The sequence below is a fragment of the Clytia hemisphaerica genome, unplaced genomic scaffold (assembly GCF_902728285.1).
Source record: "Clytia hemisphaerica strain Z4C2 unplaced genomic scaffold, Clytia hemisphaerica genome assembly, whole genome shotgun sequence".
NCBI classification, from domain to species: domain Eukaryota; kingdom Metazoa; phylum Cnidaria; class Hydrozoa; order Leptothecata; family Clytiidae; genus Clytia; species Clytia hemisphaerica.
The window spans coordinates 1-117,500 of record NW_027103340.1 but is presented as its reverse complement, the minus strand read 5'-3'; the positions used below and the strand labels follow the sequence as shown (position 1 = coordinate 117,500).

At 35.9% G+C, this 117,500-nt stretch overlaps 4 protein-coding genes and 1 long non-coding RNA gene across 5 annotated transcripts; 4 read left to right on the top strand and 1 right to left on the bottom strand.

The window, feature by feature from the left end:
• The first annotated feature begins 10,092 nt into the window (after positions 1-10,092).
• On the top strand, positions 10,093-13,784 carry LOC136818174 (uncharacterized). Its single transcript, XR_010848212.1, has 4 exons — positions 10,093-10,358; positions 11,121-11,298; positions 11,755-11,816; positions 13,561-13,784. It is a non-coding gene; the product is annotated as an uncharacterized lncRNA (long non-coding RNA).
• Positions 13,785-30,746: 16,962 nt separating this feature from the next.
• LOC136818291 (uncharacterized) lies at positions 30,747-39,949 on the bottom strand. The gene is made up of 12 exons (XM_067074675.1): positions 39,427-39,949; positions 38,849-39,047; positions 38,186-38,393; positions 37,721-37,771; positions 37,218-37,292; positions 36,942-37,004; positions 34,514-34,609; positions 33,771-33,845; positions 32,845-32,910; positions 32,533-32,619; positions 31,946-32,132; positions 30,747-31,224 (listed from the first exon to the last, which is right to left on the bottom strand). Exons 1-12 carry the CDS (start codon positions 39,515-39,517, stop codon positions 30,983-30,985), a joined length of 1,440 nt encoding a protein of 479 aa, XP_066930776.1. The 5' UTR covers positions 39,518-39,949; the 3' UTR covers positions 30,747-30,982.
• Positions 39,950-43,046: 3,097 nt separating this feature from the next.
• LOC136818300 (oviduct-specific glycoprotein-like) lies at positions 43,047-44,713 on the top strand. The gene has a single exon (XM_067074684.1). The coding sequence runs from the start codon at positions 43,047-43,049 to the stop codon at positions 43,911-43,913; it is 867 nt and encodes a 288-aa protein (XP_066930785.1). The 3' UTR covers positions 43,914-44,713.
• A 2,383-nt stretch (positions 44,714-47,096) lies between these two features.
• Positions 47,097-58,276, top strand: LOC136818199 (coadhesin-like). Its single transcript, XM_067074562.1, has 9 exons — positions 47,097-47,598; positions 48,043-48,075; positions 49,970-50,125; positions 51,393-51,608; positions 52,578-52,748; positions 56,135-56,269; positions 57,035-57,142; positions 57,461-57,621; positions 57,932-58,276. The coding sequence occupies exons 1-9, from the start codon at positions 47,097-47,099 to the stop codon at positions 58,154-58,156; spliced, it is 1,707 nt and encodes a 568-aa protein (XP_066930663.1). The 3' UTR covers positions 58,157-58,276.
• Positions 58,277-90,248: 31,972 nt separating this feature from the next.
• LOC136818281 (beta-1,3-galactosyltransferase 5-like) lies at positions 90,249-91,753 on the top strand. The gene has a single exon (XM_067074666.1). It carries the CDS (start codon positions 90,544-90,546, stop codon positions 91,594-91,596), a length of 1,053 nt encoding a protein of 350 aa, XP_066930767.1. The 5' UTR covers positions 90,249-90,543; the 3' UTR covers positions 91,597-91,753.
• The last annotated feature ends 25,747 nt before the right edge of the window (positions 91,754-117,500 follow it).

Here is a 117,500-nt window from a genome sequence, read left to right as displayed (position 1 = left end):
TAAATGAAAACTAGGAATGATGATGCTAATTAGTGAAAATGACTAATTAGTGAAAAAATGACTAATTAATGAAAATGGCTAATTAGTGAAAAATGACTAATTAGTGAAAAAAATGTCTAATTAATGAAAAAATGACTAATAATCAAACAAAAAAGGCACGAAACGTGAACAAGGTAGAACCACAGCTGTGACCGCCAAGAAGCCTGAGCACGAACGTGCGAATGAGAATGCGGGCGAAACGAGTGCACAGCTGAGAAGACCATGAAACCAGGGCACGAACGTGCAATGCAAATGGAAAATGAAGGCCAGAAAATGAACTGAACTGAGCCAAAATGAAAACAAGGCAAGGCCAATGAAAAAGAAAAGGACTAAACGAGCCAGAGAGCCTGAGCACGAACGTGCGTGAGTGCAATGAAAGTCCAATGAAAAGAAGAAAGTAAATGAAAATCTAAGTTTTGAATAAATATTTTTGTAAATTTTATGAATTTATAAATGTCAAATAACTAGAATAAATGCTTACCAGATTGCCCAAGTGTAGTCACTATGTGAAAACTGCCATGAAAATGTGCTTCGAAAGTGAATTGAAATTCAAAGTAAAATGATGTCAAAATGTCAAACTCAAAAACATGTCTCAACACCATACGTCTTATCTCTATAAAAACTCTCGTGTAATTGAAGTGAGAGTGACAAAACAGAAAATGTGACTATGGGCGAAAAGAGTCTCAAGGGACGATGACGTAATGAAATATGTATTAATGTTGCGTATATGAAATAATTGATTTTATTAATTATATACTAATGACTTTTGAAGTCATTTGAGAGTCCTTTAACACTGCCCCCGGGCAGATGCAAAAGTCACTTAGTCAAGTTAAACATTTCATTTAAACCATCCACCAGATCAACTTCATCCACTTGATGGATAACTACTAACTCACGAGCTGCACGATTCGTCTCGCGGAACACGCTTTCGTTGTGATTCTTGTACGCAACTTTGACTTTCCGAACTTTTGAATCTCGTCCTGGGAATAACTCTCGAACGATACCGTACTGATATGTGGAGTTGAGGAGGGAGTCATTCTTGAGGAACAACACGATGTCGCCCACCATGATGTCTCTGTCGTTGATGAACCATTTGGGCTGATATGTGATTTTTGGAACATGGTTGATCAGCCAGTTGTCAAACCAAGTGTCGAAGATTTCGGTGTTGGTTTGAAGGATTTTCGATGGATTCTTGGAAACGATGAGTGGTTCGGTAGGGCTACGATCATTGTTACGTCCAAGCTTGAGACGGTTCGGTGTGATGAGATCCATTGATTCGTAATCGGATACAATGCCATTGAGTGCCAAAGGCAGGTCGTTCATGGAGTTTGCTACTTCCGATGATAGTGTCTCCCATTGCAGGATCGATAGTCTCCTTCCTTGGAATGATTTGTTGATTGATGATTTCACTTCTCGTATCTTACGTTCAACCTTTCCGTTATAATTATGTCCGCCGACAGGGCAAACTTCGAAATTCATCTTGACGTCGACGTGAAGGCGGTTTTTGAGATCTTTGAACGAAATCCTTGAATCGTCACAGCCTTTGACCATTTGGCTGCCTTGATCGATGAACATATTCATTGGATAACCGTTATCACAAGCGAAGCGAGTAAGGGAAAGTAGAAAAGATGGCGTGCTGTAGTCGTCCATTGTCTTGATCGAAATGGTGGAAGTTGTGGAGCAACAAAAGATCGTCAACCAAATTTTGATCGTTTTGCGTTTGTTGAATGAACTGTATGCTTGAAATGGTCCGGCTAGATCACATTGAGTGTTGTAGAATGCTGGTGCAATCGTCATGCAGGAGTTTGGAATCTTCCCCATCGAAACCTTGATGCGTTGTTTTTCGAGATAACGACACAGTTTGCAGGCTCGTTTGATCTTCTTTGTGACCTCACGACCTTCAATGATGTGGGCGACTTTGGATGCATAACGTAATGTCGATTCGATTCCCGAGTGCTTGACGGTCTTGTTGAACCAGTGAACCTCTTGTAAAATGGCGTAGGAAAGTGGTGAATGCTTTTCCAGGATCGGTACACAAAAGACAGTTTGATGGAGATCTTTCATGACACGAGTCATTGGTGTAACGATGTTGATGCTTTCGTTTGGAAGAATGCGACCGGTGTAAATGAGTATACCGTCCACTTCAGTTGAGATACGTTTGTATTTGTTAGGGCTGACGAATCGTTTGACCTCATTAGTTCCCTTGTGCCAGAAGTAAACTTCCGCTGATTTGATGTGAACTTCCATATCGTCCAATTTGATGATAAGCTGATGATTGTTGGTATTGGATGCACGTCTTTGTTGAGCTAAATATCTAAGTTTTTGCAGATATTTAAATACGAGAGCAAGAATTCTGATAACTTTGGTGAAACGAAATCTGTTGGGGTCTATCAAGTATTTCGAGAATGAGTAGCGTTCGCTCACTTCGGCAGGAAGTGACGAATGTCCAGAAGTCTTCGTGAATGAATGATGTTGGTTGCTCTCGAAAGTAGCCTCTTTCTTCATTTGGGTAAGGTCAGAAGAGTTAAGAATAATCTGACTCACTTTTTTGATGGGGAAGTCCTTGACATCAGTTGTCATCCAGGAATCACCGTTGATCCATCTCGAACTGTTGTTGATGTCGAAAAGCTTGCAACCACGACGTGTTGGAAGGTCGGCCAACATTTGCTTTGTGTTGATGTAGTACCAATTTTCGGATGACGTGAAGCGTTTGATTTCAATGATTCGATTACGTACAAATGGCTTTAGAGTGATCTCGTCGTTGCTGATCCAGTGCAGATTGATTGTGCTATCAGTTAGTTTGATTGATCCATCATGTTTTGATTTGAGTGCACGTCTGACGACCTCACCAGTATGGGCATTGAGCACAGCAGCAATGAGCTCTGCACGTGGTTGCGTTGTCGGTGAGATGACTTTGGATCTCGAGAAGATGAGTTGCGAGGAATATTCGCCATTTTTACGGAGCATTCGTGCGTAGATAGCGACAGCTGCCATCTGTTTGCTAGCATCCCCAAAATCGACAGTGTTTATGTTCAGATTGACTGCATCTGGAGGAACGATGGTTCTTTGATACCGGATGGTCTTGATTTCTTGCATCATGGTAAAGTTATCTTCCCAGATCGGTCTGAGATTGTCAGGAATGGCATCGTCCCAACTGAGTCCAAGATCGACAAGGTTGCGAAGATCAAGCTTGAATGAAGCGGTGATGGGTGTCAATTTGCCAGTGATGTCGAATATTTCACCAACTTTCGAAACGCAATGACGTCGAGTGAGCTTTGATGGTATTACGCCGACTTGAATGGTTGGCTTTTTACCACGATGCTTTTTGGCAAAATTTAATTCGGTTACGTCGATGGCAATTTGATCTGATTTCGGATACCAAATGAGACCACCAACGCCGATTGATTCTCCATCTTTGGTCAAGGATGCTGGAGGATCATCACCACTGAATGTGAAACCTTTCAAACCGAACCCTCCCCGACTGAGAGCGATTTCCATTTGGTCGGCTCGTTGTTTTGAGGTTTGATCATCAACTTCACCAGACATGCAATCGTCGACGTACAAGTCTTCGTTTACGATTTGGTCAACTTCTGGGAATTCCTCTTTCGACAAGGATGAGGTTTGACGAATGCCTCTTTCGGATTGATTGCCACTTGATCGCACACCGTATATCAACGTCTTTATCACTTTCTCTTCAGGTGGCTGGTTGATGTCGAGTGTGTCGTGCCATAAGTATCGTTGGTAGCACCAGTGATCAGAGCGTAGCTTGACGGAATTATACATTTTGGTGACATCGGTATGGAAGGCGGATCTGTGAGTGTACCACCTGATGAGGATTTCCACCAATTTGTTCATTCCGTTGGTTCCTTTGGCGAGGATTGAGTTTAAGCTATATCCACTACTTGTTGGCTGTGATGCATCGAACACAATTCTGCATGGCGTTGTTAGCGAGCTGAGTTTCCATACAGCCCGCCATGGAATGTAGTTTTGGATAGCGTTTGATGACAGTTGATCTTGCTGGTCCTTTGGAAGATTATTGACGTAATCAACGTGTCCAAGTCTTTGAAGCTTACGTTCGGATTCTAATACATCTGACTTGTCCTCTGGATGACGATTAAGCTTTGAAACTTGTTGATTGTAGACTTTCAGTGCCCTAGAACGGTTGGGCACCAAACGAGTGATGGGATCTTGGATGAATGGAAGTGTTGCGATCGTCACTTGCTCGTCGGATTTTACGATGATTGATTTATTGATGAGTTCTTGTTCGACCTCTTCACGAATGCTTGTTGCCTCTATTGATCCATTGGACTTACAATCGACACAAGAACGACATTTGGTGCAACGATAGGTAACTTCACTGCCGGCACTTTCAGCAATGTCGAACGTTGATTGTTGGCCAGGATACGAGTTGTTGGAGACTTGGTAGGTGCGAGTTGTGCACAGAAGTGGAACGTCTGGGTTGAGTTGGTAACCAGTTTGATAAAGTCTGAATTGTTTAGAAATGAAATCACTCTTACCAGTCCTGTGGAATTCATTGTTGATCATGGTGAACAATTGATGAGGACCACCAATAACTCCACGACTGCCACATGAGCTGCGAAATATGGATTGGTAAATTGTTAATCCTGAAGGCATCTGGAACACGAACTTTGGGAAATAACGGAGGTATCTGATTCCAATCATTAAATCGACGTCTCCTCCAATGGTAGGTGGTAGCTTTGGAAGTTGCGATGGATCACCTCCAACTTTCTTGTAGGCTTCGTGGACGTCATGCTCGACTTGGCCGTTCAAATGGTAGGTTGGAAATGTTGAGGTGATTTTGTCCAGTGATATTCCAACAAATGTTGCATCAGATCCGTCATGGGTTGGGATCTTGACTGAATAAACGTTTGTTCGTATTGGAGTTGTCACACCTCCGACTCCACCCAAGTTGATAGGAATTTGGCACTGCAATTCGGCATCCAATGATTTGACTGATGACGTACGAACGATGAAATCGTCACATCCAGAATCGTAGAAAATCAGATACGGTTTATGGTTGATGGTGACTTCTTGAAACTGGAAGATGGCTGATTCGTCCACAGAGTCCTTTGGTGATCTGGTTTGGAACGATGAAATTGCAATGAAGTTGGAGATGTTTTTGGAGAACTCTGGCATGTTGTTACGTTTGCTGATGCACCTCTGCTTGAATCGCTCGAGTTGGTTGACATTTTCTTGATCCCTCTTGTGCTCTTCACAGACAAGCACGTGTTTCTTGATGGTGAAGTTGTCATGATCTTTGTGTCTGCATATGAATTGACGTTGACATTTACCTTCCTGATGCTTGCCAGTGTCGACGTGGGCACCAGGGAAGAGACATTGGTGACACAAATGTTTACGTTTTAGGATGGAAAAGCGTTCAGAAGGTGACATATCTGCGAATTCCTTGCAGACAAAGTATTGGATCAGCTTGTTTCCTTTTGGTCCAATGGTTGTTGGATGATCCTTTGAACCACAAATGGCGCACTGAGTTTGATCGTCTGGAATTGGAATTGAAGGATCTCGAATGCTTGGATGCGAATGCTGACCTCTTGGTGGCTTGTCAGTGTCTAGCGATGTCAAGAGTTGCTTTTGCTGTTGAACTTTTAAGTCTCTCTCTAAAAATTCTATCAGTTGAAACCAAAGTTCTTTACCCTCTAAATCTTGGTCACAAATAGACTCAAACCATCGAGTAGTTCTAGAGTCACCAATCAATTTGTAGAGACGTTGGATTCCATCACTGTTGTAGAGCTTGGCTTCAATGTTGTGTTGTTCTGATAATGACATTAGGTCTTTCATGAGCGAGATGATCTTAGTAAGAGCTTCAGCAATTTTGGATGGATTTTTAAGCCTCCAGATATTTTCGAGACTGGATAGCTCTTGCAGTTTATTGTTCAATAAAATGTTTGTGTTACCGAATGATGACTTTAGACGTTTCCAGATTTCGTCAATGTTTGTTTCAGCTTTCACGATTGACAGGGCTGGATCCTCTAAATAATTGTTGCGAAGAAGGTCTGGCATGTAGCATCTTGGAGTATGGCGTTTGTGGAGCTTCTCAAACTCGGTTTGGAATGAGTAAATGTCTAGTTTTGAGTCGAATCCACTGAATTTCTGCAGTTTGATTTTCAGGATCGAATCTTTGAATGTCGAGAGTTTATCGATCTCTCTGTCGGCAAGCTGCTTTTTGACGTTGGTTGAGAAGGTTTGAAGAGAAGTAATCAAACGTGAATACTTCTGCTGTAGCATTGTGACTGATGGCTCCTTAGTTGTCCCAGTTGTGTCTCTGATAAGGACCTTGAGTTCGATTGCTATCTTCTCCATTGACTTCGTGATATCAGGAATATCTTTGCTTGCAGATTGGACGACAGTGTCTGTTACTTCATTGAAATCGATGGAAAGTTGGGATTCGATTAATTTTAGGGAGTGGTCAACATTTTTGATGGAAAACTCGATTGATTTCGATTTTGCCTCTTTAGATGAATTCTCGACGAATTCTCGTTGATCACGTTTGGTTTGCTTTGCATCAGTGATGTACATTTGGATGCTAGAGATTGCTGAGTCGTAGGATTCGAAAAGCGTTTTGTCGATGGAGTCATTCGGCACTTTGATGAAGAGGTGACGTAGAGTTGATCTCATTGATCCAATTTTTGAAATGTTGTCATCGATCTCCTCTGGTGGTGTTAAACCGTCAATAGCAGATTCAATGATGAAGTCTTTGATTTCCTCCAGGATGAGGGTGATTGAGTTGATCACATGTTGAAGCTCATCAGCCACGACTCCTGCAGTGGCTCCGGTGAGATCAGGTTTGAGATGCTTTGTACCGTCCTCACTGAACATTTTGTAATCGATACGTTTCTTGGATCGTAACAGCATGAAGATTGTTAATGGTGCGACATGATTGGTTTGAACGAGTTTCTGATTGAATCGAGAGTCTGTGATTCGAGTATCTGTTTGAATGTAGCAGGGCAGGACCGCTAGGGATGTTTGTAACACGACGTGATTATTGTGATATGGATATGAAGTGTTCAAACTGAAATGAATACAAAGAAAATAATTTAGAAAAATTGACAATTTGACTAAATAAATGAAAACTAGGAATGATGATGCTAATTAGTGAAAATGACTAATTAGTGAAAAAATGACTAATTAATGAAAATGGCTAATTAGTGAAAAATGACTAATTAGTGAAAAAAATGTCTAATTAATGAAAAAATGACTAATAATCAAACAAAAAAGGCACGAAACGTGAACAAGGTAGAACCACAGCTGTGACCGCCAAGAAGCCTGAGCACGAACGTGCGAATGAGAATGCGGGCGAAACGAGTGCACAGCTGAGAAGACCATGAAACCAGGGCACGAACGTGCAATGCAAATGGAAAATGAAGGCCAGAAAATGAACTGAACTGAGCCAAAATGAAAACAAGGCAAGGCCAATGAAAAGAAAAGGACTAAACGAGCCAGAGAGCCTGAGCACGAACGTGCGTGAGTGCAATGAAAGTCCAATGAAAAGAAGAAAGTAAATGAAAATCTAAGTTTTGAATAAATATTTTTGTAAATTTTCTGAATTTATAAATGTCAAATAACTAGAATAATGCTTACCAGATTGCCCAAGTGTAGTCACTGTGTAAAAACTGCCATGAAAATGTACTTCGAATGTGAATTGAAATTCAAAGTAAAATGATGTCAAAATGTCAAACTCAAAAACATGTCTCAACACCATACGTCTTATCTCTATAAAAACTCTCGTGTAACTGAAGTGAGAGTGACAAAACAGAAAATGTGACTATGGGCGAAAAGAGTCTCAAGGGACGATGACGTAATGAAATATGTATTAATGTTGCGTATATGAAATAATTGATTTTATTAATTATATACTAATGACTTTTGAAGTCATTTGAGAGTCCTTTAACAGACTGACTGACTGACTGACTGACTGACTGACTGACTGACTGACTGACTGACTGACTGACTGACTGACTGACTGACTGACTGACTGACTGACTGACTGACTGACTGACTGACTGACTGACTGACTGACTGACTGACTGACTGACTGACTGACTGACTGACTGACTGACTGACTGACGACTGACTGACTGACCTGACTGACTGGACTGACTGACTGACTGACTGACTGACTGACTGACTGACTGACTGACTGACTGACTGACTGACTGACTGACTGACTGACTGACTGACTGACTGACTGACTGACTGACTGACTGACTGACTGACTGACTGACTGACTGACTGACTGAATGACTGACTGACTGACTGACTGACTGACTGACTGACTGACTGACTGACTGACTGACTGACTGACTGACTGACTGACTGACTGACTGACTGACTGACTGACTGACTGACTGACTGACTGACTGACTGACTGACTGACTGACTGACTGACTGACTGACTGACTGACTGACTGACTGACTGACTGACTGACTGACTGACTGACTGACGACTGACTGACTGACTGACTGACTGACTGACTGACTGACTGACTGACTGACTGACTGACTGACTGACTGACTGACTGACTGACTGACTGACTGACTGACTGACTGACTGACTGACTGACTGACTGACTGACTGACTGACTGACTGACTGACTGACTGACTGACTGACTGACTGACTGACTGACTGACTGACTGACTGACTGACTGACTGACTGACTGACTGACTGACTGACTGACTGACTGACGGACTGACTGACTGACTGACTGACTGACTGACTGACTGACTGACTGACTGACTGACTGACTGACTGACTGACTGACTGACTGACTGACTGACTGACCTGACTGACTGACTGACTGACTGACTGACTGACTGACTGACTGACTGACTGACTGACGACTGACTGACTGACTGACTGACTGACTGACTGACTGACTGACTGACTGACTGACTGACTGACTGACTGACTGACTGACTGACTGACTGACTGACTGACTGACTGACTGACTGACTGACTGACTGACTGACTGACTGACTGACTGACTGACTGACTGACTGACTGACTGACTGACTGACTGACTGACTGACTGGACTGACTGACTGACTGACTGACTGACTGACTGACTGACTGACTGACTGACTGACTGACTGACTGACTGACTGACTGACTGACTGACTGACTGACTGGACTGACTGACTGACTGACTGACTGACTGACTGACTGACTGACTGACTGACTGACTGACTGACTGACTGACTGACTGACTGACTGACTGACTGACTGACTGACTGACTGACTGACTGACTGACTGACTGACTGACTGACTGACTGACTGACTGACTGACTGACTGACTGACTGACTGACTGACTGACTGACTGACTGACTGACTGACTGACTGACTGACTGACTGACTGACTGACTGACTGACTGACTGACTGACTGACTGACTGACTGACTGACTGACTGACTGACTGACTGACTGACTGACTGACTGACTGACTGACTGACTGACTGACTGACTGACTGACTGACTGACTGACTGACTGACTGACTGACTGACTGACTGACTGACTGACTGACTGACTGACTGACTGACTGACTGACTGACTGACTGACTGACTGAGGCGTTTGGTTGTAAAAAAAATAATATTCCATTATAAAAAAATACATACTTGAAGAATTCATGCAGCTTGATAAAATTTAAGGAAAAGCTGGAAAAGCCTCTCAAAAATATATTTAAAAAAGTTATGGTTTCATTATCTTACTGATTTTCACATCTCCTGTTTGTTTGTTTTTTCTCCTAGTTTCTTTCTTATAAGGGGGGGGTTTCATGGTTGACGGAGGAGCGGAATCGGCCCTTTTTCACGGCCTTTTGCAGAGTGACATTAAGAACTGCGCACGCGCAAAAAAAGCCGTTACATAGAACAAAATCCATAATGGCGGCCGCTAGACCCCTGAAGCACATGTTTGCCAACCTAGGTCTGTTTACAGCCTTGAGCAGAAACGTTCTGTGTTTTACACACATAATCATCGTGTTTTTCTTGAAACTAGAATAGTCTCTGAATCCAAGTTTGAGTTTGGAAAGAAGTTTTTTCACTCAAAAAATGATCACTTTGTCAATTTTTGACACTAATTTAAAAGTGTACGATACCATAGCCTGGCAAAAATAAGATTGAGATCCTAAACGAATTTTACTGGAGCTGGTTTTGGCATTTTTGGAAAGCCAAATAGATGAGGATCAAGACACAAAAAGAAAGAAAATGTTCTAAGCAGAGGTTTAAAAGATTCAACTGGAGAAAGTTGGGAGATATTTAGACAGAATTGTTGCAAAATAACGGTAAGTTCAACCTGGATTAGTACATTAGTGTCAATGTTTTTTACCCCTTTGGGTTCTTTTGATTGGAACACATTGTTGTAAAATGTCATTATCCACCTTGGAACATTTCAATATGGCTATGTTCATATAAAAGATTAACAAAAAATTCTAAGTAGGCCGTAAGAAATCCAAACCAGGCTCGTTTAAATGATAAAAAAATCAGGATTATTTTTTCAGGAAATTAACGCTTTGCTTGAATGATTAAATCTGTTGTTAACAAAACCTATCTATTCTATCATTCTCTTGATCGTGTTTCCACTCTGTGGCTGTGGGTTGCTTGGAATAGTTCAAGCCTCGAAATAACGATTCCACGTGGGTTGGACAAAATGTCCGATCAGGGTTGCTTTAGCTTGAAAGTTATGATTTTTGGTCGGACATGAAGCTATTTGGGTCGGACAATGTCCGATGTCTGACCGTTATTTCGAGCCCTGATAGTTTGCTGTAGAGGTTGAAACTGTTTAATAGGAATGAACTTCTCTCAGCGACTGCAGATGGGAAAAACTGATGAAAATTTTATTAATATAATATTATGCTAATTACAAAGAAACATAAAGTTTGAAGAAACAAATGGAAACATATTCGGGATTAAATTTTGTGGATTTCACTCCTCAGATTTCTTATTTTTCCTCGACTTTGGATCAAATAGATGCGTGTATGTCTCTTTCAAGTTAGGGTTAACTCGAGTGTAATGCTCTTTCATGTAAGACTTCATCTTTTCAACAGGATTTGGCATGGATGCAAATGATGCCATCAGCTTATTCATTGATGCGTGGAGACTTTCGAGGCCTTGCTCGCCATACAGTCCAAACGGTGCATGCCACTTGTGCAAAAAAGGGATAACATGTTCCTCCAACATATGAAGCTTTGGTGTTATTGTTTGGTTCTTAAAGATATCACGATAGTAAGACATTAAATCTTTGATTGCAACATCTGTAAAAGAATAGAAACAAATATTTTGTAAACTACTTTTGATGATTTTTTTTTACAAAGCAACCACCTATTTTCATTTTAATCATCAAAATTTGATTTCAATAAATGCAAAATTTGAGAAAAGGCACCCTGCTATAGTAAAATAAGTTCTCACTTTTATCTTAAGATAAAAAAATCAACTTGTATCCGATTTTAGCCTGAAAATAGTCCATGCTTTGATTTCTTATTTATATACTGATGGCGAAATGAATAGCATGGTCAGGGCTGGTAATTTAAAAGTTTTTAAATTTCCAACCAAAAAACCGTTGATAAGAATCTGCCAATCATAACACTTCTTTCTGATCCGTCAAGCATACATCAGATTGAAATACGAAGACGGGTTCTCCTGTCTAATCTGACTTTAACTTATTTACCCTTTTAATTTCAGGCTTCAAGCTCAATTGTCACTGGTGCACTTGATTTCAGCCAAGAAGTAAAGCTATATGTCAGGTAAATAAATGTTAATTTCTTACCAAGGTTATCTATCTCTTTGTCAGAGCAATGTTTTGCACTGTTTATTGCCACATGACACACTCCATATTTGAAGAAAAGTTGCGTGAATTTGTCTCTGATTGCCAAAGATTTGGTGTGGATTTGAGTGCCTGCGAATCCCTCTTTACAGACTTGGATTGGCAAAGAGTTGCACATCTTGATGAGATTTTTAACCTAAAAAATGTTATGTAGTTTTTTAAAACAAGGTCTCCTCTTATAGTAGGCCCCCAGCAGTTGCGTGATTGCATGGTTGGAAAAATGACTGAGGGGCTTCTTACAGTAAAAGTTGTTTTCAAAAAGAAATAACTGTTAAGAGTAAATTCAAATTAAAAATGCTTAAACTTTTCAAGATTCTACATAAATTAGTATTTTTGTATTTTTTGTCACTAAAAATTCCTTTTGCTTATTACTAAAAACTTCAATATAAATTGTAAAATACCATTAACATTTTGTTAACATGATTCCCAACAAACGATCGGCCATGGTATGCCTGTCTGTGAACATGACATTCCGATAAGGCTTGATCGAGTGCTTTCACACAAGGTCCACCATGCATCTCTTTGTATGGGTTGTCCTTCAACAGTTTGGAAATTGTCTTTTCCTGAAATGAGAATAAGGAAATTTCAGAGTTTAAAGGTTGAAGATCTACATTTCTGCACATGCATCCTTGAATTTGTTTTTTAATTATCAAGGCTTCTCATTTTCAACATGTATGTGATGAGAAAATTAGAAAAATAAGTTACCTTGGACTCAAATAGTTTTGTAAAGTGGGCTAATCTGGGTTCATACACTTTTCTGATTTCTTTTTCATTTGTTGGATTTTCTGCCATGTGTGATGCAATTGCCTGGTGAATCAATGAAATGGTGTGTTCAATTTCAACCATATCATCTTCGCATTTCCGAATTAAATCAAATGCGTCTTTCATTGCCTTGACCTGTTCTTCTGTCAACCCTTTGCCTTCACCTGACGTCACAGCCATATCAAAATCAATGTGGTAACATTCTGCCTCTAACATGTTGAAAAATTTTAAGAAGCACCCCAGGGAAACATGTAAGGCTGGAATTGCAACCTGAAAAAAAATTTAAGTTTTGTATCAACAACATCTAAATAGATTTCTCATGTAAATGTCCAAATAATGTTGGTAGCCTATTTATAGCTTTTATTATGATTATAGCTTCAGTTTGAAAGAGTAACATTTACCTGGTCCAAAGGAACATTGAACAGTCTCTGATTGATGACATTGTAACTCAAATCTTTTGCTGTTTTTGGATTTGATCCATGTTCCAGAAATTTCTCATAATTTTTGTTCAGTGATTCCAAAGTTCGTAATGCTGCCTTTGTCTTTCTATTTGTTGGTGAAATTTGCATATCCTGGTTGCAGATTTGACAAAACAAACAGCAATGTCTCCCTGGAATTGAAAAATATACTGTTTTAGGCATTTAGCTCTTCTAAAAAGATCCTATTCACAAAGTAGATTGAAATGATGTGATGCGTACCATTTGCGCCTGTGATGCCATAAATGTTGCATAGGTATTCATAATCTCCCATGATAAACACTCTCATTTTCTTTTCCCTAGTAAAAATTAAAAAAAATAAACAAAAATATGATTCTTATAGAAAAATTTAGTGGAAAGGAGGAGGTGAAAAATCGATTCCAGTTTTGTTTTTTAATTTATTTATATTTTTTTTCTTAATTTTAGATGGAAATGCTTTGGGCTTGGAGATTTATGGAGCGAATAGAAATATAGACTCACTCCCAATTGGATTCTTGGATATCATCCACTTTGTATAAGTTGTATGCTAATGATATATTTTTCAGTGTCACACTACCCTAAATATAAACTATGATGGAGATATAAGGCTCTATATACATGCGGGACTATACACGCCCTTTTCCTATTTTTTTTTTTTTTTTTTTTTTTTTTTAATCCTAACAAAATGAAACAAAAAAAAAAAACAAAAAACTAACGATGAACGTCTAAGTGTTCATGACATGACAAAGTCTTTAAATTTAGAAGGTAACTTTCGTGTTCTCGTAGATCGTCTCAAAGCAATTTGATCGTCAGTGTTTGGTTCAGTGACGGTCGGTAGCACGACAGTGTCTTGAATAATAACAGGCTCAGACGGTAATGCGGGATCAGCTTGTTCGTTTTGCCGATCTGCGGGTACTGCAGTCCTTGATGTAACAGTAACAGTTTCTGGTTCTTCGTTTATCACGTTCCGAGTTTGTTCAGAAACAGGACGAAGAAATCGACGATTTCTGAGGGTCGTTCGTCTACTACCGTCGACCAGTACACGATATTGATCATGAGGGAGCCTTTCAGAAATGATGCCTGTGCGATCCCATCGAAGAGGATGTTGACCATTTTGATTCTGGATGGCAACGGAGCTCCCCACATCTAAAGGTGTGTGCGGGGACAGATCTCCTGGCGGCTTCAATGCTTGGGCACGGCGTTTTGCAAAGGCTTCTTCGCGTGCGTCTGCTAATTCCGACCAAATTTTCCGTGGCGGAACAGGTTTTGGTAGATGGTCGTTAAGTGGTCTGCCAAAAAGGAGCTCTGCGGGGGATGCACCGATATCGGGTGATGGCGTGTTCCTGTGCAGAAGAAGAGCCTTGGCAACGGCATCAGTGTCCAGCGATCCAGTGCTGCTGACATTGGTGGTGAGGATACGCTTAATGGTCTTAACGGCTGCTTCAGCTCTCCCGTTGCTTTGGGGGTAATAGGCGGATGAAAGACGATGGGTTACGTTCCAATCTTTAAGAAAAGTGGCGTATTCGTTAGAATTGAATGGTGGGCCCCCATCCGATGAAATCTCCTCAGGTACACCAAACGTCTCAAAGTATCGACGCAAGGTGTTGCGTATGGCGGTGGCGTTGGATTGTTTAGCGTCCGCGACTTCAGTCCAGCCAGAAAAACGGTCTGCGTAAATGATGAAGTTGTGTCCAACCATGTGAAGGAGGTCGGTTACTGTTTGTTGGAATGGATATTCGGGGTCTTCGCTTTGTTGTAGTGGTGCTTTTGGTTGGGAGGGTGCTGTTTGGTTGCAGCGTTGACAGTTCAAACGGGTGCTGTTGATGTCTGCATTCATGTGTGGCCAAAAGAATCGTTGGCGGGCATTGGACTTCATCATTGATACACCTTGATGACCGAGGTGCAGTTCGTGTAGGATGTTTCGTCTGAGAGATTTTGGAATCAATGGCTTGTTTGCAATAAACACTATGTTCTGTAAGGTATAGAGTTCTTTACGGAGCGGCCAGAAGTCGTATAAGGCTTTTGGAGTTGCGGTTTTATCATCGGGGAAGCCTTCTTTGATAAGCGAGACTAACTGATTATACTGTTCATCTTTGCTCGCATGGTTGATAATGGTATCAAAGTTGATTGATGACACGATAGTGTCGTCTGGGGATGTAGTCGGGAGTGGCTCTTCGATTGAGCCTACTTTTGAGCTGACAACAGGTGGGATTCTTGATGCTGTATTCGGTCCGATGTTTTTCACCCCTGGGATCGCTTTCACGACGAATTGGTAGTGGAGTGTTTTTTCTCGGATTTTCAAGAGTCTGATGTTCTTAATTTTTTCGAGGTCTTTGTCGTTAAAAATCGGTACGAGCGGTTCGTGGTCAACTGCGATTAAGAGGTCTGGACACCCTAGCACAAACATGCGACAGCTTTCAAGTCCAAATAACAGGGCGAGGGCTTCACCTTCAATTGGGGCGTAGTTGCTTTCTGCTTCAGTGGTGAATCTAGAACCGGCATATATCATACGCCAGTGTCCGGGTCCGCACAACGGGTCTTTACCGATGCATTGGCAGTGTTTCTGGGTTAACGTGAAACCTATTCCGGTTTTACTCCAATCGGTAGCGAGGCATGTTGTTTTGTTTGTAGAGAATGACTGCACTCCGTCCTTGATCGAATCGATAATCACGTGTTTGGTTTTGTCGAATAGCGATTGAAGTGTCTCGTCCCAGTAAAACGGGGTCTTTTTACTTAGGAGCTCTCGGAATGGTGCCATCACGGGAGCTTGGGCGAATGCGTAGGATACTTGTGCAACTAGACCGAACCATGATCGGATGTCGGATATGTTCTTTGGCGTAGGGAATTCGAGAATCGCTTTCATGATCCTCTCGGTAGGTCTGAAACCTTCAGGTGTGACATCGAAGCCAGCAAATTCAGTGGTGTCGCGTGCGAATTTGAATTTTTCGGGGTTAAATACGATCCCGTTACGTGCGCAGAGTTCAATGTATGCTATGATGTGCCAAAAGGAGTTCGAAATGTCATTATCATGCAGTAGTGAGTCATCAATACATCTTACGGTACGGGGAAAATCGACAGTTATATCATCAAATCTTTTAGTATAACCATCGTTTGAGCCATGGAAGCCTTGTGGAGCGCGCTTGTAGCGATAGCGTCCCCATTCGGTGATAAAGGTGGTAGCTTCGCATGACTCTGATGCTAGTGGAACGCTGTGATAGCCATTCCATGCATCAATAACAGTCTTTTTCGTTCTCGGAGGGATTGAACTGACGATGTGGAATGGTGTAGGTGTGTGGTGTGTTTCTCGAAGTGTGGCTTTGTTGAGGGCTTGTAGGTCGACCGTTCGGCGCGGCGAGCCGTCTTTTTTAGATACGACTACCATGCGGGAACACCAGTGCGTCGGGACACCCTGCGGTACGGGTTCGATGATGCCCAAAGCGACGTCGGCGTCGAGTTGCTTCTTAACTTTCTCCTTCCAATGATGGGGGACTGGTATTGGTTTGTGTATCGCGCGTGGTGTGATGTCTGGTTTAAAGGTTATGTTGAATTTCTCTCCGGCCATCATCTGTAGTTTTTGGTGTGGGCAGACATTGAAGGCGCTGGATGAGTAGTATTGTAGTAACCATTGTTCTAAGTCCTGACGATGTTCTTCGGTAGCGGGGTATGGTAATTTGGTTGGGGTTGGTGGGCAATCGGTTCTCAGTGGGCAACCGCATGGGGCGAGTTGTACGGTCGTCTGGTTCGTTGGTGAGTCACTAGTGTCTGTTTCTGTGGCTGCAATTATGGACTTTGGAAACGTCCTTTGTATAATTTCTAGGTTCTTTAAAGCAGATTGGGAAAGGTACGTCCCAGTTACGTTTTCACATACGTAGAGTAGTTCGGTTGTTTGTCTTGTTTCTGTTGAGATATCGACGAATAACACCCCTTTGATTGGTAGGGAATTATTATCAACACCTCTTAATTTGTGTTTTGTTGGTATCAACCATTCTTCGGGGATGGTTTGAAGGATGTGCAGTCCGGTTGTACAAGTCTGTGCGCCGGTGTCTGCGATAGCGTCTGTAGTAAATGTTTGTGGTCTGTGCGGTAATTTTTCTTCGGCCTTACGTATTTGTCGGTAGGCTGGGATATTAATATTTATTTCAATGTCCAGTCTTGGCGAGAGTTCCGGTGGTTGTTTTTGTAAATGTCCGTTTGTCAAATTTCCGTGTGGGATACCATATAGTCAGATGGGGTTGGCGTTGATCGATGATAGATGGGAGACAGTTGGTTCCGAGTCTTCACTAATAGGTGCGACGGATGATGATGAGGGGCTGCGACAGACGTTCGCGAAATGGTTTGGTTTCTTGCATTTATGACAGACTTTTTGCCAGGCGGGGCATGTAGAGCGTCCGTTTGGGTGCATTGGTTTACCACATCCAGAGCATTGTTTCTTTTGGTCGGTTGGTCTTCTCGGCTTGAATGACGACGATTTGACATATGCGACGTCGGATGGGGTATTTTCGAACGGTGATCTGAATTGGGTTGATGCGCGATCTGTGGCTTCAAGGGCAAGGAGACGGGTGGTCAAATCTTCAAGTGTTTGCAGAGATGCGATTTCTGTTAATACTTTGGATTGATGGGTTGGGTTGCGTATGCCAGCGATTAGTTGGGAGCGGATCATATCGGAGGCGTAGGATGGGGAGCAATCATCGGATTCACAACTTCCGTTCGTTTTAAAATCGCATAGCATGGCTTGTGCTTTGAGACGTGAGATGAATGATGTCACGCTCTCACAGTCACTTTGTCGAAGGTTGAAAAATTGCTGTCTATACACCTCTGGATGGACAGTCTTAACGGCTACAGATTTGATAAACTTGAGGAGGTCGGCCTCGCTAGCGGTACTGAGGACTTCTGGTCCCACAAAGTTAAATAGCATTTCATTTACCTTCGATGAGCATGTGGATCGTAGTTCGTTTCGAATCTCAGCTTGGTTATTGAGTTTGGCCATTTCTTTGTATCGTGACCATGAATCTTCGAAGATAATCCATCCGTTATCTGAGCTGTCTGCTTCGATTGTTGGTCGGGTTGGCTTCGAGCTGCGATGTGGCGGTCCATTTTGGGGATGCGGGTTAGCGAATTGCGTCATGAGATTTGCGAGTTGTTGTTGAATTTGAAGCTGTTGTGCCATTATCTCCGTAATATCGACGGGGTGGGGGGCGGCTGGCGGCATGGCGTCGTTGCTCGGGTTTGTTGACATTTTTTATCTTCGTGAATAATGGCGGTTCGTCCACGGATGGATGGGGGAAGGTCGAGATGTTTATAATAACGGTTCAATGTTTACTAAATTTCTTGTGAGATGAGCAAATTTAATGTTCTGCAAGTGAGTTCGTGTTTACTCTCAATCATAAAATACGTATTATGAGAATGTTTATAAAATACGTATTAGAATGTTTATTATATGTGTTCGATTTGTTGATGTGATCTGATGTTTTGTGTGCGACAACAGCAAAACCAAAGAGAGAGTCTCGTTATACAGCGAATGAAATGTTTGAATTCACTCACGTAAGATGTGCTGGGCTTACCAGGCTTGCTTGTATATTGGATGGGTAGTGTCTTCTTCTTTACAGCTTGTGTATTTTCAGTTTTAAAATGAGGACTTCTGATCCCACTTCTGACACCATGTATAAGTTGTATGCTAATGATATATTTTTCAGTGTCACACTACCCTAAATATAAACTATGATGGAGATATAAGGCTCTATATACATGCGGGACTATACACACTTGACTTGTGAAACGGGAAAGTGACGTTTCAAGATTGACACGATAGTCTTTACCGTCAAAGGTACTGAACATGCATGTGTTGTTTTTGCTGTTTGGCGAATCACAGTTGATAATCTGGTAACATTGTTTGAACGTCGGACCACCATGATCACCACCTATTTTGACATGAATTTCATCCTTCATCGAACCTTCAAATTTCAGTTGGTTGTTCCTGTAGAGATTATAAAATATACTTTATATGAATTTATTGGGCAGAAATATTACAGAATAAATTTTCCAGACAGAAATATTACATAAAATCAAGCTAAGGGATCACGATTGGTGATGAAAAAATTCAAAATTTACTTTTTCATTTCACCGAGTCTATCAAAAATGTGTTTTTTGAGATCTAAGATGTAGGACCATGCTGCTTCTTGAGTTTTGATTTTATCTTTAACTTTGTCTTTCTTTGTGAACATTGCCATTTCGACAGTCCAATTAGTCCCATGCAAATGTGTGTGTATCTTCCTTTGCTCAGCTTGTGAACCAAGTTTGATTTTCTTCGCAATGAGAAATCTGAAGAAGTAGGAACTCGGTTATTTTTCTCAAGGTTTTATATTTTTTGTATGTCATATTATTTACCACTTAGGACTAGTTAGTATATTGATTAAGTACATTTTCTAATAGGACTCACCTTGAAATTGTTTTTAACATTTCCCATGGTACACCTAGTCTCGACTTGAGAGCCAACATTTCCTCCGCAGTGATGTTTACTTCAACAAGACCAGAAACATCGGCAATTATCTTACGTTGCCCTTTGGAGAAGGATTTAACAAAAATTCCCGTTTGTTTAGATGCAGAAGTTGCTGTTGAAAACTCCAGAGTTTTCTTTGTTCGCTTGTTCCTACGTTGAACGTGTCTTTTTGAGCACTCATCTGATGGTTTGTAAGCTTTAGGCGTAGACGTAAATACTTTGGGCTAAAATGTAAAAGAACTGACTCTAAATATCTCTTGTGTAAACTTTGTGATTAGTTTTTTGAAATATTCGCGTATTAAAAATTTGTATTTTATAATTTTTCAAAAAATCTTATTTTTATAACAAACATACCCTAGGGCCACCAGATGCAAATTCAGCAGTTCCATCTTCTGACTCGTCAATTTTATGCTTCAACACTTTTAACGTTGCTCTTTCGACCAAGGGAGGAAGTGGGGTTTTGTTTAGATCCATTTCAAGTAATTCTTTTACTGTGATCGTTTCCCCATCCTTGATAACAGTACAGTAATCTCGATGCCTTTGGAAAGTGCTTTTCGTGCTGAACAAATCCCCGCAAGAACATTTCAATTTTAAATCCTCCAATAGATTTTGTCGAACCTTACATTCGACAACATCAGAAGGTGAAAAATCTTTTTCACACTCTGGACATTTTAAAGTAAATTTGCCCTCGAATAAAAGGATCATGCACCCAAGACAAAATGAATGCTGACAGCTTTGGATCATGACCGGTTTTCTCAGTAAATTTTCACAAATACCACATTTGCAAAATTGTAATGATGGGTTCACTGCTATATCGAAATGGGATACATTCAAATTTTCATGCACAAATGAATCTTTCATTTGTTGTGTTAATGTATCTGAAAACGCTCTGTTCCAGAGGGGGGCTTCCTCGTGAATTGTCCATCCTTTTGCCTTTGCTTTCTTGGGGCGACCAACTGACTTTTTGGTGGGACAACGATCAACGCGACGACAACAAGTACTACAGTCCACGGGGTTGTGTTCCATCCATGAGCGAAATACTTCTGTTGTTCTTGTTGATGTGTGTCCGTTCTCTTTATTTTTCATTGACTTGTAGCAAGGTAGGCAAAACTCATTGGGGTGAATATCCGCTTGGTCAATTTTTATATCACGAATCCAAAAAGCTGCCTCTAACTCCTCAAAATAGTTTGCTACAAGAAAATGCCTTTTGCGGTTTTGGTCGAGAACACCGCCACAAACTCTACATAGCCTTTCTAAAATCTCAGCATGTGATAACGACATTATTCTGATAAATCAACTCCTCAAATCTGTTTTAGTTTGGAGAGCAATAGAAGTGTTTGTTTTTTCCCGCTTTATCATTTATTTACATAATTTACATAGAAACAGACTCTAAGTAATGACCTATAGGCTGGAGGAGGGCTGGATGATCAAGTGAGATGTTTTCTTTAGTTTGCTTCTAGGGGTACCTAAATATTATCTTTGAGGAAGGCTTAGCTATATTTGAAAGAGTTGTTCTTGGGCAAAATAATAAAAATGAAAATTGTTTCTTGAATGCAACATCATATAACAATGATTAGGAAAAGATTTTGGGAAAATTGTACACTTTGCTGTTTGTTTTTCGAACCTAGTCCTCTTGAATGTAATCAAAAAATGACAGTCTCCTTGAAAGAAAAATCTGGGACAGATTGGGGGGGATAGAACTGCTAGTTAGCCTTTTGCTCCCCTTGGAAATTATTTTACTTATGATATTTTCACATAGGATATAGATTCCAAGCACTGTAACAGTGATATTTATCGCATATCCCGCCCCTAAAGCTGGTTACAGCCGTAAAACTCAAGCACAAAAATTGGTCAACTTCAGAGGTCAATTTTGACAATATGGATGCTTAGAACAAAAAGATTTTATAGATATAGAAAGCTAAAAGCATCCTCTTTTCATGGAGACTAATACCATTCATGGGAAAATTCGCAATCTTTTTATTTTAGACTTAGATCTTGATGTGGTAACACCTGTTTTTTCCCCACCTAGCCGCTGGGATGTATTCACTTGTTTTTGACGTGGGAAATGTTTTAAATAAGCAGATTTTTATGTAATTGGGGAGATAAAGTCTTAATGAAACTAATTTTTCAAAAGAAATGGCCAAAATATCCTTTTTAATCTGAAAATGAAGCACTTTTTTAGAGGTGTGTTGTGATTTTTGCTGCTCGAAAAGTCCGGGCGAAAACGAAAGTGTTTTGGTTCGAATCGAATGTTTTTCCGCGCATGCGCATTTTCATAGGTCGCATTTTTGGCTTGTGTAAAAGGCCGTGTTTTTCGGACGGAGTGGCGGAATTTGGCGAAAATTTAGACGGAATTACGGAAATTGGGTTCTCTGACGGAGACGGAAAATTAGACAATTTTAGTGCGGAAAAACGGAATTTAGCAAAAAAATTGGCGGAATTTCGGAATTGGTAAAAGATTTTCAAAATTTGCGGAATTTTCGACAAAAATATTGAATTTCAAAGGAATTTTCGGTGACGGAATTTTGGTTCAATTTAAGACGGTGTGACGGAAATTGGAGAAAAAATTGGCGGAATTACGGAATCGGGTACCCCCTGAAACCCCCCCTTATAACGATATATGTCATGATTATTATTCACTAAATAGACCTTTTCTAATAATGTCGCAGACATCTTAGATTGGCAAAATATATGGACATACGCATTGAATAAATCCACAAGGTAACCAATCAGAAATAGCTTGTTAAATATTTCCTTTCCAGAAGGAAATATTTGTTAAAACGGTAATTTTTCTCCTTCTCCTCCTCCTTCTCCTTCTTCAAGTCTAACGCCGGTTTTGGTCAATTTCGTGAGTTTTTACATGAGTCTCTTTTTAAATCAAGCTCCGGCGGTAAAAACAGTTCTTAATGTTCTTTTTTCGAGGCGGAAGACGTCGTTTTATCAAGACACGTCGTAGGAAATATGGGTACGGTGGTCTATTCTCCTTGCCGATCGGAAAACGTCGCCCGGTTCGAAAGCGTATTGTTGATCGGACCATACTGCTTTTTAACAGTCATAACAAAGATGGAGGCAAGAAATAGACAACAAATGTTGCTCTTTCGCTATTTTTCTTTGGTTTTTATGCTTTCATGAGTTGAATTGGATCATGTTTTTTGTACGATTGTCTGGATTTGATGTTTCGTTTACATACTCTTGGTGTGAGAGATACAATCTCTTATCTTGATGGTCTTGGAAAAACAGGACATTTTGTCAACTTTCATGTTTCACAACAAGCTAACTTCAATTTTGCCTGTATATTTACCTAAAGTGATATTGTGGATAAATCTGACCATGTTATACCTGAAAAAAAATACTTGCGACATCAAAAAAGTTTGAACTCACTTTTATGGTATGCACCACCCAATAGACCTTTTTTCAAAGAGGCCACCCTGTTGAATAATTATGTAGTTCAGCAGAAAAACAATGATAAAACCATGCATAATTATTACAATATGCATGATACAGTAATTATGCATGGCTCTATCATTGTTTTAATGGCTGGACTACATAATTATTCAACAGGACGTCCTCTTTGAAAAAAGGTCTATGCGCAATGGTCAGATGGCGATGCGATGATATGGTTGGTGATGAACTATGATTTAGCTAGCTTTGAGCTAAAAATTTAAACATGGAGCAAAATTGACTGGTTAATGATTGAATTTCCCTTGGTGTTTTTATCTACAACAATGAATTAACTGGTTAGGCAGTTACATCAAAATGCCTCGAAAATGTTGATATGAAAATTGCGTAATCAGAGAACGTATGTCTCGCTCATTATAAAAAGGCCGAGACAAACTTTCAATAATTGGATTGTAACATCGAGTTAAGTCTCTTTTGTTAAGTCACCAGGGGGTAAATAAAACAGACCTTGATACATTTATCGTTCGTTTCAACTTGACCATTCGTTTAAAACTCAGCGTCCCAAATATTTGGAGTAGGTAAAATATGTACAAAGAAATTCATACTTTTCCAACTTGGCAAATCTTTAAAAAAGAAGCGAACAATAAAATATAATTACCCTTTCCAAATAAACCTCTTCGGTGGCGAGCGTAGTCTACTCTGACGTAATTGTAAAATTTATGTGATGGGAGTTTGACATAGTAATGTAATGTTGTTTGGGGAATTATGAAGTTCTCTGGAATTTCGATTGCATTTATTCAGGTTGATTTTTTATGACTTCTAATGGTACTTTTTCTAACGAGTTTGATTACTCTGTTCTCACACTTATGTCTTTTTTTTTCGCGTCCTTTTCCGTGATTACTTTTATTTATATTTTTAAAGACAGGTAAGAAGGCATATTGATGTAACTGTTAGGTAGTGACAGTTGGTGAAAACTCTTTTTGTGGGGAAAATTCTGTTGCGATGCGGTTCACAGAACTGTAATTTCAAACTTTTTAAGCTGATATAACCGGAACACCTTGGCCAATATGAAGAATGTTAGCTCTTAAAACTTTGATTGTATTGAATATGGAATTAAACAATTGGAATCATTGTCTTGAACTTGGTACTTGGAGATTTTCTTCCCCGTGCATTTATAATGTGGAAAACTTTGGTCGTGGAGATTTTTTCCACGTGCGTTTTAAACGTGGAAACTTTTGTTGTGAATTTGGAGATTTTCTTCCCCGTGCATTTAAAAATGTGGAAAACTTTGGTTGCGAATTTGTAGATTGTTTTCCACGTGCGTTTTAAAGGCAAAAGGTTGAAACTTTTGTTATAAATTTGGAGATTCCTTACATGTGCATTTACACAATGGAAAACTTTTGTTATGAATTTAGTTTCTTCAATACGCGTTGAAAACGTGTAAAACTTTATAAATTTGGAGATTTCTTACACGTACATTTAAAAGATGGAAAACATTAGCCTGGATATCCAGGCTGTAAACTATTTCACAGTCTAGTTTTTGATATTTTTATGTTCTGGTTTACAGCCTGGTCTCCCTAGAGCGATTTGCATTCTCTTTAAGAGAATGCAGTCCGCTTGCTTACGCTCACTTCGCTAAAGCCGTAAGGGCCAATCTACACAGCGCGGAGCAATTCTAAAGCAAAAATAGGATAGTCCTCCAGTTGCTAGTGAAGATAAGGCTTTCTGTTACATGAAAACATGAAAAAGAAGAAAACAGAGGCAAGTTCATTTTCCAAGAAAACATGGTTGGTCATGATAATGCATGCAAACTTTTTTATGGACTTTGGTGTAATCTTTGGATGTTTTAAATAGTTTTAGATCTTTTAAGACTGCTTTTTATTAATTTCTGTTTTGCTGCCCTGGGTTGGCTAGGAAACATGGGTTTGCACTTTCATTCTCTAGGGAGACCAAGCTCTATAATTTTAGAACTTTGTATGTTGAGATAATTTTTGTTTTTTCTAAAATTTTGAGCTTGGATATCCAGGCTAGGAAAACATTTGTTATGAATATATATATATTTTCTTCAATGTGTGTTTAAAACTTGACATTTTCTTCCACGTATATATGCATTTAAAAAATGAAGAAAACTTTGTTCTCAATTGACATTTTTTTCAAGTGATTTCCTGGCCTGGCATGACAAGTTTTTTCCTTTTTGTCATTCTTTCATTTCAGATATTTCCCCTTTTTGAAATAAAAATGTCCTGGGTGGCAAATTTTTTAAAAGGAGGCTAATAGACCTTTTTTCAAAGAGGCCACCATGTTGAATAATTATGTAGTCCAGCAGAAAAATAATGATTAAACCATGCAGCATAATGTATACAATATACATGATACAGTAATTATGCATGGCTCTATCATTGTTTTTATGGCTGGAATACAAAATTATTCAACAGGACGTCCTCTTTGAAAAAAGGTCTATACAGCAGAATTGGGACAAAAAAGGGAACTTTCAAAAACATTTTCCCAAAAATTGATAAGCGGGGGGGGGTTAGAATGTCCTGGGTGGAAAATCTTCGAAAAATAAATTAGCAGGGGGGGCGGCTATTAGGTACCCGAGAGTAACGAAAATTAAAGGTTGTCTAGCCAATTTGGTTACTGCATTGTTATTCTCAGTCGAGTTCAGCTTGGATATTCTCCGTAATCCGTAGGTTTGAACCTTCGTCATCTTAGGAATAATCCTGCAAAGAAATACTCAACCTCGTTCCCTGCGTATTATCAGCTTCTTTATGGTCACTGTAAGCGCTAGATAATACCCTGGCATTGGCTAGTTTTCGAACGCGTAAGATTACGTAAATTCAAAACCAAAACGTCAGATTTCATTTGTTCCTGGGTTTGAAACTATTGCATTGTAGTGTAACTTTGTAACGTCAGTATTTTTTATGACGTATTGTTTTGAGAAGTTCCCCCTTTGAGAGGGGGAACTTGCATCAGCCAACCAGGGTATTCTCTGGCGTCAATCAGTAACGTAAATAAAGCCTGGGATACATGGGGACGAGGTTGGCAAATACTAGCAATTACATAAACGAATTTTGAAATTCTTGGGGACTTGTGCTGCTTGATGTTATCTGAGATAAAGCACTTTGAAGTCTTTTGAGGACATCAATAATTATTCTATCATTTGTAAAGGAAATATTTATCCGCATCTTTGCGGCTCTTGTTTTTTTTTTCATTGGCTGCAATATTTCAACATTTCTCTATTGCTACTTTGCCTAGTAATAAACAATAGTCAAGAGGATACTGCGTATAAAATTTATCAAAAAGTTCTGCGCCATCTTAAGTTGGGTGAAATAGAAACTCGCTTATCCTAGTTAAGGCCCGGGCTCCACTAGCGTACGCTGTGATTGCACTTCTCAAGCAAAATCTTCTATGTTGTTGGTCAAAAGAAAAGTAAAGGAATGCCATTGTGGTTCATTCAGACGTACAGTCGAGAAAAGTTAAAATGCGCCTAAATTTCTTTTCAAGTGCATAGTCCTTTTTCATGATGCAATCTTTTCTCCAAGCTGATCGCAGCGCAGACAATGAAGAGACGGAAGCTAGACTTCAGGAAGCTAGACTTTTTGAGTTTATAGCTAGCGATATACTTTCCCTTTATGGTGTTTCTGTATGACTGTCTGTGTACCTAGTCTAACCACCGTTAAATGCCTTCGGGAAGGTCTCTCCTAACTTAGAAAGCCAGAATTTGGAGCTATTTCACCAAACCACTGGAGCGTAAGTTATTTAGGTTATCACAACTGCATGAAAAAGTTTAACGTGCGCATGTAAAGTTTAACGAGTAAACAAACTTTTTTCAGCTTTTTAAAAAAGATTTACCACACTGAAAAGACGTAAAAACACTCTAAGTGAGGTAAATTATTTTGAAGACCAAAAGAAAAATTCAACCACGTTTGGATTCAACTTTACATATGCGTACATTCATCTTTTTTGTACTTTGCCGGTTGTTTTACTAAGTTAAGAAGGACTTTCTCGAGTTACAACCATATGATGGTATTTAAAGCTCAAGAAGCCCTATAAACAATAAAGGAAGTTATCAATAAAATGACAGACAAAAATAAATTAGAGTTGGAACAAAAATATCAAATGTACATTTGAAAACTTAAGCAAATTTCTTTAAAGATTCTGGAAAAAGAATTGAAATCATTGCTGAAGTGAACTTCTGACTAAATTACAGTAGTTAGTATTCAGTTTCAAAGACAAGACAAAACACTTCTTCTAGTCAATGAATCAGCTCATCATCATCAAAACCAGTCTGCCATTTTGTTTGTTTTGATTTGCACAAGTAATATTGTAGTTCGTGTTATATCATACACTGTTTTGATTTACATTTATAACACTCGCTTCAGCTTTTCAAAGCTAAATCAAAACTAAAATTGTAATATGTAATAATGATAATAATGATACCTTGAAAACGGCCCTGGCCGAAACATGTTGGAAATTTCTAGCATCTAATGGTATTTTTGTCTCGATCCTCCGTCCGATATAATAATGATAATACCATATAACGTAATATGAAAATATGTATACTACCGTCCCGGAAAAAAACCGAACATTTACGGAAAAGACTAACTACGGATATGCTTACGCGACAACAACAAAACAATTCGCAAAATTTTGAGATTCCAGTCCAATATCTATGCGTGAAACTATGAGAGCCTCCTCGTCGCTACGCTCCTGCGGGGGCAAAAATGCCCTAGAATCACGAATCCAGCTGAAACTGCCCTAGAATCGCGAGTCCAACTAAAAATGCCCTAGAATCACGAATCCAGCTGAAACTGCCCTAGAATCACGAACCCAGCGAAAACTGTCCTAGAATCACGAATCCAACTAAAAATGCTCTAGAATCACGAGTCCAGCTGAAACTGCCCTAGAATCACGAACCCAGTGGAAACTACCCTAGAATCACGAGTCCAAACTAGAAATGCCCTAGAATCACGAGGCCAGCTGAAACTGCCCAAGAATCACGAGTCCGACTAAAAATGCCCTAGAATCACAAAGCCAGCTGAAACTGCCCTAGAATCACGAACCCAGCGGAAACTGCCTTAGAATCACGAATCCAGCTGAAACTGCCCTAGACTCACAAACCCAGCTGAAACTGCCCTAGAATCACGAACCCAACTAAAAATGCCCTAGAATCATGATCAGATTAATTGCAGTTTGAGTGTAAAGATTTGAAAGAAATATTTTTTATATAGGAACTAGGAGAATTCATCGTTGAAAATAGTATTTGGTTTGGGCAAAGATTTATTAAACACTGGATAAACGACTCTTAAAACGATGGAGAGCGATCATTGTATTTTCATTGTTTCAGAAAACAATTGATGTCCAAGCTTTGTCCGCAATGGACAACTGTCATGGCGGCTCGAAGATGTCTGATTTAAAAAAAATGTTTATCAGTCTTATTTAAAAAAGTTCTCTAGCTCTTTCTTTTTGTACATTTGCAGAAAAAAAGTATGAAAATAAGGCTAGCATACCAAGCTGGATATATTTGTGAAATCTGGTGTGAGAAAAGCATCATTAGACAAGAAATTGAGACAAAATGCTTATAGTGACACGAAATTTTAAATTGGAAATATCTTTCCAAGACTGTCCCCAGAAGAGCTGAAATTAGCATACATAAGACTTGAGTGTCTTGGCTCCACTGTGGTATGAAAATCCTTTGGAGGCACGTGGTGGCAAGGTGGTTTTTTTCAGGTTGAAGTTTGAAAATTTCCGGTGCCAACATTCAATTTCTTATACACAACACGTCTTTTGCATCTTTCTCACAGCTTGAAACGTCATAACGACTTATAATTATCAATTAATTGGAAGAATCTGACTCTCACAGGAAAGTTTTAAGTCTCTTTTGGGAATTGGATGAGTGGTTTTCGATAAGAAATGCAATAAAAGTGCTTCGAAAAAACATTTAATGAGGGAAGGAGAGTGAACAATAATATCATTACTGCGGACATAGCTAGTACACGAGAAATCGGCAAAAATCTGTTACTTGTATATCCAGTGTATGATAAATCCTTGGTTTGGGCCGTTTTCTAAAATCAGGACTAAGATATTCTTATAAAAAGCAGATTTTTTCAATTATTTATACCCCCGTCTTATAAATTTCAGTTGTGTTGAAGTTTTTATAAGATGCTCACATAATTGGTTATTCAAAACAATAGAGATGACGCGTTCTTTAGAAAAAAATAATAAAAGTTTTTGTTTGAATAGTTAACAACCAATCCAATGACAAAAATTCTTGTAAAATGTTCAACTTGACCCATAAATTTGAAGTTGAGAAGAATATTTTAGTATTGTTAGTATTTAATTCTTTAATTGAATCAGTAATAGAAAACTTTCATTCCACCTTTTTATAATTGGATCAAAAGACCTGTCAATCAAAGAAGAATACAATACAAACAATGTGTCCCTATAATCACTGTCCCTATAGTCAATACTAACCCTATTTTCATGACAGCGCTCGAACGGCACCTCGATATTTTATCAACTTTTATAACAAAATAACTTCAATTTTGTTTGTATATTTACATAAATTGTACGAAGGCAAGTGACTGTTAATAAATCTGACCATGTTATACCTGAAAAATTACATACTTGCAATATGAAAAAAGTTTGCACCCAACGAATGCAAATGCAACAATGGGAATGGTTGATGAACTGATTTTAGCGGTTAGTGTAAAACGCAGGTCACAGGTCGCAGGTCACAGGTCACAGGTCAACAAAGTACAGACCGGAAAAAAAAAGATCATAACATATACATAACATAGCATAACATCAATACATAGCACAGGAAAAAATCTTCAAATCCCAATGTTTGGGAAATACGTACTTCCGGATCCGGAAAATCATGTATTTCCCAAACCAGCCCCAAACTTGGGATTGTGCAGCTTGTACGTAGGTTGTGAATTCCAATATCACAAAGGTATAAAACCGTGTGTGGATTCGAGCAAAACATGATTGGGAAGTCAAATTTCACAAACTCGTAAATTTGAGATTAACAATACGGAAAAAGGCATTTTTAGATACAGATAAAATCATAATTCGGATGCGGAATTAAGTAAAACACGATTGGAATGTCAAATCTCACAAACTCGTAAATTTGAGATTAACAATACGGAAAAAGGCATTTTCAGATACAGATAAAATCATAATTCGGATGCGGAATCAAGTAAAACACGATTGGGATGTCAAATCTCACAAACTCGTAAATTTGAGATTAACAATACGGAAAAAGGCTATTACAGATACGGTTAAAATCACAATTCGGATGCGGAATCGAGCAAAACACGATCGGGATGTCAAATTTCACAAACTCGTAAATTTGAGATTAACAATACGGAAAATGTCGTTCCCACATCCAGATAACTCGGATGCGGATGAGAAATTAATCAAAACACAATCGGAATTTCAAATTTTACTAGCTTCTTAATTAACAGAATTCAGGTAATACCGGTATTATTAATAAGATAATTTCAATTATCTTTTCTGTTGTTGATAAATTATTAACATAAAAATATTATTTACAGCCTAAATGTAAAAAATACGTACAAATAACTTGAGCTAGTAAAAAAAAGTACAAAGTAAAGCTCTAATAAATCGAGACTCTTCAAAAAGTACAATATAAAAAATACAAATAAATTCTTTGTTTAAAAATAACACTTTTTTAAAATAAAAACCCTTAAGTAATGTAAATATATACAGTAATATCAACTTTTCGTTTTTTTAATAAATAAATAAACAACACAAGACCAAAATTTAGTCAATAAATGTATGACCAACGCTAAAAGATGGTAAAGATGAAAAAGAAACATGTGCGAGAAGATAGAAATATCTCAGTTTAATGAAACTCATACATCAAGTTAACGGAAGGCAAGTTTGATTGAAATCCGAATGGATTAAGGGAGCTTTTAACAGTACAAATAGTTCACAAGTTCACAAACTTCAATCAGAATCCGGTTCGGTATAAGTTTTAAAAATGTCCTTATCTGTTTTGACGGACGTACTAGTCACTACGACCAACTGCCGCCGAAATAGTTCTCGACCAAACTCGGTGTATCTATCTGGGGTCGAACTTCCTGACGCTATTTCAATTTTGAACTGTTTCATCTTTCGACGGAGGGCTGCATTTGAAACAACGCCACAAATTAGATGTGCTATCTTGAAAAAGTCCTTGGGCATCAATTCTAGAAGAAATTAAAAAAAATATATATATATGTGAAGAAATAAGAATTTCTGTCCAACTATATTCACTCAGGAGATGTGGGTGAGAGAGCAGCATATGCATTTCGTCCTTATTAGGACTCGTCAGCGCTGCATACTGCAGTACTACACGTCTTTTTTTTTTTACGAAACTAGTTTTACCAAGCAGCCTCAATGTTTCTTAAGAAATCGGCCTTTTGAGCCTTAAATGTTTCTTACATGTTTCTAAAGTTTTTGACATAATTAGCCTTGATTGGAAGGTTCTTATAAAAAACCGAATTAAAAATGTTATTTTCTCATTCTCAGCCTCAGCAAGTTTCTTAGATGTTTCTTAGTTTTTAGGCATTCTGAGCCTCATGTTTCTTAAAAGTGTGTTTCTTAAAAAAAAAGACGTGTAACGTCTGTAAAAAAGGGAAATGAAAAATGGTAAACAAAATCCATTTTTGCAAGAAAATTTAATAACAAATAAAAACAGAACCGAATTTATAAGCTCTTTTTTATCTTGACATTCAAAATACAAAAAAGAGAGAGATGGTGAATTTCTAAATATTTCGACTTCTTTATCGAGTCTGTCATATATATGTGAAGAAATAGGAATTTCTGTACAACTATACTCACTCGGGAGATTTGGGTGGCAGAGCAGCCCAGCTAAGCTTTGCTTACGGGAATTTTTTTTTGTATAAATTCACTAAGAAAGTCACTTACGATCCTCACTAAGATCTTCGGCTAAGAATTGAGCTGCCCTTTTAGGAAATGTGTTGACTGCCTGAGTGTTGAAAACTTGGTCTTGTGATGCTGTCAATACTTCCTGATTGTTATTTTCATTGGCTGCCTCTTGAGCAGGTTCCTTTTCTGGGGTATAGTTTGGCGAAGATGGAACATAACTGCTATCCTGAAATGATTAAAGTATATGTATTTGTTAAATATCAAGAAAAGATCATTCAAACCTTTATCAAAAACTGTATTTAATTGGTCTATTAAAGTACCAAAACTATGAAAGTCAAAAATCTTTCTTTCTTAAGGGTACCTATTTGCAAAAATTCTCTCTAAGGTCAATTTTTCCGCTTTTTCTGAGGCAGTTTGAACAGATAAACCTAAACAAAATTCAAATTCACAGCCCAAACCATGCTTTTTCACAATTTACTCACTAAAAGTATGCAATATGAATGTTTTGATCTTGATTTTTGGCCATCCGCCAAATTAAATTCCCCCCAAAATTTCTTCCAATAAGGGTAATATACACTCAATCTCAACTGATAAGAGTATTTCGACAAAAACATTCAAAAATTTACCCTATGGGACAGAGACTGAGTAGGATCATCATCATCATCACCATTATCACTATCTTGATTTTTCTTTCTGTTTGTATCTTCGTTGTCCTGAATAAGAAAAACAACAAAAAGATCATGAATTGTCTGTCTATTATAGGTAGATTTGTGCCACTACAATTATAGTGCATACCTGTAAATTGTACCCATCTTCATGTTCGTGAACTAAAAATGAACTCCATTTCATTTCACAGTTCAAGCAAAAGAGAATCAACAGATTTCTATAAGGAATAGGGAAGGGGATAAGGAACAGGTACTGTATATACAAAAACATACCTCAAATGGGCTTTTATTTTTGTCTTCCAGCATCTCCGTTTCTGGGATCACTATTTCATCTTGAATCTGTGAATAAAAAGTTTCATGTTGATACATAATGGAAATACGAACCGTCAGGGTGTGGAGCAGTTAGTATGAGACATGTTGGTTAGTGCAGTGGTGGTGGGCCATGTGAATTTTATGAAATCACTTTAAAGTAATCAGCTGATTTTTCGGCTGTCATATAAATTTGAGTACCTAAAATGGTTCTTAAAATGAAGTAATTTCCTTATGAAAGATGAAAAATTGAAACAATTAAGGTATTATAAATTTTTATTCGATTTTATTGATTTTATAGTGATAAAAATGTCAATCATTTCAATCCCCCCTGGAGCAGTTTATAATCATGAATCTAATAATAAATCCCTGATTCAATTGCTACAATGAGTGACCTGTAAAGTTGTGGAATGGAAATAATTTCTTTAGAAGAATATTCACATGCAGTCGATAAATTGTTCCAATGATGAACATTGTTGTAATTAGGCAAAACCAATTTGATTAGTTGTTTTAAGGGCCCGACCGACCCTGAAATTTCAAAAATTGAAATAAAAATAAAGTTGATTTTTAAAGTACATTATTCTTTTCATTGCTTTACAGACTGTCAGATTTAAAAAAATTTGGTAGTTTTTCCAAGGTTTTGAGAATTTTATAATCAATTTTTCATTTCATCCATGAATTCGAGCTTTTTGGGTCTTTTTATTTTCTATTCCACATTTTTGTCAAGATGAAGTAGTTTTTGTTTCCTTTTTAGGAGATTTTATAGGTGAAATTTTAATTTTAATTTCTTCGCCAATCGACTGACCCTCTTTTTTTGGTTAGCTTGGCCCGTAAAACAACAAATTAAATTAGTCTTGCCTTATCAAATAATAAAACATGCAAAATGAAACCTGTATCATTTGTGAAAAAGGATTCTCCCTTATGTCTTCTGTCTCTGGGATAGATGTTATGACTTGATCTTGTCTCTGTGAATGAAGGTTTATGTGATTATTAAACCAAAGTGAAGATTTTAAACCTAACAAATTTGTCAAATAGTTTCCATAAAATTATTCGCACAAGGTATTCAGAATGGTTTTTCTAATGAATATACAGCTTTGACCACTCAATCATTCGCCGAGTCTGACCACCATTCACAAAAATGATACTTTAACATAACATAGTGGGCACAGGGATCTGAGCCCCCTCTCAAAATCACCACCCCCTATTTTTGCTCAAAACCCCTCTTGAAAAGGGAAATCTCACAACCCCAATCTTTTATCAACCCCCTTATTTTGGTAAAATATTGACTTAACCCCCTATTTATTATGCCTCTGTGTATGCACCTCTTTATCGGTTTACCCTGATTTTGTGCTGGCCTAAGACTGTACCAATTAAACAAACATTTAGAATGACAAGGAGAAGATCTTTGTTGATGAAGATTTCTTTCTTTTGAGAACTGATTACTCAAATTTGTTGATAAAAACGTGTTTGAGAAGCAAAATTAGATGGAATTTTCTCAAGCCTCCTTAAAATTTAACCCCCTATTTTCTTTCTACCAACCTTTTTCAAAAGTTTTGATCCAAAAGTCAACCTCCCTTTTTAAAGGGAGGGTGCCTACTATGTGCATAATACTGGCTGTGGCAAAATTATTAACCTGAATTTTCTTTGGTTTTGTAGTTTTCTTGGGGGTAAGTGATTTCTTCGGACCAAGGGCTCTCTTTGGTGTCAGTGGCTTTAGCTTGTGATAATTCTAAAAATTTGAATAAAAAATCGATTTAACTTAGGCTTAGGGAAGAGTATGCAGTTTAATTTTAATATCATTCAAAACAATTAACAAATTTTTACCAAAGTATAAATATTTATTCTATAGGCTTTTTAATGCCAAAAAGACTGGCAAAATAATTGGTCAGCCTAAGCTGAGCATTCAAATAGGTAAAATTTTCTTCCAGTTCCTCCATCATCATAAGACGGCAAAAAAAAAATCCGGTTTTCCGATCTCACTTTGATTTCTAAACTTTCTTCCGATCGGGTTAACTTTTTGGGTACTTTTAGCGTGCGTTGTTTTTACAGATCATAATGTAGTTTCAAGATGGCGGCTCAAGCGATAGTCAGATGTGATAAGTCAGAGTTGTACCAAAGTATTTTCAGTGTAAATCTGTTGCAAGCTTCAACATTTATTTTTTTAACTCGGCAAATCAAACACATGATTTTCATCAAGGGGATTCTTTTTCTACATCCTTTGAAGGTTTAAAGCCGTTTGCTCAAGTTTTTGTTTATGTTGAATTTTCTGATACTTTTTATTGCTGCTTTTTAATAGTTTTTGCAATAAAAACATATTTTTCTTGTTTGCCTCTAGGGGGATTGATGGTGTTATAATGTTATTGGAATTTGATAAAGTTTACAAAAGTACAGCTACTGTATAAAATGATATAAAGACTGGATGCAATCGTGCTTTTTTGGACTTGGACGTGTTTGTGATAAAGGCGAATCGCAAAAAACTGTTTGGTTCCCGTCATTTCTACTTTAAAAGTGGGAGTCGTTTAGCTGGTCAGTCGAAAATATTTTTCTGTTAAGAAGCAGCTATACATCTTGTTGAAAGGGAATTCGTGTGGACTGATCCGAATTTTAAAATTGAGAAATCGTGGATAAACTGGTGTTTTCGGTTTACTCTCCATTAGCATGCGGCTCTCTACTTCGATTTGAAAACTTATAAACACAGAGCGTGCAGAGGTCGACAGTGGAAATCCAGCAAAGCAGCGGAAAAGCTTTCCGACTCTCCAGCTCTACCTGCTGACCGTAAATCAGATGACGGGAACCAAATGATGACATCACATCTCCTATTATTGGACTTGCAAAATTATGACAAATGGTCTTTGGAATTTGATCATTTATATTAATATCAATATATACAGTTCTTGTTGAAATTGATCAGACTATTTTTTCACGCAGTTCCGGATGCAGATTGTGTTTTCCTAACCTTTTCTAACCTTGGCACACATTTTGACTGAATGATGGAATGGAATGAATGGCGATAAAACAGTTTATAGATATCTCTTATCAGACTTGCAGAAAGCGGGCTGCCGTCAAGTTACACAACATGCACACTCTCATCACAACTTGCACAGCCATAACAAACAGATCAATCTGGTCTTCATTTAACATTGTTTTAAAGTTTAAAAAACACTGCCAGTGCTTGGCACAGAAGAGAGGACTCCCAGTTGAAATTAATTGCTACACCGCTGCCCTGTTGAATTTATTTATTATGGTTGTGTGTTTATTCCGCCAAGGCGGTAAATCTTTCGCCCAAATTCATAGACCAATCAAAAGCGAGTTTAAAGCAAAACGGGGGAAAAATGAGCTTCCCCGCATAGTTATGAATTTTAAGTTTTGCTTTCAATTATCATTTGCAACCAGCATAAGTCTTCAAGATGGTTGTGTGCATGTTGTGTAACTTGACGGTACTAAACTACAAAATTTATTTACCCAGACTGGAGGGGCCATCCATATAGTACGTACACAGTGAAGGGGGGAGAGGGGGTTTAGCAAAAGCGTACATCTATTGTTTAAACAAAGTCATTTCTATTGTTCTCTGTGTACAAGGGGGAGGGGGTGTCAAATATTTGGAAAATCTTTGCGTACGTACTATATGGACAATGCTAAAGAGAAGTATACTTTGAGCTTCTCGTGAGGGGGGGGGGGGGTTGGAGGAGCTTTCAGGCTTGTTTTACATAATTTTAAATCAAGTTATCAAATGTTTCACATTTTGTACATTATTCAACATATTTAGTCTTCTCTGTTTCAGTACATCTCTTACATCTGTTAACCCACTTATTAAAGCTATCTAGCTAAGCTCTATTGGCTGACCTTCCAGCCTCGGCTGGTTTATTTATTACTTTAATCGGATTATCTTTTGCGAGAATAAATTTCACAATTTTGCAAATTTTTGCCATTTTTCGCAACATTAAAAATCTTTTCAGCTGCTTTAAGACTTTAAGATTTTCAAATCTGTGACTCGCAAAATTAAAACCAGAAAATTTCGCGATTTTTCTCTCTCGCGAAACTTAATCTGATTTAAGTATTACCTTAGTCCTTTTAGGGGAAGAAACACTCAAGTCAATTGCCTTTGATGATGGTCTTGGACATCCCTATTAAAAAAGGAATTAAATTATAGTGAAGAGTAATAATGCACATATAGTGTTCATTCTAAAAAACTGAATATTTTAATTCATATAAATAGACTAAGTAATAGGTATTCAGTTCCCAAGGTGATTTGACAAGATTCTGAGAAAAGAAATCATGTCATTATAGTAGGTCTTAAAAATCAGCAAATGAGTAGCAAATAAAAAAGGATGTTTTACTTTTCCCTTCTTTCCAGTTGTTTTGGAAGGATTTTGATCTTGTGAATGTGCAGCTTGCGATGTTCCTGGCTGATTCTAAATGTTGACAAGCAAATGTGACTGTGAAATTACTTCTGAATCTTATAATTTTTTTAACTATTTTGCAAGCAAATACACCTTTTCAGTGTTGCTCAGTGCTCAAATTCAAAGTCATTTTGTCTCCCAGAAATCTTTATGAAAATTTCCTGTCTCAACTTTGGGTCATTTGGCTAGAGTTGACTTCTCTCTTCATTAGAATATTTCTATGACTGAAAAGATTTTTTATATTATTCTTTTGACCCCCAGCCTCCATGGTGACCAATGGTGCTGATGTTAGATTTACATGTTTTATTGTGTTTTTATTCTGAAAAATTAAACACATTTTGAAAATTGCCTTTTGAAACATAGATAAAAGGACTGCTGGTATTTTTTTGAAAACACAAATAAAAACTACAACAATATAAAAAGATTAGTTCTATTAGTACCTTATCAAAATTAAGCTGTCTTCTTGTATCTGAATCTTCTTCATCTGGTTTCTGAAATAATAGAAAGAGTTGTTTAAATATTTAAACTCAAAAGCAGGATTACTAATTTATGCTTTACTAATGGAACTACTATGCTTTTTTTAAAACGCTTGATCATAGACTGCTCCAACTTACTTTTTAGAGCAAATAATAAAAAAAATAAAACAAAAAGTGTTAAATCAGCATTTGAGTTCATGAATTTTAGCCACCACCCCCTCCTCAAACTCAAAATCACCCCTTTTCCTATAAAAAACAACTCTTACTACTCCCCCTTAAATTTTATCAAGATTCTTACCCGACCTGGTCTGAAAAAATTTATCGAGAGTACAAATAAGCTCTAAAACTAATGCCTTAAAATTGGCACAATGTTTTATTGATACTGTAATATATTCAGTTGTTTCAAGGACAAACAATCAAAAATCATACCTTGCCATATCTTCTACGTTCGTGGACAATGCCCAAAAGTGCCCTTTTAAGCACATCTGTTTGGGTCTTTCTAATAATTGGATGCGGACAGTCATTTTTCAAATATACCATGAAGTCATTTAAGTCCTTTTTTGCATCAGGTTGGGAAAAATTTGCGGGAATCGATCTGCCCCATCTTGAATCAACTTCGCTTCTTAATTGTTTTTGCCTGAAATACCAACAAAGATATGTGATATAATCATTCAAACATTTAAACAAATTTAAAATAAAGTTTGAAAGCTTTCGGGCTGGTTCCTCGTTAGAAAAAATTGATTAAAACCTTTTATAGGTTTTAACTCAGCATTAGTTAATTTTTCATTTTTTTTAAACTATCACACATGTTAGAACTGCAAGTTTAAATTTTGAAAATATTTTCAGCTGTCAAAGGGTTTGCTACGTTTGCTTTAAATTGCATGATTTTAGCCTAGAATTATAATAAATTATATAATAAATTAATTATAATTTTCCTTATTAGGGGTTTTCAGAAATACAATTTTAAACGACCTGGTAATTATATCTCCCTTGTATTTGAAAATTTTTTCACCTCTTTAGTTTATTTTGACTCTCAATTTATTAGGCACCCTGATAGTAAGAACTATCTAATGAGGTAAACAACAAACTAACCTCATATTCTTCAAAAAAACATCAAGTTCTGTTGCCTTGGATGGAGTTGACTCTTTTGTTTCTGAGTTGGTCAGTGCAGGAGGGAGTTTGACTTGAAATTCAAGTATTTCTTTGATGCTCAACTTCATTTCTTTCAAAATGGCGAATTGATTGGCAGATCCCACAAGAACTTGAAGGTGTTTACCACTCAAGTCGTAAGCTGAAATAGAAAATTTTTAATAAACACATGCTATCAAAATTTTGAAATGGCCCAATTCATATATATAAATAAAACAGTTGCTTTGGTAATTTTTTTTTCATGGACCCTGGACTCAAAATCTTGAACTTGCACCTTTCTGAAACTTTGTGCAGGGATATTCCTATGGTCAAGGTACTTTTTTTTCACCTCCACCATCAGCCCTACACAGGGTCGCTAAACACCAAAATAGAAAAATAAGTCCCTCAGGTGGCCATACAGGGTCACTTTTTCGCAAATTTTGCCAAAATTGTTTGAAAAATGAGTCCCACATACGTAGCCTGTCTATAATAAATATAATATAAAGTTTACTAAAGTTTCAATTCAGATATGATTTACTCACCAATAATCTTGTTCGCCATCTCCAGAGGAAAGAGTGAACGTAGATACATTACTAATTCATCTGATGTAAAGTCTTCTACTCCTGGCTCCATTTCACCAGATTTTATACGTTTGAAAATCACTGAAAATCACTTTTTTACTCCTCATAGATCTAACAAACTCTTCGTACAGTACACGTGCATAAATTTTTTCCGTAACCCTTGGTGGCTTTGATGCCGCTGTTTGGAGATTTCAAACCGTGGCCTAGAGACAAAATTATTTTCCCTAGTGTTGAAAGTAGTTGATGAGTTTGTCCGTGTGACCACGAAATTTTGCATAACATAAAGACTATAAATAAAGACTGATAAATTTAGAAAAGTTTTATTTTTTAAAATAAAATAAGTTTCAAAATTGATATCTAACCTTAAAATTTCATTAAAAAATAAGTTAAAATTATCATACTTTTCGTTTTATATGGAATACTAGTTCATACTTATTCTCTAAATTTTGAAACATTCGGTCTGTAAAATACACGTTAAAAATATTTTCAAAAAACTTTTAGCGCAATTTTTCTAAATTCCACAACAAGCCAACCAAGAAGGAAAAAAGAAGAACAGATAGAAATGGCTGAATGGTGCTGAATTAAAGATTACAAGATGGAAGGTGAGCAAGAACCACAACCAAAATGGGCTAGACTGTCAGTTGCAAACTGTCGGTGTGAGAAATCAACTATTCAACCACACACACACTGTCCTTGTCCGTCTTGCAAAGGAAAAGCTGTTCATCGAAACACAGAAATTGCACATTGCAAACAATATTTAATGCTTGCCAAAATAGAAGAAGGATCAAATCAAGTAATTGGCAATAATGATTCTGTTCAGGATGAGTCTAATGCTAATGACAGCAATAATTCAGACGAAAACTCAGCTCTCAACCAAAACATTTACACACCGAACACGACAGCTCAAGAAGCTCAACAACAACAAACACTCAATCACACACAATCACTCTACTCAAATACACTGTCACTTCAGCAGCAGGAGGTTTCACCAAGCACATTGACAGGCATATTGCAAGATGACTCGAACAACTGTCAAGGCAGCATGATTATGAATAGCAATATAGATACTACTAGTATCGATGTTTCAATGTACCGTCACATCACAATAACCATGTAGCAGCAGCAGAACCTTCTCATGATGATGGAGATGATGGTGACTTCTCTGTTCCTCTAAATGAATTGGATCAATCTAATAATGACAGGTAATTTAAATTTCACACCCACATTTTGCATACAGCTCTTCCAGTTAAGAGTGTTTAAGAGTCCGGATATACCACAGGAATATCAGTCTGGGAAATCCTCTCAATTGCACGCTTATGTTCCGAGGGCGTGAGCGCGTAATTGCATGGTTATAATTTACGCCCGCTCCCGCCCCGGTTGAAATTGCTTAGGGATTTCAAGGGGTTCAGAATTCTAAGGCATGGTTTAACGGGCAATCCATTTTTACGGAATCTTCTTCTACGATAAATTTTGAGTAAAACTGCCCTAGGCTTTTGAAATTCAACAGAGCTTTCGGAAGGAATTACATGTGAAAAATATAGGAAATTTTAAAGCGTGCAATTACACGCTTACCGCAAAAGCCGTCACCCGTCAATCTTGCTTAACGCTTACCGCCCGTTTCAGAACAATTTCGATAAGCGTGTAATTACACGCTTAAAAATTCTGCCATTTTGATATCCGTGCGATTGCGCGCTTACGGCCTCAGAACATACAACATAAGCGTGCAATTGAGAGGATTTCCCAGACTGAATATGGAAAGGCTTGCCGATTTTGGTACCGTATGTCGTCAGTATAGGTTTTAAATTTAATCCTTCATGTCTTTGTCATTTAGTGAGCAGTAAAAAAATCAACTAACCTTCCATCATACAATCTAGCCTTTTCTCAAACTGTTTTCATGTTGTTCGTAAAAAAAAACACGCATGATTGAATTCATTTGGATTTTTATGACTTTGGAGCGTGCATATAATTAAATTGTTATCGAGATTTTTTTGCTAGTAACTACCGCAACTTGGTCTAATGTTGACACCCCTCCTCTAATTCCGACACTCTTTTTATCAGCTGAAATTGATAGAAAGGTTGAAACTGTTTTTCTTTGCTTAGATGTCAGAGAGGAATGATCCTTTTTCAATCAGTGATTCAAGCTTTCCTATTATTCCTATCTCTAAAGCAGAGTGTTTAGACCAACTTACGGTACAAATATCACAAGATTTCAAATCGGTCTCTCTGAAAACAGGGCAATGGGCCCTTAGGATAACCAAAGGGTGATAGGTTATGGTTATGGTTAAAATATATATATTGAAAAGTCAAAACTGAGAATTAAATTCATCAAACACTTTGTGTGAAAATTTTCTTCTTTATTTTCAGGGAAAACCTTATACTCTCAAATCTCATGCGAAGCCTTGTCATTGCATCTGGTATGAATGCCTCAATAAAAATGACAGAAGAGCTGTTGGCTTATGTTGGGGAACTTTTGAGTCATGCTCACAATATGGAAAATTGGCCACCATCTTATGTCACTGCTACTTCTCTTCTTAAAAGTAGGGGCGTTTACATTGATCCTGTTCACCATAAAGTCTGCTTTAGCGTTGATCACCCCCTTCACCACTATGTTGTTGGTATTGATGAGCAATGCCCACATTGTGATGTGACACCCTCAGTTGATAGATATATCTTCCTATTAAGGAAAATAAATCGTTGGTTTCTATCGGATGACATGGCAGAAAAATGTTAGCTCATTGGAGAGATAGAGATGTGTGGTTAGGAAAATCAGGAGTTAGCTATCCAGTAAATGAGATTTGGCACGGTCCAGATTCAAAGAATTGCAGTGGTTCTGGGACACTGATTGTAGATGGCCACTTCCACACATTTGTACCAATTGCCACAGTTATATCAATCTTATGGAATCAAAGTGAAACAATTGATGTAACTTGTTATCATTGTTACCAAGAAGAGACAATACAACCAAGTTTGTACATGGAGATCCTCGAAACATTGCTTTGATTGGCCATTGGGATGGGTGGAGTCCAAAATCTGGAAGAGGCTCTGGTAGGTTTTAGATTTTTTTTTTCCATTTACTTTAGGTGCCTATAAGCATAGGGGTTCAAAGGGGTGGAGGATGAATTGTCCAGGGGTATTGAAAAAATACCAAAAAAATGCAATGTCCAGGGGGTGAATTCCAATGTCCAGGGGTAATTTTTTGTGTCCACGGGGTTGATTTGATGTTTGCCCAGGGGTATAACCCGTGTCCAGGGGGTTAAAAATCAAAATGTCCAGGGGTAATTCATGAAAAAAACTATATATCCTCCACCCCCCATGAACGGATTTTTTCTGGAAGAGCCCATTATTTAATCCAGTAACGATTTTCTTATAGTAAAGTTTCCTCGAACTCGTATAAATAGTTTTACTTTCAGGGAAAATGATACCCTACAAGGATAACAGAAATATATATCTTTCCATGTGGTGTTCGTAGGAAGGAGATAAAAGCAAGAAAAAGCGTTTTATTTGTCTATTCGTTTTATTGCATCCGAAATGAAATTATGATTACATTTTTGATATTTTTTTTCTTATTTTTTTTGCCAGGGATGACAGTCGTTGAAACAAGCAGTGCAGGTGCAACGTACGGTTACCTTGGTAACTACTGGGTAGGGTATGATAGTGAGGCTAGCATGATCCATAAAGTTCGATCACTGATTAAAGGGCGCGGCTTAAAAGGAGCCATGTTCTGGGCCATCGACCTCGATGATTTCACGGGTAGCTTCTGCAATAACGGTAAATATCCACTCATGAATGCCGTGAAAAATGAACTAGCTTCCGGACAGCCCTTTACTACACAACCACCGTCAGAAACAACTGTGAAACCCTCACCAACAGAAACACCGATTACTTCCGAAGAGGCTACTACGGAAGCACCCGTGACCGCTCCACCAATCACAACTCTAGTGCCACAAACAACTGAACAGGAAACAACTGAAACACCTTCTGGTAAATGCTACCCCACACCAAACTATGCTTCACAGCCAGGTATGAAACAATGGTGTACCACTAATTGCAAACCTGGTGAATTTTCTTATTGTCCTGCTTCTCATTGTATATGCGATAGAACTACGCCTCAACCACCCGCTACCACTCAGGTATCACCCACCACCCAACCAACAGCTACCACTCAACTACCAGCCACCACCCAACCACAAGAAACAGAATCCCCAGGAACCGCTTGTCACAGTATCCCTCCTTATGACAAACAACCCGGAATGGATCAATGGTGTGAACAAAATTGTGCACTTGGTTATTGTCCAATATCTCATTGTAAATGTGGTGGTGGAACGGAGTCACCATACGCCAGTTGCCATGGTGTCCCACCATATCACACACAAGCCGGTATTGATGGTTGGTGTCGACAAAATTGTGCTTCAGATTACTGTCCTTCAAGCCATTGTAAATGTGATTGATATTTTGGTAACGAAAAACGACGTTTTTTGAAAACAATTAGAACTTAATTATTATCAAACAAACGCTTCAAACAACCACTGGTATCAAGTGGCCTAGGAATCATTTTTCATTTATTTGAATAAGCTCTGTTTACTCTGATTCGAATCCTATACGAGATTTCCTTTTGGAGAGTGCGACACGCTTTTATTTAAGGGCACTGGCCATCGGATACGAATTTTACAGGTAAACCTTTTGTATTGACTACGCACTGACACTTTTAACAAAAAAGAAGTTTTAATAAATTGTTTCTGAATTTATTCTATCAAGAGTAATTTAATTTAATACTTTAGTAATTTAATAACAAAAATGTTATATCTCTCTTTTTATATTAGATTGTCTGCAAAAGATTGAGCTATAAAGATATGCCTCTTTTTGTACAAAAAAATTGGAATGAAAAAATTGGTCAAAACCACTATTTTCATAATTTTGAGATGAAGAACATTTTTCAGGATTTAAATAAAGTTCGGGCGAGTATTGAGTTGTCAATAGCTCTTCAATAATATTTTGAATTTAGAGAGATTAGTACATGACGAATGATTAGAATCTATTCCAGGTGTTTGATTAATCGAAACATAAAACTCTTCAAAACACCTTATATTGACTATATAGAAAATGCTGAAACTCGATGTTGATCAAAATTAATGGGCGTAAATTTCCCGGTGACTCCTTTTCCGAAGAAGAAATATTTCCCAAGGGATAAGTTCTTATCACCAATTGCTATAATCCTTACGAATTTTCAAAGTATAATTTTCAACTCTGAGTCGTCTTGTTGTCTTTTTCTTTGATTTTCTCAAAAACGCGTTTCCGGGGGTTTGCAAACACCTTGTCAGGAAAATCTCAGGATCAGAAAGTAATATAGACTTGAAATTTTCAGGGAAGTTGCCTGGCATGATTGTGCATGGAATGAGTGGATTAAAAAGTTTCAAAGTTGGTTTCCTGATTTTTGATTTCAAAAAATCGTTTTTTTCAGTTTCTTACCCCCTGGAAAATTTTTTTTTTTACTCATTCCGTAATTTTTCCATATAATACTGAACTTTAAAAAAAAAAGTAACTTTGTAGGTAACTCAGTGTTTCAGAAAACCTGACACAAGCAAAATATAGTATTTTACCCCCTGGCTGATTTTACCCCCGTCTTTAGTTATTTTTAGAATGTTTTTCTATTTTTAGAAACCTTAATAATTGATTATCATTTCCTGAAAATTTCATCAAAAATATTAAGCAGTTGTTAAGTTGTTGCAAAAGATGTATTTTTTGACTTTTTTAAATCTGAAGGTTAACTCCCACCTTAATAAGAGCGGGGTGGACTTTTTTCTCTTAACAATAAGCGGAGGGACGTCTATTCGGGAGACAAGAGTAGATATTTATTTATTAAGTATCAGGGGGGTCAGGGTCAGAATTTGCCGGAAATTCGGCCGTCAAAATAGTTCCTTGGCCGGTGGAAATGCTATCCGGCCGTCGGAATAGTCATCCGGCCTGCGGAAAATTGGCCGTAGAAAAAGTTATTTGGTCCGCGGAAATTGAGGTCGAGTTATTTTTTTCGAGTTATTTTTTTTTGAGTTATGAAAAACCGAGTTGTTGCGTCCTTTTTCGTAATTTTTGGCTTGATAAAAGTTACGTTTTAGATTCTTTAACACTTTTAACAAAGAATTGCCATTAAGAGTAATTAAGAACTTAATTGCAAAAATGACGTTATGAACTTTACAAAGACGTTAATAATATGTTGCATCACTTTCTTTTATAAAAAGTGCTAAGTTTTAATGGGTAATTAACCTTTTTGTTTCGAACTTTTTTCAAACTGTCCGAATTGAACTATTTTAAATTTTGCGGAAAATTTTTCTAAAAAGATGTGTCAAAAGTTATGACTGTTTTTTTAAGCAAAATCCAGATGAAAAATTGATTTTGAAGATTTCGAGACAAAGAAGCATTTACAAAAATTTTCCGCAAAAATTTTTATTGTTCGGTAAAAGATACAGCGAAAAATTTTTTTCTTCGCCGGAACTAAGCTCTTCAAAGTTGAAATACTCTTCCTCGCAAAAGTCTTCATTTTCTTTTTCATCAAATTTTTTCAATGCAATTTTTGAATTTTCAGATTCAGGAATAGTTTGAACAGAAAATGCATAACATGCCATAGTTTTGTTGGTTACATCAGTCAGAAAACACATTTTAAACACGGCAATTATGAAAAATTCACTATGGTCAGAGCCCTTAAACCAAAATTTACGGAAAATGTTATCATAACTCGTTTTGTCGTAGCTCAAAATAAAAACTCGAAAAAAATAACTCGACCTCACTTTCTGCGGACCGGATAACTTTTCCGACGGCCAATTTTCCGCGGATACCGGATGACTATTTCGGTGGCCAGACGACTATTCTGCCGGCCGAATGACTATTCCGACGGCCAATTTTCCGCCGGCCGGATAGCATTTCCGCCGGCCAGACGACTATTCCACCGGCCAAGGAACTATTTCGACGGCCGAATTTCCGGCAAATTCTGACCCTGACCCCCCCTGATAATTTAGTGAGGTCAAACGTCAAACTGGTTATCCCAATGGCTTCGATTGCAGTTTTTAAAGGTATTAATTTTTCATATACAATTTTGCTTTTTTTATAAGAAACACACTTTTAAGAAACATGAGGCTCAGAATGAGAAAATATTTTTAATTCGTTTTTTTTTTAAACCTTCCAATCAAAACAAGATGAGGCTGATTATGTCAAAAAATTTAAAAACATGTAAGAAACATTTGGCTCAAAAAGCCGATTTCTTAAGAAACATTGAGGCTGCTTGGTAAAACTAGTTTTAAAAAAAACAACGTGTATTCGTATGCGTGAATATTCATATTCAATGAAATTGTGTTACCTTTTTCAATCATTCAATGATTCTCTTTTTACTTCCTATATTGATTATTCAGGTTTGTGGTTTTTGAACAGTCCGATACAAGGTAGTACTTGCTTTCACTCATGTATATGGCGCTTCTGGTTTGAAAAAACCATCAACGGTTATCATGGGTCAAAATGGTAAATAGTTTATTTATAACGAGAAGATCTGAGTTGCATAGGCTGTTCTTCGGTGATTTATTTTTGATTTCAGAAGCCTTGATTGCCTCATAAGTAATTAGTTGAACTCGACCATGTATTGCTGGATAATGCTGATATTTACACATATTCTGATGTATGGCGAAGCATCAACACTTCAAACATACAACTCTGGAATCCGATTCGAATGCAAAATATTTCCCGGTTTTTATATCGGTTTTGAGGAAAATGAAATATTGGAAAATTCAAATGAAACGTTATTGTATTTAAAAGAAGACAGTATGGTATCCAATAGAACTTTATGGTTTGTTGAAAAGCAAATCGAATGTAACAAAAATGATTATGATGGATTCTATCTTCGTTCGTATACTTACCCTCAATATTATATGTCTTTAACGATTAGGAATACACTTCAATTGACCAGATCATCTGATTCAAAAGCATGTCTCATAGCAGCAGATAAAGAAAATGGTACAGTGACAATCGAATTCTCAAAGTCTACAGACTATTCTTTCTTTGGACTTAACGCTGTTAACCATACTATTGACTTTGTGACGACCTCTATGGTAGATAATAACATATTTTTCGAAACTTGGAAGCCGGAATATAACGGTGAGTTATTGGCAAGGCTATGGTTCAACAAACCTTTTTGTTAAGTTAATTTTTTGTTTTCATTACCATATTGCATCGAACATACACTCCTTTTTTAAACGCCCTCTCAAGCAAATAAGGCCGCTATTGAAAGAATTCTTTTTGGCTTTTTCGGTTACTAAGATGGGCAAACTTCTCAGAAAGGAAAAATCTTTATCTGAAACTTCTTCATAAGAGAAGACAGAAACAGAAAATCTTCTTGATAAAAGCTTTAAAGGTTTTGTTTTTAGATAAGAGTGATATCGTTTGCTTACTCATCAATTTTAATTCAGAAACGGACACGGATGGAAGACACTGTCCCGATATGAAATATGTGTCTGAGATGAAACGGGAACGTTTATGTAAAAACAAAACCTTTAAGCTTTAAGTGTGTAATAATCTAAATATTTTCATTTTTCATTTTAGCACACCAGGAAACAAAGGGGAACTGTGATAGTGGTAAGCTTTTTCTATTGTTTTATGTTTGCTTTTATAAAAGACCTTATGCAAAATCTTAATGGATTCTTACAGATTTTAAATTATTTTCATTTGTGTATGCAGTTGAAACAAAATTGGGTCAAACTGCGCCACCTATTAAAGAAACTATCTTTGTAAAAATTAAGCGAACGAAGTGGCTACAAATTGTTTGGATATTTTCCCTCTTTTTAGCCGAAAATTGCTGATTTAGAGTGAAACAACACAAATGAGCACCGACATTAGCAATTACAGACACGCTTTTGCAGGGATAAATGACTAGCCTATACTAGACATCACGGCTTTTTTTCTACGCTGTAACGTCTAATCCACTTTGCGACCTTTTCGAATGTTTCACTTTACCCTATTAGCCCCAAGTATTTTTGACTTTTGTATCCCCAGGGGGGGGGGGTAGAATCTACCACCCTCGATTATTTTCGATCTAGAAGAGCTACGGCCATGAAATTTGGTACAGATGTTCTCCATCATGATACAATTTTCCAGTAAGAAAAAAAAATTGATGACGTCATTCAAAAACTGATGACGCCATCACAAAATTTCCACCTGTCGGAAAAAAGCCCAAATATATGGTTTACAAAAATGTCTATTACAGTCGAACCAATAAATATATTTCAATTCTGTTTAAAGATTCTGAAAGGTAAAAGACTGTTCTTTAACATAATTGCCGGTTTTGCAATTTCCATGAAGAGTTTTTCTTAAAATCTATGCTGAAGATGAGTAAAATTTTAAGAATTTGATGACGTCATAAATGATGACGTCATCATTTTCAAAAATTTTCTTTTGATTTTTTAAATTTGTATTATCAATGCCTATCACGTGTAAAAATTTGAAAATGATTGAATAAATAGTTTAGAAGTTATCAGCACAAATTTGAGTTTTAAGCGATTATAGCTGGGTTTTATGTCATGTTTCACAATAAAGTCATAAAACCTGATCTGGACAACCTATGACCCTAAAATTTTGCACAAGTACTCTTAATAAGATTTTATTAAAAGTCAGAAAGTTTCAAGTCGTTTAAAAAAATTTTCTTTGAGATATAAACAAAAGAACTCCAGCGTGGTAGATTCTACCCCCCTGGGGCTAATAGGGTTAAACGTTTGAAGCTCTTGCAGTATCAAAAAAAATCGAACTTGCGTCAAAACACTTGAAAGACTTCTAATCGTCAAAGTGGAACTCACTAAGAAACGGGATGAAAAATCCCGGTTTTTGGTGAGGTGCTCGCTGGGAAATGACATACTAGTAGTACAGTTTACTATATCATTTCCCTGCTTTTTGGTGCCCCAATTAAATCGACGCTTAGTTTGCTTGAAATAAACTACTTTGATCATTTGGTCAACTCGTTATTAAAAGACGTAGGTCAGTACTTATCTTCCAGGGCTACTAGAAGTATCTTATCCTAACAAGAATGGCTATTAAGTTTTGAAGCTCAAATTCTTGATATCCGTAAGACATTTTTCTAGCGGTAACACCCAAAAGAATCCGGGATTTGACCTCTCTCTGCTACTAAAAATAGAAACACGAAGGTTCAAAATCCGGCTTTTTTCGAGTGCTACCGTTAAAAAATATGACGTCATCTTGACTTACGCATATCAAAAATACAGTAGCGTAGACAAGAGGGGCGCAAAATTTGTGTAGGAGAGTAGATTTTATGACACTCTCATTATCTATTCATAATGAAAAAAGATAATTACAGTGTCATAAAAATCCGCTCCCTCACACAAATTTTGCGCCCCTCCTGTATACGCTACTGCAAATAGGCCCCTTGTGTATTTTTTCGCTATCTAATAAAATCACTTTTCGAAATGGAAAAAAAAACAGATCTTTTTCGAAAATCTTTTTATTTCTCATTATACTTTAGCTGGCGGAGCATGGAGCATATGGAGTGATTGGAGTCTTTGTAGCTCATCATGTGGTAATGATGGAATACAAAAAAGATATCGAAAGTGTTTCTCTGATCAATGTTTGATTGAATTCGATGTGGATATCAAAACTTGTAATCGTCAAAGGTGCCCAGGTAGCTAAAAGTAAATAAAATCTGACCCTTATATCATAGTACCCAGAGTAACTGGTGGTACCATTTTTTCATGCCATTTCATACCATTTCACTGATGGGCGTTGGTACAATCCTGAGCTCTATCAAAATTATAAAAAAGTGAACGAAGGAACTAGATTCGAGTTTGTCATTATACGATATCCAGGTACCTTTCTTTTTATGATACTGAGAAAAAGTTCTTTCCTAGTCCTATTTTTTAAACAGGTGTACTGATCTAATTGTTCTATCCCGAAATTATAAGAATTCTAGCTTTGTTGCCACCGGAGGAAGCCTAAAGCTTCTGAGGATGGCATTCATAGCTTCATGCATAAGGAAGTTGGGCAAACATCTCATAATTTTGCGCACGTTTTTCAGTATTTTAGTTCCGCTTAACGGTAGCAGTCTTATCTTACGGTCTCTCTATTGTTTTATCATCATCAAAAAGACTTTTCCGGAGTTATTTTGATCTGATGACTCATTTTGAAATGTCAGTTTGTCTTTTTCTTATCCCTGGAGAGTTAAATGAATCTAAGGTAATTCCCTTTTCTAGGAAATTCCCTTTTTATACCACAAGTAGTTATTAAGCGCTCTTTATAGGTTAAAAACATTACTCTACTCAAACTATTCGAAAGTTGCTAAACGTGTACATTAGTAAAATAACATATGAAGAGCAGTATCTTCAGATATATACGCTTTTCATAGGAAAAACCAGTAAGTCATATGATTCGGGCTGGGCTGCTCTTAAATTTATATGAGTTTTTCAGCCTTAAATGTCAATATTAATTAAAATGGAAACATGTACTTCTCAGTAATTTCTGAAATCTGAGGTTCAGATTCTTCTTAATTTGTTCTTAGGTTTTGGCCAAATTTCAGCCTCGTTTTCTTATGAAATTGTTCTTATAAAAAACATGTAAGACAAGGCACGGATATCACTCTAAGTAGACTGTAAATCACTCCCTTGACACATTTGTTAGCATTTGAAAGAATTTTGTCTCAGATGAGAGGTCACTCTTAACAAAATTACTGTAGGGCTAAGATCATTCCTTTTGAACGCCAAACTCAACTCTATGTGTTCGTTTTGTTGCGGTGGCACCTTAATGAAAGTTATGGCTAGTATATTTACTAATCCATAGAGCATTATTTTTTATTTTCCTCGAAATAACTTTATATGATTTTCTAAACCTAAGGTTCTAGTGAAGATTTAAGTTTTGATAACTAAATAATTTCAATTTTCGATTTTTTCATCCAGTACAAGCAGACTATTACACAACGCTTTGGAAATGTTATTACTGGCCTCCCGTTCATGGTCAATGGAGCAATTGGTCAACTGTAAACGAAACATTCCAAAACGACACGACGTGCCCAGGGAAACTTTCGTTCGCAACACGACAGTGCGATTCTCCGACACCAGAGTATTGCGGAATGTATTGTGGATCCAGTAGTATCAAGATTGATATATTTCCTGGTATGTGACACAATTTTTCAAATAGATATACTTTTGTAAATATGGAAATATGACTTTTTTATATTTCCAAAGTTGTGGAAATATCATATTTCATGATATTTCCATATCATATTTCATGATATTTCCAATTCTGAATTCATTCCAATTTTTAAATTTGAAATATTTTGAAAATATGATATTTCAGATTTGGAAATATCATGAAATATGGTATTTCCATAACTTAGAAATATAGAAAAGTCATATTTCCATATTTACAAAAGTATATGGAAATATCATATTTTCAAGATATTTCCAGGATTGGAAACCTCTTATTTCGCCTAGTGGAGGGGGCATGGAAAAATTGGCTTTTATAATCACACCCTTACACTACAGTGCAGCAAAAAATTGGTAATATTCATACCCTTACAGTGCATTTTCCTCGAATTGTCAACTCTTTTTGAGCAAAATAATCTGAATTTTTCGGGCAAAAATGTGCAACTGTTCCTGGATTTGCTGAAAATTCCACCCTGCATCTAAAAAAAGTCAACCCTACAGTGCGGTTCTGTTATCTTTAAAACATACCCTTAATCGCCGCACATACCGCCGCCGGTCAATTTGCCTGACTACCATCCCCATCCAGACCTTTCATTCCTGTTCTATGACTTGTTTAAAAGGTTGTTATAACAGTTATTTAACAATTATTTCAACGGAGCTGTGAAAAAGAACAATAACTTGATGTATTTCGCAAAAAAAGCTCCGACATCATTCAATCTTCTCTAAATTAGATGTATAAATCATCAAAAAGTATCTTATCTTCCTACCGGTCTATAAAACAAATATGAACCTATCTCTGGAACTCAGGAATTATTGGAGCTTCTGAATTGAAAGTTTTACCAATGATAGGTATATTGACCACCTAAGTCGCTGTGAGAAATTTCAGAGGCCCCTTAGATGCATGGAGGGTATTTGCAATTTATCTCTTTGTTCTAGTGGATGGTGGTTGGTCTAGCTGGAGTGGTTTTTCTTCTTGCACACTAAGTTGTGGAAGTGGTACGCAGTATCGAACACGAGCTTGTGATAATCCATCAAGTCAGTACGGAGGAAAGTATTGTGAAGGCTATGAACGAGAAGAAAAATCATGCAATATCAATCCATGTTCTGGTAAGAGTAATCAATGCCATGGGGAAATTAGCGGGTTTATCTTCTTACCCAGCTGGCACACAACGTTGTTTCAACGTTCAGCTAACGTTATATGGACGTTGTGAGTATTTGAAAAACGTTGAAACGACGTTGTGTTCCAGCTGGGTAAGCTTTGTGTTTTCTTGACATTGATTGATATTTTTTATTCCCTAGATCCTGGTCACTGAGAGTAAAGGTAGATAATGGGCTTTTCCAGAAAAAAATTGAATATGGGGGTGGAGGATATAACAATTTTTAGTGATTTACCCCCGGACAAAGTGCCTTTTGGCCCCCCAGACAACTGGTTTACCCCCCCCCCCCCTGCGGGTAAGCATCAGTTGACCCCCCTGGACAACCAAATTACCCCAGACAGAGCAAATTCACCCCCCAGACAAGGTAAATTTCGATGTTTTTTCGCTACCTTTCGCGACCCCCCCCCCCGGACACTATAGCCTCCACCCCCCATGTATGAACATTTTCTGGAAGAGCCCAATAAGAATTTGTCCCATCATCATATTTGTAAACAAAAACTTCGGTTCCCTGTACAAATTATTTCAGCCAATTCTTCACACTCGTTCGGTTTTGGATTGAGGAGTGAAATGACAAGAAGTCTCGGTTTCTTCTCAGCCATATAGCGCAGAATAGAGTTTATAGAGTAATCCATATGATTAGGAGCTTGGAAAGCATTAACTGCAGCGAATCCCAATGATGTGGTTTATGACTGATCTGGTGACGAAAAGTTTTCTTTTTATGTCAATCATTGCCTTTCACTCGTTCAAAACAGAACCACCTGGCAATGAAACACTTTTCCGATACCTTCAGGTGATCGCCAACTCACCTAAGCTTGAAGCCCTTTTAAGATACAGTGTGTCCAAATAAAAGCGGAGAAATTTTTATTTATTTCTTCTCGTTTAATTAGATTATTTTTCTTATAAGCATATACTTTATAAGAATCAAATCAATAACTCTCGATAGATGGTGATATACCTTTGGGAATTAGTTTTTACAAAGTAAACAAGGGATGGCGCACAATATGAGCATATTTATTTTTCTTATAAGCATATACTTTATAAGAATCAAATTAATAACTCTTGATAGACGGTTATGAACCCTTCGGTTACTAGAAAATTTTTTGACCCCATCTAGGTTTGTCCACCCCCTGTATGGTTATAAAATAGAACAACCCATTGCTGAAACCATAATCGACCAACAAATAAAGGGCAGAATCGTCAATGGACCCGTAATTAGACGCACCCGAAAATTCACGACAAAAAGAATAGAGCGCTCTTCTCTTGATTCCAGACGTCTTGAAGAAATCAAGGATATCAGCGGTGTCTTCCGTGGTCTACGGAGATATGTCAAAACCGTGGGTATTGAAGACAATACAGGAAGCGTCGAATGTTCTGCTGGTACTTAATCGATTCCGAATCTCTATTTCTTTACGAAGAATATTTTGAGGTGGGCTTGGCGGCAATAAAGGTGAAATGGATGCAAAAAGATCTTCGAACTGGGTGGAAGCCTGGCTGGTATTCTGCTGTTGTCCAATCATTTGATATTCAAAACGACACCATCAACATCATTTAAAATTTAGAACCTAACGTGATATACTCAGTGGAAATATCCCCTTGCATTTCGTCTTGCAGAATCAAATTAGCTGCGAAATGATTTAATTAACTAGCCAATTATACTTTTCCCTATATTGCATCCATTTTCCAGTCCCCACCTAGCCATAACTACTTCATCTTTTTCATTTTTAAATCAAAAAACTTTTGAGCTTGTTTGTTTACATGCTTGGAGGTCTTTTTCTATGCTCGCTAGCCGGAAATCTCTTTTTGGTGATTCCCGCCTCTTTTCGGTCTTTGACTAATTAACTAATTAACTAATTAACTAAGATTATAAAATTTACTTGCTATACTTTATCATTTCTCCTTATTTTTAAAAACAGTAAAGTAAAATTTTTTGGCCCAGCTAGCTTTAGCGTACTGGGCCTTTCATTAGCATTCTGCCCGGTGTCAGTGTGTAACAATTTACTAGGCGATACGCGTTTTCATATATGGCGTTTTCAAGCACAGGCTAATTCAGATTGTGAAGGATTTGATTGGCTGTTAGAACATGATTGACAGAATAAAAAACAATTGAAATCGTCTTTATTGGTTAAAAACATAAAAGGAGAAAATACAATTAACTATTAAAACTATAAGAACATAACAGATGTAGTGTGTTTTAAGAAAAACAATGTAACAAACCGTAACAAACCTTCTTCTCTTTAGGAAGATGTTCTTTTAAAAAAAAGTTGTTTTTACATTTCTCTATCATGTGAACAGTTCAGTTGTTCACGTGTTAGGAAAAAAACATCTCTGTATATAAGATTTAAATATTATGAATTATTTCTTATTGTTGTAAATAAGAGATAGCCGAATGGTCTAAGGCGTCTATGGCTTGTACTGGCGACTCCAGGTTCAAATCCCCTCTGCTACTCAAGTCTTGTTCAGTTCATACTTTTATTCGCTGGGCCTTCATGCCCTATGGGCTTCTTGTATAATTTTAAAAAGCATCGACGTAAAAAGAAATCACCTTTTTATTGGAAATCTAATTGTTTAATCGTTTTTCCCTTTTTAGCCCTTTAAGACTACGTGCTTCTTAAAGCGTAGGATTATAGGAATCAGCTGGCGATTCTTGATGTTGCGTTTTATTCTTGATCGACTGAAGCCAAATGATTTTTTAGCAGCAAAGTCAGTTAGGGTAAACAAAATCATGGAATTACATAGGGTTAAAGAATTTTCTAATCGGAATTACATAGGAGCAAATGATTTGAAGTTCCAGAATTTTTAGACCCGGAATTCCATAGGGGTAGGGGATTTTTAGACCCGGAATTCTATAGGGGTAAGGGAATTTTCGGACCGGAATTCCATGGGGGTGCACCTAAAAAAAAGAACCTCCTCAACAGGGGGGTACGGACTTTATCTGGAAAAGCCCATTACAGAAATTGAAAATATGTTTTCTTCAGTAGATCAGCTTTTGCCTATAAGGTTTCCCTGAACTTTCATGACGTTTGAATTTGAAGACTGTATTATGATTCATGATCATCCAAAAATTTTGAAGCCGCTTCGGATGTTCTCAATATTTTGGGTAATTTTTTCCATTTTCCTAAAAGAAATTAGGTGTTTTAGAGTCCACGGAGCCTTAAAATGTTCTTAACTTGTTCTTAATATTTTGGCCATTGAAGCCTTTTGTTCTTATATAGTTTTTTCTTACTAGATTTTTTGGCAAGTTTTTTTTAAAGCAAAGTATAACTGTTATCCTGCCACTCGTACTGTCTTCAAGAAAATTGGCAACTGATTTCTCTTTATCTTGTATTCTTTTACCAGCTTGGTCAAGTTGGTCATGTCAGCATTGTTCAAAGACAGCCATACGAACACGCACGTGTCATCATGGATGTTCTGGCAAAACGACCGAAACTAAAGAAATGTGCCAAATTGAATCTTCATGCTTCCCTGACAAAGGTAATGCAACCCTGTCTCAAGTGAAAGTGCTTCTTAGTTTTTTAAAGAGGAAAACAAGTACTTGACAGGGTTATTATTCACTGGGGACGAGTTTAGCCGCATTCGGTGAAGGGTTTTTACGTCAAATACTGAATGTGGATTTTGTTAATTTCAATTATTGCCCCGCAGGGGATTTTGTTCCTTCACGTAGTGGACTTGCTCGCCAGAAAAATATTCATGTCGTTGATGTTTCTTCCGATTCTGAGCGGACCGCCGCTGTTAAAAAATGGTCACGCGCACCTATTGTTTTGTCTACTTTGTTGCGACTTGTATTGATTTTAGTTCTATTCTATTCTTCTATTTATTAAATTCTATATTCTTACAAAGTAAAACAGGGACAGTGCACAATATGTGCATTATTTTTCTTATAAACACAAACTTTATTAGAATCATATCAATAACTCTTGATAGACAGCCATATACTTGGTAATTAGTTCCTACAAAGTAACAACAACAACAAGGGATATTTAAAAGATATTTTACTGTGTGCGCCAAGCTGTACACCTCGTTTCTTTTTTATCAGCCAATCAGTTCATTCTCAATTATGAATGCGTTCGCGAGGCATTCATAGCGCGACCGCTACTTGCTAGTATAACCCAAATAGAACGGTCGTAGCGATAATTACTTTTGGAAGTTGCCACTGCCAATTTTCTTTAGCTCAAATTTACTTTTCATTCAATCTACACACATCTACCATCTATCTACACTAAAAAAATATTTTTTTAGTAATAAGCTACAACACTGATTTATGGGGCAGTTGGCGTTCATGGGAGTATTGCCCAAAAGGAACCTGGGTTGTCCAGCTTCAAACAAATATCGAAAGCCACCAAGGAGGTATAGAATCTTTCATAAAAAGTTGTTTCCGAGAATTTCATGGCATGGTTTTGTTAAATCTCTTCAGTTCCTGCCAAGTATAATTTTCATCGTTCTTGAAATTAATCAAAATACAAAATTATCTCGGGTTATAAATTGGTTCTCAGGGCAAATTTTCTTATGAAATGGGTTCTATAAATACATGTGTTTTATATCTTATCTTAGAGCAGTTACAACTCTAGATAGAGAGATAGGAATTTACTACTCACTATAGCTAGATACTGATAGTGTTCAATAAAGTTTTTCTCTTTGTTCAATGTATGTCTCTTTTTATCCCAGATGGCGATGACACGGCATTAAATGCGATCTCTTTAAGATGTAACGATGATGTTGGCGCTACCATCAAAAGTGGATCCACCAATTGGGGCACTTGGCAAGCCGAGTCACAAAAATGTATTAATGGATTTTACGGTGGAATCCTAAAATTTGAAAGCTCCCAGGTAATACACATTGGACTTCTGTAACTTATCATCTCCGAAGAATCAAAATATCATTTTAAGGCTTTTAAATTTTCCAGCAGTCAATAATTTCGGTTTCTCAAGAACCAAGAACTCAAATTTACCCCTGTTTAAGAGGTCATCTTATTGAGTTGATATTTTTAGAGGTTAGATACCATTACACCTCCTTAATAAAGTTGATTACATAGATCCTTCTACTCTTCTTATCAAAATATTTATTCTAATTCCAACCCCTCCCACGTGCTAAAATTACCTTGTAAGAAATAAATCTTATTTTATAATGAATTTTCAGGGGTCTGATGACGATACTTCGACCAATGCCATTCGTTTGATATGTCGAGATGACAATCAGTGGTACAGAAGCGGTGAAGGTGGTTGGGGTTCATGGACACAAAGCACTTACTGTCCTGCTGGCTACAAAATTGTTGGTCTTCAAACACAGATCGAAAGTGACCAAGGGAGTGACGACGATACTAGTTTGAATGGTGTTCGATTGTTGTGTCGATATTTTGGATAGGGCAATGGCGTGATACAGATAATTGATAAAGGGGGTGTTCTAATTATTACAAATTGTATACTTTTTTGTTTTGTTTTGTTAATTATGAATTGCATTAAAAAAATTGTTCTATAGGATTAATCACTACATCGTTCAAACAGGGATATGTTATAGCGTAGCTGGATGAAGGACGAGAATTCCTTAGCGGATTGCTCCGTTGTCTTTTCTATTGTAAACTGTTGATAATAGAAATCCATCTCCCCTTAAGTGTTCTGTTTTTATTATAAGAAAAATGAAGCAGACAAAGTATTCATGCAGTACGTTTGCATATATTTTGCTATGATGTTCCCGCTTTTCATCAAAATAATATTTGCAAAAGATACCCCAAAAGCTTCTTTGTAAATGAAATCTAATTTTATCAGCGTGTGTTATGAATTTGAGAGGCTTTCATGATTTCTCTTTAAAAATTTCGGATGTAAATATTTTGACAAATATTGTTTCAATTGACTTGAATTTTTTTCCATAATCAGACATACCGACTTGCTATCTGAAAATATCAGTTAGAAAGTGAGGCACCCCGCGGTGTAGCGCGGTATTTCAAATGAAAAAGAGCTATTTATAATCTTACAGAAGGAATTTCTTATAACTTTACTAATAAAAACAATGTTTTTCATTTTTTTTAATTGTCATTCACCAATGTTTTACAGACCCTTGATAATTAAAAGTTTTTAATCGTGAACAATAAATGCAGCAGCAGAATCATTGGCTAAAAAGAAATCCAAATTTCACGAATTTATAATTAAAAAGTTTAATTTCATATCAAATTTTAATGTCAGGGACAGAGATAGAACAAGGCCTTTTCAAATGTGCTTTATCCAGCTACACTATAAGATATCCCTGATTACAAGAAATATCTCTTTTGTAGCATGATAGAATTACATTGTTTCGATTTTAGAGGAATTCAGTAAATTGTTCCTCTTAAGAGTCAAAATTATCTATAAAATAGGTGCTTATCCTCTACCATTGGATAACTCTTAAAACCTACAGCAAAAAAAGGTACCCCCTATATCCTGATAGAGAAAGCAGTAAGGGCGGAAACTTTTTCTGGTGAGTCAAGGCTACCTATGAATTTTTTCTCTGGGTATGGTTTTTTGAAATAATAAACAGACTTTATGTTATGATTCTCTACCGCTGACAATTTTTTAAAAAGCGCTGATGACATTTCTGAGTTGTGTTTTCAACGACGCGAAAAAAAAATTAGCTTTGAACTTAATCCAAGATCTTGGATTGTCGTCATGGTTACTTTTCTCTGCGTTGATTGCGTGCTGAATAGAATCTGGATTGGTCAGCCTGTGCTTTTCGCGGTAAAGTACTAGTAGAAAGACACGTATCTTCTAGCTCAATTTCATCATTGCGTGATAGTAAAAAAGGGGAAAGGAATGGAAACGAATAAATTTGTTATAGATATAATTTCATTTAACCATCAATTAATAAGAGGCCCACTATTGAAACGAATCATGTGACTAACCATACTCGTAAATTATGTAAAAAATTTACTTCAATTTACTCCTCCTATTTGTATTTACTTCTTCCATTAATGCAGTATTTTAAATATTGTCTCAATATATTAACTAATAAATATTAATTCGTTTCGTTGTTATGGGAGATCTTATTTTTAGAATAATTATAGGAATAAAGCTTGGCCATTCATTCAGTCATTTTAGGATATATTATTGTAATATCACTTAAAGGTGAAAGATCCGATCATGTTTTCCTTCGCTTTGGTCATGATTCTACGATTGGTTCAAACAAAACAACAATCCTTAACATTCACTGATGTGCGTCCGAATAAACGCTTGGTATCGAATATTATAACAGTATTTTCGGACATTTCTGGACAAACACCTATACCGTGTTTGAAAAATTGTCTCGCTAATCAAAATAAATGTAAAGCGATCAACTTCAACGCGAAACTTAAAATTTGTGAGTTACTTGGAGATAATGCTCATTCAACACACAATAAACTCAGCTTGAAAACTGAGAAGGACTGGGTGTATTATGGACCTAAACAACAAAATGAGGTAATCAATTATCTTTCGACGCTGCAGTACTTTAAATTTAATATTTGTACTCTTAGGCTCCAAATAAACGGGGGGGGGGGGGTTCAAATAAACGGGGGGGGGGTTGGAAAATTTTCTAGATTTTAATAAACGGGGGGGGACCTAATTGCCGGGGGGTTGGAAATTGTACTTCTGAAACCAAAAAATAAGGTAGAAATAGGCTAAAATCAGGCTATTTAGAGCAAAATAAGGGGCCTTCTCTTTGACAGCTGAAAATATTCTTAAAGATTAATAAACGGGGTGGTCCTAATAAGGTCCGGGGGGGTTGGAAAATTTTCGAAAAATTAACAAGCAGGGGGGGCCCGTTTATTTGGAACCTAAGAGTATCAAATTTACGGTTCTGGTCTTTTTACATGGGCTTCTGCTCATCCTCTAGCGAAGAGAGTTTCTATACAGGAAGTACCTATATCTAGGTCTTTGCATGGGGATGTAAATTCCATTGTTTTCTAGCCAGAAAATTCAGTTGGGATGGAAAAAATAGTACAATAGATCTTATCGGAGTTTTTGATTTTTCTAAAAAAACGATGCATTGTGGAATTGTTTCGGGGGTATTACAATAGAAATCTCTCAGGAATTCCTCGAGGCAATTCTATTGTAATACCCCCGAAACAATCCCACAATACATCGTTGTTTTAGAAAAATCAAAAACTCCGATAGCGATAAGGCCTATATTTCTATAGGTCTGAGAATTTCCTTATCTGTTTATTTTCAGTGGGGACAAAAATTAGAGTATAATTTCCCACCGGGGGACGATATTTTTGCCAATTTTTCCAGTGAGAAGGGTTTCTATAGTCGGTCTGTGAGAAAGGAGGTGTATTTCCATTTTCTTCCAAAGGTTTATACAGGATGTGATCAATTCAAAGATATTGATGGACGAGAATACTGTTGTCCTCCAGGAACCCATGGATCACGTTGTCAATTTCAACGTAAGTTTTCACTTGAACATAGATTCATTCCCGGGGGGGGGGGGTACTAGAGTTGGCGGATGAGTAGTATGTCCGGACGGGACCTCTGAGAACAAGACCCTTAGAGAGACTGATTTTTGCCAAAGATGATCCTTAGAGAGTCTTTTTAGAAAAACTTTCTTCCATTTTAGAAAAGAATCCTACCCTTTTTTTCTCTCGAAACCAAAAGTTTTCTAAAAATTGTGAATTTTATGATTTTTCCAACCCTTAGATTAGAGAGACTTTGAAAGGCGATAAAACCGACCCTTACCGTCTGCACATACCCAGCACCCTTTTTTGCCTAAGTGCCCCCCCCGGATTCATTCAAAATGAGCCTAAATAGTCCAAGCATGAGTAACTATGTAATAGTTATCACACGGTACCGAGTACAATATGGGATATTATTTTTCGAGTTCAGATTTTTCGTCATATTTTCAGAGCATTTAGGCAAGGAAATCACAGAAAGCTCTGAACGAGAACATTTCATTATATATGTTGATGATAAGATCGTAAAAGTCCTTGTATTTTGATTAATATCTAGCTACTCTCTATCAAATCATTTGACATTTTAAATTGCTAATATTTTTATCAAATTTCAGCGTCTGATTTCCAGCATTGAAAAAAATCTGAAAATTATTTTAAAAGCGTCGATGAGTGTTGCAATGGTTTACCTATAAACACTTGTCATTTTTATTCTCACTTAGGAACTACGACCACTACACCAACAACGACAACGACACCGACAACGACAACCACGGCACAAGCAAGAGGTTGTGTTGGAGTCGCTCCATTTGACACTGATGCTCAAGCTTCGTCATGCATGAGTACTTGTTTTCACATTCCTCCATACTGTCCATCCACTCATTGTCAATGCTGGGGAGAGTGATAGCATCCTGAGCTTGGTCGTTGAACTTTATGTTTTTATTTTGAGAAAAAGACATTTTAAACGATGAGAACATAATCACTGAACCATAACAAAATCAAAAACATAAATCCATAACAAAATCAAAAGTCAAGGAAACGAAAGACATCAAAATCAAAAAACAGATCACCAAACATTTATGCAGAGATCATGGCATTTGAGGCGTAAAAAATCTACGCCTTGTCCCATGGTTTCTTTTTTTGTTTCATGGTACACAAAGTGAGGGAAATACCCAAAAGACACGCTGATTTTGTCCTTGGAACAATGAAGCAAAATTGATTCGAATGAAAAACTTCTGGTGTCCCCAAGCCTTAAAATTCCTGCTATTCGGTAAATTTTGTACTATCGTCCATGAAACGACTTCAAAAAATTGAGCCCCCACAAATTCGAAGTCGCTGACCGCTTGCTAGGGTAGGCCTGTAGATTTAGAACGCCATGGTGGAATTAAATAAACAGAAAAAGGACAACAAAACAAGAGACTTTTTCAGTTTGAAAATTGTGTAATACATAACGTATATAACATATGAAATTTTCATTTTTGATGAAATTGTATGATGATTGTAAAATGTATAATAATTGTCAGTAATGAGCATTGTTAGCCTAGTTCTTCGTATAATCAAAGTTTTTTCTTTTGAGAGCACATCTGTAAATTTTTATAGTTTTAATGAATATAGTAGTAATCGACCGCCCTGAAGGCGGTCCCACCAGTTTTGTATACGGTGAAAAATCTCATTTTCTCGGAATCGGTAGGCCAATTGTCGCATATGAGTGCATTACTGAGGAGATAATAACAATTTCGATTACCTCCGTAATATATTAACCGCGTGACCAAATTTAATAAAACGCGGAAAAAAACATTTGCAAGTCACTCAATAGTTTTTAACGTGTAATACTCTCGGGTATCTAATTACTTTTGATTGAAAACAATTTACCTTTCGGTAATTAGTTATTATAAAGTAAACAAAGGATGGCGAAAAATATGAGCATATTTATTTTTATTATAAGCATCTGTTTTATAAGAATAAAATCAAATACTCTTGCTTAAAGGCAATTTACCTTTCGGTAATTAGTTATTATAAGAGGCCCCCCCCAGTCGAACCTCAATTCACGTATTCACGCAAAATTTTTTACCAATTCACGTATTCACGCGCGAAAAAAACCATTTTCACGTTCACGCGCTGATTTTGCTTTTAATTCTTCTGTTAAACGATTGTGACCTTATTGGGCTAAATTTGACTTTTTATGGCCAACATAAAGTTTTCTGCAGTTTTTTGACCTTATTCTCGACATCGTCGACCTTTTAACAGTCGAGTACTATTGCAAATTAGGAGAAATGCGGGGATTTCGCTTAAATAGGATGAATTATCCTAAATAAGATAAAATCGATAGCTTAGTTAGGAGAAATAGAAGAAAAAGTTGATTTTCTGAACAACTTCAGAGATCCGCGTCTTTTTAACTCTCTAAATCAATTATACTCATAAAGAAGATCATGTTAGGCCAAATTTTAGCTTCTTATCAGCGCGGAGTGAAAAAATATTAAACATTTATCCTATTTTGGATAAAATATACAAATTAGGAGAAATACACGTTTTTTTTTATATAAGGAACCTTAACTTTGCTCTGAGCCTGGAGTTCCTTATTTTTACAGAAAATTTCAGCCTCAAAGTTCCTTTTGAGTTCCTTATTTACATAGCTAGTTCAAGTGAAAACTCTTACTTTTACTGTTCCTTAGAACTTGTTTTCTTATTCTTAGCCTGAGCAGTTCCTTAACAATTCCTTATTTTTTGGACTACTTTCAGCCTCGAGTTCCTTATAAACGTGTTCCTTATAAAAAAAAATAAGGGTAATGCTTTTGTTACACGCTTTGCCGTATGAAAAATATGAGCGTGAATGAAAAGTGTCGAAGGACGAGAAAGTGTTCATTCTCCTTGACACAAACCACACAAACGGTAATTGCGCAAATGTGTCTACTACAATAGGATAAGTTTATTTATATCTAAGTTTCTATTTCTTCAAAACATCGTTACGAGCAAAGTTTTTACTAAGAGAGTTTGATGCATAAAATCTGAAGTTTGTCAAAAGTTGAATAACTTCTGAACGCACGCTGACTGATGGATCAGACTTCACAAGCATACTATACTGGCTCCAAATTTCTTAAATTTATGCAAAGCTTGACGTGGATCTCTGAATGTGTTCAGAAAATCAACTTTTTCTGCTATTTCTCCTAACTAAGCTATCGATTTTATCTTATTTAGGATAAATCATCCTATTTAAGCGAAATACACGCATTTCTCCTAGTTTGCAATAGTACCTGACTGTTTAAGACCTCTTACAATTATTGGAGCTTTCATAGGGCAATGTTTAAGGTCTGTCTATCACGTCTATCACGCCAAAGTTACAAAAAACTACCTCTCTGGAGTACGATGGTATAAACTCTGCCTGAACTTGCTTTTTAAGGGAGGTAAGTGCAAAGTTAAGCCTTAGTTTTTAAGTTTCCCCCCGAATTTTCTTCGTCGCAGGCCCTAAATATATTTTATTTTGAGAATAAATTTAAATCGAGGTTTGGCCCAAATTCATGGTCTGGAAAGTCGCGAGCTTCCAAGAGGTGGTACAACCAGAAGACGCAAATTCCCTAGTTTGACCCCCTGTCTCATTGAAGAAAAGCTGTGGAAAGGAAAAAGCGAGCGAAGCGAACGCGAAAATTCTTTGACAACTTTCACTCTTTCATTGCTGAGAAAACGGCCTTAATACACTATTGTTACCCTAATATGCCTTGTTTGGTCAAAAGTTTCATTCAGAATCTTTGATTATTTTCAACAGTGACCATTTACTGGTACAAATCTGGTACGGCGAGTGACGTACCTGCCTTACACGGTGCGGCGTCACAAGAGTTTTTTTCTGAATGTTCGATGATGCAATCATATAAAATTTTTTAGAACTATCTACCTACTTTTGTAAATTATCGAAGAATCATATACCCTTCACTGTCTCCAAGTTCATGCGGTATCATTTTGTGTACTGCATTTAGTAACAATATAAGCGATTACAGAAAGACGACCACCATTAGCGCCAACGAAGAAAATTTTCTCATTTAGACTTTTTTGTTTTGGCTCAAAACACTCTCGCTGGATGCAATATTTGCATCACAAAATACGCCCTTAGAAAAATAAGGAAAAAATATTTGTTTCTGTTTCAATTTTTGATTATTTTGAATAACTTTACAATGGCAATAGGTCAATATGATATCAAGGATTATGTGAAATTGAAATGAAAGTTTACATATTTAGGTTTATTCAGTTTTTTTTAGACAATAATTTGCTTTTCACGTTCACGCTCAAAATCTCGATTCACGAATTCACGCTGGTAAAATCTTATTTTCACGTTCGCGCGGACATCTCAATTCACGTATTCACGCGTTGAAAAAGTCCAATTCACGTATTCACGACAGAAAAAAGGGTCATTCATGCGTCACGTCAGCCCCTGGGGGAGCCCCTTATAAAGTAAACAAGGCGACTATAAGTCGAAAATTTCGCCTGAAATCTGAAAAAAGTCCGTTGAAATTAACGTTCAAAAATGCGAATCGCCTGTAATAAATATGATGAGTTACTATTGCTGCAATTCGGCAAAAGCGTTAGAAGTATACAAAATTCGGTATTTTAACCCATTTAACGTGACTCTTATTCATAACTGTAGGAGGAAGATTTGCAATTTCATAGAGAATTTGGTCTAAAATGCTCATACAAAATTTAAAATCGATCAGATAAAAATTGCGGCCTCTATTTTCTGCAGATTTTTACATTGAGAAGTCTCATTTGACCAAAATTTAAGCTTATTGGACCACCAATGATGAGCCACATAGCGTTTTTGGTGGGCACGGTGAAGTGAAGATTCTAAATTAACATCTATCTAAGGGCTATGTAGCTGCTATGTAAGGGTTGGCTAATGAATACACTTCACTACTCTGCTAGCTATTCTTTGGCAGCACTATTGTGAAGAAAAGCCTTCTTTGACTTTTATTTTTACGCCAAAAAACCACTAGCTGTTTTTAGTTTCTATCTTGCGCATGTCAAATAAACATTCAATTAATCAGCGAATGAGAAGATAAACAAAAGAAGATTTAGTTTTATATCTATAAGAACAAATAATCAAATCATCATTGTAAAAAAAATCAACAACTCTTTAACGTTATCACTTAATTCACTTTTTTTTTAAATGTTCTTATAAATAAAATGTGCACGGGAGGAGAAACAGAGAAAAGAAATTATATTTTTTTTTAGAAAAATAAAAAACTTTTTTTTTAGACTCCGATAAGGTCTACTTTGAAAAATGTTCAACTTCCTTCCTCCAGCTTAAGCCGTAACTGACATCGCTACAATATAACCTTAAGGGGAAATTTCCTCACTGCTAAGGCATATTTAAATGTTTAAGAAGCAAAAAATTCAACTTTCATTCTTGAAAATGCCCATCCGCGAAAACAAGTCTCCGTAAAACGTAAATTTCGCGATGATTCTCATGTTAATATTTCAGAATATTGTAGTAACATTTCATCAATCGCACGGTTGGAAAAACAAAATATTTTCTTTTTCATAGGAAATGATTCTGTGACTGTTACCATTTCGTTATTATAAAAGAATGATGATGAAAAAGCTATTTTGATTATAGAATATTTGTGGAATTGTTTTCAAGGATTAAGAATCCTTCATTTCAAGAATGGCTGCCTTTGCCTTTGAAAATTTAGAAGTCATTTGCAAGCAAATCAATCTTGCTAAAGAAAAGTGTTTTTGCTATAACATTAACTTTTACGAACACGGACAGAAAATCGATTTTTGTGCTTTCTTAAAGGGATAATCAGATGGTCTGAGATATTTTGCCTGCATATAGCTTCTAGGATTTTAGGAGAAACCTCTAAATTTTTCGGTGTACTTATTTTCCTAACTCAAGTTATGCCACTTTGAAATTTTGAACCTTTGCTTGAAAACAATAGAAAAAAGTGTGAAAAGTCCCTGAAAAGTCCCATTTTTCGAGATTTCAAAGTGGCATAACTTGAGTTAGGAAAATAAATACACCGAAAAATTTAGAGGTTTTTCCTAAAATCCTAGAAGCTATCTGTAGGCAAAATATCTCAGACCATCTGATTATCCCTTTAAACACAACTTCTGAGATCGAACGCAGAAAGAGAATACCGCACATATATGGGGACAATATTCAAAACGAGGCTAAAACCAAAGACATAGTTTTCGCAGCCATTATAGTTTTGGTTTCGATCGTTGGTATCCTTGGTAACTCTATTGTTTTGATGTTTCCTCAAAGAAAGAAAAAGTCAACTCATCTGAAATTAACGTATTCGCTGGCATCAACAGACTTAATCTCATCAGTAACTTTCATAGTCCTTTTAACGCCCACCTTTTGGACCAAAGAATGGGTTTATGGAGAAGTTGGATGTAAAACCCTCCTACCTTTAATGTTGAATCAATCAAGCTTTGCAATAGGTATCATTTTGATCATAGCCATCGAGAGATTCTTCGGAATTGTTAAACCCTTCAAAATTGGCATATCAACAAATTTCAGATGTATGATGTGTTTGGCGATCAATTTTGTTCTTGCTTTCTGTTCTGCTATTCCCTATTCGGCGTTCTGTACTGGAAGATAATTGTCACATTGAAAAATCAAGCGCTCACTTTCAAATTTCTTAACGGTTCTTACGTCAGTGAGAACTACGCAAAGCGTATTGAGTACAATAAAAGAACTATCAAAAACTTATTTGGAGTTGTGTTACTGTTTGTGTTGTTCAATTTACCTAACAAGGTCAAATGGATCATATTTGACACCAGCAGCGGTGGCATGCACGGTACAGAGAATGCACTGACAAGTTGGTCCAAATTTGTATCTAATTTGTTGGCGTTTTTTTGCGTGCTGATCAACCCGTTGGTGTATACTTTCAGTGACAAACGATTTCGAAGTGATGTATGGGTCTTTTTCATAACAAAATTAATTTGTAGGCGAAGAAAACAAAGACAAGTTGAAATGGAAATGGGTGTCAGGAGGGTGATCAACACAGGCCTCACTGAAGTTGCACCAAAACAACCTAGCTAGAACCTCTCCTCTTGTACACGGGTATTACTATTGTTTTATTACCGAGTGTGACAGTCATGGTGGAAAATACCCCCTCCCGTTGATAATAGGAACACCAAAAATGCTTGATAATAATACACCGAAAAACTCTCAGTTCTTGTCCAAAAGTTTTCGGACAGGTACACACAATTACGTCAGTTAAGAGGTTGATATCACGATTCTTTGATTTAACCTCCTATCAACCTTTCAAGAGATTTTGCAGTGAAAAATTGAATTTGTATCATTTTAAAAACCGTACCAATTTCACACCAATATCGTTGCACGAATTTGCAATAGTTTTCACGGCGGCAAAAAATGGCCTTTTTTCTCCCACTCGCTCAGCAACCTAATACAACTTGCGGCATTTTCGACCACTTTGTTGATCATTATACACTTTTTGTTCCACCATCAACCTTTATATGAATTTCCAAAATAAATTTCAAAAACATTTTGAAAAAAGAATTGTCACGTGATAGTAAAACTCAGAGTTAAAACTCTACCCTTCGAACCTACTTTAGAGCACTTACAAATCGATTGTGGTTTCAAAACATCCCGGTGGATTTCCCTTTTGTCTCAAACATTTCTTGAAGGATTGTCTGAAAAACTGAAAAATACTGATTTCTGCTCTGCGGGGGGTCCAAAATTGCCTGAAAACCTCTAAAATTCGTCTTAAAGCATGTTTCGGACCTTTTTGAAGGGTTTGCTCCTGTCCAAAATCACTTTTTTATGAAATATTTAATATTTTGCAAAGGTCCAATTTACGAAAAGTCAAAAACGTGAAAATTTCAGGAAATTTTGACTTTTTTTTTATTTTTAACCCCTAAAATTGAGGAAAGGAGATTTTTGAGCCAGAAAAATTGCTTTAAACTTGGAATAAGAACCCCCGCTGAGCAGAATTTGGGATTTTTCAGTTTCTCAGACAATCTTTCAAGAAATATATTGAGAATTCCGGTTATTTTGACGTTTTTCGAGATTTAAAGTTCGGGCGAAAAAGCCGATTTTGGGCTATCTCTTTAATTTAATCGAATATTTCAATTTGAGACGGGTAGGCAGACTTCCAGGCTATATTCGGAGCCTTACTGGACCATTTTTGAACTTTTGGATCTTAAGTCTAGCGTTAAAACTCAGAGTTAAAACTCTACCCTTCGAACCTACTTTAGAGCACTTACATATCGATTGTGGTTTCAAAACACCCCGGTGGATTTCCCTTTTGTCTCAAATATTTCTTGAAGGATTGAGGCAATTTTGCTAGAAAAAGCTTGGAGGGGTATTTATACGGTATGTTTCCGACATCGTAGGGACCTGAAATTTGGCATGAAGCAAGCCTAAGTGAAAATAAAAAAATTGAATTTTAGATTTTTTCAATTTAGGCATTTTTCTTGTTGCTAGGCAACATTTTTTTAAAAGACGGGGGTAAAATTTGGGTTTTTCGTTAATTAAAAATCGGGAAATCGGAATTTCAAAAATTCTAAAATTCAAAATCGTTCTTTCATCATAGGGAACCTACCTACCAAATTTGACGATTTTTCGACAACCCTAAGAGGGTGTTTAAATAGGGTCCCATGTTTCAAAAACTAGAGTTTCGAGTAAATCGACTTTTAAACTTTTATTTCTGGTAGAAATCCTCATAAAATTCGATATTAACCTGAGTATTAGCCTCCGTCTCGGAAGAGGACTGGGCCCGAATTTGCGGACGTTTTCAAAGTTTCCCTTTCGTTTTCGGCTATACGACAGCGTTTTCAAGCAGAAAGCAGAGGAAATCTGTTAAATTATGGCAGGGAATGCTAACCTATTTTTCCAGTGTTTCTCAAGATTGGAGCAAGATTATTGTTCTAGAAAGTTCATAAAGGCCTAATAGTTTCAGATTAGTATGATTTCATCAGAAAAAACATTTACACCAAAGCTCCTTATTGATATGTGAAGGCTACCAAAAATAGCAATGTCCTCCATCAGAACAACTTTAACATAAGGGACAAGGACAGTCAAGAAGTCTACTTTGTTGAAAATTTGCACAAAATACTTAGAGAAAATGGTACTATGGAAGCCCATTCTATACTCCTAAATGATAGTTGAAAGATCAGCAGTTGAGAGGGTTGATTAAAATAGAACTCAAAGCACACAATAAAGTATACATATATATTTGTCCAGAAAGAACTGGCATGTTGTTTGCTTTGTTTTGTTGTTTAAAAATATGTAGGTACTTATCAGTCCTAAAAAATACAAATTCGAATATAATGTGAGGGCAATGAGTCTGGTTAAATGTTACTATATTTACAAGCAAGGATTACTGAAAAAATACTACTGATGAACTAAACTCAAAAACTAAAACTTTACCATAAATTTACTACGACAATTTAAAAATCTATCTTTAATAGCAACAAAGAAAAAAACATGGCTCAAAGTTTTAAAAACAGAGCTAGTCAGAGCTTCAATTCAGTAGGTATAGAGCTTTCAAAATTTGAAAACAGACACTGCATTGGTTACTACAAGACATACTATTCACACGGTTTTTTCGATTCATGAAAAAAATAAAGTATTTATCAATGGTAATCAATTCCAACAAACAACAATCAATATAACAGTTTTTTTTAAACCATCCCACAGCGTAAACATTATCAACCAACTAAACCACACCGCCAAAATTGTAAAAATAAGTCAATATAATTTCTATTAACAATTTCTCGTAAATGTTTTTTTTCCAACATTCTGATACCAATCATGGCTGGAGGCATCATATGTAGAGTGACTGTGTGGTATTTCATTGCTTTTAATGATCACGATACCAAACATCAACCAAACAAAACTACCACCAAGCCAAATCTGTCGATTAAAAATTTCCAAGAAAATTATAATTGAAATTTATCTCGTAAAATGCTTTTTTCAACATTCTGGAAGTGTTCAAAGTTAAAGATATCATATGTAGAGCCAAGCAATACATGAAAAGTCATTTGCTATCCCATTTGCCATGAGATATATGAGTCAACAAATCAAACAAAAACCAACAAATCATGTCTCTTCACTTTCATGTCACATCGTGTTTATATGGGGTATCAGAAAGCCAATCCACAAGAAGAGCCATCTTCCTTTATTATGGAGTGTTCCAAAACTATTGGTAGGTTGTTTGGAAGTAAAGAAACCCACACAGTTTGTTTTATTTTGAAGATTTAACTAGAAAACAAACTGCATCTTTCCAGCAGAAACTCATGTTCCAACCTGCTACATAACATTGGTCAGTCGGGTCTGCTACTAACATGTAATAGTTTTATTATAGCCGAGCTTGAGAATCCGTAGGCAGAACTTGTGACATGTATTATGTGTATAATTATGTCAGTCGACTTGAATCATGATACATTACTCACATTTCACTGGATGCATTTTCGCTGTGAAATTATCCGCAAAATTTTCTGACCGCGTTCTGAGACGGAGGCTAATTCAGAAAGAAATAAACCTTAAATGGGCTTTAAAAGTTGTTTGGCTGAAAATATAGATAAGTTCGAGTTGTTTAAGCCAATAAAACGAATTTTGAACAATTTTCGACCTTACCCCCTGAATACTTTATGGTTTTATATTTAGCAACCACGTCCCAGTCTCCAAAAAACTTTAAATTACGATATCTCGTGACCAGATTATCCTAGAATAAAAAGTGACCCCATTTTCTGACGCAGAATTTTATGTTCTTTGTAACTGAAGTAGATTCAAAGTTGGATTCTGACTTTTAAATTCAGATTATTTAGAAAAACTGCTAAAAAGGGAATGGGCACGAATTTTGTAAATTTTTTGAAATTTGAATTTTTTTTTGCAAAATCATATCCTTTAGGAATATTTATAGGTTTGACAACCTAACAGTCACTAATAAGCTAATTTGAGGCCAGTGGGAGAAAATAACTCATTTTTTGCCGCCGTGTTTTAATATTCTTCATAAGATTCTTCAAATTCGATTTCATTTTTCAAATTTGCATCATCCTAGATTTATGTATTATGACTTTAGTACTATAAATGAGGTTAGGACCCCCTATCCCTTTTCTCATATTTTTTGCTTACGTCAGCATGACCCCCTGCAGATTTTTTCAATACTTTGTTGACGGTCAAGATGGCTAAATTCATTATTACAAAATTCAAGTTAAAATGTAATTGAAAATAAGGTCTTCAAGTTGTCTTGTAATGTCGGTGGTTGATGAAATATTGATATAATGTCCTTATTTATTTCCAAATGTTATTAAGTCTCAAAATAAATCGTATGATTATGATTTAAGATATGATATGTCCTGTCCTAAGATTTTTTTTTTCCAATATCCAATCTTTGGATCACGGAAAATGTATTTTACGATATTTTCTCGGAAATCCTTTGCTCTTACGATTATCACAAAAAATGATTAAAAGTTTATAATCCAATAAAGTAAAGTTAAACCTAAATACTTCATTTGATGTCTATACGCTATTTTTACAAGAACCAGTAAATTTTGGCTCACGCTAGGCTGTTCTTAATTTTTCGAATTTTTTAGGCTTAAGGGCTCTGACCATAGTGAATTTTTCATAATTGCCGTGTTTAAAATGTGTTTTCTGACTGATGTAACCAACAAAACTATGGCATGTTATACATCTTCTGTTAGACAAACTATTCCTGAATCTGAAAATTCAAAAATTGCATTGAAAAAAATTGATGAAGAAGAAAATGAAGACTTTTGCGAGGAAGAGTATTTTAACTTTGAAGAGCTTAGTTTCGGCGAAGAAAAAACATTTGGAAAAATTTTTCGCAGTACATGGTGTATCTTTTACCGAACAATAAAAATTTTTGCGGAAAATTTTTGTAAATGCTTCTTTGTCTCGAAATCTTCAAAATAGTGGTTTTTCATCAATTTTTCATCTGGATTTTGCTTAAAAAAACAGTCATAACTTTTGACACATCTTTTTAGAAAAATTTTCCGCAAAATTTAAAATAGTTCAATTCTTTGCGGACAGTGTAAAGAAATTTTGAAACAAAAAAGTTAATTACCCATTAAAACTAAGCACTTTTTGTAAAAGAGGGTGATGCAACATATTATTAACATCTTTTTAAAGTTCATAACGTCATTTTTGCAATTAAATTCTTAATTACTCTTAAGGGATTCGATTAAAAAGCAATTTATAAAGGCAATTCTTTGTTAAAAGTGTTAAGGAACCTGAATTATAACTTTTATGTTCAAATACCAAAATCAATTTTTGGACTATGGTCAGAGCCCTTAAATGTTCTTACGATGTTCTTAGTACGCTTAAAGTCTATTCACGATAAGTGTGCACTCTTTTTTCATTTACCTATAACTTTTGAAGGAATTCTTCAATCTTTATAAATTTGGTATCATTGGAAAGATATTAGTGAGTGGAACAATTTGAAATAAAAAAAACTTTAAAAAAATTATAAAAATGAAGATGAAAATGAAGAAGAAAAAAATGAAGATCTTGTAGAAAAGTGCTATAACTATCATTTTCACTGAAGTTAATTCTTGATCATCGAACGTCATCACTGTGAAAAAAATTCTCAAAAATAATCATTCAGTCAAAAGATATCAAACAAAGTTATAAGCTGATTGAAGTCTAAAAACGCTGTTTTCTGCAGTTTTTTGCTGTTTTTTGGGGTCAATCACTTATGAACTTTGTATCATAACTTTATATTGAATAAATATTTCAATAAAATTTCTTCACAGTGATTATCTCCTAAGATCAAAGAATCTCTCCAGTGAAAATGAAAGTTATAGCACTTTTCTACAAGATCTTCATTTTTTTCTTCTTCATTTTCATCTTAATTTTTAGAATTGTTTTAAAGATTTTTTTATTTCAAATTGTTTCACTCACTAATATCTTTCCAATGATACCAAATTTATAAAGATTGAAGAATTCCTTCAAAAGTTATAGGTAAAAGAAAAAAGAGTGCACACTTATCGTGAATAGACTTTAGTTTCTTTACTGAAGAACTTGCTTAAAATTTGTTAAAATCCATTAAAATCAGTACTTTATCAGTAATTTCTGAAATCTGAGGCTTAACTTGTTCTTAACAAATTTTTCTTAGGTTTTGCCAAATTTCAGCCTCGTGTTCTTATGAAATTCTTCTTATAAAAAAACGTGTATTTCTAGAAAATACTGCCTATCTGATTTGAACTAAAAAAGTCGCAGTCTAGACTGCAAGCACTACTAAAAGAAATAAGACTCTGTGCAGGGAATTTAGTTTTCACCTAAAATTAATATTATCTTTAAGGGCTAATCATTTAGTGGCAGGTACGAGGTAGACCAAGTATGGTCGTAAAACAGTCGAAATGTCAAAAAAGTGAATTTTTTTCAGACTATTGCATTTATTTTACTAAAATCTCGCTGGAAAAAAACTTATTTTGAATTTTTGTTTCTGCTTGACTATGAAGCATAATTCAAATGCTACGAGTTAGACGAAATATTACGATTTCTAACTCAAAACTTGACGTAACAGATGACTATATCCGGCATTTGCTCTTAAAGGGTTAAATTCGATGACCCCGCTATGCAAAATTCATTCCTGTTTCGTCCTTGTTTGTCATTTTTGTTGTAGGCTACGTACATTTTGATGGGAGCAGAGTTGATCTTTATCGTGGGTTTCCCGGGAGATGTTAGAAAAATGTTCAGGATCTTTGTGGTTAGCTTCCCTCGATGACCGACGGCGTTGCTCCGCTGAAGTTCGAAGAATGGACCCTACGTGAGAATCGTTTATTGAAAGATTTTGCCAAAATTTGCGGAAAAGTAACCCTCCACAATGAATGGGACTGAATTCCAAAATTTTTCCAAAAGAGGGACAGCGCATCCCCGTAACCCGTCCCTCCGGGGGGACAGAAGATTACCCAATAAATTTACCGTCTAGATATTTTTTGAAAAGGAGTTTCGAGTTGGGAAGCTGTTATACAAATTACAGCTGTTAGAAATTTTAATGCGTACTCTAAATACAGTTAGTTGTTCTTAAACAGTTCTTCTTACTTGACTTCGTCAGTACGGGATTTGTGACTAATACGATGACGTAGTCAAATTTAACCACGGTAATGACTTATATTTTAAAATATTCAATGGAATTTAATTTAGCGGATGAGACCAAAATTCTCAAAAATCGAGAAACACTTCTCCCCATAATGTCGGTCGTATCGGGGAATTCGATTTAACTTTAACTTGCCTCTACTTTAAAAAAAATTAAAGTATACACAGTGAGAGAAACAATGTGAAAAGGAATGAATTTTTTCTCAGCTATGACTAAACGAACATGAAGTGTTGTCCCAAATAAAAACATGGATGATAGTTTCGTTACGTGAAAACTTTTCAATAATTTATTAGTCCAAAATTAGTACAAAAGTCAAGTCAAGTCAATTGATTGAAAATTTTGTTTATTTCTTCCCTTGATTATTAGGTTCCTGCTAGTTTGAGTACTCATCTCTTTTTACTTATGAAGTATGTCCTGAGTTAGGCTGCATGCATCCCCGAAATAGTTTTTATTATAGGGGGTGCGAGTCGGGCTAGAAAACCACGTCCGACTTAACATTTTATTTGCTAAGCAGATTCAAGAGTTTTAAAACAATTGAAGTTTTTGTAACAAAGATTGAATAAAAAGAGTCATATTACTACAAAAAAATTTGCTTGCTTAGCAAATTTAGCAAATGGCCTTTTGGAGCCTGATTCGCATCCCTGATAACAAAAACTATTCCAAGGATGCGTGCAGCCTAGTCCTGGGTACAATAGAGCAGATAATACCCCTGTACACAAGAAAACCCTCATTGGAAAACTGAATTGAACATTCATTCCTGCTGGGAAAAAAAGTTGACATTTTGGCCACCCCTACTTTTGATTTTATGAGCTGTAAACAATGGAATTTGAAATCCTCATCCATTAAAAGCAAGATCCACATTGATATTTAGCTACTTCATATTATCCACACTGGCTAAAATGTTTCTCACCGGGTCACTGAGACTTCAATTTCAATCCAAGTGTTGATTTTTGAACTTTTTCTAATAAGGCCGTGACTCTGGGGCCATTTTCATATGCTTCGTGATACAGGGGTGATATCTATCCAAGGATTATGATTTTTGAACATTTTCTAATAAAGCCGTAACTCTGGGGCAATTTTCATTTGCTTCGTGATGCAGGGGTGATTTCTATCCAAGGGTTATGATTTCCGAACATTTTCTAATAAAGCCATGACTCTGTGGCAATTTTCATTTGCTTCGTGATATAGGGGTGATATCTATCCAAGGGTTATGATTTTTGAATCTTTTCAAATAAAACCGTGACTCTGGGGCAATTTTCATTTGCTTCGTGATATATGGGTGATCTCTATCCAAGGGTTATGATTTTTGAATCTATTCTAATAAAGGCGTGACTCTGGGGCAATTTTCATTTGCTTCGTGATATAGGGGTGATATCTATCCAAGGATTATGATTTTTGAATCTTTTCTAATAAAGGCGTGACTCTGGGGCAATTTTCATTTGCTTCGTGATACATAGATGATATCTATCCAAGGGTTATGATTTTCGAACATTTTCTAATAAAGCCGTGACTCTGGGGCAGTTTTCATTTGCTTCGTGATACATACATGATATCTATCCAAGTCTTGATTTTCGAACATTTTCTAATAAAGCCGTGACTCTGGGGCAAATTCATTTGCTTCATGATACAGGGGTGATTTCTATCCAAGTGTTGATTTTCGAACACTTTCTAATAAAGCCGTGACTCGGGGGCAATTTTCATTTTGCTTCATGATACAGGGGTAATTTCTATCCAAGTGTTGATTTTCGAACACTTTCTAATAAAGGCCTGACTCTGGGGCAATTTTCATTTGCTTCGTGATACATGGGTGATTTCCTATCCAAGTGTTGATTTTCGAACCTTTTCTAATAAGGCCGTGACTCTGGGGCAATTTCTATTTGCTTCGTGATACAGGGGTGATATCTATCCAAGGGTTATGATTTTCGAACATTTTCTAATAAAGCCGTGACTCTGGGGCAATTTTCATTTGCTTCGTGATACATGGATGATTTCAATCCAAGTGTTGATTTTTGAACTTTTTCTAATAAGGCCGTGACTCTGGGGCCATTTTCATATGCTTCGTGATACAGGGGTGATATCTATCCAAGGATTATGATTTTTGAACATTTTCTAATAAAGCCGTAACTCTGGGGCAATTTTCATTTGCTTCGTGATGCAGGGGTGATTTCTATCCAAGGGTTATGATTTCCGAACATTTTCTAATAAAGCCATGACTCTGTGGCAATTTTAATTTGCTTCGTGATATAGGGGTGATATCTATCCAAGGGTTATGATTTTTGAATCTTTTCAAATAAAACCGTGACTCTGGGGCAATTTTCATTTGCTTCGTGATATATGGGTGATCTCTATCCAAGGGTTATGATTTTTGAATCTATTCTAATAAAGGCGTGACTCTGGGGCAATTTTCATTTGCTTCGTGATATAGGGGTGATATCTATCCAAGGATTATGATTTTTGAATCTTTTCTAATAAAGGCGTGACTCTGGGGCAATTTTCATTTGCTTCGTGATACATAGATGATATCTATCCAAGGGTTATGATTTTCGAACATTTTCTAATAAAGCCGGTGACTCTGGGCATTTTCATTTGCTTCGTGATACATACATGATATCTATCCAAGTCTTGATTTTCGAACATTTTCTAATAAAGCCGTGACTCTGGGGCAAATTCATTTGCTTCATGATACAGGGGTGATTTCTATCCAAGTGTTGATTTTCGAACACTTTCTAATAAAGCCGTGACTCTGGGGCAATTTTCATTTTGCTTCATGATCAGGGGGTAATTTCTATCCAAGTGTTGATTTTCGAACACTTTCTAATAAAGGCCTGACTCTGGGGCAATTTTCATTTGCTTCGTGATACATGGGTGATTTCCTATCCAAGTGTTGATTTTCGAACCTTTTCTAATAAGGCCGTGACTCTGGGGCAATTTCTATTTGCTTCGTGATACAGGGGTGATATCTATCCAAGGGTTATGATTTTCGAACATTTTCTAATAAAGCCGTGACTCTGGGGCAATTTTCATTTGCTTCGTGATACATGGATGATTTCAATCCAAGTGTTGATTTTTGAACTTTTTCTAATAAGGCCGTGACTCTGGGGCCATTTTCATATGCTTCGTGATACAGGGGTGATATCTATCCAAGGATTATGATTTTTGAACATTTTCTAATAAAGCCGTAACTCTGGGGCAATTTTCATTTGCTTCGTGATGCAGGGGTGATTTCTATCCAAGGGTTATGATTTCCTAACATTTTCTAATAAAGCCATGACTCTGTGGCAATTTTCATTTGCTTCGTGATATAGGGGTGATATCTATCCAAGGGTTATGATTTTTGAATCTTTTCTAATAAAACGGTGACTCTGGGGCAATTTTCATTTGCTTCGTGATATATGGGTGATATCTATCCAAGGGTTATGATTTTTGAATCTTTTCTAATAAAGGCGTGACTCTGGGGCAATTTTCATTTGCTTCGTGATATAGGGTGATATCTATCCAAGGGTTATGATTTTTGAATCTTTTCTAATAAAGGCGAGACTCTGGGGCAATTTTCATTTGCTTCGTGATACATAGATGATATCTATCCAAGGTTATGATTTCGATTTCGAACATTTTCTAATAAAGCCGTGACTCTGGGGCAGTTTTCATTTGCTTCGTGATACATACATGATATCTATCCAAGTCTTGATTTTCGAACATTTTCTAATAAAGCCGTGACTCTGGGGCAAATTCATTTGCTTCATGATACAGGGGTGATTTCTATCCAAGTGTTGATTTTCGAACTCTTTCTAATAAAGCCGTGACTCTGGGGCAATTTTCATTTTGCTTCATGATACAGGGGTAATTTCTATCCAAGTGTTGATTTTCGAACACTTTCTAATAAAGGCCTGACTCTGGGGCAATTTTCATTTGCTTCGTGATACATGGGTGATTTCCTATCCAAGTGTTGATTTTCGAACCTTTTCTAATAAGGCCGTGACTCTGGGGCAATTTTCATTTGCTTCGTGATACATGGATGATTTCAATCCAAGTGTTGATTTTTGAACTTTTTCTAATAAGGCCGTGACTCTGGGGCCATTTTCATATGCTTCGTGATACAGGGGTGATATCTATCCAAGGATTATGATTTTTGAACATTTTGTAATAAAGCCGTAACTCTGGGGCAATTTTCATTTGCTTCGTGATGCAGGGGTGATTTCTATCCAAGGGTTATGATTTCCGAACATTTTCTAATAAAGCCATGACTCTGTGGCAATTTTCATTTGTTCGTGATATAGGGTGTGATATCTATCCAAGGTTTATGATTTTTGATCTTTTCTAATAAAGCCGTGACTTCTGGGGCAATTTTCATTTGCTTTGCCGTGATATATGGGTGATTTCTATCCAAGTGTTGATTTTCGAACATTTTCTAATAAAAGCGTGACTCTGGGGCAATTTTCATTTGCTTCGTGATACATAGATGATATCTATCCAAGGGTTATGATTTTCGAACATTTTCTAATAAAGCCGTGACTCTGGGGCAATTTTCATTTGCTTTGTGATACAGGGGTGATTTCTATCCAAGAGTTATGAATTTTGAACATTTTCTAATAAAGCCGTGACTCTGGGGCAATTTTCATTTGCTTTGTCATACATACATGATATCTATCCAAGTGTTGATTTTCGAACATTTTCTAATAAAGCCGTGACTCTGGGGCAATTTTCATTTGCTTTGTGATACAGGGGTGATTTCTATCCAAGAGTTATGAATTTTGAACATTTTCTAATAAAGCAGTGACTCTGGGGCAATTTTCATTTGCTTCATGATACAGGGGTGATTTCTATCCAAGTGTTGATTTTCGAACACTTTCTAATAAATGCGTGACTCTGGGGCAATTTTCATTTGCTTCATGATACAGGGGTAATTTCTATCCAAGTGTTGATTTTCGAACACTTTCTAATAAAGTCCTGACTCTGGGGCAATTTTCATTTGCTTCGTGATACATGGGTGATTTCCTATCCAAGTGTTGATTTTCGAACCTTTTCTAATAAGGCCGTGACTCTGGGGCAATTTTCATTTGCTTCGTGATACAGGGGTGATATCTATCCAAGGTTTATGATTTTCGAACATTTTCTAATAAAGCCGTGACTCTGGGGCAATTTTCATTTGCTTCGTGATACATGGATGATTTCTATCCAAGTGTTGATTTTTGAACTTTTTCTAATTAGGCCGTGACTCTGGGGCAATTTTCATTTGCTTTGTGATGCAGGGGTGATTTTTATCCAAGGGTTATGATTCCCGAACATTTTCTAATAAGGCCGTGAATCTGGGGCAATTTTCATTTGCTTCGTGATACAGGGACGATATCTATCCAAGGGTTATGATTTTCGAACATTTTCTAATAAAGCCGTGACTCTGGGGCAATTTTCATTTGCTTCGTGATACATGGATGATTTCTATCCAAGTGTTAATTTTTGAACTTTTTCTAATAAGGCCGTGACTTTTGGGAAATTTTCATATGCTTCTTGATACAGGGGTAATATCTATCCAAGGGTTATGATTTTTTTATCTTTTCTAATAAAGCCGTGACTCTGGGGCAATTTTCATTTGCTTCGTGATATATGGGTGATTTCTATCCAAGTGTTGATTTTCGAACATTTTCTAATAAAGCCGTGACTCTGGGGCAATTTTCATTTGCTTCGTGATACATACATGATATCTATCCAAGTGTTGATTTTCGAACATTTTATAATAAAGGCGTGACTCTGGGGCAATTTTCATATGCTTCGTGATACAGGGGTGATATCTATCCAAGGGTTATGATTTTTGAACATTTTCTAATAAAGCCGTGACTCTGGGGCAATTTTCATTTGCTTCGTGATGCGGGGGTGATTTTTATCCAAGGGTTATGATTTCCGAACAATTTTCTAATAAAGCCATGACTCTGTGGCAATTTTCATTTGCTTCGTGATATAGGGGTGATATCTATCCAAGGGTTATGATTTTTAAATCTTTTCTAATAAAGCCTTGACTCTGGGGCAATTTTCATTTGCTTCGTGATATATGGGTGATTTCTATCCAAGTGTTGATTTTTGAACATTTTCTAATAAAAGCGTGACTCTGGGGCAATTTTCATTTGCTTCTTGATACAGGGGTGATATCTATCCAAGGGTTATGATTTTCGAACATTTTCTAATAAAGCCGTGACTCTGGGGCAATTTTCATTTGCTTCGTGATACATGGATGATTTCTATCCAAGTGTTGATTTTTAAACTTTTTCTAATAAGGCCGTGACTCTGTGGAAATTTTCATATGCTTCGTGATACAGGGGTGATATCTATCCAAGGGTTGATTTTTAAACTTTTTCTAATAAGGCCGTGACTCTGGGGCAATTTTCATTTGCTTCGTGATACATGGGTGATTTCCTATCCAAGCGTTGATTTTCGAACCTTTTCTAATAAGGCCGTGACTCTGGGGCAATTTTCATTTGCTTCTTGATACAGGGGTGATATCTATCCAAGGGTTATGATTTTCGAACATTTTCTAATAAAGCCGTGACTCTGGGGCAATTTTCATTTGCTTCGTGATACATGGATGATTTCTATCCAAGTGTTGATTTTTAAACTTTTTCTAATAAGGCCGTGACTCTGTGGAAATTTTCATATGCTTCGTGATACAGGGGTGATATCTATCCAAGGGTTATGATTTTTTAATCTTTTCTAATAAAGCCGTGACTCTGGGGCAATTTTCATTTGCTTCGTGATATATGGGTGATTTCTATCCAAGTGTTGATTTTCGAACCTTTTCTAATAAGGCCGTGACTCTGTGGAAATTTTCATATGCTTCGTGATACAGGGGTGATATCTATCCAAGGGTTATGATTTTTTAATCTTTTCTAATAAAGCCGTGACTCTGGGGCAATTTTCATTTGCTTCGTGATATATGGGTGATTTCTATCCAAGTGTTGATTTTCGAACATTTTCTAATAAAAGCGTGACTCTGGGGCAATTTTCATTTGCTTCGTGATACATAGATGATATCTTTCCAAGGGTTATGATTTTCGAACATTTTCTAATAAAGCCGTGACTCGGGGGCAATTTTCATTTGCTTCGTGATACATGGATGATTTCTATTCAAGTGTTGATTTTTGAACATTTTCTAAATCTAATAAACCCATGACTCTGGGGCAATTTTCATTTGCTTCATGATACATGGGTGATTTCCATCCAAGTGTTGATTTTCGAACATTTTCTAATAAAGCCGTGACTCTGGGGCAATTTTCATTTGCTTCGTGATGCATGGGTGATTTCTATCCAAGTGTTGATTGTTATTGAAAATATGTGGAGAGTATGTCTCCCAATACTCGAACTATAGTCATTAATTATCTGACCTGTGGAGATATGAAAATTGCCTAAACTAAACACAGCAACTGTATATTGAGTAGTAGTCGAAATGGTGATCCTGTTTTACCTATTTGGATCAAAAGATAAGCCCGAATCAAAGTCCCTTAGTCTGATGTCCGAAATAAATATCTTGTTTTGCCTAGCATTGATTTGAGAATAAATGGAGACAGGATAATTGAATGAAGTCGAAATTTATTCAAGTGAAATGACGTTAAACTTATGGATTGCTTTGGGGTAACATTGGGGATGTGCTGTGCTAATCAAAAGGAGAACCATAATATCCAGTGCACTGTATGGGCTAAAGCAGCCAGGACAATGACACTAGGAGAGTAAGAAGGCCCTAAGGTTACCGAAGGTAAGCCAACACACCTTAAAAATATCACCGTGGACCGTGGCCAAGCAGTGTAAATAGCATCTTAAGTACTGTGGACCGAGGCCAAGCAGTGTAAATAGCATCTGTAAGTACTGTGGACCGAGGCCAAGCAGTGTAAATAGCATCTTAAGTACTGTGGACCGAGGCCAAGCAGTGTAAATAGCATCTTAAGTACTGTGGACCGAGGCCAAGCAGTGTAAATAGCATCTTAAGTACTGTGGACCGAGGCCAAGCAGTGTAAATAGCATCTTAAGTACTGTGGACCGAGGCCAAGCAGTGTAAATAGCATCTGTAAGTACTGTGGACCGAGGCCAAGCAGTGTAAATAGCATCTTAAGTACTGTGGACCGAGGCCAAGCAGTGTAAATAGCATCTTAAGTACTGTGGACCGAGGCCAAGCAGTGTAAATAGCATCTTAAGTACTGTGGACCGAGGCCAAGCAGTGTAAATAGCATCTTAAGTACTGTGGACCGAGGCCAAGCAGTGTAAGAGACTATATTATTAGGATTTTTGAAAAGGGTAGATTTTGAGATAAAAACTACCGATTGGTGATTACACAGCACATCCCAAATGGTCGGTCCTTGGGCTAAAAAACCTGCCATCAGGAAAAACTCTAGGACCAGAAAAGGCACTGCGTTGCGATTGATTGATGACATCGCGTTCACCTGAAAACGGAAGAAAAGAGGAGCAAAACAAGAAAGACATGTTGGGTGGGTGGGCGTTAAAATTATTTTCAAGTTATCTGGCAGAGATGGGGTATGCAAATGGAGTCTGATTTATAGGATCTGTGTTAGCCGTAATAGTTTAGAGAAAATTGCCGTCAGCCGATGATTGAAAAGAAAGATGGCGGAGAAGTAACGACGGGAATTAATTACCCGCAAAAGCGGGATGCTATTCTGTGTGTAGTAGAAGTAGGTTCGATAATTAACCTAAGCTAATAAATTAGCTCCAATTAAGCAATTGCAAAATAATTATTTTGAGTTTTTGAAGGTAAGTGATTACCAAATAAAATTGGTTTTGTTATTTGCTAATGTTGATGGATGAAGTTGTTCAATCTTTGGAGACTGATAAAACATGGGCCGATAACATGGCTATCCAAGCAGCATCTGATGCTCTCTGTCAGTCACAATTGAGATTGTAAACTCGGACTATATTAGTTATGGCGGTAAAAGAATTGTCATTCCTAGTACTGGTAAGAAGTCAGAAAAATATGTGGTTTTAGGTCAACTTGGACAAGCTCACTATGTGGCTGCTAGTCCATTTTTCCAAATTGATTTTCCTAAAAGGGGTGGAGATGCCTATGGACGGAAATTGAAAAACACTGGTACTGTTGACGGGCCACTGTTTTGGTTGATGGCGACTATTGAGTCCAGTCAAAAACTTCAGACATTCCTTTATGGGCTACCCGATGGCTCATTAATAGAAGTTTTTTAACATTATAAAAGCGGTCCTGATTATGGCAAATCAGAATGGTTCACTTTTTCAGGTAGAGACATCTACATGCATGATCATATCTCCTTTGACCGCAACGAAACAAAGAGTTTTTTCAAAACATGGTCAGAAACACAAGAAGCGAGCTTTGGTGTTTTGAATTCTTGCGATGGACTTTGTAACTCTGAACGGAGAATTCAGAGACAAACTTTGAAGGTTCGCAAAGGTAGTCTTCCTTTGAATAATAGAATCATCAAGGCACTTAAGACAACCACGGTGGATTGTTCAGAGTGCTTTCAAGGTAATCTCACAACCACGATAAGAGATGTCCCTTTTCATTGTTATATCCGCTGAATGTATGAAATCAGTCGACGAAATTCCACTCTTGATTGAGTTTAATATTTTGGAAAAATCATTTACATTCGCACTAGTTCTTATGACCATCAAAGAGGCAGGCGATGACAAGCTTAACTATGTTAATTATTTTCGTTGTAACTCACCAGATTGGTTTTATTTCGATTTGTTTCGATGGACTGGAAGATCCCCCAGTATCATTTGTAGGCGATATACAACTTATTAAGAATAGAAGGTTAATTTTTTTAGTTTACTTTGATGCTTGTTTCGTTTCTGGTGATCTCAGCCAGATTGGTTCTATTACAGTAGATAACAGCTCTATTGAAGAATATTTTGATCCTGCTCTCGATAGCCCAAAATCAGCACTTCAGATAGAAATCGATTTATTGAAATCTTCATTTGATACTCCCAAATTCATGTCATTTTTGCTATCCAACGAAAAGACAGTATTGAAGGCTTTCCAGTCTTCTAATGGAAGTGATACAGTTGATTTAGATTACAAAACCAAATATAAATCATTTGAACTGGCAAAAGATGTATTTCAAAGGTTCTGTGATCATTCTAGTGATCTTAAAGCTCTCCGAACAGAACTATTAAGAGTCAAGTTTACTCATGTCTTTGCCGAAATGATAGGTTTATACTTCAACAATTAATACATTTTTTCCATTCTCAACTTCATTCTCAACTTCAGTTGAGCTACAATCTGACAATGTCTGTCTGTGTGTCTGTGTGTTCCTTGTTCTTTTACAATGATTTTCTAATGCAAGTGTATTATCAAGGGCATATCATTAATGTCTAAAATGCACTGAGAAGTAAGTATTAACGACCAAACCAATGAAATTTACCACATTAAAGATGCTAAATACACGTTTTTTTTTTTATTAGAACACCTAAAATTTGGCTGAGCCTGGATGTGCTTATTTTTTTAGCAATTTTCAGCCTAAAATGTTCTTAAATGCGTTCTTAATTTTTCAGACTACTCTAAATCGACAATATGATACAAAATAAAGAGCACTTAAATTTGGCAAAATTTGGACAATATTTGACTCTCGACTTGTGAAGATCCACCCCTAAATTCGGTTAAAACTGCTTAAAAAGAGGAAAAAATTGTAGTTTCTTGTCATTTTTTTCCAAACTGAGGCTGGGCATGTTCTTAAGATGTTCTTAATTTTTCGACGAATTTCAGCCTATATGTTCTTATAAACTAGGTTCTAATAAAAAAAAAAACGTGTACTGATTTCTGTTTATCAACAAATAATTATCAAAAACGACAGAGATAGAACAACAGAAAATCAGATGTTATCATTCCAGCCGCGGCTTTCTTATACTATGCTTGTATAATTTCTCCCTTTATTTTTGAAAGATTATAAAAACCTAATACACACACATTCTTTTATAAACAACTCCTATTTTCGGGTTAGGGCTGGGGTTACTTAGCATTCTGGCTCATTTTCTGAAGAATTTGCTTTGACTACCCCGTGATATTATACCATATTTATGCTAACGGAAAATCTTTGCAAAAGCTTCTTTGTCTCAAAATCTTAAAAATAGTGGTATTTGAAAAAAATTTCATCTCGATTTTTCGTACAAAAAGAGTTAACTTTTGATACATTAATTTATCTAACTTAACACTTTTTGCAAAAGAGGGTAATATAACATTTTATTAACGTCTTTTTAAGGTTCATAACGTCATTTTTGTAATTAAATTGCTACATACTGTTGATTCAAAACATAATTTTTATTTTCAAATCTAATACTGTAACCGCTTTCTTTTAACGATAGAAATACATCAAATTTTATTACAGAATTCTATATTCAACTGTCTATACATTTCAACTGGGGACATACATGTTCATGCTGTGTAGTAAAGCTTGATCAAAAAATTCATTTGAGTAGTTGTCATCATCGTCATCAAAATCATTTTCCAATTTTTTACTCATTTAAAATGAATTGGAAAAATCGTTTACACGATTTCTTTTCAAAACTTAATGGATCTTCTCCTCGTTACTTACGTCCTTTGTCTTAAGAGGTACCCAAACCTACTTCTTGTAAAAATGGTAATAACGAGGAGAAGATCGATTATGTTTATAAAAGAATTCGTAAAAGTGATTTTGAGTTTTTATTTCGTTTATGTTCTGAATTGTTATCGACAAAGGGGCGAAATTTTTAAACAAACTGTATGCAGCGGATACAAAATCAAAACAAATGTCACATGTCAAAATAAAAAATCAAACCAAATATGGCTAATTTTGATTGTTCAATTGTGTTACAAGTTTGTTTTGGACACGTGATTTTAATTGTTCTCTTTAATGACACGTGGTTCGCGCAATGTTTACATTTTACTACTTTAATGTCCCTTTAATCGATTCTCCCCTACAGATGTAAACCCATCCTAAGTTACTTTTCAATCTTTATATACCGCAATTATAAAATCTAAAAGTTGATATTATTATGAGACGATGATTTGTTTTGTACCTATAAATTTTTTGATGGCTGGTAAATGTCCTTGCCCGAGGGGGGGGGTACTAGGGTTGGCGAATGAGGGGTATGTGCGGACGGGACCTCCGAAAACTGGCCCTTAGAGAGACTGATTTTTGCTGAAAAGGTGACCCTTAGAGAGACTTTTTGAATTATTTTTTTCGATTTTTGAAAAAAGTCATACCCTTAGAGAGACTTTATTACAATTTTTTTTTTGATTTTTGAAAAAAGTCATACCCTTGGAGACTTTATTACAATGTTTTCTCTCGAAATCAAAAAATTTCCTAAAAATTCTGAATTTTCCGACCCTTAGAGAAACTAATTTAAAACTTTCTGATTTTTCCGACTCTTAAGGCCGGTGTCCACTTTCGCGCGAAGCGCGCGAAACTTTTCACGCTATTTGTAACGTCATTGGTTGATTAAAAAAAGAAGCAATTCCATTGGTCAAAATTGACGTATATGTTGAAAAAAGTTGAACTTCCTTCAATTTTTTTTTTGTTCGCGCGAAACATTTTTATGACGTAATCTTTTCTTCAGACAAAAACGGTTTGCACGAAAGTGGACACCGGCCCTTAGAGAGACTTTTGAAAGGTAAAAAAACCGACCCTTACCGTCCGCACATACCCATCATCCATTTTTGCCTAAGTACCCCCCCCCCCTTCCGGGTGTCTTTGCTATAAAGATTTTAGAATTGGAGAATATAGGAACATTTTTATAAATGAACTTGAAAGAAAGAATAAAAATGGATCGCAAATTTGAAGGACTTTAGTTTTTTTTTGTTTTTTTTTCGCGGGAATTTAATTTTGTCAATTTTAACAAATGGTAAAGTTCTTCCACAATCCCCCAATTTATATCTATACACTTCACATGGTCCCCCTTTTCCCCACTGTCAGCGTAGAGTTCTGGGCCATTTCCGGACTCAACACTGACAGTGGGGTCCAGGGGACGGATTTTTATCATAGAAAAACAGCCATAACTTTTGATGCATTGATTTAGAAAATTTTTCCGAAAAATCTAAAACAGTTCAATTCTTTGCATTTGAAAAAACTTCGAAACAAAACTTTTTATAAAAGAAGGTGATGCCACATATTATTAACGTCTTTTTAAAGTTCAAAACGTCATTTTTACAATTAAATTCTTAATTACTCTTAAGGGATTTGATTAAAGCGATTTATAAGGCAATTCTTTGTTAAAAGTGTTAAAGAACATAAAACACAACTTTTATTTTCAAATACTAAAATCAATGTTACGACTATGGTCACAGCCCTTAAGGTGAAACCCATTGAGTTTCAAGCCCGAAGGGCTAGAGGTCAATCTCTAACCTTTCTCAGGCAAGAAAAATTGAAGCCTTAAAATATGCGCCGTATTTTTGATGACGGATTGAATCTAGCAATTCCTTTGTTTTCGAGTGATATATTTTTCGAAATTAAGCGGTAAATTTTAGTTTCAATCTGTCATTTGTGTAAAAACCAGGCGGTTCGCTCAAGGCCGCGCAACTTTGGTAGGATTTGTTGGCTTCAAATCCTACCAAGGAGATTGACCTCTAGCCTTCGGCTTGAAACTCAATGGTGAAACCCTCTTAATATCATACGTTCTACGATTCGAAATCTCTCTGTTATTCGACTGTATGCAATCTTTTTGCAAAAAAAAAGAAACGAAATTAAATAAATTATATTTTTTAAACAAGACTTATTGGTCATTATATCATGTTATGTCATGCGTATGATTTAACCGTAAATTTTCTAATTTAACGCGTACTCTAATTTAACGCGTTGCTGAAATTGTGCCTATTTAATTTTATTACAATAATTACGCGTGACATGAAAACTTGTACAAGAAAATTTCAATTTTGACAAACTTATCTTTCTTATAAAAATTTAAGGGGCTCTTCCAAAAAATGTCCGTACATGAAGGGTGGAGGATATATTGTACGGGGGGGGTAGCGAAAAATCATCAAAATTTGCCATGTTCGGAGGGTAATTTGGGTTGTCCGGGGGGTCAACTGATGCTTGTCCGGGGGGGGGGGGTAAACCTGTTGTCCGGGGGCCAAAAGTCATTTTGTCCGTATCACTGAAAATTGTTATATCATCCACCCCCCCCCATATTCAAATTTTTTCTGGAAAAGCCCAAACTCAAAAAATGTTGACTACCACCTACCACAATTATAAAAACGTATAGACAACCCTGACTCAAATAAAGATTTTTACCTCCATTTTAATGCGTCCAACTTACTTTTCCCATTAATTTTGTAATTAATTCTTCACTAGTTTTTCACGCGTAGCGTCAAAAGTACTCAAAAATAATTATTTATTGCCACGCTTTAAATTAGAAAATTTACAGTCATTGACGTAGTAAAACCATGAAGGTAATAAAGATACAGATGGAGAGAAAACGTCTCGGTAATGCGATCTAAATGGTCGTTGAAATCTTTTATAAATCTATTCAAAGCGGCTTTTCTTTGGTGTACCATCATTGGAAGCATAAAACATCAATTTATAACTTTATAAGAACAGAAAGAGGCTGGTCCGTTGATTTTGAAAAACTTAATTTTGCGAGAAATCTTAGTTAAAATGCAATTCGAAATAGTTTCAACTGATTTAAGGATAAAATAATATAATAATTTCATAAGGATATATTTTTGGGCTGGCATTTTGTGAACATTGAGAGTCGCATCACATTATCATTGAAAGTTTGTTATCTTAAAATCTTCACGTCTAAGTGGGTAGCGGTTTTCATACTCTGACAAAATGATCCATTAAAGGTTCCTAATCGTAACACGTAATTCTTTTTTAAATCTATCGATGGCTTTATGGGCAGCTTCCCCTAAAAGTTTAGAGTATTGTGCTTATTATGCGAAGTTTAATTTCAATTTTTCATGACAAGGCTATTATATTTCAATATACTTGTTAAAAATGTATTGTCTTTTCATTCATCTTAAATATTCCCACAAGTATACCCATTATCTTATTCCCAAAGCAATCAAACAGCTGTTTGCTTCCGATGATAAATCAGAATAAAACAAAAGGCATTGACTCTCCATCTATCTTTATTACCTTCATGGTAAAACACAAGATTGTTTTGTTGATCACCATACAGGTAACGACGTATCTTTTTATTTTTAAGTGAAGTTTGATGGTAATCTATTTGGTATGATATGATTTGAAAGGAGGGATGGTGAAAATGGCATTAAAAAGAAACTGAAAGTACCTCTTAGAAAAGTGGATGATTTTTTTTGAAGCTATCTGAAAATCTATACTCGAAGAAAAATGCGGCGTCTTAAAAAGTTTCCCCTGCTTGTTTTTGTTTGTTGGATTACGATGACAATTCTTTATACTTGTTTTGTACCAATGAAGCTGAGACAAGAACTTAAAGACCTTAAGACAAAACTGAATGAACAACATGCTAATTACACTAACAAGCTGAAACTTGCCTTAAAAACTGTTGAAAAGCTGAAAGACCATGTAAAATGGAACATATATGGAATGAATCGCAAAACACCTAATATAGAACTTGTCAACTCGAGAGATATTGAAGCAAGAGACACGCAGATTATTATTTTAGTGACGTCACATATCGCAAATAAAAATCGAAGGGACTCTATAAGAGTGAACTGGGGAGATCCAAGTAAATTTACTAAACATACGAGGCTTTACAATGGCGAAGCTACATATAAAGTATATTTCATGACCGGCTATTTACAAAACCACATCGGTAATGCTAGCTTGGAGTCTACTATTCACAAAGACATGCTTATAATGAATAGAACAGAAAATTATTGGGATTTGTCAAGGAAATTTATGTTAGGTTTCTTATGGTCTCTTGAAAATTGCCAATTTGATTATCTTTTGAAAACTGACGATGATGTTTTTGTCAACATACCAACTTTATTTAAATTGATTCACAAAGACCCGTTTGTTTTGAAACATAAAGACAGACTTTATGCAGGACACATGTATGAAGGTCTCGGCCCACATCGTAACAACTTCTCTAAATGGTATGTGTCAAAAGAGGAGTGGGCACCAAAGAATTATCCACCCTTCGCCCCTGGTATGGCAGTTATCTTATCAAGATTTGTTATCAAAAAAATGGTCCCTTATTTCGATTGGGTGAAACCTTTTAAATTGGAAGATGTTTATATAGGGATGTTGGTGAATTATGCAAATGTGTCAGGAGTGGGAATTCGAAAGCCAGTTGGTGTTGAATTTTATGATAATCTTCAGGATAGAAGATATTGTGGGTATTCATCGAGGGTGATCGCTTTCCATAAAATTCTAGACAATTACTGTATGACATTCTTAACAAATAACAGTATGAAATGAATATAAACATTTTAAATTTAGAGAAATTTCTCTATCTTGTTGGAAAAATAATCTTTGTGGATTAATTCAAGCTTTGGAAAGTAATAAACAAATCGAGAATACAGATGAAACACAAAACAAAATGAAAAAGATAATCGGTTTAGATTTAAAATTTTTTTATTAATCTATGTTGTGTCTATTGATTTAAAAAATGTGTATTAATTTTGTCTCCCGAATAGACGGGGGAAGGTCCGAATAAGCAGGGGGTAGGAAAATTTTCTCGAATTTTCTATATTATTATAAGTGGGGGGATGGAATAAGAGGGGGGAGGTAATTTGAAGACATAATATTTTTTGTTACTTTCTTTAATAACTAAAAACGCAACTAAAAAAAAAAAGAAAAAAAAGTATGTCCAAATATAATTGGTAGTGGAAACAAGAATGCCTGTAACTTTTGATAATCAAATATAATTATGGAATTTTTTTTTGCTTGTTTTAGAGAATCAAAAGCGCTATATTTTAAAGTATTTTTGGCTGAAAACTTCGCGATTTTCATCGGTTAAATTTGCGATTATGAAAATTGAACTTTTTTTCTACTTATGCTATAAGTTTCATTTTTACACCAGTGGTAGTTCAACTTTAGGTTAAGAAGTTTATTAGATTTCAAGGCAAACAGAAAAGTCCTTCGGAAGATATGGGACCCGAAATACCCCTTGGTAGCACTTTTTTGTGAAATATCAAATCTCCAACTTATTACTAAAAACGGGGGTAGTGATAGTTTTTCGATCATAACACATTTTACGATCTCTTTAATGACCTCATAGCCAAATTGTGTTTAGTGTTTTGGAAATTAGCAAAGTTCTTTAATGACTTAAAAATAACAAAGGCAATATAAGTTCATACTTATCTTTTCAATAAAATCACTTCGTTTCGAAATAATCAATGATACCAATAATAGAGGCCCCCCAGCGGACCCAAATTTCACGCATTCACGCAAATTTTTTTCGCAATTCACGCATTCACGCAAGTTTTTCTCGAAATTCATGCAAACCCAATTTTTTGGGAAATCTGGGAGATTTTCGGAAAAAATCGGGGAAAATGTCAAAAATAGAGGTCTTGCACATTTCGCTAAGTTACGTAATTTACGTAATTCCCGCCATTATGGAGTAAAACGTTGGATTTGCATAAAAAAGTATGACAAGGCTGTACTCGAGATATTATTCGACCGGATCTGGTCATGCACTTGAGAAAAACTTAACTGAGTAGTGATTTTTTCCTGTAGACCTGACTATAAAACACCGTGTTTGGTAGCGTCATAAGAAGCCCCCAAATAGAAAGCGTTACGTAATTTTTCAACTTGAATCACATGCCATCACGCAAAATTTTTGATTCTTCTAACTTGTCACTTTCGTTTAGAAAAGGTGAAGCTTCTGCAGTTAACGTATCGCGAAAGTAAGTGAAAAGATATGCGCCGCAGGCGAATTTTTGTACAAAAAATAGTTTAAACATTATCAAAAATAGGTCAAACAAACTCGAGTATGACACCATGATACTTAGCTCAGGGGTAAGGAGGCGCAACCATGGTTTACGCTGAGAGGAAATTTTTGCATTTCTGTCACTCGTGTTTGGCTAAAAATGCTCTCTTTAACACCATTGAAAAAGAATGTAGTCTAAATTCGCTAGAGGCAAGGTATGATCGCTTGATAGCTTGTAAAATGAGCTAAAAGAATGAACATTTGTTGCGAGCGAAGCGATCAAAAAAAATTATGGGGCAGCCTGGAGACTTCAAAAATGGTCTGATTTGGCAGAAATTTGGCACACTTGTTCCTTGGGTGAATATCTGGGGGGATTTTTTTCATTTTTCAAAAATTTTGATTTTTGGGGCCTGGGGACGAATTTTTCACCAAAACGAGGCTAAAACTTCGGGGCAGCCTGGAGACTTCAATCTGATTCAGTCTTATTTGGCTGAAATTTGGCACACTTGTTCCTTGGGTGAATATCTGGGGGTCTACAATTGGGCCTATGAATTATTTGAAGCCACTGAAGTTGAGCCCAGTGCGTTGCGCACGTTCGACTATTAACATATTTAATAATAGACTTTTTCCTTTTCTTCTCAACATGCAGTTGTATTTCGGAGCTTTCCATTAGTAACCGAATTTCATTTTATCATAACCAGAACATGAAATCCAATTGATTGTAGTCATGATGTTAGAAGCTAACTTCTTTCATCGTTAACCTTCTTGCCACGCTGAGTTCCACTCAAGCCATTCAAACATATAATCCTATACAATACTCAAACGCAACTTTCCAACCCCCACTTCCATTCCATACCAAAATCCTGCGTTCCAATGCAATAAAATACAAATTTTCCGAATATCAGTGTCCTTGGTTCTAACTAACTCTAAAACTATGTTTCCAAAAAAGCTCATGTATATATTTTCTTGCTGCTTTCAATTCTACAAAGGAGTTCAATACTTACTGATGTAAGATATTTTTCCTGGTTTGATCATGCAAGGCTAATTCTTACCTTTTATTAAAGGAGTCTGTTTTGTTTCTATTTTCCACAGTATAATATAAAATCGAATCGTCATAGACTCGAGTTGCCTTTTTGTTTTTATATTTTCAAGTCATATGTAAATATTTTAAAATATGATAATTCTTATCAACTTTATATTTTAGTATTTTGCTTGTAGGGTATAAGAAGTATTTTTTAAATGAAAGAAAATCAAATAATAATGAGTAATTTCAAATTATTACAGGTATTACATACTTTGTACAGTCCGTAAAACTAGGAAATAGAAAACAATCAAATCCTTATATAAATCATTATATATGGTATGAATTGTATGTAGTGTGTTAAGTGTGTTTATGCGTGTTCAAAAAAGTGAAATTCATTCATAAAGTCGTTAAATTTGATGTTTTGATAATTCTCTATTGCGTTCTTTATTACACCCTGTCTCACAGCCCCGGTGGAACTTTTTTCTCAGGGGGATAAAAATTCCTATTGAAATCCCAATGGGAATAGAAATTTTATTGTTCAAAGGTTAAAAAACCGGGTGGGGATAATTTTGGAGTGCAACTTTTAAACATGTAGTAATTTCGAGTGGGAATGAAATTGAAGTCAAATTCCCAGTGGGGCTGAAATTCTAGGGTATTTTCCTACCGGGGACAAATTTTTTACCAGAATTTCCAGGAGGGCCCTTTCAGTCGGGCTGGGGTCCCAGCAAGTTTGTGACACAAGGGTGTTTTTACTATTAATCAATTTGTTGAAACACATTTTAATTACATCCCATAAAAAGAAAATAATTTGTGAGAAAATTTGCGATTATTTTTTTAATCAGATTACGTAATCTTTACGAAATTGGGTAAATTATTCGTCAAATTTTGACATTGCTTCTTTTGCAAAATTTATGCATCCATGCATAGGTTGAAAAAAGCCTATATTTATCTACCATAATCACGAATCCAACTAAAAATGCCCTAGAATCACGAATCCAGCTGAAACTGCCCTAGAATTACAAGTCCAGCTAAAACTGCCCTAGAATCACGAGTTCTGCTAAAAGTACCTAAAAATGCCCTAGAATCACGAGTCCATCTGAAATTACCCTAGAATCACGAGTCCAGCTAAAAGTGCCCTAGAATCACAAGTCCAGCTGAAATTACCATAGAACCACGAGTCCTGCTAAAACTGCCCTAGAATCACGAGTCCTGCTAAAGCTGCCCTAGAATCACGAGTCCAGCTGAAATTACCCTAGAATCACGAGTCCAGCTGAAATTACCCTAGAATCACGAATTCCGCTAAAACTGCCCTAGAATCACGAATCCAACTAAAAATACCCTAGAATCACGAGTTCAGCTAAAATTGCCCTAGAATCACGAGTCCTGCTAAAACTGCCCTATAGAATCACGAGTCCTGCTAAAATTGCCCTAGAATCACGAATCCAGCTGAAACTGCCCTAGAATCACAAGTCCAACTAAAAATGCCCTAGAATCACGAATCCAACTAACTAGTCATAGCTTTCACTAAATGCCCCCACATAAAGATCATGTCATGCACTTATAAAGCTTTAATGCTTTAAATATTTGATTGATTTAATTATTGATTGATTGATTGATTGATTGATTGATTGATTGATTGATTGATTGATTGATTGATTGATTGATTGATTGATTGATTGATTGATTGATTGATTGATTGATTGATTGATTGATTGATTGATTGATTGATTGATTGATTGATTGATTGATTGATTGATTGATTGATGATTGATTGATTGATTGATTGATTGATTGATTGATTGATTGATTGATTGATTGATTGATTGATTGATTGATTGATTGTTTTTGATTGATTGATTGATTGTTTTTGATTGATTGATTGATTGATTGATTGATTGATTGATTGATTGATTGATTGATTGATTGATTGATTGATTGATTGATTGATTGATTGATTGATTGAGGCGTTTGGTTGTAAAAAAAATAATATTCCATTATAAAAAAATACATACTTGAAGAATTCATGCAGCTTGATAAAATTTAAGGAAAAGCTGGAAAAGCCTCTCAAAAATATATTTAAAAAAGTTATGGTTTCATTATCTTACTGATTTTCACATCTCCTGTTTGTTTGTTTTTTCTCCTAGTTTCTTTCTTATAACGATATATGTCATGATTATTATTCACTAAATAGACCTTTTCTAATAATGTCGCAGACATCTTAGATTGGCAAAATATATGGACATACGCATTGAATAAATCCACAAGGTAACCAATCAGAAATAGCTTGTTTTTTTTTCATTGGCTGCAATATTTCAACATTTCTCTATTGCTACTTTGCCTAGTAATAAAAATAGTCAAGAGGATACTGCGTATAAAATTTATCAAAAAGTTCTGCGCCATCTTAAGTTGGGTGAAATAGAAACTCGCTTATCCTAGTTAAGGCCCGGGCTCCACTAGCGTACGCTGTGATTGCACTTCTCAAGCAAAATCTTCTATGTTGTTGGTCAAAAGAAAAGTAAAGGAATGCCATTGTGGTTCATTCAGACGTACAGTCGAGAAAAGTTAAAATGCGCCTAAATTTCTTTTCAAGTGCATAGTCCTTTTTCATGATGCAATCTTTTCTCCAAGCTGATCGCAGCGCAGACAATGAAGAGACGGAAGCTAGACTTCAGGAAGCTAGACTTTTTGAGTTTATAGCTAGCGATATACTTTCCCTTTATGGTGTTTCTGTATGACTGTCTGTGTACCTAGTCTAACCACCGTTAAATGCCTTCGGGAAGGTCTCTCCTAACTTAGAAAGCCAGAATTTGGAGCTATTTCACCAAACCACTGGAGCGTAAGTTATTTAGGTTATCACAACTGCATGAAAAAGTTTAACGTGCGCATGTAAAGTTTAACGAGTAAACAAACTTTTTTCAGCTTTTTAAAAAAGATTTACCACACTGAAAAGACGTAAAAACACTCTAAGTGAGGTAAATTATTTTGAAGACCAAAAGAAAAATTCAACCACGTTTGGATTCAACTTTACATATGCGTACATTCATCTTTTTTGTACTTTGCCGGTTGTTTTACTAAGTTAAGAAGGACTTTCTCGAGTTACAACCATATGATGGTATTTAAAGCTCAAGAAGCCCTATAAACAATAAAGGAAGTTATCAATAAAATGACAGACAAAAATAAATTAGAGTTGGAACAAAAATATCAAATGTACATTTGAAAACTTAAGCAAATTACTTTAAAGATTCTGGAAAAAGAATTGAAATCATTGCTGAAGTGAACTTCTGACTAAATTACAGTAGTTAGTATTCAGTTTCAAAGACAAGAAACAAAATTTGACATACAAAACACTTCTTCTAGTCAATGAATCAGCTCATCATCATCAAAACCAGTCTGCCATTTTGTTTGTTTTGATTTGCACAAGTAATATTGTAGTTCGTGTTATATCATACACTGTTTTGATTTACATTTATAACACTCGCTTCAGCTTTTCAAAGCTAAATCAAAACTAAAATTGTAATATGTAATAATGATAATACCATATAACGTAATATGAAAATATGTATACTACCGTCCCGGAAAAAACCGAACATTTACGGAAGAGACTAACTACGGATATGCTTACGCGACAACAACAAAACAATTCGCAAAATTTTGAGATTCCAGTCCAATATCTATGCGTGAAACTATGAGAGCCTCCTCGTCGCTACGCTCCTGCGGGGGCAAAAATGCCCTAGAATCACGAATCCAGCTGAAACTGCCCTAGAATCGCGAGTCCAACTAAAAATGCCCTAGAATCACGAATCCAGCTGAAACTGCCCTAGAATCACGAACCCAGCGAAAACTGTCCTAGAATCACGAATCCAACTAAAAATGCTCTAGAATCACGAGTCCAGCTGAAACTGCCCTAGAATCACGAACCCAGTGGAAACTACCCTAGAATCACGAGTCCAAACTAGAAATGCCCTAGAATCACGAGTCCAGCTGAAACTGCCCAAGAATCACGAGTCCGACTAAAAATGCCCTAGAATCACAAAGCCAGCTGAAACTGCCCTAGAATCACGAACCCAGCGGAAACTGCCTTAGAATCACGAATCCAGCTGAAACTGCCCTAGACTCACAAACCCAGCTGAAACTGCCCTAGAATCACGAACCCAACTAAAAATGCCCTAGAATCATGATCAGATTAATTGCAGTTTGAGTGTAAAGATTTGAAAGAAATATTTTTTATATAGGAACTAGGAAAATTCATCGTTGAAAATAGTATTTGGTTTGGGCAAAGATTTATTAAACACTGGATAAACGACTCTTAAAACGATGGAGAGCGATCATTGTATTTTCATTGTTTCAGAAAACAATTGATGTTCAAGCTTTGTCCGCAATGGACAACTGTCATGGCGGCTCGAAGATGTCTGATTTAAAAAAAATGTTTATCAGTCTTATTTAAAAAAGTTCTCTAGCTCTTTCTTTTTGTACATTTGCAGAAAAAAAGTATGAAAATAAGGCTAGCATACCAAGCTGGATATATTTGTGAAATCTGGTGTGAGAAAAGCATCATTAGACAAGAAATTGAGACAAAATGCTTATAGTGACACGAAATTTTAAATTGGAAATATCTTTCCAAGACTGTCCCCAGAAGAGCTGAAATTAGCATACATAAGACTTGAGTGTCTTGGCTCCACTGTGGTATGAAAATCCTTTGGAGGCACGTGGTGGCAAGGTGGTTTTTTTCAGGTTGAAGTTTGAAAATTTCCGGTGCCAACATTCAATTTCTTATACACAACACGTCTTTTGCATCTTTCTCACAGCTTGAAACGTCATAACGACTTATAATTATCAATTAATTGGAAGAATCTGACTCTCACAGGAAAGTTTTAAGTCTCTTTTGGGAATTGGATGAGTGGTTTTCGATAAGAAATGCAATAAAAGTGCTTCGAAAAAACATTTAATGAGGGAAGGAGAGTGAACAATAATATCATTACTGCGGACATAGCTAGTACACGAGAAATCGGCAAAAATCTGTTACTTGTATATCCAGTGTATAATAAATCCTTGGTTTGGGCCGTTTTCTAAAATCAGGACTAAGATATTCTTATAAAAAGCAGATTTTTTCAATTATTTATACCCCCGTCTTATAAATTTGAAGTTGAGAAGAATATTTTAGTATTGTTAGTATTTAATTCTTTAATTGAATCAGTAATAGAAAACTTTCATTCCACCTTTTTATAATTGGATCAAAAGACCTGTCAATCAAAGAAGAATACAATACAAACAATGTGTCCCTATAATCACTGTCCCTATAGTCAATACTAACCCTATTTTCATGACAGCGCTCGAACGGCACCTCGATATTTTATCAACTTTTATAACAAAATAACTTCAATTTTGTTTGTATATTTACATAAATTGTACGAAGGCAAGTGACTGTTAATAAATCTGACCATGTTATACCTGAAAAATTACATACTTGCAATATGAAAAAAGTTTGCACCCAACGAATGCAAATGCAACAATGGGAATGGTTGATGAACTGATTTTAGCGGTTAGTGTAAAACGCAGGTCACAGGTCGCAGGTCACAGGTCACAGGTCAACAAAGTACAGACCGGAAAAAAAAAAAGATCATAACATATACATAACATAGCATAACATCAATACATAGCGCATTAAATTACAAAAAAGTAATACATGCTATTTAGATATTAGATATTATAAAATGACAATTGAATAGAATAACAACCTATTTTGACATAGTGACACTTACTTACAAAAATAATGACAAAAATCATAAAATATGATGCCTAACAAGACAAAAGCACGAAAAATATTTATAATACAGAATGTGATGTAGATAGTGTGAATGGATATAAAACGGCACCAATCAGAAGCTTGTGAGGTCCCTAAGAGAGTGGTTTTAGAAGGATGAAACTAATTAATTATTCAATTGTTATTTTAATGACTTAATGACAATTTTTGACAAAAATATTGACGGAATTACAAAATATCATGTCTTACAAGAGAAAAACACCAAAAATATTCAGCATGCCGAATGTGATGATAACAATATGGCTGGATATAAAATTACACCAATCAGAAGCTCGTGAGTTCTCTGAGAAGGTAGTTTTAGAGCGATTTGTTTTATTATATGTAACCATCATATAACATTACAATATGTAATATACCTGTTATACGTATAATATGGTTTCAAATATTTTCTGGTCTGAGTTATACACGGCGCAAACTGCGAAAGATCGATAAAAGCACATGGTTAAATTTTGATGTTTGAAATGGTTTTATATGGATGAAATTGCTTGAGAATTATGTTTTGATAATTCTTTGTGTTTTCCAAACATTTTCCTCTGCAATGACATTGATTAGAGTTAACCTGTCATCACTGACCTGTGACCTGTGACCTGCGACCTGTGACCTGCGTTTTACACTAACCGTGATTTTAGTTAAAAATTTGAACGTGGAGCAAAATTGACTGGTTAATGATTGAATTTCCCTTGGTTTTTTATCTACAACAATGAATTAACTGCTGGGGTTAGTGACAGTTAGTGAAAACTTGTTGCGGTTATAAATTTCAAATTTTAAAGCTGATATACCGGATCCGGAACACCACGGCCCCCTTAAAATGTTTATTGCATTGAATATGGATGTAAATAATTTGAAATCACCTCACATGTACAATTAAAATTTTTTTTGAACTTGGAGATTTTCTTCCCCGCGTGCATTTTAAAACGTGGAAAACTTTAGTTGTGAATTTAGAGATCTTTTGCAACTTGTGTTTTAAACGTGGAGATTTTCTTACCGTCAACTGCTCTTAACTTGGGACTGACATAACATGGGACGGCAATTTGTCCACCATTTCACCGAACCTCCAAAGTTATTTGATTTGAGTTAATGAACGGCGTATTAAAAAATGGCAAAACGATGGAGCGTGGCAAGTTACACACGCGTTATTTTGTTAATCCCATCGGGCGATAGGCGGTTAGGCAGCGGCGTTCTCTAATTCTCCAATCGGCGCTATCAGTGAAAGTTATCATGACATGTTATTAAAGGAAGTATGATTGATAAACTTGGTGGAGTTATCAAAACAAATTTGTTGTCAAAGAGATTTAACAAGTTAGTGAAAATACAGACCAGATATCAAACAGTCCCATGTTTCGACCAATCGTCCCAAGTTAAAGCAGTTGGCGGTATGTACAGTATGTACATTTAATAAAACGTGGAAACTTTTGTGATAAATTTTTGAGATTTTCAGGATTTTCTTACACGTGCATTCAAAACGTGGAAAACATTTGTCGTAAACTTGACATTTTCTTCCACATGCATTTAAAAAACGAAGAAAACTCAAGTGATTTCCTGGCATGACAATTTATTTTATTTTCTGACATTTTTTTGGAAATTTTGATTGTTTCCAAGTATGTGAAATTTTTTGCTCTTGTAGCATGCTTTTGGAAATCATAAAATGGCTTCTGTTAGGGGAATTTTTTCCTATCAACATTCTTTCAGATTATGAAATGTTTCCCAGTATATAAAAATTAGATTTTTTTTTTGCATTCTGTCGGAAAATATATGAAATTGTTTCCCTGTTTTGAAATTTTTACTTTTTAGCACGTACATTATTTCAAAAAACTCCGAAAGTTACTAAATATACTTTAAATTTTTACATTTTTTACAATATTTTATATGAAAGTATAATGCAAAATATTTCATCTCATTTTGAAAATATATAAAATTTTCTTTGGTTTTCTTACGGTGAAATATTCTCCTTTTTGTCATTCTTTCCGCTTAAAATAATAATTATATAATCAGGTCTTTTGATGTGTTCAACAACACTCTACTTGGTGACCGCTAGTATAATACTAAAATCCATTTAAAGTCCACCTAACGAAAATTAAAGTTCCAGCCAATTTGATTACTGCATTGTTGTTCTCAGTCGGGTTCAGCTTGGATATATTTCGTGATCCGTAGCTTTGAACCTACAGTCATCTTATGAATAATCCTGTAAATACTGGCAATATCATAAATATGGAATTTTGAAATTCTTAGGGACTTGTAATAATAATAATAATAAATCTCTTTTACCACCTATAAGACATATAAGACTATAAGGTACATCTAAGGAAAAATATATATATCTTTATGAATATTTACAGTAATAAAAAGACCAGTAAGCAGGGACGGCACAGTAGTGTGGGGGGGCAAAGGAAGTAAAAAGGGTGATCAAGGGGGTGTGCCTGATGTCCTTGCTCGCTGGACATGTTTCTCTAATATAGATTTAAATGAGATACGACATTCAACCTCATGCCAGTTTTCTATTAGAGTTCGACAAAGTTCAATCTCCTCTGACTTTTCATTGTGGTGGTTTCTCTTGAATTTGATATTTTTGCCAAAAATAATTTGCAGTAGATTTAAGTTGCTATCAATAATAATATCTACTACTCTCCGTACGAAGCTAAAGTCTATGTTATTGGTTGGGTGGTTGAACATATCATATATATAAGAGCAAGTGGATGAATTCACTAACGTTTGCCTGAATAGCTTAAGTTTCCTTTCTTCCAAGACAGTTGAGATGTCAGGGATATTGTAGATTTTATTCAAGAGATTCTTGCTATTTTTAGAGACGTTGAACAGTGCTTTTAGGCTTGACCTGGCCTGCCTGTTTAAAAATTCTAATTCTGTTTTTGTGAGATCAACAAGTTCTAGGCCATAAAGGAGCTTTGGTAAGACTATTGAATTGTAGATGCTGATTATGGCGTTTGGGTGACAGTGCCTTATGCCAGAGGTTATAAGTGAGGTAACTACAGACCATAATTCTGATATTCGAGATTCTTTGTGCCCGCTTAGAGAAAGTTTGTCATTTTTAACACACCAATGGAAGCCAAGATGATTTAGTGTGTCCTGTGGATTGATTTCGGTTGATTAGAGGTTCAGTTTTGGATTAGTTAATTTGCTTTGACCAGAAATAACAAATTGAGTTTTAGTTTTTGATGGATTGAACTTTAAACCATTATCTTTTCCATGTTCCTCACATAAACTAACCATAGATTGCAGATGTTTGAGGGAGGGACTCATGAGTATTATGTCATCAGCATATGCAATGATGGCAGTACGTAGTCCATTCGGTAGTGAGCATCCGATTTTCATACTTTTGACGTTGGTGAGAAGGTCTTCTGTGTATATGTTGTATAAATATGGTGATAGGATTCCACCTTGACGTACTCCTTGAGTGAGTGAGAAAGTTTTAGAGTGGTTAGCACCATAGCAGACAAAGGCTGTACTGTTCATATATAGTTGAATTAAAAAGTTTAGTATTGCATTAGGTATGTTTTTGTCTAGCAATTTTGTAAATAGGGTGTTCCAATTACAACAATCAAAGGCTTTTTCAATGTCCAAACTACAAATATATACGGGTGAGCCATTGTTATTATAATACCTGATAGTGTCCTGAATGATTAGCTCAGCGTGGATTGATGAAGATGCTTTGACAAAACCAAATTGAGAGTTGTTGTGGTCGGTAAGCTGAGGACATTTTTCAAGCACAATAAGTTCCAATATTTTTGTAATGATGGGAAGAAGGCTGATTCCTCGATAATTGTTTGGGTCGTTTAAAGATTTCTTATGTGATTTCACGAGTGGTATTATTATTGAGGTGCTCAGTGATGTAGGGATGTGTTTCGAGTGAAATATTCTATTGATAAGTTTGGTTAGATAGTCATTAAATATATCGCTTGTTGCATATTTATAATGTTCTGATAGCAGTTGAAAAGGGTCACGTGACTTTCCAAGTTGTAGTTTATTGATGACTGAGATAATTTCATGTTGAGATATGTAAAGATCACTTGAATCTATGTCTGTTTGTAGTTCGTGTAATAGGTTTTTAAGTTCTTCATTCGATTGGTTATTGTCGATTGTGTCAATTCTTGGTGTGTTTAGGAGTCTATCAAAGTGTTCTCCAAATTCATTTGATATGTCACTTTTGGTGGATTTGCCGTTCACTGTAAATAGTTTATGTTGTTTTTTCTTATTGAGAAGATTAACTTTTGTCCAGTAAGAGGATGGGTTCACATTTTTCAGCTTTTCAACATTGACATAGTGTTCTACTGTGACTTGGTGCTTTGCACGTTTAACTAATGTTCGAAAAATTTTTCTGGAAAATTTATAGCGGTTGTATGATACATCAGATTCAGATTTTGGGAATTGATTGTCACGCCAAAGGTTGAAACACAGTTGTAAGTTCCTTTTGGCTTTTGTTAACTCATCTTTCCACCAATTCTTGGCTGGAAATTCATAAAAGTCCTTCTTGAAAGTTGTATAACACTCAGATGCAGATGAGTGCAGTATGTCGTTGAGGTTGTTTATCATTGATTCAATATCAGAGTCACTTGTGTTGTTAGCAATTTTCTCTGCTACCTTTTCTTTATATAATTTTATGAATTCACTGTTCTTCCATATGTGATTTGGTATGAAATCATTAATTAGCGTTTCTGTATTTATTTCATTGTTTTGAGATGGTTTTGATGGAAAGTTCATGGTTAGTTTGATTGCAAGGTGGTCTCCTGTGTTGATTGCATTTGGTTCTGTAACATGAGTGTCAATAAATAAATCAAACAGCGATTGAGATATTAGAAAATGATCTATATAGGATTTGTGTGGGAGAGATGCATGATGATACGTATAAGCAGGACCATGTCTATGAGTGAGATCGATCGGCGCAAGGTAGTTTTCAGTAATGAATTCTGATAAATAGTCCGATAGAGCATTGGGGCTAGTAGATCTTTGTGTGATGGGTTCACTGGGACACGATAATAATAATGATATATTTCTTTTTCAGGTCTATGTACATTTAAAAATCTCCTAAACGAAAAATAACCCTAGGGGCTTTCGAGCTCGAAAGGACATGAAATGAAAATACTATGTACAGTAAAAGGAAGTTTACAATGTGTCATAATGAATAAACAACAATAAACATTATAACATTACAACAACAATACAACAACAACAACAACAACAGATTTAATTAATCTGTGTATAAATTGAATTGGGTGTGTAGAGAAGGAATAATAAAATACTTTATTAAGTGACGAACAGTCTTGATTTAAGTTTCTTGGTGAAATTCGAAAAGCTACTGGTGGATAAATCCAGGCAAAAATGGTTCCAACAATGAGGGCCATAAAAACGAATGGGAGAAGGAGAGTCAGCAAAAACTAAAGTTGTCAGTGAATTGGATGCAGGTTGACGCGTGCCAAGATTATGAATTGGTTTACTGAATAACATGTTTAGACTTTTAGGTGATATTTTATGGATGAATTTATAAATGAGTTTATTGCATTCTAGTTTATAGAGGGAATTGATGTTAAATGCATTTAGTGGTTTCATATTATTTTTATAGTAGATTTTTTCTATCTTGTATGATATACTGTTTATCAGAGAATTTAACTTACCTAGGCCCTTGGTGCTAGGTGAGCCCCAAGATGTAATACAATATTGTAAATGACATTGTATAAAGGCATGATAAAGAGAAGATAAACAATGAGGAGAAATTAAATAACTTAATTTACGTACAAGACCAGAGCCTTGTTTTACTTTGTTAGCTACATGATGGATATGAGCTTGCCAATCTAGTTTTTCATCAATAATTATTCCAAGATATTTGGTTGAACTTACTCGTTGAAATTGGTTACCTGATATCAGAACATTGAAATTTTCCACTTGCTTTTTACCTGTGAAGAGAAGAAAGCAAGATTTTTTAATATTTAATGATAGCCTATTGTTCACCAACCAATTATTTACAAGTTGTAATTCTTCATTGACCAAATTCTCTAGGGTTTGAGGGTCGTCATCGCATAAAAAGAGAGATGTGTCGTCAGCAAATAGGGTAAATGAAAATTTAGCTGATGACAAGGGAAGATCATTGATATAAATAAGGAAAAGTGTGGGACCTAGGACTGAGCCTTGGGGAACTCCGTATTCCATTTCAAGAGGGGTTGATGTTTCTGAATCAATACTTACAACTTGTTTTCGGTTGGATAAGTAACTTTGAAACCACTTGTTCAGTGGGCCCCTTATTCCAATTGCATTTAGCTTACTTATGAGAATGTCATGGTTGACTGTATCAAATGCCTTAGCTAGATCAAGCAGAATAGTACAGCAGATCTTTTTCTTTTTAATTTGTGAGTATATTTCATCAGTCAACCTTAACACAGCATCTGAGGTAGACTTACCTGTCTGAAAACCAAATTGGTCTTGGTAGAGTATGTTCTTATCTATGAGGAACTTTTTTATTCTATGGTTTATGGCTTTTTCAAAGATTTTATCAAAAATAGGAAGAACTGAAATGGGTCGGTAATTTGAAATATCATGCTTATCACCATTATTTTTAAAAACTGGTGTAACTTTGGCAGTCTTGAGTTTTTCAGGAAATACGCCCTTTTTTACAGATTTATTGATGATAATAGCTAATGCTGGGCTGATTAGGTCGCTGATTTCTTTGATGACGTTAACTGGAAATTTGTATATATCGAGGGCTTTTTTTGGATCTAGTTCTTTAATCAGGTCTTGGACTTCGTACTCATTAACAGGTTCAAAGAACATGCTTTGATTTGTGTGGTTGATGCCTGTTAAAGGGTTATTGCCTGTTTTCATGTTTTTGAGAAGGTTTGGTGCTACTTGTGAAAAGTGTTCATTGAAGTTTTTGGTAATTTCTTGTTTATTTTGTAGTTGTTTTTTACCTCGATTCATAGTTTGTGGAAGAGATTTGGAAGAATTTCTTGAAAGAAGATGGTTTATTTCTTTCCATAGTTTCTTTGAGTTTGATCTAAACAATTCAAATCTTCGTTTTTGGTAGTGAAATTTACTGTTTCTAATTTCTTTGTTGATGGTGTGTTTAAGTAATTGATAGTCTTTGAAAATCTCCCGGTTGCCTGTTCTTAAATAGATTTTATTAAGTTCTTCTTTCCTGGTAATGTTTTTTAGAATGGAATCAGTGATCCAGGGTTTACGTAGACGCCTTTGTTCTTTACGTGTGATAGGTTTTATTGGGCAATGCATTTCAAATAAAATTGATAATGTATTGTGAAGAAAATCATACATTTTTGATGGATCGTGTGTCTTCTCAATCTTATTTTTTATGCCTGTACTCAGGAGGTCTGAGCGGAATTCAGCTATGTCAAAGTTTTTGAAATCACGTTTCAGGATTTTCTTTTTGATAGGTTTGGTTTTGACAGAAGGTAGAATTAAAAAATTAGGTAAGTGATCTGAGACACTTGAGATGAGATTTCCACTTATAAATTCACCGGAAACATTGTTGTGATAGATGTTGTCTATAAGAGTTGCATTAAGCTCTTTGTCAAATCTTGTGGGATGAGTAATATAGGGGAAAAGATAGTTTTTGAACATTAAATCTACATGATCATTGGTTTCTCTGTGTTTGCTAGCTTTGAGAAGATCAATGTTGAAGTCACCCATTAAGATGATCTGTTTATTTTCTCGGCCAATCTTATTCAAAAGACTTTCAAGTTTTTCATTAAAGAGTTTGATTTTATTGCTTGGGTGACGATACACAACTCCTACAATGTAGTTACTTAGAGCACTTCCTAATTTTAGTTCAATAAATAAGGATTCACACTCAAAGTTCTCACCTGATTTCAATTCTTTCTCGAGGTCTCTTCTTCTATGATAGTTCAATTCCTCTTTGATGTACACAATCACTCCACCGTTTTGAGACTTACCTCCAACACTTTCTAATGGTTGATAGCCAAGAAGCTCTTGAGGGTCAATTGGACGACTGGAAATCTCCAAGGATAATACATTCGGAAGTTGCAGAATACCCGTTATTGAAGAAAGTTGGTTTTTGTAAGTCTCTTTACAGTCAGATTTTGAGTTAACAGATTGGAGATATACTCCTGTGATGATTAATGACCGATTGTTGAGTGTGGTTTTTATGGTAGTCATGAAGTCCTCCTGAAAAATGGTAGCTGTATTAGAGAAAGTTTTTTTGCGTAAAAATAAAATTGTTCCACCAAATGGTCTGCCAAAGTTTTGTTTGTTGGCAGGTTGAAAGGTAATATGAAAGTCTTTTTTATAGTTATGGATGAGATGTGCCTCGCTCTGAGTGAGCCATGTCTCTGAAAGATGGATACAATCATGTAGCCTAACGATATTGTTTATATACAAAAAGTTCGATTTGAAACCATGACAGTTCAAAGCGATAAATTTAACGTTTGTGCTATTACTCCCAGTCATTATTTCCATAGTAAGTTGTAGGTGCTTGTCTATAGTCTATTTCAATATCACGGTAGTTGGTTTGGTTTTGATTACGAGTTGATTGACGTTGATAGTAGGATGACTTGTTATGCTGATAAGATGATCGGTGTTGTTGTTCATGGCTGGTTTTGTGGCGGTTAGTGTAAAACGCAGGTCACAGGTCGCAGGTCACAGGTCACAGGTCGCAGGTCACAGGTCGCAGGTCACAGGTCAACAAAGTGCAGACCGGAAAAAAAAAGATCATAACATATACATAACATAACATCAATACATAGCGCATTAAATTACAAAAAAGTAATACATGCTATTTAGATATTATAAAATGACAATTGAATAGAATAACAACCTATTTTGACATAGTGACACTTACTTACAAAAATAATGACAAAATCATAAAATATGATGCCTAGCAAGACAAAAGCACGAAAAATATTTATTATTCAAAATGTGATGTGGATGATGTGAATGGATATAAAATGGCACCAAACAGAAGCTTGCAAGGACCCTAAAGCTTGGTCCTCACTTGTTGAAAAAATCGCGTCTAATCACTAGACGCCTGCGTCTAACATTAGACGCGCGCGTCGAGTCCTTAGGCGCGTGCGTCTAGAAATTATGTCTTTGTTGTCCTCACTACCATGAACTTTTCTGAATTAAAGGATTAAAATATGGGAAATATAGGAAATGTGAATGTGAAGTTATGAGTTTGAGCTTCTCTTCAGTTTATGTTTTCTTATTGAGTGATGGAAAGAAGATGGATAGCAGTGATGATGGAAGTTACTTTGATAATTGTGAAGATTTGCTACTTTTACTTTTGTTACGAAAAAGACAAAATAGGAGAAAAGCGCGTCGCAGGCGGTTTTGGGTACAAGATATTTTTCAAGAAAGACCAATCCATGGAACGTTTAATACTCTTGTTTCAAACATTGCTAAAAGACAGTGAAATGTTTCTTCGGTATCAAAGAATGACTCCATCTTGTTTTGAGCATCTTCTCTCACTAATTCAACATCGTATCAGCAAGAAAACCACTCAATGCGTCAGCCAATGTCAGTTAGAGAACGTCTCTTTGTAACATTAAAGTTTCTGGCCACTGGAGAAAGCCAACAATCCCTGTCAGAGACATCATACCAGATGTCTCTGAAAAAACTTTCCCCTGTTTGATTCAAAATTGCGAAAAAGTGAAAAAATACATTAGCTTGATTTTTTCGAAATCGTTTAGAGGAAGGTTTAACTAAAATTTTGGTATATCAAACTTTAAAATTGCTTCATTAGATCAAAAGTTATGACAAAAAGAGCTAAAAAATACGAAAAAGATATGAAAAGATTACGAGAATTTACAACTTTGGGGACATTTAATTCTGTTTACATTGCGGTGCCTTTGAACGTTAGACGCGCGGAACAAAAATTTTTGTTCCACGCGTCTAACAAATTTTGTCAAAGTCCAGGCGTCTAACACTAGACGCTCGCGTCTAACGAGTGTACTCACTAGAGGTTCCAAACACTTAGTCGCGCGCGTCTAATGTTAGACGCAGGCGTCTAGTGATTAGACGCGATTTTTTCAACAAGTGAGGACCAAGCTTAAGAGAGTGGTTTTAGAAGGATGGAACTAATTAATTATTCAGTTATTATTTTAATGTCTTAATGACAATTTTTGACAAAAATATTAACAGAATCATAAAATATGATGCAAGAACAGACAAAAAAACGAAAAATATTTATAATACAGAATGTGATGTAGATAGTGTGAATGGATATAAAACCGCACCAATCAGAAGCTTGTGAGGTCCCTAAGAGAGTGGTTTTAGAAGGATGAAACTAATTAATTATTTAATTGTCATTTTAATGACTTAATGACAATTTTTGACAAAAATATTGACAGAATTACAAAATATCATGTCTTACAAGAGAGAAATACCAAAAATATTCAGCATGCCGAATGTGATGATAACAATATGGCTGGATATAAAATTACACCAATCAGAAGCTCGTGAGTTCTCTGAGAAGGTAGTTTTAGAGCGATTTGTTTTATTATATGTAACCATCATATAACATTACAAACATTACAATATGTAATATACCTGTTATACGTATAATATGGTTTCAAATATTTTCTGGTCTGCGTTATACACGGCGCAAACCGCGAAAGATCAATAAAAGCACATAGTTAAATTTTGATGTTTGAAATGGTTTTATATGGATGAAATTGCTTGAGAATTATGTTTTTGATAATTCTTTGTGTTTTCCAAACATTTTCCTCTGCAATGACATTGATTAGAGTTAACCTGTCATCACTGACCTGTGACCTGTGACCTGCGACCTGTGACCTGTGACCTGCGTTTTACACTAACCGGTTTTGTGGCGATTGTTGTCGAATATGGCATTCTCCTCCGATGAGATAAAGGCTTCTTACGAAATGGTTTAATTGCAAGTCCAACAGACCAACGATTTGATTCGAAAGCTTCTGCCTGGTTAGCTGGTGGTATGTCGATTTTGAAGGATTGGTTGTAATTATTTGCTCTGTAAGGCTCAATGGTTATGACTTCTATTCCAACATCATTTTCTACAGCTTTTAACGTGCTCGGTCTCTAAGGTAGGGTCAAATCCTCCGACAAATAAAGAATATGGCCTGGCAGCACCGGTTATATTACCTCTGGCTAAGGACTTGTTACCGTATACGACAGTTTTACTCGAAACTTTAGCAGTATCAGAATCATTTTTATCGACTTGATCTTTTACAGCAGTTGAATTTGCTTGCGATCTTGGTAGAGATGGTGAAATCTTGAGTTTTGTATCAGTGGTAGTACTAGTTGTGTCAATCGAGGTATCATCATTCAAAATAAGTGATGAATCAAATGGTATACTGCCCAACATACTATCGCTGAGAGTCGTTACTTCACTTCAGTGCTCTTGCTTGTTGTGTTGACATTTGTTTCCAGGTGTGGATTTTGATTTTCATTCTGTACGTGTTTATTGTTTGTGATGAATAAGTCGAGTTTTCTCTCAACATTGATTAAGTGTCTTTTGAGGTCAGCATTTTCTTCACGCAGTTGTTTGTTGTCAGCAAGAACTTCATGCATTGTTTGAATCAGTAAAGTAATGTCTGAGCAGAACTCTGAAGCTGGATAAGTTCACTGGTAATAATTTCTTTTGGCAGATTGTATATCTCTTCTATGTTTGCCATAAAAGGAGTCGATGGTTCCCTATGGTTTTCTTTGATGTCCATGAATAGTGATGAAATATTAAAGTCAGTGTTTTCTTCTTCTGGTACGCCATTTTGAATTTGCGCACCTCCTTCCGCCATCTTGTTTTATAATCTAGTTAATCTAGCTTATTTGAAGAGAAGTTGCTTGTGTTGCTTGATGTTATCTGAAATCTTTTTAGGACATCAATTATTATTTTAACATTTGTAAAGGAAATATTTATCCGCATCTTTGCGGCTCTTGTTAAACTTCACTTCTTCTATGATATTTTCACTTGGAAATTAGATCGTTAGTCTGATATACTCTCGGGTAACTTAATGCATGTCCCAAATTATTCAAAATCTACTTTTCGTTCTCGCCCCCAACTCCAGTCCTTAAACCATAACAAATTATACATTTTTGGAAGCGTATTTGGATATAGAATGTTGGATTTGGTGTTACTTAATTTTTTTTCTCAGCATAATTAAAGTTTTTTTAAGAAATCCTAATTATGACGTCAATATTAATGGTATGCAGGATGGCTACTAAGCCATCCTCAAGGATGGTTTTCTTCCGGGAAACCTGGCGACCTTGCCCTGCATAGCCAACATCGATTGTACATTCGATTAGAAAGTTTTATTAGATTGACAGTTCCATCATCTTTCTTCACCTTTGTTTCGGCGTTTGTCTCTCATTTTCTTTCATGAGTGATTTTCTAGTTAAAAAATATAACTACTTTTATTACACCTAAGCGATGTTAATCACTTCAGTGTTGAAAATCGCTGCTATACAGGGTGTCCCTAATTAAAGTATCGAGTCGAAACACAACTATGGTCGTGTTCAGACCAAGGTTTAAAGCAATTAGGTCTACATGTTTCTTTTATATTCCTTTTGTATTTAACGGCACGCTTCTCATTAATTAAACCAAAGTTTAAAAAGGAATCACCCTCTGGTTTAAAAAAAAAGTTTTTACGATTTCGTTACAGTTTTCTGAATAGACGAAATCAGAGTTTGAAAAGCATGCTCCTTTTGTAAATGAAGAAAAAAGAATGTGAAATTTATGACTTAGAGACGCTCGGAGCATCTCTAGCAGTTATGGCTTAAACGAACAGGAATTAGTGTTTTGCAGAGGGATTCCCTGAAATCTTTTTTGTTTCAAAGTATCTCAAGAGAGAAGATGACATGATTTCAAGTTAGGAAAGGAGATTCCTCGAGATCGCCAATCGATGGTGACAAAAGAAAAGTGATTATAATTGAATTCCCATATCAACAAAGTACTCCTTAAACCTTAAACTTAAACTTTCAGGTCTGAACACGACCTATGAGTAGAAAGTTTTATGTGCGTGTTCACAAAATTGTATTTTATGCTCTCCCTCTTTTTTCTTTGTCATTACGATTAATTTATACGTTGTAACTACCTTTTGTAATAAGCCTGTGTGATGGAGAACGTTCTTATATTTTAGCGATAACACACACAAACTTTTCTACTCAATCGCATGTTCAAACTCGATACTTTAATTAGGGACACCCTGTATATAAAGTATTTTGTTCAAGGATATTTAACACCACATATCATTTTTTTAACAAAATTTACATATAGTAGCGATGTTAATCACTTCAGTGCTGAAAATCGCTAATACAGTAGTATATGTTAATCTAGCAAATTTTTTCCTAGTTGATAATTATATAACTACTTTACTACATCTTTAAGCGATGTTAATCACTTCAGTGTTGAAAATTTCTGCTATAAAGTATTTGTTTAAGGATATTTAACAGCACATATCATTTTTTTTAAACAAATTTTACATATAGTGGCGATGTTAATCACTTTAATGCTGAAAATCGCTAATACAGTAGTATAATATTAATCTAGCAAATTTATTTTTGAAATTAATTGAGAGACGATGTTAATCACTTCAGTGCTGAAAATCGTCCATATATTACCTAGTAAAACTTGTGAATTTGTTTACCAACCGACATTATATAAAGCTTATATCTTTTTAACTGTGGGTATGCGGTTATATAAATTATGTGCACCATCTCGTAAAAGCCTTTTTTGCCAAAAAGTGGGTCAGGTGCTGCACAAGCCTGATCCACTCAAATCAAACTCAAACGTGCAGGTTGTTTCCATTCATCAGGAACTATTTCTGTATTCCAGAAGTTTATAATGATTTTTAAGATGATACGAGTATCCGGATGATTTAACAACGCTTTTAGGGGTTGGGACATGATTCCTGTATCACCTGGTGCGTTATTTTTGAGCTTGAGCGTAGCTTTTTTAATTTCTTCCTCTGTCGGAGGGTGGTCATATTCTTTGTGGACACGGTGTTGGGAAATTTTGTCTAGCACTGTGGGATCGTACGTGCCTTCTTGATCAAAAAGATTCTTGAAGTGGTTATAGAAAACGTTGGCGTTTTCCTCGGGTGTTTGACATGTAGAGCCATCTGGTTTCTCCATTTGTTTTTGTACAGATGGACGAATTTTTGCCAGAGAACCTCTAAGTATTTTAATAGATGCCCAATGTGTGGTATATAGGTTTTTTAATGGCGTTTTTTGGACAAAAAATGTCCTTCGTCCGCCAAATTAAATTTTTCAAGTTAACCGCCAAATTAAATTCCCTCTAAAAAACTTTTTCGGCCATCCGCCAAATTAAATTCCCGCCAAAATTTCTTCTTTTAGTGTATTACTGAGCTTCCTTTTGAGGTGTGTAAGTAGAAAGATTAATTTTTTCTAATAGATGGAAAAGAATTCGTTGTAGTGCATTTAGTGTAGTAAACAAAAGTTTCTACAAACTGCATTTTAATTCAAAAAGAATAAACGCGGCCATCATTCATAACTTTCCTGAAAAATCTTTGTGTCTACCTATTTCCCTACCTTCATGTACAGCAACGACAGATTTTGGAAAAATTGGAAAAAATAGACATGATAAACATAATTTGAATCTAAAATATCCATAAGCATAACTGATTTGTTTCCGAAAAAACATATGTATGCTATGAGAGTCCTCTGAGAAAATTCTTATACAGTTTTTAGTGTGACATCTGGTCAGTAAAATGAACGGCTGAATTTTTGGCCCCTCAAAGCGGATATAATCCTTTTCAAGCCGGCAGAAAAACTTTCAACTTTTTCAATATATTTTTTCCTTTCGAACTCTTTTATTTTTCCGCTACGAAAATATCATTCCAATAGTGTAAAATGGGTGCTGAGGCATGCAGGCATGTTCCGTTCAATCAATTTTTGACGACATTTCTGGTCAAAAATTGAATTTCGATGGTAATTTTCAATTTTCAATTTTCGAGTCAAAAAATTGAAAATTGAATTTTGATTGAAAGTTTCAATTTTATTTTTATTTCTGCCAGAAATGAACTGAAATTTCCAGTATCATCTTTGATTTTCTAATATAAACTTTTTGTATTGAAAATTGAAAATAATATTTTCAAATACTGAAATTTTGTCGTGAAGAATTGAATTTGACAAAACCAAACCAATTTGTAAAAAAAACGTCTCGGATGAAAAAATTGAAAGTTGAAAATGATTTACAACCAGTTACAAAGAAGACAAAGGAAACAATAGTTTTATTCAGTCTCTTCTTTGTTAGTCTAATTTTTCTCTTAATGTATCGATTACACATGCGTTTACTTCATTAAGAGCTGAAATGGAAGTGGCGAGAGTAAATAAGCACATCCAGACTCAGCCGAATTATAGGTGTTCTAATAAAAAAAAATCGGCTAAAATCAGTACCTTTTTACAATCTGAAATCTGAGGCTCACATTTTTCTTAATCCGGGGGGGGGTACTACCCTTGTCGACCGACGGGGGTGCTCCGCTGAGGTTCGAAAAATGGACCCTACATGGGACTCGAAATTTGCGAAAACAGTGACCCTGAACGGGACTAAAATTCCAAAATTTTCTACTTTTTCCCCAAATTTTCCAAAAATAGGCACCCTACGAGGGACTGATTTTTCTATTTTGGTGTTTTTGCGGCCCTACCTGGGACTCGTGGAGGTTAAAAAAGGTACCCTAACCAGCGGAGCATCCCCGTAACCCACCTTGCCCTAGTACCCCCCCCCCGGGTTCTTATTATGTTCTTAGATTTAGGCCAATTTCCAGCCTTCTTTTGAAATTGTTCTTATAAAAAAAGAGTGTAGTCAAATAGAAAATGCCAGACAAAGACCAAAGAGTATCCGAAGAGTTAAATATTACGTAAAGGAAATTGCTCCAGCGTGAAATTTATGCCATAATGTATTTATAGAACCCAAAACTAAATTAAGCTGCAAAAGACCTGGAAACTAGACAGCAACAAATAACGATAAAACCGATGAAACACTACTTTTGAGCATCTGTTTTCGTGGAAAAGCAAGCGTGATAAAAAATTGGTTTGGTTTTGTCAATTTCAATTTCTTACGACACAATTTTCAGTATTTGAAAATATTATTTTCAATTTTCAATGCAAGAAGTTTATATTAGAAAATCAAAGATGATACTGGAAATTTCAGTTCATTTCTGGCAATAAACAAAACGGAAATTGAAACTAGCAGTCAAAATTCAATTTTCAATTTTTTAACTCGAAAATTGAAAATTGAATATTGCCATCGAAATTCAATTTTTTGAGCAAAAATGTCGTCAAAAATTGAATGAACGAAACATGCACACACGCTGAGGAACTGTTAAAAAAGTTAAAGGTAAGATAAAATTTCTGTCTGGAATCTGCTAGAATAAATCTACACTTGATTTTCCCGAGGAACTAAGTACGGTGGCCGAGAAAGCTCAACCAAAATTTAAATTTTCAAAATACGAATTTAAATATTCAAAATACAGATTTAAATATTAGAATATTAAATATTAGAATATGAATTTAAATATTCGAGTATGAATTTAAGTATTCAAAATACGAATTTAATTATTCAAAATACAGATTTAAATATACCTTGCCCTAGTACCCCCCCCCCCGGGTTCTTATTATGTTCTTAGATTTAGGCCAATTTCCAGCCTTCTTTTGAAATTGTTCTTATAAAAAAAGAGTGTAGTCAAATAGAAAATGCCAGACAAAGACCAAAGAGTATCCGAAGAGTTAAATATTACGTAAAGGAAATTGCTCCAGCGTGAAATTTATGCCATAATGTATTTATAGAACCCAAAACTAAATTAAGCTGCAAAAGACCTGGAAACTAGACAGCAACAATAAACGATTAAAACCGATGAAACAACTTTTGAGCATCTGTTTTCGTGGAAAAGCAAGCGTGATAAAAAATTGGTTGGGTTTTGTCCAATTTCAATTTCTTACGACACATATTTTCAGTATTTGAAAATATTATTTCAATTTTCAATGCAAGAGTTTTATATTAGAAAATCAAAGATGATGATGATACTGGAAATTTCAGTTCATTTCTGGCAATAAACAAACGGAAATTGAAACTAGCAGTCAAAATTCAATTTTCATTTTTTTTTAACTCGAAAATTGAAAATTGAATATTGCCATCGAAATTCAATTTTTTGAGCAAAAATGTCGTCAAAAATTGAATGAACGAAACATGCACACACGCTGAGGAACTGTTAAAAAAGTTAAAGGTAAGATAAAATTTCTGTCTGGAATCTGCTAGAATAAATCTACACTTGATTTTCCCGAGGAACTAAGTACGGTGGCCGAGAAAGCTCAACCAAAATTTAAATTTTCAAAATACGAATTTAAATATTCAAAATACAGATTTAAATATTAGAATATTAAATATTAGAATATGAATTTAAATATTCGAGTATGAATTTAAGTATTCAAAATACGAATTTAATTATTCAAAATACAGATTTAAATATTCGAATCTGAATTTAAATATCCAAAATACGAATTTAAATATTCAAAATACAGATTTAAATATTAGAATATGAATTTAAATATCCACAATACGAATTTAAATATTCAAAATATAGATTTAAATATTCGAATATGAATTTAAATATCCAAAATACGAATTTAAGTATTCAAACAAA

Coding starts and splice junctions, on each gene's coding strand:
- LOC136818291 (XM_067074675.1), bottom strand. CDS start 39,517: ATGGAGCCAGGAGTAGAAGACTTTACATCAGATGAATTAGTAATGTAT. Junction 37,772..38,185: donor AACGTAGAAGATATGGCAAG/GTATGATTTTTG, acceptor CTATTATTTCAG/AAACCAGATGAAGAAGATTC. Junction 32,133..32,532: donor CTCAGTCTCTGTCCCATAGG/GTAAATTTTTGA, acceptor TAATCATTTCAG/GATAGCAGTTATGTTCCATC.
- LOC136818300 (XM_067074684.1), top strand. CDS start 43,047: ATGACAGTCGTTGAAACAAGCAGTGCAGGTGCAACGTACGGTTACCTT.
- LOC136818199 (XM_067074562.1), top strand. CDS start 47,097: ATGCTGATATTTACACATATTCTGATGTATGGCGAAGCATCAACACTT. Junction 51,609..52,577: donor CAAGATTGATATATTTCCTG/GTATGTGACACA, acceptor TCTTTGTTCTAG/TGGATGGTGGTTGGTCTAGC. Junction 52,749..56,134: donor CAATATCAATCCATGTTCTG/GTAAGAGTAATC, acceptor TTCTTTTACCAG/CTTGGTCAAGTTGGTCATGT.
- LOC136818281 (XM_067074666.1), top strand. CDS start 90,544: ATGCGGCGTCTTAAAAAGTTTCCCCTGCTTGTTTTTGTTTGTTGGATT.